At 39.6% G+C, this 119,933-nt stretch overlaps 2 protein-coding genes and 1 pseudogene across 6 annotated transcripts; 2 read left to right on the top strand and 1 right to left on the bottom strand.

Annotated features, from left to right (window-relative positions):
• The first annotated feature begins 19,030 nt into the window (after positions 1 to 19,030).
• Positions 19,031 to 21,200, top strand: LOC308695520 (uncharacterized protein). Of its 3 annotated transcripts, none has more exons than XM_081373692.1 (3): positions 19,031 to 19,110; positions 19,421 to 19,546; positions 19,757 to 21,200. In XM_081373692.1, exons 2-3 carry the CDS (start codon positions 19,462 to 19,464, stop codon positions 20,371 to 20,373), a joined length of 702 nt encoding a protein of 233 aa, XP_081229818.1. In that variant the 5' UTR covers positions 19,031 to 19,110; positions 19,421 to 19,461; the 3' UTR covers positions 20,374 to 21,200. The 3 variants fall into 3 exon arrangements, with proteins under 3 accessions (XP_081229818.1, XP_081229820.1, XP_081229819.1); XM_081373694.1 differs by having other exon boundaries at positions 19,050 to 19,110; positions 19,425 to 19,546; XM_081373693.1 differs by having other exon boundaries at positions 19,083 to 19,182.
• A 1,941-nt stretch (positions 21,201 to 23,141) lies between these two features.
• Positions 23,142 to 86,507, bottom strand: mov10l1 (Mov10 like RNA helicase 1). Of its 2 annotated transcripts, XM_081375186.1 has the most exons (26): positions 72,244 to 72,885; positions 71,980 to 72,167; positions 67,281 to 67,440; positions 64,535 to 64,647; positions 62,543 to 62,730; positions 60,570 to 60,710; positions 57,629 to 57,868; positions 55,482 to 55,679; positions 44,195 to 44,309; positions 43,212 to 43,389; positions 42,446 to 42,516; positions 41,803 to 41,894; positions 41,666 to 41,724; positions 39,279 to 39,373; positions 39,083 to 39,164; positions 34,871 to 35,052; positions 33,877 to 34,023; positions 33,571 to 33,692; positions 31,678 to 31,777; positions 31,422 to 31,568; positions 30,410 to 30,583; positions 30,182 to 30,331; positions 25,749 to 25,856; positions 25,030 to 25,170; positions 23,573 to 23,664; positions 23,142 to 23,474 (listed from the first exon to the last, which is right to left on the bottom strand). In XM_081375186.1, exons 1-26 carry the CDS (start codon positions 72,338 to 72,340, stop codon positions 23,453 to 23,455), a joined length of 3,402 nt encoding a protein of 1,133 aa, XP_081231312.1. In that variant the 5' UTR covers positions 72,341 to 72,885; the 3' UTR covers positions 23,142 to 23,452. The 2 variants fall into 2 exon arrangements, with proteins under 2 accessions (XP_081231312.1, XP_081231311.1); XM_081375185.1 differs by lacking the exons at positions 71,980 to 72,167; positions 72,244 to 72,885 and adding an exon at positions 85,989 to 86,507.
• A 22,806-nt stretch (positions 86,508 to 109,313) lies between these two features.
• On the top strand, positions 109,314 to 116,010 carry LOC308695641 (E3 ubiquitin-protein ligase TRIM39-like; annotated as a pseudogene). Its single transcript has 6 exons — positions 109,314 to 109,709; positions 109,819 to 109,914; positions 110,458 to 110,688; positions 110,762 to 110,784; positions 110,866 to 110,984; positions 115,447 to 116,010. The product of its transcript is annotated as an E3 ubiquitin-protein ligase TRIM39-like (transcript).
• Positions 116,011 to 119,933: the final 3,923 nt, after the last annotated feature.

Genomic DNA, 119,933 nt, shown 5'->3' with positions numbered 1-119,933 from the left:
AAAACAAACCAATTTGGGTAATTTGGGCTACCCAGCATTGGGCTGTATTGACTTTGTTTTACTATTTACTAGTTGGATACAAACAGGGTGAAAAGCAATGGTCCTATTACTGAGCCTTGGGGTATTCCATACTGAACTTGTGATCGTTAGGACACCTCTTCGTTAACTGCTAAAAATTGGTAACGTCAGATAAGTATGATTTGAACCATGCCAATGCAATTCCACTAATGGCAATATCATTTTTGAGTCTGTTCAAGAGAATGTTGTGGTCGATAGTATCTAATGCAGCACTAAGATCCAGTAACATGAATAGAGAGAAACAACCACGATCAGATTATAAGAACAAATCATTTGTAACTCTAATGAGAGCAGTCTCAGTACAATGATACTGTCTAAATCCTGACTCAAAATCCTCGCAGATATCATTTCTTTCTAAAAAAGAACACAGTTGTGAGGATACTGTCTTTTCTAGTATTTTTTGACAGAAAAGGTAGATTCAAGATCGGTCTGTAATTTAATTAATTCTGTTGGATCAAGTTGTGTTTTTTAAATAAGAGGTTTAAAAGCCGCCAGCTTAAACGTTTTTGGTACGTATCCTAATGGCAATGATGAATTAATAATATTAAGAATAGGATTTATAACTTCTGGAAGCATCTCTTTCAGTAGATTAGTCGGTATAGGGTTTAACGTACATGTTGATTTTGATGATTTAACAAGTTAAGGCTTCATCTCCTATAGAAAAGAATGAATGGAATTTATCCTCCGGGGGTCTATAGCACAACGTCTGATGCAATACTGTAGTAGATGGTTGCATGGTTATAAATTTCTCTATAATAGTATCAATCTTGCAAGTAAAGAAATTCGTAAAGTCATTACAGCTGTGCTTTGAATTGTTTGGATTTTAATTGTTTGGAATTGTCTACAGCTTTTTTTCTCATGAATTTAGCCACTGTATCAAATAAATAGCTAGGGTTGTGTTTGTTCTCTTCTAAGAGAGTCGAAAAGTAAGCAGATCTAGCAGTATTTAAGGCCTTTCTGTATACGATAACACTTTCCTTCCACAAAATGCGAAATATCACTAGCTTTCAAAGTGCCAACAACAAACAGCATTTAAGACACAATGTGACTGCAGTCTAGCACCAATGGATGGATCAAAAATGGATCAATTCTTGAACTTTTTATTTATTTCCTGGTCATATATCTCTTCTACTGCCCTGAGGTAGCTCACTGGAGGTATTACAGGGGGTACATGAATGGATGTATTCTGGTAGGGTTGTTAAAAATCTGTGTGTCCCTGCCAAGGTGTTTGGGTGCGTAAAGCTCGCTGGGGGTCTGGATGTAATGCTAATCTGGCCTCATTTTCTAGTGCATCATATAACATCATAAGGATGTTGCGACGGAGTCTTATCTTGGTCAGTGAGCCTTTAATTAGCTTAATCTCAGTAACTACCTGTTTGCCAAATGTTTGATCAACATCCTTACCGGCATCTACCAGTGTTTCAGACACATTTTTTAAAATGGTTACTTTCTCCATTTCAAGGTCATCTAATGATTTGTCTTGTAATTTTTGTTTGGGCTTGTAATGTGCTCTTTCAGGATTATTGATTGAAACCTGACGATGCTGGTGGGATGATGAGGCTTCAAGTGAGGTTTGTGGAGTTGATGGTCCAGATGTGTGGTGGGAGGTGGAGGTAGATGACTCGGACACATCCTCCTCTGTCTCCTGATCTTCTCTACCCTCATCTGTGATGCTGTGTTCCAAGTCATCCAACTACGATAAAACAAGTTGTATGAAATATCATGTATAATAAGTAATGGCACAATACATATTTGGAAGCATATACTATTGAGAATTAGCTGATGTCGTCCCGACACAGCGCCCCGCCCCCATAGATCACGGCATCCTCCCCCTTCCGCCATTTTGGGAGGATACCCGCCAGCACCGTTCATTGTTTGTGTTGGTAGCATCGGAGGTTGTTGCAATTCCGCACTATTTTAGAATGCCTGGAAAACACTGCTGTGTAAAAAAACTGCTCCTATTTAATATAGGGGTGTACTTACTTATGCCCCCTGTATTTTGAGGAAGAACATTTATTATTATTCATTCACAAAGAAAATTGGTGTCCTTAAAGGTTGGATTTTCCCAATTTTTTTTAATTAGGCATTAAGATCAATTTCCAAAAGATGATTTTTTTATTCCACTTTTTAGTCAACTTTAGCATGGGTGTATTAACTTATGCTTAGCACTGTATCTATCAAACTGTTGCTTCTTCGAAAATACTTGATGGCCAGCCATTAATGTTGTTGTTTTTAACAAAACTAGTTGAGATTTTGTTCATGACATTATGCTAGCTTGTCTTTGAAATGTGCTCGCTGTAATGTGTTTATCCCACACAGGGGTTCTCTACACTAACTTTCCGCACTTTAGAGAACATCACAAAAGGACTTCCGAACTATGTAATCAGGGCTTGACATTAACTTTTTTGCTCACTAGCCAATGTGGCTAGTGGTTTTCCAAAGTTACTAGCCACACAGCATTTTTACTAGCCACATTTTTGCTGTTGTGAAATTACCTGATAAAAGTTGACTATGGCGTGCTAAAATGTAGCCTACTTGAACTAGATTTACAACCCTTTTAAATGTAAAACCACTGTATACACCCAAATCAAGACTACATAAATATATAACAATACAGGTCATTATCATTAGCTCTGATAAGGTTGTGTGTAAAGATCCTTTTTTTTAAATAAAACCATGTATTATGTATTATGTCGCCACATTGCTCCACCGGCATACGACATAACTCCAGCAGGTTCTTTGTTGTCTGTCACTAGCGACAATATTCATTGGGGCTGTCAAAATTGCTCAAAAATGACCTTCGAATATTCCCTCTAAAAAAAACACATAGCTTATAGCCTATTCAAACTATTCGAACATCTGGTTGCGCATTTTGTCAATGACGCGCATTACGTCAATAACAGGACAAATTAATACAAAGAGACATAACTACTTGTATAGGTAGTTTATTTAAGTTTAAACATATTTGACAACGTATTACCTACACGAAAACAAGGAAATCAACTAATGGCCAAGACCGCAGACCTCACTCACTCTCGCTCGCTCACTCGCAGGCACTCTTTCTCTCTCTAGCCCTCACACTCAACACCAAACGCGAATAGAGCATCTGGTGCGAGTGTAAAGACGCGTTTACGCGCGTCTGGAGGTCTTGCGGCGCGAATGAGGCGTCACGCGCTCTGTGCATAACAGTTTAAAAATGAACAACAACAATAAGCGAATGTTGAGTGCTGATCAAGAGTTTTATGCAAGCCATTTAAGGTCGCGACTCTTATATAGCAGGCTTCATTCAGTGATTGAAACAAATATTATTAACATTTATTGAAGTTTTACAGTATATATAATCGACATTGAATGCTCCGAGCGTGCTGTGCAGTGGTAAACATGGAACTTTTCCTTGACATGAAAACGGTAAATAATCAAACCAGTGGAAGCCTGCAGTGCATGAAACTGCTGTATCAAACCTACCTTATTCATGCAACATCTATTCAGTCAGTACAGTAGCCTACACTTCAGTAATGTTTCTGTTTAACGTTAAATAAAATTACCCCTCAGGCAGCGCGCCCACTCACAAAGCAGACAGCCGCACCTCTGCTACCGCGGGCGTTTTTCCACATTCGAATATTAATTTTCACCTTCGAAATTCTGTTTTTTAAAACTATTCGAATATATATTCGAATTTAGAATATTCGTTGACAGCCCTATGGGAGTTGTAGTGTCGTAGTGTCACACTTATTTCAGATGCCTTTTGAAAAGACTACAATTATTCAACCCGCCAAAGTGGCTAGTTGGAGTGACTGTGTTACCCGCCACGAGCAAAATCCACCCGCATTTGGCGGGTTGGCGGGTGTTAATGTCAAGCCCTGTATGTAATGTTTCAGACACTTCTACTCAGTCTCACGCCATATCTGCCTCAAGGTAGTTTGAAGAATCTCTCACCCTTCCAGCTTGTCCTGTTGACTCTTATGCGCCTCAGACTAGACCTGCCAATGCAGCACCTCGGCCGTCTGTTTTGGGTGCACAGGACAACAGCTAGTGATGCCTTTCACCATACTCTCAGTGTGATGTACTCATGGCTGTCTCCATTGGTGTACTGGCCAAGCAGAGAAAGTGTATTGGCCAGTATGCCACACCAGTTTGTGGAATCGTTTGGAAAATATCTGGCTGCCATTGTGGACTGTTTTGAGGTTTTTATCGAAAAACCCTCAAATGTACTTGGAAGGGCACAGACTCTTTCTCAGTATAAACACGCATACACCATGAAATACCTAATTGTGATTACACCCCAGGGTGTAATATCTTTCATATCCGAAGGGTGGGGTGGGCGCTAGTGACAAACATATAACAGAGCAAAGTGGTTTCCTCAACAAACTACTGCGCTGACATTGTGCTGGCAGATAGGGGATTTAATATCAGGGAAAGTGTGGGTATGATGTGCTGAGGTTAAGGTACCTACTTTCACAAGGGGTCGTGCACAGCTGAATTGGTGTTGTGCGGAACAAATTTAAATTCTTACATTCAACTGTGAACATGCTTCTCAAATGTGAAGGTGAAAACATAATGGCGTTGGACAAGATTGTCACTGTTTGCTTTGCCTTGGCAAATATGTGCAAAAGTGTTGTCTGAGTGCGGACTTTGTTTTGTTTAAACTAAAGTGTAATCTAATCTACTGTGAAATGACAGTTGAAATAAATTCTTGAAACACCTTTATATGACTTAACAGTATTTATTGAGAACTCACAATGAACCGTGTATTAATATAATGTTTTCACCACGTGCTCTAAAGAAATCACAATGAAAAATGCATTAATGTAATGTGGTGGATGGATGTACAATAATCATATACTAATCAGCACAAGAAGGGCAAAACCAAGGAGTGTCAGCAGAAGGGGTGTCCACAAGCTCCACACAATGGAAGTGATACAACTGCAGTGTACAGTTCTGGTTGTCACATGCCACCATTTGACCTTTCTCCGGTCCAGCACGGAGACACCACACTGACTTATTTCTCATGGGTGCTTTGTCTTATTTGGTAGTCTGCTTTCTTGGCCTCTTTACACACACTTCCAGTGGCTGTTGTTGCCGTAGCACACTGGGGCCAAACGATGCTTGGGAGGTAGGTGGTACTGTGAAATACTGCACCACGAGTTCAGGGAGAGCCACCTTCAGGAAGAACTCCTGTGCCTTCTAAAGCCGTGCCTTCCAAAAAAAGTGTCTGGAGTTAAGCGTAGAATCACACAGTCCTTCAGTGTCCACACTACAAGTCACAGTATGCACTGTCTGTTACAAAAAGTTGAGTCTGGACCTGGCTGTAGTACTGGTGGTTCTTCTTGAGGTGCACCTGTCCATCAACCACATGCAGGCAGAAATTGCGGTCATCTGATGAACATGCATCAAGGACCGTGCAGTCCTTGTACTTTGCAGGGCATTTAACTTCAATTCAGCCTTTCCAACAACATTTGCAACTCACAATGGCATCTGGTGATGCTCCTACTTGTGTGAAGGCGGGGTTGACAAAAAACCCACAAGTTTGCACTTGTTGATTTCTGTGCTGTTCTTTTGTTTGGGTGGTGTATGCCTGCCTCGCTGTCTCCTCCTGTTTGATACCCTAACTGGTGGTTGCTGTTCCTGGCCCGAGCGTAGGGTAACAACCCCTCTTTATGGTGGAGAGAGCTAGTGAGCTGATGTCTGTTGCATAGACACTGTGCATTGAGGTGGCCGTGATTCTGCCTGCCCGTGCTGCAAACCAAAGTGACAAGGTGTGCTGTCCCCTCGTCCTTCTCTCAATCTCCACTGCCTGTTCCTCTGACACATCAGATATGATTCTTATGGTCTGGCAGTGCTTCTTCAGCGCTGACAGATCACTCCTATCAAGGCTAGTGTCACGAACATTTGCCAGAGACTGTGCAGAATAGGGTCTCGAAATTCCTCACAGTATTCTGGTAGCACACTCAAAATGGCGGATCTTGTGCCTCTGTTATGGAGATCCCTGTAGAATGTTTCCAGCTCTTTCTGTGTTTTGTTGTTGTTTTGGCCGCACATGTTCTCAACGCAGGACTGGTGTGGGTCTCCCCATCAATGCGTCTTTTTAGAGACCCTTCAGCAGCAGCAGCAGATATGAAGTCGATGCTGTGGCCAACCTCTGGATGGACTTTGTCGATGCTGCTTGGCAGCATCTAGTAGGCCGGTTCATCAGTGACTGTGGCCTTTTCCTTCAACCAGACACAGGTATCAACCATAAAGAGCAGGGGTCCAACATGGGTGCATGACTCAGCTACACCAGCCATGCATGTGCAGTGGGCTGAACACACTTGTCCCGATGGTGTAAGGATGGCCCATGGTGTGAGAGAAGACTCGCTGAGCCGTCGTGAATGCATGACCTGTTAAATACAAGAGTCACATTTTTTTCAAGTTATACACTTCAAATTTCCATTTGTCTGCAGCCTGGCCTGGATCACATTTACACCTTGCACTCTCACCCTTAATGACCCTCTGCACTCACGTCGTTAACGACCTTAGCATAACCAGAACTGGAAGTCCCCAACACCCAACACACAAACCTACAACATTACACCCTTCACCCTTTAGGTGAATAATATTCACCTAATATTCAATAATATTCTTTGATCTGCCTGTACTGACACTATTTTATTTGAACTGAACTGAGCTGGACGATGACATCACTGTTTGATACAGAGCTGCTGTACAGCAGAAACAAACTTTGTTATTACTGTTATTACTGTTAAGCTGCTTTGAAACATGTATAGGACTCCAAACAGCAAGATCTGCCAAATAAAAACAAAAACAAATACCAAACAAACAATATTAGTATTTGTAATACAAATCCAAATAAACCTCCTATGATGTCGTTCCTATAAATCATCGTAACCATTCAAACTACATAATTAGTAGGTTAGGCTCATTGCTGACACACGTACCTCTGATGTACTCAAAGTGAATTATAAACTGGGTAATACAGCTCGTTGCTATGGGTTAAACACGGCATCCAGCGCTCGACACTAACCCCATTCAAACGCCCACGCGCTCTCACTCTTGCATCAAGGACTTCCTCCCAGTGTGTGTAACAGAATCAACCATGTAATATATAAAGACGTTTTGCCTGCTTACAACAATACCACACTCACTCACACACACACACACACATACCTCTGATGTACTCAAAGTGAATTATAAACTTGGGTAATACAGCTTGTTGCTATGGGTTAAACACGGCATCCAGCGCTCGACACTAACACCATTCAAACGCCCACGCGCTCTCACTCTTGCATCGAGGACTTTCTACCTGCGTTTAACACAAATTCAATAATATAAACAGACTAAACATCTCTATGTAACACAACAAAATACCACACTCACACCTCGCTATAGCGCTTCGGGGTCACAGCACCGGAAGTAGACAGAAAAGGTCAGAACGTCAGGAGGGTGTGTCAGCTACTGACTGTTGCGCTATTTATAGTGAAATAAACACACGCCCACCCCATACCGAATCCTTATCCACTCGGTCACAATCCATCCCCACCTTCTGTGTCGACGTCCCGTCGGCAAAAAATAAATAAATAAAATAACCCCCCCCCCCCCCCAAAAAAAAAAGAAAAACTAACCCAATAACTTAAAATGACCTAGATCCAGGGTCTAAAAACCATGGTCACCCCCTCACTATGACCAGAGAAAGTCACAGCCCCATTTGCACTAGTCCCCACAGCCCTAGGCAAGCGATGAAGATTGGAATGTGTCCCTGCGGTTTCCCTTGCAGACCTGCGTGGGAAATTTACTCCACTACCCGATGCTTCTTGCCGGTCCTCAGGATGTAATAATTCAGCTTCAAACTCTGCACGGCCAGGGGGAGACACAGCTGGGACTGGCGCGGTAGCCAGCGGAGTCTCTTCTGGCAGTGGGACACAAATCCATTGCCCATCCTCCATTTCTTCATCTCTTCCAATATACTCAGATTGCAAAGACTCAGGGCCCATACATGAAGAAGGATACAAGGGCAAAACATCAGGCACAGGTTTCAACATAGTACGATGTATCCTTTTTACCAGTGTACGTTTATCTAGAGGGGCTATAGAATAAACAACTCTTCCTTCCGTGGGTGCTTGAATTATTGTGTACTTTGTTGGACTCCAGACATCTTGTATTTTATTTCTACCTCGGTTACTACAGTCTCTTCGATAAACTAACTGACCTTCTTTCAAGTGGTCGCTAGAACCCTTCCGATCATGCCTCTCTTTCCTCAACTGTGCTGCCGCTTGAATTCTCTCCCGCGCACCATCAAAGGCCACTTGCAATCGCTCCCGATGTTCCTCCATCCAGTCCATTACGGTCCCTGCTGTCGACTGTGGAACTCTTCCAAGGAGAAAATCAACTGGCAAATTAGGTTCTTGGCCAAACATTACAAAATGTGGGCACTCGCCTGTTGTCTGATGTATGGTGGTATTATAAGAGAACAATAATTGAGGCAAATACTTAGGCCAGTCAACTTTAGCAGACTTTGGCAGCGTACAAAGGAGGCTGTGCAGTGTTCGGTTAAACCTTTTGCATTGGCCGTTGCCTTGAGGACGATAGGGTGTTGTGCGGGTTTTCTGTATCCCATACAGGTCACAAAGTTGTTGTATCAATGCCCCTTCAAAGCTCCGACCCTGGTCCGAGTGGATACGAGCTGGAACTCCAAACCGGCAAAACCATTCCTTTACCAGGACATTTGCTACCGTGGAAGCCCTCTGGTCATAGGTTGGAACTGCCTGCCATTGTCATTGTCAAAACGCTCCCATTGTCGTACCAATTCCAGCAGCCATATCACCCTGTAGCCCAAGACTGGTTGCCCACTGAAGCTAAGCAGGGCTGAGCCTGGTTAGTACCTGGATGGGAGACCTCCTGGGAAAAAAACAGGTTGCTGCTGGAAGAGGTGTTAGTGAGGCCAGCAGGGGGTGCTCACCCTGTGGTCTGTGTGGGTCCTAATGCCCCAGTATAGTGACGGGGACACTATACTGCCAAAAGAGCACCGTCCTTCGGATGAGACGTTAAACCGAGGTCCTGACTCTCTGTGGTCATTAAAAATCCCAGGATGCCCTTCGAAAAAGAGTAGGGGTGTAACCCCGGCATCCTGGCCAAATTTGCCCCTTGGCCTCTATCCATCATGGCCTCCTAACCATCCCCATATACTGATTGGCTTCATCACTGTCTCCTCTCCACCAGTAAGCTGGTGTGTGGTGGGCGTTCTGGCGCAATATGGCTGCCGTCGCATCATCCAGGTGGATGCTGCACATTGGTGGTGGTTGAGGAGATTCCCCCCTTCTATGTAAAGCGCTTTGAGGTCTCAGATAAAGCGCTATATAAATGTAACGAATTAATACAGACTTACTCAATGCTTGTCGTTCAATGTGGTCTGGCCTTTGTTTGTTTTGCCAAAATGGAGAAAAGGCATCAATTATTGGGTCATCTTTTTGAAGTTTAGCAAGATCGTTCATTGCATAGGCTGGTAAGACAGATATCTCTGACTGGCAAGCAATTACTGGTGTCTGACCTACAGCCTGCTCCAACCGTACTGGAAGTGATGTTCCTGGGAGGACCTGATCCACCAGAGAGTGTTGTCTTGACAAGGAATCTGCGTTTCTATTAGCCCGCCCTGGTCGATACCGGATGGTATAGTCAAACGCTTCTAACTCGGCTGCCCACCGTAATTCTGTTGCGCCAAGTTTTGCGGTGCTCAAATGACTCAAAGGGTTGTTATCAGTCCAAACAATGCACTTATGGCCCAGCAAATATTCTCGAAATTTCCCCGCCATTGCCCATTTCAGAGCAAGAAACTCGAGCTTCATGGAACTATAGTTTGGCATCCTCTTCTCAGTTCGACTCAGTGTTCTACTTGCATACGCCAGAGGCCTCACTTTCCCTTCCTGTTCCTGTGACAACACTGCTCCAAGTCCGTTCTGGCAGGCATCTACTTCCAAAATAAAAGGCAATGAAAAATTAGCATAAGCCAACACAGGAGTAGTGGTCAGACGCACCTTTAGATCCTGAAAACTCTTCTCACAAGCTTCAGTCCAAGCACTGCTCACGGGTCTCCGCGCACCCTTTTTATCCTTACTCCCGCCCAGTTCTCCAATCAGATGATACAAGGGAGCCGCCACCACTGAGAAATCTTTAACAAATCGTCTGTAATAACTAGAGAACCCCAAGAAGGATCTTAGCGCTGCTATATCCGTTGGTCGAGGCCAATTGGCTACAACAACAATCTTCTCAGGGTCAGTAGAAACCCCCTTATTGGATATCACATGTCCCAAGTATTTTACCTCAGTCTTGAAGAAACAGCACTTCTCTAACTTCACCTTAAGACCCTCTTGGTGAAGCCGGCTCAGAACCTTGTCCAAACGCTCCAGATGTTGGTCTATAGAACTGGAAAATACGATCACATCATTAAGGTAAAGCAACAAAGTTTGGAAGTGCTGAGACCCAAACATGCGCTCCATGAGTCGCTGAAATGTACTTGGTGCATTACATAGCCCAAAAGGCATACGATTGAATTCGAAGAGCCCAAAAGGGGTACAAAAAGCAGTCTTGCATTTATCCTTCTCTTCAACAGGCACCTGATTGTAACCGCTTGCCAGATCTAGAGTTGAAAACCAACGGGCCCCTGAAAGGGCATCAAGGGACTCCTCAATGCGAGGGAGGGGAAAGGCATCTCTCCGAGTCTTGCGATTGAGCTGACGATAATACACACACAATCGCAGGGCACCATCTTTTTTCTTCACCAGGACTATTGATATATAGTGATATCATTAGGAAACATGGCATTAGCTTTCACTGTTATGCCGATGATACTCAGCTCTATATTTCTTCAAAACCTAACGAAACTTATCAATTCACAAAATTAACGGAATGCATAGCGGATATAAAAAATTGGATGACTTGTAATTTCCTACTTCTAAATTCTGAAAAAACAGAGTTTCTTATTATTGGACAAAAAACTTCCTCACGTAATAATCTAGAATACTGTCTAACACTTGATGGCTGCTCTGTTAAGTCTTCGTCGTCGGTTATGAACCTGGGTGTGCGCTTTGATACCAATCTTTCATTTGAAAGTCACGTGTCTAGTATCTGTAAAACTGCATTTTTCCATCTTAAAAATATATCTTAATTACGCCATATGCTCTCATTGACAAATGCGGAACAATTAGTTCATGCGTTCATGACCTCAAGGCTAGATTATTGTAATGCTCTACTGGGTGTTTGCCCTGCACACTTAATAAACAAACTACAGCTAGTTCAAAACACAGCAGCTCGAGTTCTTACCAGAACCGGGAAGTATGACTATATTAGCCCAGTTCTGTCAAAACTGCATTGGCTCCCTATTAAACATCGCATAAATTTTAAAATATTGCTGATTACTTACAAAGCACTGAATGGTTTAGCTCCGCAGTACTTGAGCGAGCTCTTAACGCATTATAGTCCGTCACGTCTATTACGATCTCAAAATTCCGGCCAGTTGATTATACCTAGAATATCAAAATCGACTGCTGGCGGTAGATCCTTTTCCTATTTAGCACCAAAACTCTGGAACAGTCTTCCTACCATTGTCCGGGAAGCAGACACACTCTGTCAGTTCAAAGCCAGATTAAAGACACATCTCTTTGACCTAGCTTTCACATAATACATTATAGACTTCTATAATTTAATGTTAGGCTGCATAGATTAGGTCAGCCGGAACCGGGAACACTTCCCATAAATCCTGATGTACTCGTTACATCATGAGAAGAATGGCATCTACGCTAATTTTAGTGTCTGTGTTTATCCCAAGGTTTTTCCTGCAGCCTGCCGGATCCGGGCCGTATCCAGATCTGACGAAGGACCTTCACCTGGACCGATGACAACGCAGTGCTGAAGTGCCAACTAGTCTCTCCCTATGGAGGATCCCACTACCACTCTACAGATAAGGCGTTGTCGGGAAAATTCGTCTCGCGGTCCTACCCCAAAGCAACAAATAAAATAAAATTCCTTATCAAAATTTATAAGGAAAGACAAGTATTTTGTTTAGGCTTGGCTTGTAGGGAATTCCAAACCTGCGTATATTCAAACGCACATAACTATAGAACCCATTCTAAATGCACATGTGAACGCCATCAGCGTTTCTCACAGGTTCGCGTTTAAAGTCTGTGTAGAGAGAATGGTGTCGTCTTAGCAGCCCCTAATTTAATAACAAATGATCATTGCGACGGAACCAAATCAATTAAAACTAACTTTAGATGGAAATAACTTAACTCTGCTGTAAAGCCGAAACAATCTCTGTTACCTTAAATTATACGCTTATCTCTGTAAAGCTGCTTTGAGACAATCTACATTGTTAAAAGCGCTATATAAATGAAGATGACTTGACTTGACTTGACTATTGGTGACGCATAGGGGCTGCAACTCTCCCGTATTACCTGACTTTCCAAAAGCTGATTTATATGTGCCTTCACAACATCATATTCAGCAGGTGGAATGCGCCTATACCTTTGTCGTACAGGCGCCTCATCAGTTAAAGGAATCTCATGACTAATGAGGGTAGTACAACCTAGATCTCCCTCATGGGTGCCAAACACTGACTGATACTTTGTCAATAGAAAAATTACTTTACTCTGCTCTGACTCAGAGAGGGCAGACAAATCAACTGACTGTATCAGCTGCTGTACTTTATCAACTTGCCCTTGTTGCATACTAACTGTTGCCTGAACTTCCCCCTCCCCCAATGGAAAAGGATCCTCCTCAACTCCTGCAGGTAAACTAACTATTTGTCCTGGCTTTAACGTCCCCAAGGCACAGCGTGAAGGGACACGAGCATCAATACTACTAACGTTAATCACAGGAACATAAGCAGTACCCTTAAACGTCTGTACTATAGCAGGAACCACTAGTAGTCCAGCAGGGAGCATAACATTAGAAAATGGCTCAAAAACAACAGTCTTAGACCGGTCAGTAAGGTGCTGAGAGCAGGTAGTTGCCACTAATTTCATTGTGCCCCCGGGTAAATGGACAGGGTACCTACCCCTAACTCTTGCGATCCCGGTGCTGGGCCTACACGACGAGGGAGTATTATGACAAAACTGGAGAGCCTGTTGCCACTCCTTAGGGGCCTTCTGGACACATGGGAGGCTGAAAAGAGAAGCACCATGCTGACTGAACAACAAGTCGTAACACTCGCCAATAATGTTCATTCCCAGAACACCTGGAATATTTGTTTTTGACCATAAGCCAGGGGTGTCTTTTACCACAAGGATCCCTTTCTTTGGTATACATTTTCCCAAAACCTCAACATTCACTTCTGCATAACCAAAATAGGGTATATCAAGCCCATTAGCGGCTTTGAGTTGTAACCAATTACAAGAATGCAGTTGTTCACTAAAATGTTGGGAAAAAAACTTTCTGTTATCGTGGACACCATTGATCCAGTATCCAAAAGGCATGGCACCCTGACCCCCCCCATAAGCACAATAACGGACGGGCATGGCCCTACTAATTTCGGCACATTGAGGCGGCTTACCTCATTAAGATTACTTGAGTCAGAGTTGTCCCCTCCTGAACCGTGACTCAACGACTCAGAGGGAGTAAGTTTTCCGACGGCTGCTGCTGGGATCCTACCCCCTGTCTGAAATGAGACTGTGATCGAGGTTCAACACGTTCATTGTCACAGTGGCTAGCGAAATGGCCAGGCTTTTGACAACGCCTACATACCACTTGGTTATGATGCATAGGGGGCCGTTTGGGAGAATTGCGTAAATGGGAGAGCTGTTCTCCCAGCTGATTTAACTGTTCTTGTTGTCGTTTTAACAGTTCTTTTATTTCAGCAATTTCAGCCGAATAACTACCTATTTCAGAGATGTTTGATGTAGTGGATACATGCGTAGCACACAATGAAGGTACAGAATAACTTCGTGCCCGCCCCTCTACAGACATACCTTCCCGCTCCCAACGAATAGCCTCCTTACGAATATCTAAAAGCGTATGGCTTGGATGGGCTCGGACACTTTGTTTCAGTGCCCTTCGAAGAGCAGGGTCAGTAACGTGTTCAACAAACTGGTCTCTTAACAATATGGTAGAGTTAGGCATTGCATCTGGGGCACTTTCCACCACCTCATTCATAAGCCCAAACAGAGCATGAGAATACTCCTGTAATGATTCACCCTCAAGTTGATTACGAGACAAAAATTTCTCTTGCAATGCAACATAAGACTGAGAACATCCATATATTTCTTGGAGGATAGAGAGAATCTCTTCTGGATCTTCCCTCTCTTCTCTAGACCTATATTTGATTTCATTTTTAGCTTCCCCCTCCAAATGGTCATAAATGAAGTAAGCTTGATCAACAGATGTTAAACCCCGGGCCCGCATACTCGCGCGGACCTCATCTACCCATTCGGCTATTCCGATTCCCACCATACCTCTAAACACAGGGCACTTCTTTTCCCTGGGCACATACAATAAACGGTCATGGGACCCATTAGACTGAACCAAAGACCTGGGAATATTGGGACCAACATTAGTGGGTTCAGTTCTTATAGGAGCAGTCTGAGCCTCTACAAGGCGTTGATTATCAGTTCTCAGCTGTTTAACCAAGTCCCGCAACTCTTGCAACTCCACCTCCATGATCACCAGGCACAGTTCGTTCCGTCGTCCTCACCAGAAGCAATCTCCAGGCGAAACACCTTCCTGTTGATAGGCCACTGCTGTTTTGCAAAAGAAAACAAGAAAAAACAACAACAACAACAACAACAAAACAACAACAACAAAAAAAAAAAAAAAAAACCCACCAACCGCTAGGTAAAAAAAATACTATTACCCTTGGAAGCCACGTCTCGTTTTACACAAGCCAAACAGATTATCCTGCCGACTTACGCCAGATGTAACCCTTGGCGATTATGCCTAACTTAGTCCCAACTACGCCACCGGGGTTATATATCCCCGGAAATAACAACAACACAAGTTCAAATAGACAATATTTGATAGAAGAACGAAGACGTGACTTTCAAGATCAAATAGTTTTATTGACAATGAAGTATAATTCTCTGAAATAAGCACTTTCATCTATTAGTAATATAAAAGAGGAATAAGAATTTAATGCACATGGACATTGGTTCAAATTATATAAATTTCACATCCCACCCGTCTTACAGTAGGAGAGACCAAGCCTGTGTGAAAAAGAGGAAAAGTCATTGGGCCACGGACCCGCCGCCCTAAGAGTACAAACCACACGTGCACGGTTCTCAATGAGATTAATAAAACCACTTCTAAGAAAAGTACAGTGAATAATACAAACCACTCCCAAACCAATACACATGCAGTGCAGGAAATCTCACGCCACATGCAGTGAAGGGAAAGGCCCAGACGACCCCAGAGAAAGACACTCCCACACAGGCTGGCTCCTAAAACAACATTTACATTTACATTTATTCATTTAGCAGACGCTTTTATCCAAAGCAACTTACAAATGAGAACAATAGAAGCAGTTAAACTAGCAGTAGGACAACAAAATGCAAGTGCTATGACCCTTCTCAGTATAATTCAACGCAATTTTTTTTTTTTTTTGTGATAGAACAGAATAGAGTAGTAGAGAGAAAGTGTTAGTATTACTGGATCAAGTGCTGTCGAACAACAAGGAATATAGATTAAAACTCTCATTTACGCATCGCATACACCACAGCGGTTGGTCTAAACCAAACTCAAATAATAAAAAAACAATTTACAAAAATAAATCATAAACAAAACAGCAGGGCCTAGACGTCAGAGGTCCACATGTATAGGACTCCAAACAGCAAGATCTGCCAAATAAAAACACATACCAAACAAACAATATTAGTATTTGGAATACAAATACAAATAAACCTCCTATGATGTCGTTCCTATAAATCATCGTAACCATTCAAACTACATAATAAGTAGGTTAGGCTCATTGCTGACACACGTACCTCTGATGTACTCAAAGTGAATTATAAACTGGGTAATACAGCTCGTTGCTATGGGTTAAACACGGCATCCAGCGCTCGACACTAAACCCATTCAAACGCCCACGCGCTCTCACTCTTGCATCAAGGACTTCCTCCCTGTGTGTGTAACAGAATCAACCATGTAATATATAAAGACGTTTTGCCTGCTTACAACAATACCACACTCACTCACACACACACACATACCTCTGATGTACTCAAAGTGAATTATAAACTTGGGTAATACAGCTTGTTGCTATGGGTTAAACACGGCATCCAGCGCTCGACACTAACACCATTCAAACGCCCACGCGCTCTCACTCTTGCATCGAGGACTTTCTACCTGCGTTTAACACAAATTCAATAATATAAATAGACTAAACATCTCTATGTAACACAACAAAATACCACACTCACACCTCGCTATAGCGCTTCGGGGCACCGGAAGTAGACAGAAAAGGTCAGAACGTCAGGAGGGTGTGTCAGCTACTGACTGTTGCGCTATTTATAGTGAAATAAACACACACCCACCCCATACCGAATCCTTATCCACTCGGTCACACAAAAACCAAGTAATTAACCATTTCCATATAGGTACAAAGTGGTAAAGAGTCTAGGTCTCTGTTCCATTCTGCTGCAGGCATCTCGTATGGGTTGACGTTTCTGATATCAGCCAGCTTCTCTAAATACCTCTGCTTGGCGCTTGTAGTAAGTTTCTCCCTGTAAGGGCCCTTTTCTTTTGCCGCCGCCTTCTCCATTTCTTAATTTCTTAAGAAAAGTTACTTTTAAAAGTTATTTAAAAGTTGGAAAGTAGGCTACTGTAATAACCTTTACCCCAAACTTACATTCAGTGTAGACTGACACACGTGTTGGACAACAAAAGGTTGTAGAAACTGCAGGTTTTTTTAAATCCACTTCTGTCTGGAAGTTAATTCTTTTTCGCCGCTGCCACCCGGTTTTGAACGAGTACTTATGGGACTGTGTTCAGAGGGAAGCAGCTTTTGTTTGGACCTCACCTGCTGAAAGTAAGAAATCAGATTACAAATCGAGCACATGTAAAATCTAGTCTCTGTAATTGTCAATCACACTTACTCGCACACATACACACACACACACACACACACACACACACACACACACACACACACACACACATACATCAAACTCAAACTCACTCACACCCTCACTCTTGCACACTCACTTACTCACTCACACACATACATTATCACACTCACACAAACAATTTTCTCTATAGCAAAGGAAAATTTAATGAATGATTAGCTAGCTTTATGATTATTCCAGTACTCACCGGGTTGCTGAAGTGCTTCCACTATCGTTTGCCAGCATTTTTCTTTTTTTATTCTGTCATGGCACTCCCTCGATGAAACATCAAACAGACAGGACCGTTGCGGAAAGTTTGTTACAGAAGGCAAAAAATCTTGACTCTAGAGGGGAGTCCTGCAGCCATTACTACTCGCACAACACAATCAAATACCTTGTTGCTGTTGTACCATGTGGCTTAATCATGTTTATCTCAACTGGATATTAGGGTGGCCATTTCCATAACACCAAAAAGGAGGACACTTTGCGGCATTTAGTGAGGCAAGAATAATTGCATAGGACTCTGGTGTACTCGCAACTACAATACAATTTTGTCCATCATATCAATGGTACCATGATACAGTGATTCTGAAATAGTCTATTCATTGCCAGACAATTTGATCTAAGATATATCTTGATGTAGACCTATATGTGTAACAGAAGAGGAAAAAAAGTGTTTGTTCACAGTATTTGTATTTATTAAAGACATTGTGATGTCTGTTTCAAAAACTGACCACTGAAAGGAAACGCTTTTCGAATCAATTGAACCAATCGCTTCACAAAATGATTCAGTGTTTCGAAGCGCTGGAAACGCCGCAGGCTCGCGACCCCTGCTGGTCAAAACGATGTAATGCAACGAAAACTCAGGCCAAATCTCAAATACTAACCAACTGCATGAAAACCCCTCTAACAAACCCATTAAACGTTTTATTAAAGGTGTAATCTATTAAATGAAATCAACAAATCATCTAATGCCGTTAAATATGAAGTGTCTTTTTGTTATTTTGTGAACAAATGTGTCATTAAATATCTACAAATGTATTGATCCGGGATAGGCTAAAAACCATACAGACACTGGTTCATAGGTTTGACTTAATTATTATTTTTTTTTATTATGTATCAAACATAAAGGATTGAAAATATATGTTAAGTTTCACACACACATGTAATTCATTGAAGTAGTAGCTGTGCCTTTATAATAACAGATTATATATTTTAACTGAGATGATTTGGAAGAATCAAGCGCTTATAAGCGCAAAACATTGCGCTATTTCAAATGTTTTGAGTGTTTTCACAATGGAAAAATAAATGGATCAGTGTTTCATCCTTATTCCCACAAAAGTGAACTGCCTGACATCTCGAAGCATATCAAAATAGTTATGACGTAACGAAGCCTGGTTTACTGAAACCACGTGACTTTTGGCTCCGATTCAATGGTTCTAAACAAATTATATGCAAAAGATTTGAAGCTTCATGAAAGGAAAGCTAATAACAATTAGGCGGAAATGGCTCCAAAAGCGAGAGCATATTATATTACAGCGCATTCCATAATAAAATACACATTCTTCATACTTAAAAGTGACATCTGTGTAATTAAACAATTGGCTAACCAAAATAATGTCATTCTTTGCCCAATAACTAATACATGGATTCATTTTTGTACAGCATATCCTTGCTGTGACAAATGATATAGCTATGTGGAGATAAGTTGTTTATAAAAAAGATAGTTTGACAGGAATTTTGTCAGAGCTGTAGTTAAATTAACTAAAAAAAAATAAAAAAAATAAAAAGTACTGTATTGTTTCGTATTTTTTTCATATACATTTAAATATTTAATTTCAGTTATAAGCACTGGTCAATAGTTCTCCTGGAGACTTTTATTTTGATTTATTCTTCTTCGCGTGACGTCATAAGCACTGCGCCCGCGTCTTCTCTAATGTCCGCTGGATAAAAGGTTTGTGTTTTCAGCGGTATAAAACCATACAAAACGTTCACAGATTTATACACATTTTGCTCCAGCAACTTGGTAATGTTACTACAACAGTTTTGTTCAATAAAATGTTGAAATTAATGTTGGTTGTTATTGATTGTATTTACAATGCATGCGACGTGTTGACAACGTCTTTTTACCACAAACCTTAATGTCTGAGTGTTATAGTCCTAAGAGCACCCGTAACAGAATACTGTGTTTTGTCCTTTTTTTCCCTTTCGATTGGATCTTCATCCTCGTCTCGATCGTAATCGCTGACCCGTTTCCACACAAGCAAGAAAAACCCGAGGTTTGTCGATCGAGATCTTCGTGACGATGGAGTTTATTAAAGTGGAGATTGTGGATCTGACTGATCTGGAACCATTCAGAGTCAAAGAAGAACAAACCGAGGAACAAAGAGGTCGGTGTCTGATCCTGAATAGACGGAAAATATAAAAATGATCATGGTGTTGTTTGTATTTGTTTACCAACGTTTGGTGCCATTTTATCACATCAATAATCATAGTAAAGTAATTCATCTTTTTACCTGCCCTCAAAATGAGGTACATTTGTTCATCATCTTTCACCATTGTTGCTCTTGACTTGATTATCACCGACTTGTTCGTTTCAGACCTGACTGAAGTGGAAGAGGAAAGTCAAGACCAGACTGAAGTGGAGAAAAATCAGGAGCCTCAGAGCTTCACATCAGGAGAACACTCACAAATGACACAAAGCAAAAAGTCGTTTGGATGCCCACATTGTGGAACGAGTTACAAATGTAAAGAAGACCTTAAGGATCACATGACAATCCACAGCGAGAGGCCGTACACGTGCCTTCAGTGTGGGAAGAGTTACACACAAAAAATCAACCTCCAGAACCACCTGTTAATTCACAATGGAGACAAGCCTTTCACATGCACTCAGTGCGAAAAGAGCTTCACGCGCAAGGGAGACCTGAAGAAACACATAATATGCCATTTCGGAGAGAAGCCTTTCACGTGCCATCAGTGTGGGAATAATTTCAGACATCAAGGAAACCTCACAAGTCACATGAAAATTCACGTGGGCGAGAAATCGAGCCGAAGTCCTCACAGTGACAAGAAAATTGCGCAAGTGTGCAATTTCAAAACTCCTGTGCTCTATCATGCTGGAGAGATGCCCTTCAAATGTGACCGTTGCGGTCAGAGGTTTATCCTGTCCGCACACTTAAAGAGACACCTGAGATGGCACGCAAAGGAGAAATCCTGAGTGTCTTACGCCTCAGAGAGTTTGAAAGAACCATAAAATATACTGTGTGTGTGTGTGTGTGTGTGTGTGTGTGTGTGTGTTGGGTGTGGGAATGCAGCGAGTAACCTGTACCTGAGTTTTCACCTGGTCGTAGAGAAAAGCATTGTTTCAATTAGTGATGGCAAAATTATTATTTTTAGGTCCGACAAATGTAAGAGAATATTGAGAAATATAAAGAGCAATTTTAGAATATTACAGGGTAGTTTATTAAAATGAACTTTAGTCACGAAGATTGTGCTTGTTTGTGAAGGACAAGTCAAAATATTAATTTGGAAAATGAATAACATTGCTTTTGTTTATGTTGGGACTAGCAGTTGTAAATCATATTAATTGTAAATACTTTATTGTACAAGAGGGTTGCTAAATAATATTATATCTTCCTCCATGTTAGTGTAAGCATTCAATTTAGTTAAGGCTGTTGAGAAGTGATGTGTGGAGAACTGAGCGATACTTGAGTGACTATTGCTGAAAATCCCAGATAAAAACACACTTGCTTGCGCATGGTGATTGAGTAACCGAGCCGCTGGCTTAAAAGTTCACACTGTATTATATAACTATCAAATGAGAAATGAATTGACTTGAGCTGATTAATGGCGCTATATTTTCTTCTCTTGAGGTGCGTTTTAGTTAGTAGAAGTGGATTCATTGTTTCCTCATTGAAGAATTTTGCAACATTGATGATTTGATTATATGACTTGTTTTTTTTCTCCTGTGTATGACTGTAAAGATGTTCTGAATTAATCTGTATCGTATAAAGTGCTATATAAATAAATGTGACTCAACAAGCAGTGCTGGCTATGTACATGTGAAATGCATAAATACGTTACATTCATCTGTTTCAATCTCTTGACTTTCCCCAGTGGTCTCCCGCACTTATGATCATCAGCTGGGAAAAGTAATGATCACTGAATGACATTGGATTTGATCCCAGAAAATGTAATAACAGATTTCAGGGTAACACAGACCCTACCAAATTCAACATTTGCAGAAATATATGTATAATCCACAATCCACCACCATATACCAGTAATACAATAAATGTTCTCATTCCACTTTGCTCGTTATAGGTACACTTTATATATATATATATATATATGTTTCTCGCCTTCCATATTGAACCAAAAAATATCACCTTTATCCTAAATGAAGAGATTACGCTGACCAGTCATGTTTAACTCTTGTTCAGCTCTTTTGATTAAGTTGATTAACCAAAGATCACTCAACTTCATTTAATAAAATATGAAGCACCGACACCAAAAAGCATAGTGGGCTTATTTGGATAACAGGATATCTTAAATGGAACACACAAACCACTCCAGAGCTCTTATTTGTATTAAAAAAAGATAATTTTGTCAGTTTATGATGAGCGATTATTCTATGATTTAATAGACACTTCAGACGTATCCGAAGGCTATTCAGATATCCATAAGAAAATATCTTGGACTTAGGTGTTATTTTTTATTGGCTTTATTTGGTAAAATATGTTGAGTGTTCAGGCTCAATGGTCTCTTTAGCCTTCAGTGATTGCTAAGAAATTCATTCACATATTGCCTTATTTTCTCATGCAGGTCCATAAGAGCTATCGTCCACGGAGATTTGCACGCGTGGCATTAGGTGACAGAAAAATTCAATGCAATTCGTTGCAAAATCACTGATAAAAAAATAAATTGGAATAAGTCACTATGGAATGACCCCTTTCAGATTTAAAGAATCATAATTTAATAATGGTCATCATTTATTTTTTTACAGTACATATAGCCAGATGACAATTCTTAAAAAAGTAGTTTTTTTTTTTTTGAGGAATTTGCAATCGAGTTGCACAGACCACCCTAGTTAATTTCAATTGAAGATTTTAATGGTCTAATAATGTTCTGAAGTTTGGATGGTATCACATGACAGAAACCATGAAAAGCAACAGAAAAAATCATGTCCACTGGAACGAATGAGGGTCTGAAAGTGTTTACTGATTGCCACTGTATTAAGTCGCTGACCATTTATAGAATGATTTTATCTAAAGTAACACAGCAATTATGATTTTAGGGCCTTATAGGATGTCTGGGAACGTACATAGAAGCATATTTCCAAAGCTAAATAGAAATCATGAAAAATCCAGGCACTTTAAAGGGTTCAGCGACCTTGCTCAAGCATTAGATCTGCATCAAGCTAACATGCTTAAAGCTCGACTCCTTGTAAAAACTAGATTCAGTGCTTCTTTATTACGACCCAAAACAGCTTTAGTTATGCCTGCTGCACTTAAGCTATAAAAAAAAAATGACATACTGTCTGAGTACAACATTTGATGAGAAACACCTCACAAATGTATTCATTGGGTAACGTCAAGCTCCAGTTTGATTGGTTGACTGGCAATTCTCAGGAGTTACATAAGGATACACACGTTATCAGTTTAAAAGAAAACAAAGACATGTTTACGAGGCGCCGGCCGCAACAATTAGCATGTCGGATTGTTAAACTGGAAAATGTTTTCAAAGTCAGTGCCATCAATCTCTGATAACCTTGAGCACATCTGTACATTCAGATTTGTTAAGAATTACAGAATACCATATACACCACACCTGGCCATAATGTTCAAAAAGTTGACCATTACTGATTGCTTTAGGTGATGGTCAGGCAATAAAGTTCAGACCACCAACACTTTGTCAGACAACTACACAGAAATGTAAAAACGTCACCCTCTGGAAGTATGGAATAGATGAACAATTACAATTAATACTTGCTGAAATGATTTTAATAAACACATTTCAAGGAACATAACAGAAAATCAACACTGGCTCTCACAGTGCAGTGCCTCAACACCGCCCCATCCAGCCAGAGGCACGACAAACAAATCTCGGGAAGTTTGAGTCAGAACTACTTGTTCTGGGAACTAGGAAGACGCATTTCTATTCTTCCGCTCATGCAGATCTAGTGTGGTCTTTCAGTGAGGGATTTAGATGTTAATAAGCATTATTTATTTAATACAAAACAATCGTGGAATAATTATCCAACACTCCGCTGGTCCAAGTTCAGGCCAAAGTGATTTCTAGGTTCCTTCGGAGAGAATCCTGTAAAACATTAACAGCATTAAGTGATGAAACCATTTATTCCTGACCCAGAAAGACATGAGTAGTTCTTGAATGTGACAAAAACCAAACGAGCAAACCTTGAAGAGGCCCGTAGACTCACTGGAGGGTCACATCCCACGAACGCTCGGTTATCGTACGAGTACTGCAGCAAAGCACTGAAACACGGGTCCTGCAGGAATAGATGCGCACACGCACGCACGCACACATTTAGACAAACACTACGAGAAGGACCAAATGAAACACAGTATGCCAGGCACCATCCAACAATCCAGAATTATTTCTTCAATAGTTTTAATTACACAAACACATTTTAAAGCATTAATAGTGTACTCAAAATTAAAATCTGTAAATTATCAGTATCATAGTGAACTTGCTCTTCTATATCTTCAAAATATGGCATTCAGAAGAGCAAGAACCGATCTCCTTTACCCCTGCTAGATATATTACCATGGTCTTTTTTGCCCTTTCTTCCATGTAAAGAATGAGGTTTGTCTAGATAGTGAATGTAAGACTAGTTAAAATTGCAGTAAGACATTATTCCATTACTCTATTCAGAAGCTTGTTGTGATTTTATGTTTGATATTTCTGTATTTTTACTGCCTTGCGGAATGACATACTAAACTACTTTTTTGTAGAGCAAGTGTTAACTCTTGAATAAAAAGACAATGAACTGCTGTATAACAGAAAAAATATATATATATATATCAACAAAAAATAAATCAGGTCAAACAAAAGTCATCATGATTCCTTTAAACCGGTTCATGGCAGCCCTGATCTACTGCTCAGGATCTATAGAGTGGTGCAGGCATGACATGATCACTTTGTAGACCAATACGCTGTAGCGAGTTCACATTTTAGCAGTGGTCAGCGGGTTTTTTTGAACGGGCTTTTAGTTAAAAGGCTGAAATAAGGTCTGTGTGAACAAGCTCAAGACACCATTATACGTTTTATTCTACGACATTAAATACATCAGTATTACCCCACTCGTGATTTTTTTTAAGCGGTTACGTGTCTTGAAAAAGGCGGTTGCTAAAAAGTGGCTAATGAGACTACAGAGGCAGTCAAGGAGAATAAACGTCATCAGACGAACAGTTAAACTCAGTCCGCTTTTACAGCAGCGTTATGCTTATAATTGTGCTCTTATAAACTATTCTAACACAAACGCTCTGGGAAAATGTTTTTAGATAAAAACTGAAAGCTTTTTACTTCAGGCGACTGCATTTAGGCTTCAAAATTCATAAAAGTTGTGTTCATCTTGATGGACAAAACATGCAAGTATCATAAACTTTTGTTGATCACAGAGCTTATTTTTGGCCATAATCCAAAAGCCTATGGGAAAATCCTATTGGGTTTTTGTTGAGAACCAGCGTGACACTGACGATTGGCCTACAAAGTGCCATCATTCCTGCACCACTCTATATTGAGAGTTGACAGAGAAAGTTTATAGAGTGTAGCGCCCCTCAATGGTTTCGTTTTTGCATATCCATACAAAAGACATTCAGTTACTGTAAGTAAACAGGGCTTTAAATCTCACCTTGATTAAAATGTGTGGGTTTCCGATAACAATGAGGAGAGCTTTGGCTCGTGTAATGGCAACATTGAAACGCTTTGGGTTGGAGAGAAATCCCAGCACGTTTTGCAGTTCTTCATTCAGCAAGGATTCATTGGACCGGACCTACATAAAAAACAAAACAAAAAAAACAAACAAGTTTATTCATCTTAGAAGAAAGATAAATCTGAACACCTGTCACTTACACCCGTGTTAAATCATTTAATAGACCACTTCAAACATTTCTTCTAAACATTCATTATAATACAGTAGATGTTTTACCAGTTTCACCAGATTTATTAGGATTTTCTTAGTTTGTGTACAAACCCTGAGCCGTATGGTTAAGTGTACAATAAAAAAAATCATCTTTATGGTTTTTGTTTTACTCCGATTTTGTTTGTCAGACTGATTGTTAAAAATGGCATTGCATATAATTTATCTTGTTCTCATTTTTTACATCACAAAAACCAGCTGTTTTAACAGCAATGTGTAGAATTTTTATAATATATTAAATATTTAATATATTTTTATATTCACTGTAAATAGTACTTTCATAATGGGCTATATAAAGATAAAATGCAACTTCCTCTATAAAATAAAAATGGCCTCAGTTACTCCCAAATTAAAGTAGGTCTCTGGAAATAAATAAGTGAACTGTGGAGAAGTTCTGAATCTTAAGTACCCGCCCAGGAAGGGCTTTTTACCGTTGACAGGATCATGATGAGGAACTCCTGACCCTGAAACTCTTCCACTGAGCCCACCTTCACATCTCCCAGACCCACCCTGTGGAGCAGCACACGGATCTTCTCCACCTGACAACACACAAAATCTGGGTGATCCTGGGTTTCAGGTAAATCCGGGGTATTCATAATCTGACATCACTGTACATTCCTAAACTCTGGGTTAATGATCTTATTTGCATATTTGCTGTGTCAGTGTCATTGACTGGACAAACAAACTATGCGAACCGTTTACATAAAAGCTCTAGCACCGCACATCCTTGTATTATATATTGCCAACTATACTTTTCTGAATGGACTTTTCAAACTATAAAAGAATGAAACTTCACTCAAATTGGTGTTTTCCCATCACCACGTGACATTACCCCCCTCAAATGCTGAAACGACTGTTCACATACAGCACATGGTGTTTCCGTGACTGACCAAAGCACATGAATATGAGGCATGCGATTGGCTGTCGGTTGCTAAGCATCTAGCCATTACATTTTAACACTGAATCGTTTCACACTGCACACATTTTTGGCAAAATTAACAGCACAAAAGCAAACTCCAAATCATCTGTCCTTATTCTACTAGACCTGTCTGCAGGTTTTGACACTGTAAACCACCAAATCCTCCAATACACCCATTCTGACTTGGGCATCAAAGGCACGGTACTTTGGTGGCTTCTGTCTAACTTTACAGGCAGATCTTTCAGGGTTTCATGGAGAAGAGGGGTGTTTGAGTTAAATCAGCTAATCACTGGCGTGCCTCAAGGTTCAGTGCTGGGTCCTATACTTTTCTCTGTTTACATTGGGAACAAACATAAAAAGGCTTAGCTCTATTATCTGTCATTTCAACCTGATGATCCCACTGTCTCAACTCGTACCTCTGCCTGTCATTCTGACATTTCTGCAGCTCAACCTTGCAAAGACGGAGCTTCTCGTAATCCTTGCAAAACCCATCAGTTGAACACAATGTCGCTGTTCAACTGGAGTCTACAACACCAATACAGCGGGGGAAATAAGTATTGAACACGTCATCATTTTTCTCAGTAAATATATTTCCAAAGGTGCTATTGACATGAAATTTTCACCAGATGTTGGTAACAAACCAAGTAAGCCATACATACAAAGAAACAAACAAAAATAAGTTCAGAAATTAAGTTATGTGTAATAATGTGAAATGACACAGGGAAAAAGTATTGAACACATGAAGAAAGGGAGGCGCAAAAAGGCATAGAAAGCCAAGACAACTGCTGAAAACTTACAGTAATTAAAAAGCAATCCAGCCGCCTGTCAGTGGAAATTAATAGCAGCTGGTTCAGTCCCAAATGATGGCCTACAAAAAGGTCTCATTGCCAAGGTGTCACACAAGACACATCTCACAACTCTTCTGATTATTCTTTTCACTCCTCTATCAGAAATCTTGCGAGGAGCACTGGTCGAGGCAAATTTATGGTGAAATGATTGTCTTTCCACCTCCGTATCATGGCCCCAAAAGTGCTCACTGGACCATTCAGAGGCTTAGAATGGCGCCTATAACCAATGCCATCATTATGTTTTGCAACAATTAGGTTGTGTAGGTCTTGAGACAGCTCTTTTACCCATCATGAGATGTATCTTGTGTGACACCTTGGCAATGACACCTTTTTGTAGGCCAGAGAAAGAAACATAACAGAGGAAGAGTGCAACACATGGAAAGAAATGCACAATGACTGTACAAAGAACTCTTCTGGTTCCAGCAAAACCGTGGAGCAGGAATCATCAGCTGCGCTACACTCAGATGCTTTCTGATGGAGATAGTGCAGCGTTTAAGGAGGTTGTTGCACTGAATCCTTATCCAGGAAATGAAATAACAAAACCGGAATGCATCAACCATGCACATAAACGTATGGGTAAAGCTCTAAGAAAACTTAGTGCGCAGGGGGAATTGGGGGGGAAAGGAGCAGGCAAGCGCTCAGCTGCAAAATGTAATAGCTTGCAAAATTATTACAGAGGGGAAATACTTAATAATCAGGGCAACGTAGATCAAATGAGAACTGCTATTTGGGCTAGCCTCCTCCACTCCATGTCAACTGACGAGAATCCCCTGCATAACAGACGTAAACCCCCATGGTGCTGGTACAGGAAAGCAGAAGTAAATGGTTTGAGACCAGAGAGTCACAATGAGCATGCAGGTTGCTCTCTGACAAAAGAGGTTGGCAAAAAGCTTATTCCTTTATATCATAGGATGTCCAGCGACAGGCTATTGCAGGGAACGCAACATGGGGGCACCCAAAATGCAAACGAGTGCTTAAATTCAGTCATTTGGTCAAGGTGTCCCAAACCTGTATTTGTTGGCAAAATCAGAGTTGAGGCAGCAGCCAGTGTGGCTATTTCAACATTCAATGAAGGTGCTTCAGCCATGTTATCTGTAATGGACAGACTGGGAATTAATGCAATTATAAGTGTAGACAGGCTTTGAATAGTAAAAGCAGATTCTCTGACCTCTGCTTGTGCAAAACATAAAAGAAAGAGCTGTGACAGCCAAAAAGGTCAAAAGACATAAGCAAGAGCTCAAAGAGGGGCCAACATATGAGGCGGGCATGGCAGATTAATCTCTCCATCTCTTACTTTTCTCCTCTCTCTACTCCACTTCTCTATTTTCCCTCCTCTCATCACATCTCTGTCTAGAACACAAGGCTATATATGCATCCATTTGTGTAGTAGAGCTTTGAGGGAAATGATAAATGAGTAATTGTTACAAAAAAGTGATTTCTAATCTGTAAATATGAGATTATGCAATCTATATCTTTAACAGCCGTTTTCTCAGAATGAGTTTTTTTCCCAACATTCTGAATCAAAAATGTCAACTTGTGTAGCACTTACCCAAGCCATACCTTCCATGTTCATTCTCAGATATATCCTGATGATTATTACAGAAGGATTTATTAACACAATGATTTTTACTTGATTTACATACCATTTTTGGATTAAAAACATGGCAATAATTATATTTAATATTAGTGCATATTTAAGGAGATAAGAGCTCATTTGCATATCTAAATATGTTTTTTTTCAGTAAACTTGCAATGCAAAAAATAGTTGTAATATATATATATATATATATATATATATATATATATATATATATATATATATATATATATATATTTATTTATATATATATATATAAACTAATTGCTAAAGTTAATGTCTTTACATTAAGAAAAAAAATCCCTGTTCACCTGCAGTGTCTCGCCTTAAGAAATAAATAGTGAAGTGACGTGTAGCCAAGTATGGTGTCCCATACTCGAAATTTTTGCTCTGCATTTCACCCATCCAAGTGCACACACACACACACACACACACACACACCCCCAGAGAAGTGGGCAGCATTTAACCACTCCAAAACCAATGCACTTACAATAGCTCCTTTTTAGGGGTGTAATGACACACTCATGCCACGATTCGATACAAATCGCGATACTAAACATGCAATACAAACCACCACGATATTTTAAGCCAAAATGAAGAAGATAGTTTTTTTTATTATTATTATTACTATTACTATTATTATTATTATTAAAAATAATTATATTATTATTTTATTTTTATCAGGACCCACAAATATTCCTCCATTACATTATATTCAACATGTAGAATCACGCTTTCAATGCAGTCAAGCCGCTAACACAGATAAGCCGCGCACACACAGACTCTCCCGGTGCTCGCCATCTCCCGCATGTGAACGTACGTGTTTACTATTCACTTTGTTGTAAATCTGTTCATCATATAAAGCCATCGTGTCTCTTCAGGCTTGGATTTGGATTAGACCACTCAATAGATTATTTTTACGAAACTTTTAGGTTTTAGAGGACTGGACTTTAAATGGAGGGACAAAAATTTCTATGGGTGAATTGTGCTTCATAAATACAGTAAGCTTGGATAAAACTAACTCTATATCACAAATCATATTGTTTACATCAACGATACATATCGTCACATTTTCATATCACAATATCTCGATATGGCTGTCTCGTTATACCCCTACTCCTTTATAATATAATATAATATAAAATATAATATAATATATATTATATTATATTTTTTTTTAATGTGTCTTTAGGGGACAGGGTTTATCTGGAAAACTGATCCTATCTCTGTTTCCCACACAATATTTAAAACTTTTTTTAATATTTAAAAATCTGTAATGGAAAAAATGGCCCTGATGTAAAGTCAACCTGAAGTGATGAGGTTTCTTTTAAAAACTATTTTCCGTCATGGGGCTAAGCATCTCAAATCTCGTAAAGCAAGGAGGGGGAGGTTGCAAATAATAACACATCGCATCAATGTCAGACAAATCAGTAAAGAGACAGGGTCTGAAATGGTGGCCAGATGGTGAGAAAACTGTCCATCTGCAGTACAGATACTCACCTGCTTTTTATAGGGCGCGATGACGCCGATGTCTGTAGCTGGTATGGGGTTGTAGAGTCTCTTTGCTAGCTGGCAACAGTACATCATGACCTGCACTGCCTCCGCAGGATTAAACCATGATGGATTACTGCCCTCCCTCATCTCAGTGCCCTTCAAAACACAGTCGACATGTACAGCAAACAAAAACACATGCAGGGCCTGAGAAGTGACATTTAAGCCTTTACTTACCCGAACTCCATGAAAAATAAAGGGGAAGCCCTTAGTTGGAAGTCTGTTCCAGTGGCAGAGAGCATCCACCACAGCTCTCTGAGAGCGCACACACAGCTCGCCCGCGTAAAAGAGTCGTGAAGGCAACTCCAGCAGAGCCTCGTGGGAGCGGTAGTTATAGACTAGCTTAGTCACCTACAAAACAAGGATTAAACTAGATTCAACAAAGGGGAGGTTTTGTGATGGAGAGCCTGGGATCACAGGATCTGAACAGAGCCACTCGTTCATTGCTTTATTCATTCTTGTAGTATTACTCATTTGGAGTAGTACTACAAGCCTAAATTAAATCAGTTCATCATAGAAAGCGATCGAGACCCTTAAGAAAACTTTTCACAATCTCTTTATGAACTTTTTGAAGTGTCAAAATGGTAGTTGCGTAGCTGTCAATGGAGGAACAGAAAGCTGTCATATTTCAACAAAAGATTTTCATTTGTGTTTTGAAGGTGAAAGTCTTGCGGGTTTGGAACGACATGAGGGTGAGTAATGACAGAATTATCATTTTTGGGTGAACTATCACTTTAAATGTTTTTGTTGATTTCAAATCATGTGTCAATTAAAGGTTCTTGACAGAGCTGCTGGAGGGCAAGAAGCTGCAGCTGCCAGGCGATAATTTCAATACTGAAATTAGTCTAGAGAATAGACCATTTATATGCCTCATTTTTCAATAAAAATGTAAAGGTGATGTCATTTTTTCTCCCAATGTTACCTTCTTACATCTCAGCTTAAAATGCAGAGATATCTGCAAGTCAGCCATTTGTAGGCCCATTCCTTTAGGCTTTAAGACCAGATTTAATTAAATGGATTGTAAGTGGATTTTCAGTCGTAGTTTTTAAACAGTGAAATGACTTGATATATTTCAAACATTTGAATGTCTGTAGACCACATTATTTTGTGTGGTAACTGACAGCATTTAACTCAGAATATTGCTTTATATCACACAAACAAACAGTAATCATTTGTGATCTCTCCTGACCAGCAGGGGGTTGTAGCCTCTCTCGCTGCAGCTGTAGAGTGGATTTCCCATCAGCCTCTCGAGAAGAGAAACCCCTAGTCCAAACACAGCAGCAAGTCTCGACTTCACCACTGGCCCCAGTTGCTTTGGATCACCAGCAAGCACAATCTATTGAATAAAGATGGGTAAAGTCAGAGGATATAGGCTAATAAACAAATGAACAGTATAGCTCAATATAGTTCCAAAGGGTCAACACACAAACATTGCCAAGTCTCACCTGCCCACTTGCCTCAGACAGCAAACCCAGAGGGATCAGAGTTTCAGGTTCAGTGGCCTGACCAGCCTCATCCACAAACACATGGGTAAAATGACCAAGCCTTAAAAAAAAGAAAGAAATTGCAACATTAAATTCAAACCTCACTGGTTCTTTGCATGGCATGTGACATGATGCCATTGTGCAAGAACCAATGACATTAATTTGAGAGTGAATAACCCTTTTATTTCAATCAGTATACAAACCGAGTCATCTGGATTACTTTTACGATATCTTTATGTCCTTTTCAGAGGATGAACCTCTTGGACCCCATTAGATAGGTTTACATTAAGGCATTTCGATATTTTGTTTTTCTGCTATATTTATTGCGATATGAAAACTTTCAGCATTCTAGAATGATTGGGGTGATTTTGTAGGGGACTGAATCTACATAGAAAATAAAGAAATTACAAGCCTAGATAAATACAATAGAACAAAGATACAAATGAAATAAACAGTGCTTTATGTTTTTCAGGTAAGTCTAACAGTATTCAGGTACAGGGATTGAATAATCAAATGTAAAATAACACTGCATAGTCTTCACTGAATAAATTAAATATAATTAATCTTTGTTAAAGCTACACAATCGATTTTCTCTATGCATTTTGTTGGTTGATTAACATGACATATACAAGCAGGAATATTAGGCTGCTGTCACTTTAAGACCAATTGCACAGATAAGCCATAATCGACTGCGTTTACTAGAATACTCACAGAGAAGACATTTTTACATAATTTTTGCATGTGTGTGTTCATTCAAGCTTATTCTTGCACTCGAACGGTTTAAAATTGCTTGAATGTTTAAACTGACAGGACCTAAAACACATGCAAATGATCAATTTTCCCTCTATGATGGTTAAACTTTACAATTATTCCAAGACTCACGTGCGTTTCGAAACATGGTTCCTGGTCTGTACGGATCAACTATGATCCCTATACTTCGTACATCCTGCTATGTGACTATCGTGGATGCGTACACCATGATATCGATGCTAAAATGATGTATCGTGATTTTGGATTCTGAAAGCTCTGTTTATATGACCCCCAGTCCGATCACATTTTCATTTACATGTGCATTTACATAGCCTGGAAATCCAGACCTAAATCTGAAAGATTAATGGTCTGGCATCGACTAATGAAAATCGGCCAGCTCGAGGGGCGGCACCAAGCATGCATTTGAAAATCTCACTGCACGCAATTGGATAACACTACGACCAATCACAACAAGCGCCATACGCTTAGCTGCCAGCGGAGCTAACTGGTAGATTAGACTCTTGCCGTATCCGGTCGGCAAAACAGCAAAAACGCCCTTCTTGCAAAGGAAGGATTTGAGCGCCGTCTTCTGTTCATCTTTTAGAAAAGCCAAGTCTGACTCGTTCATTTTAGCGGCCAAAGCCGTTTCAAACAACTGGTGTTCATCCATAGCCATCTTGCAATGTTTACTAACAACGTCGACGTCACAGAGCTGTCGTCATCTCGCCTCTGGCCCGCCTATATCAGATAACCCGATGTGATTGGTGCAGCTCGGATACAAGGGCATATTTAATGAGCATCATTACTCACGCCAGAGTAAACTCACTGAGCAAATTCAACTTTGTGTTCTCGCGAGAACTCTAGATTTCCAGGGTAGCACTTACATGTATTCCGCACAAAACTTCAGCGCATGTGCCATATTCACACGTCGGTCGCTATATTCACAACCGGAGTGAATGATGACAGCATTCTCATTTGTGAACCAACCCATTTAAGTGTGGTTTAAGTGTCAGAATAAAGCACATTAGTTTATGAAGTATATTTAAGAACAGAGCCATTAAGTGCACAGTATGCAATAAAGGCCATTAAATGTCAGCTTCTTACCGTAGACCAATCTGGTAGAACATTCCAGCACTGGAACAAGTGCAAACAACAATACGATGAAAACTGGCATGTCGAATATCTTCTCCAGCTCTTGCGTACTGACGCAACTCCTCTGGCATAGACTGTAGAGCACAAAATATGATCACTATAAATAAAATGCTTTACTGCCTGCAAAGATCAGAAGGTCCTGGAATAAAACCTCCTTGGTCTATTTAATCAGTGTAGAACCGTCAGATGGGAGAGAATGACAGAACGAGAAACTCATTAAAACAACAGGCTGCAGTTCCAGCTGGAGACACAACGCACCTCTTCTGGCCTGCAGGTGGCGTTAACACGAGCCAGACTGGCAGTGTTCAAGTATCCGCTGTGGTGCAGGCGCGTGCAGACGAGGTCAGCGGCGCTGTTGGAGGGGGTGCACACCAGCACACGACTGCAGGGGATGCGGTGATGCACCTGTGCACACACACACACACACACACACACTATCTGACTTCAAGACAAACTCAACAAAATACACAATGTATACTACAAACAGTGCTGAGAGATTAGAAATTCAGCAATGAATTATTCATTTATTGCCATGAAAATGGCCAACAGCAACGCTTGATCTGTTATTTAGCAGCAGTGCAAGAGTTCACTATTGCAGGTTAGTTATTGTTGTGGGGTTTGTCTTTTGACAACTTGCACAGATTGCATTGAATTAACTACTCGTCCACATAATGCTTATGTACATTATTGTGCTTTGATGTGAGAGAAAAAAAAACATGTAATCTTGGAACGGAAAACGGAATGTCAGTAAATTGTGGCTTTAAAAAAGGCCATGACTGATGATTCTGTTTTAGTACATTTCCTGTATTCTTTCTGACTCAGCTTTACATCAATGTTATAATAAAGAGAAATATACTTGTTTAGTGACAAATTGAGCAAACTAGTGATCGTTTGTATGAATGCGTATTTGCTGAATACCGACAGTATATGAGAAAGTATTACAGTGTTTGCCTTTCGATTATCAATTAAAGGAAGCCAATTCTGTTTAATAGTCTAATAATTTTATAAGACAGAACTTTAAAGACAATAAGCTAATGAAGACAGAATGGGACGTCCTGTGCATCTATGTACTTTCAAAATAAAAGTCCTGCTTCAGACACTAATAGGTTTAAAAATGGCAAATATCAGCCGACCTCTAAAGCACACCTAAACATTAAGCAATTCTTAAACATTTATTAATAGCATTTGTTTTAAAAGAATTTGCTCTGCCTCGCAGATTTCCAGGCAAATGCACAAACTGTGTAGTAATTACCTGCAAAATAGCTTCTATGAGTGTAATGGTTTTGCCTGTGCCAGGAGGCCCAAACAGGATGTAGGGAGTGGGTCGACACTCTCCACTCAGAATCCGTTTAATGGCCTCTTTCTGGGCAGAATTCAGCTGAACGTTGAAGAACTGGCCAGGGTTTGGGATGCTTTTTGCAGACAATGTCAAATCTGAAATAGCATAGATTTGTCTCAAATCACATAATGACAAATTCCAAAGGAAATATAGATGCAAGCAGCAAGAGCCACAACAGATTAAAACAAGAGCAAAATTGGTATTGACGGATTCAGCATGAACCACAGAACGCATAGGCAGATCATGATATTTCAACAAACATTTCAATGTAGGAGCAAAACCAGACATTTTTCAGATCTCTTGGCCTGTAGGTGGCTCTGTTCCCAAATCTGGCAAGTACCCTCAGATCATAGTGCTGATTAAGTTCATATTGTTATATACACTGAAAAAGTTCATTTCCTAGCTACTCCTTAACAGTTTATCAAACTCAATGACTTGTCATCTCTTGGAGTATCTGAAGGACAGGTTTTTCCTGATATCGATTGTTTGGTCAATTCAAGAAGGTCCAGACTTTAAAGCTCTTGATTGACTACAGCATTTGTTACAATTAGGCTATAACTACAGGTAAGACCACTGATGGCTCCTCACAACTATGCTAAGGCTAATGTTGATTTTTATTAAAAGAAAATATATATCTATAGCATTTGTTATGAAAAAAGCTGCCTACACATCTAGAAACTATGGCTACAACATCTTAAGGCGGGCATACACTGCGATTTCAGCAAGGTTGCCTACTCAGACTGAACGAGTATATCTCATGCGATGTAAAGCCAAAGCTCGCGTTTTATGTGCTCACACTATACGGTCTGAACGTTGAGCAGCTACTTGACTGCTCACACTATACGTGTGAAATATGTGCGATAAACCCGTGTTGCGCCAATAGACCATGATATCGTGTGTCCAGAGATATTGTCAAAACAAGCATCAGCAATCAATATCAAGAGGATTTAGCATCTCCAATGTGTGTATTAAATTATTATTAGTATTATTGTATTAATATTATTAGGGAAGGCCTACTTTTATTATTAAATTGATAGGCTATTATAATTCATTTGCCACGCAATAATTTCATAGTGCATCACAGCATAACTGACATGCTGCGAGGATAATAAAAGATTAGATAGAAGCAGGGCCGGTTCTAGACATTAGGAGGCCCTAGGCAAAATTCATGTTGGAGGCCCCCCACCCCCAATAAAAAAACACTTGAAACAAATATGATTCCTAACCTTTTTATTTATACAACATTTAATTTTAAAAGCAGTATATTTTTACTTACACAGTACATAAGTTTGGACACATTACTATTTTTAATGTTTTTGAAAGAAGTCTCTTATGCTTATCAAGCCTGGATTTATTTGATCAAAAATACAGAAAAATAATATAGTGAAATATTATTAAAATTTAAAATAATGGTTTTCTATTTTACTATATTTTATATTTCTGTGATGCAAAGCTGAATTTAGTGTCACGTGATCATTCTGATTTATTATCAAATGTTATAAATGGTGCTTAATATTTATTTTATAACCTGTTATACTTTTTTTCAGGATTTTTGATTATTAAAAAGTTGTTTTAAAAAAGTCTTCACTATCACTTTTTATATATTTAACACATCCTTGCTGAATATTCCTGTTTTTTTTTTCTGTATTTTTGATCAAATAAATGCAAGCTTGTAGAGCATAATAATAAACTTCTTTCAAAAACATTAAAAATAGTAATGGGTCCAGACCTTTACCGGTACTGTATGTACATATTAATCAAACTTTATCTAAGCGGCTAGCGGCCCCTAATTTAATAACAAATGATCATTGCGACGGAACCAAATCAATTAAAACTAACTTTAGATGGAAATAACTTAACTCTGCTGTAAAGCCGAAACAATCTCTGTTACCTTAAATTATACGCTTATCTCTGTAAAGCTGCTTTGAGACAATCTACATTGTTAAAAGCGCTATATAAATGAAGATGACTTGACTTGACTAAGGTAATCTCTTTTTTGTTTAATGAAGATGTTATTGTTGTTGTTGTTATTTTGCTGTTTTATTCAATTTATTCACAGTTCCAGAATCCCACTTCAGTAGATGAGCATAAGTGCTTTTATATTGCATTGCTACCTTAAATATGCTATACACAAATCAAGTGGAAGAGAAAGACACGATCGCTACTGAGCAGAAAAAAATATATAAACTGATATTATTGGCGTAATGTCAGGGTATAATCTAATCAGCAGCAGAATTTAGAAGATAGACCCATAGATATGAGATCCTTTATTTGAAACATTTAAAAATGTTGTAGTGTGTTGGCTTTTTAACTTAGAATAAAGACGTCTTGTCTTTTAATTTTGTAGCTTTTTTACTAGTCAGCTCCCGACGCGATGTTATTCATTGTACGTGCAAATTCAAAGCGTCGCGTCTTGGGCACGTTAATGACGCTCGCGCTCTTTTAAACTCGTAATAAAGCAGTGAATGATTTTTCCAGAAATGACGCTGATCTACAGTAGGCCTACAAGTTTATATTTAGAATACATTGCAATCACTCCGAAATAGATGACGACAACTCACACACCTGCATTATGAGCTGTGCTTCTTTGTGTGCTTATTAGGCTTTTGCCTCGCAGCACCTGATGGATGCGTTCGTTACACATACTTTCAGAAGCCGGCACCCGCTTTGTAACGGACACATTAATTGGTTTAACTGCAGTAATGTAACAGTCTATGGTTAAGATAAACATCGTCACGATTTTTAGTTAATTAATAAATATTGAAATAAATTGTAGATAGGACATTTGTACAATTATTATTTTTATTTTATTTTTTTTGTCCCTCTGTCTGGGCCCCATCCCGCCAATCGGGCCCTAGGCACGTGCCTAGTTTGCCTTTGCGTTAATCCGGCTCTGGATAGAAGTTTCCTCCTCCTCATTGGAAATAGTCTAAAAACATTTAGGTTGATTACACTGAATTATAGGCCTATAATTAAAATAATTAACAGTCTACAATCTGTCCGAACACTGCAATAATCAGTCATCAATGAAAATTAAAAACAGCATTATTTCAAAAACAGCTTGTTTAACATGAACATTGTTGAACAAATTAATAAAAGAGGAACGGTGTCGCTACACGCAGGTGGCTTGAAGACGTGGGTTATATATGGTTTATCAATTTTGAACTGGAGGTAAGCAACAGTAATTTGTGGATAGTTTGATAGCTACTGTACAGAACTTAAAGATATCCCTCTTTTCGTGTTCTTTCTTGCTGCATTAAAGATGAAATGGTTCAACTTTTGTTTTTGCGTTTAGGGCAATCGGTTCGTAGCTCTGCTTCAACTGGGCGATATAGTCAAGAGGAGCGACCAACATTTCTGACATGCCAGAAATTCATCCGACCATCCGATTGCCGGTCGGTAGAGGTTTATCGCCTCTCGTTTCCCCCTGTACACTGCACGACAAAGCTGAAAATCAGCCTAATTAATAAAAAGATTAGTAATTAAACTCTGTAGCAAGTTAGTCAAAATTGACCACAATAAATACACTAAAACTTGATAAATCATAGTAACTCAACTGTGATTAAATTCTCAATAGAATTCAATTGGGTCACACATTTTATCATTATCATTTTATATTTATCAAACAATTGGGCTACAGTCATACTGCGCTGATTATTGATCCGATCAGCTCACATGGGAACTCAGAGCTTATAAAAGCTCAGAATGCCAATATATACGATTAATTAATAGCCTGATTCTATGTTTTCATTAACCATGGTATAAACATTGGGGGGGCTGTACTTGCTAGTTTTGGTTAAGACACTGATTGTGATCAGCATGAGAAGAGTAATCGGGTGAACAAGTGGTGTTACCAAAAGAAAAGAGAATTTTGGAACTGCCGGTGGTGCTGTGGAGTTGGTCCGAGAGTCACATTACTATTCAGGAGCACCATATTCAGTGTGCCAAATTTCACCAGTTTCCTATGAAGGGTTCCCTAGGGCGTCCATAGACAGTTTTGGGATGAAAAATAATAAAGAAAACCAACCATTACAATAGGGGCTGAAGCACTTGGTCCCTGAAAGAGGTGCACAGTAAAAAGTGAAGAAAATGAAAGTTAATTCCACTTATTATTTTCTGAGTTACCTGTTTTAGTTTGTGTGGCCACAGACACCATCTCTGCCGTCAGTGACGATGAGCCATTGATTGTTTGGGTTGCGTCATTCTCCTGACGACATAATCAGAACATAGCCAGACTTATCAAACACATGATCATGTATATACGGACTCCAAGCGTGTTTAGGTCTTGTCATAACTAAGATGAATAAATGAACGCACTCACTTTGACCTCTTCTGGGAGATGCTCTTCCTCTTCCTGTGGACCCCACTCTCCGCTCCACAGGGGCGGCTGCTGTGCGAGCATGCTGGGAAACAGAACTCAACCGAGACAAAGCAACACCAAATATAAACTATTGTTTCTCCATACAAAACAACTCAGATGTTCATCCACTTTATATTTTTTAAATGGTAAAAATCTCAACAGTAGGAGTAGAACAAAACCACCATGATTTTTTAAAACCTGTTAACATGCATGTCTTGGTGACACCTTTCTGTGTTGATTGAAACACGCTGTTTTATTAATTCTTGACAAAATGTTATTATTAATATGTGATGCACTGCATGCTGCGTCAAAGAGGCATATGCACTCGTGTAAACAAACCCAAAACGCATGAGCAGCGCATGGCGGGATGAGTGAAGGAGACGCGCTGAATAAAAACACACACTCTCTCTCTGACAGCAGGTGGCGTTGATGGAATGATATTAATACAGAATAATAGATATTAATATAGAAATGCAGCGGTAAACCTGTAAACAAAGCAACCGCTGCTTTCTGTAAATGTACCGAACTCGTATCGAACCGTGACCCCGAAACCAAGGAACGTACCAAACCATGACTTCTGTGTACCGGTACACCCCTAGTATATATTTAGGTAATTCAATTAATATCGTAAACATGCGACTAGAAGACTAATGGCTTAAATGAACGACTAAAGGTCGACTAGAAAATCTTTAGCCGAGGGCATCCCCTAACAAATAGTTAGGAGTTCGGTTACAATTGATTCAACCGTTTGGTCCTTCATTAGATTGGCCATTGTAGCAGTAGTCTGAGACTGTCAGAGGCTGTGATTCAATGAAAAGATATTTAATTGACTGCGGTTTAGCACGTCACACTAAATAATCCAAGACTTTGTTTTTCAGGGTTCGTACACCTTTTCCAAGGTCAAATTCAAGCACTTTAAGCACTTTTTTAAGGTCTATTTTAAAGCTTTTTCCGGCACCTTACACCACCATAAATTACAAAAAAAAAAATATTATTTAGTGTTTTATCACATTAAAAGAGATAATGCTATAAACAGCCAAACACAAAATTGTGTTTCATAATAGCAGAAGGATCAGATACTTTTATATCTGATACAGATATACAGGATACAGAAGTTTTATTTTTCAAAATGTATCACTAGATAATGTAACAGTAGATAATGCCTATAAATAGTACTTTTCATTATATTAATGTCCAAATATTGCTTCCCAGATAGTGTGATTTTCAGGCTGTAAAACTGAAGTAATTTCAAGGGCTGAAAATATGAAGACAGGATTTGAACAGAAATATTTTACAGGCCTTGGTTTTGGGACACATTCTTGATATAGACTAGGTTTGAACAAAATCTGAGTGCAACAACAACCTGTAATTCCATTTTAACCCAGAAGACTCTGACAGTGCACACGCACCTGACTGATAAATAGCTATATATATTATGTATAAGACATATACATTAATCTACTGGAATAGAGCAGTGTAAATATTGCATAAGGCCATCCTCAACCTTACAGTAGGCTACTTGTATGACACTCCATCTGACACGACTTCTGTTCAGCAATCAACGATTGTTGTTATGCACTGGGTTAACGTTTGCAGGTTTCAATTACATTATCACACCAAGTACTCTCAGTCACTAATGGCCCTTTCAGACAGGATGCAGAATGCGCTGTGCTATGAAACCCATTTATTTCAATGGCTTGCGCCGCGTGAGGGCGTTTTGTTGCTGCGTCGACCAAAGCGGAGCGCAGAATTGGCGAGCTTGCGCGCACGCTGAGGTCAAAGTTAAAAATAGTTCAACTTTTGCTGCTGCGCTCTGTGACGATTACCCGCGCGGCCAATAAAAACTGGGCATCCAAACCAGTGCGGAAATCAAAATGAAAACTCCGCCTACTTTTGCGCTGGCCAGCGCAGCGCAAATCGCTCTGTATCTGAAGGGCTACATTTTATTTCTCCATTTAATAAACAAACTATTCAGTCAGATAGGTATTTGTTGTGAAAGAAATAGTTACAATTTCAAGCATTTAATCAAAAATGTAAGCACTTTTCAAACCTTGAAAACACAACATTTTCAAGGATTTCAAGCACCTGTACGAACCCTGGTTTTTATCTCTCATAGGAGCACTAACATTTTCTAGACATTGAGTCAAGAACTTCAGAAAGGTGTCGAGACGCGTTTTTAACTGCTGCTCACATTTTTATGCAATAACATTTTCGGAAATAAAAGTATGGGAGTGTATTATAATTTGCCAAATGGTCAAAGAAGCCATTTACAACGGAGAGCTATTCCTCAAAGCAATATGACATTGCAAATATAAATTATATGATAATTAGCACAATGTGGTTCTTACTGTTGTCGCCAAAATGTTTGACCTGCTCCAAAGCACAATGGCACCTCCTCGTGGTCACCCTGGGAAAAACAGGATATTGGTGTAAATTTTTCGACATGAAATGCCAGCACTGTGAAGGGGGAGCGAGCCAGCAGCACCTGTTGAAGGTGAACTCCACGTCCAGAGGTTCTCCGAGGTAACTGTGCTGGAAATCAGCATTCACGCGTAAACTCACGTCATCTTCTGAGATCTGGGAGAGTCAATACACAGAATCTTTGACTGACAAATCTCAATCACATTACAAACAGTGACCAAAACAAGAACACATTATATATGGATGTGACATATTATACTGATATATTGCAAAACAAGTGTTTGTGAAATTACACAAGCCACAGAATAAGAGTGCAAGTTAGGGTTATGCTCAAAAGCATTTTATCAGGTGCTTTTTTATCATCAGATTGCACGTGTTGTTAAATGCACATACATTTATAGGACAAAGCTACTTCAGTAATGTGTTACTATGTTCAGAAGAGGGGATTTGAGCATTCCTGCAAAACATTCACCCTCTTATTGGTTACAACTTAATTTGTTTATTGAAACATGTTTTTTTTGTTTTGTTTTTTTAAATGGGTTTGATTTACCAGGAAATGCACAAACTGATAAAAGCATTGATTAATGTAAACGTAAATTAATTATTTGAAGAAACGGTCAGATTAATAACTGAGATGACCAGTCAATAGTTGCAGACCTACAAGGAAAGAATAATCTGAACATTAAGAAGAGAAATTGTCAAGATACCTCTGTGATATAAGACATATACTCAAGAACAATTCCTCCACTACAGGGTTTCTTCAGAACCACTTTATCACCTAGAGGAGGATTAAACAATTTTAGTATTCTGAACACCAAACAAAACAGTAATACAAAATTAGATGCAACATTTGCTATTTTCCTTTTTACTGATCACCATTGTTAACAGTTGTTTATTTTTTTAAAGGAATAGTTCATTCAAAAAGGAAACCTTTTTTTTTTTTTTAGCATTTACTCACCCTCACATTATTCTCACTCAGTATTATTTCCTATTATCAGTGATTAAAGCTGTAGTCTGTAACTTTTGGCGCTCTAGTGGTTAATAAACAGAACTGCATGCTTCTTGTGGAAGAACATTGTAGCCGGATCTACTTCTCTCTGTTTATGTCTATGACGAGTCACGCAGGTACTGGACCAGTCTAAAATAGTCCCAATATAAACACTTATTATAGGTGTACCGTAGTGATTCAGGATAAGACAAAAACACACTTTGGAAAACGGATTCATGATGTACTCGCTCATTTTACAAATTTTGAATGCAAAATTATATACTGCAACTTTAACTACTATATTTTGGATTCAGTATTTCTTCAGTTCCTCCTTGCCTCAGGAGTCTTGGAATGTGGTGCTTGATTTATTGGGGCTATTTTATGACATTTCTTATGCTTTCCAATTAATTTTAGCTGAATCTTTTTTCCCTAAACGTATACATGCTAACGATTAAAAGGTATAGATTACTAGAGAACATCCTCACCAATGAAGAGGTTTGGCCGGCCCTCTGTGAGTCCTGGCACCTCCAGGTGTAAGTTTACCGCTCCCTTCCTGAGGATGGCGCCGATGAGGCTGAACTCTCTGAGCTCCCTCTCAGCCTCCAGCTCCTCCAACCACAGAAGAGCAGAGAAACGCGGCAACATAGACGTCAAACTCAAGGGCTGCAAAAACAGGAGAGGAGCTATGATGACTTCTATTAAAAAGCGACGTGTATTTGATCGAAAATACTTCGATCAAATGCTGAGATTTGGGGTGGGGTTATGTTTGTCCAGCCAGGTGGTGATTACACTTTAACTCCCAAGCCTTGTTTACACCTGCTATTAAAAAGTCCTTGTTATGCTATTAAAGGTTCCTCGTTTTGTTTTGGAGGTCTCATATAATAAGTATACATGCATCAAAGGTAAAAAAAAAAAAACTCTCATAATATACATCGCAGCATCAGCTCTTTTCTCACAAAAACATAATCTAATCATTTGTAATTAAGGTGTATTGAATGTTAAAACAGCTTTCAAATATAATGTTAAGTGGGTATCGTTACCCATTTTATTCTTAGTAATCATTTAAAAGTTCTGTTTGGAGGCATCATATCAGTACCGATTTCAACGTATCGGTATTGTATAGAAATTGTGTAGTAGGATGTAGAATTTGTGATTTTGAAAATTCAGTTAAATCATTAAAATGGAATACAGAAATCACGAATTTTTTTATAAAAAATTATAAAAAAGGATTTCATCAAGCCCTAAAAATTTAATTGTTAAACTTAATGTATTGTTGTTAAATTATGAGTTTCATAAATTCACCGAACTACACATCCTTTTGGATAACAAACATTTAATTTAACCATTAAAACTGAATCCAGAATTTTTTTTAACGGAAAACACAGAATTTGGTACTTTCATCGAGCCCTATGAGCAACGGCTGAGATGAATGATGATGTGGGAGAGACAGCACTGAAGTCGACGTTACCTCTGCCAGAGCCGGCTGGACAACCAGCACGTCCTTCTGGGCTTCAACACAATCTCTGAGAGCCTGCGGCACGGCGTACTGTCCCAAGAAGTTTGGAAGATGCCGCCTTGTAAGCCTGTCGAAAGAGACAAAATGTTCAAAAAAGAAAAAAAAAAAAAAGAAAAAAAAAGTTATACATATTTAGTGTACATTTTCACTATTCACACAATTATGCACAGTATATTATGGAAGCTTGTTTCCACCACAGAATGAAACAATTTAAAGGATAATTTTGACTTTTCATCTCACAATTCTAACTTTTTTTCTCAGAATTGTGAGATATAAATTTGCAATTGCGAGTTATAATGTCATAATTGCGAGTTATAAAATCATAATTGCGAGTTATAAAGTCCAATTCTTTTTTCTTCAGAAAGACTTTATAACTCGCAATTATGATTTTATAACTCGCAATTGAGATGAAGAGGAGGGAATGTAATAAATGTAATAGAAGTGTAATGTAATGTAACGTAAAGGTGATGTTACACAGGGCAACATTTTGAGCAATGTTGCTGGGCAATCTTGCCGAGCAATTGTTGCTTGGGCACTTTCCCATTGAAAATGGGCAATACATTTCTATCTGGATAATTTAGATCGGTCGTGGTGCCCGTGTCTCATCTGGTTGCCCGTTGACGGCAACATTGCCCAGCTACAATGCCCAAAAAGTTACCCTGTGTGTCATCACCTCAATGGAAAAACAACAGTTACGAGTTTGTAAGTATCCCCCCCATTTTTGATCATAGATCTGAACTCAAATGGTTGTAATTCATGAATGCGTTGGAATACGGTTAGTCTCTTTTTAAAGGTGGGGTAAGCGATATTTGAAAAATGCTGTTTGAAAGTTAGTCGGACCGACACAACAACAAATGTGTAGGCAATCAGCATTAGGGGGCGTATGACGGTGGAGGAGAGAGAACGAGCAAGAGGGAGATTTGAAGAAAGACTGTAAAAAGAGAGATGGCTGTGAGACATTACAAAAGAGAAAAGCTCATAAAAACTAGATGTACCGCAGGGCGGTACAAAATATGACCGCCGCTCAGGCCTGCACTGGCTTTTCACAAAAATAAATGACGTGGAGCAATTTGGCTGTATTGCGTGTTTATGTATATACCTAAAAAAAGTAGTAGTATGTGCATGTCTGTGTGTGTGTTTGTGTATGTGTGTGTCTGTGTGTGTGTTTGTCTGTGCGTGTATGTGTGCGTGCGTACATGTGTGTGCGCGTGTGTGTTTGTGTGTGTGTGTCTGTGCATGTGGATTTGTATGTGTGTGTATGGGTGTGTGTCTGTGCGTGTGGATGTCAGTGTGTGTGACAGTATCATCCTAAACCAGCAACCCTTCGCTCAACACCACCATCTACAGGCCGATGAGTGTACAGTCACTAAATGTGCACATAAATTAATTTATTTTATACCCCCCCATGGATGAAATTCTACGAAACTTAGTATACCCCCAGAGGATGTCAAGTTAATAATACACATGAAATATGGTGCAGTTCTGAACATCTCAACTGAAGATAGGGGCGATTAAAGTAGAATAATATTGCATTTTCATTTTTTATGGGAGGGGCGTAAATCACAAATGAGTGATTATGGGCTAGGTTGATGTGGGCCCTTAAGACCAACATACCATAAAAATTTCTTCATCCTCGGTGCCACGGTTCAGGTAGTTATGTAGGAAAAACTGCATTTTTGGGGTTTGGGGGGGCCCAGCTCGGGGGGGGAGTGGCCCCCGGGGACCAAACGAAATTTTTCCGTAAAAGTCTAGTGGGGCTACATGCCCACAAAATTTCATGTTCCCCGGTGCTTCGGTGTCCCTGGTATCGTTGATGGAAAATTCAGTAGGTGACGAAAAAAAAAAAAAAAAAAAACTTTGACAATCCCTATATGACCGCTTTCGCTAGCTACGCTAGCGGCGGTCATAATAATCACTGAAAAATGAAGGGTTATGATCAGGAAAGAGCTTTAAGACCAGTGTTAATATTAGAAAAGCTTTCCAGCGCTGGAAAAGGCCTGAAAACAGATGCGGGGGTTGCTTTGATTTGCTCCACACGTGAGTAACACTGGGTTTGAGTGTCATGTGTGCCTGGAGCTGCTGTGCTGTTGGCAACTAACAACTAACTCTTGTTTGTATTTACTCTTGTGTATGTATGTTCATTTTTTGTGCTTCCTTTTTGTTCGTTTATCATCTTCACTTTATTTTTCGTGAAGCATTATTTTGTTGAACTTCTGCTATGATAAACAGACATCCACTCTTGCAATGTCAAGTCAAGTCAAGTTTATTTATATAGCGCTTTTCACAATACAGATTGTATCAAAGCAGCTTCACAGTATTAAATTAAAATAATACATCAATGTTTGTTTCTAGTGGAAAACGTCCACGTTTGGTAATGCTGATCAATAGTATTGCTGATTGATTAATTAAAATTAAATATCCCCAAATATCCCCAACTGAGCAAGCCAAAGGCAACAGTGGCAAGGAACCGAAAAAAAACTCCATCAGGTGACCTAATGGAGAAAATAAAAAAAAAAACCTTGGGAGAACCCAGGCTCAGTCGGGAGCCAGTTCTCCTCTGGCGTTTATGAACTAGAGGTCGGATTTAACTGTAAGATTAAAAGTATTATATGAATGCCTGGCTGAAGAGATGCGTCTTTAATCTAGTTTTAAACTGGGAGAGCGAGTCTGAGCAACGAACAGTATCAGGAAGACTATTCCAGAGTTTGACCAAAAGCCTCGAATTTAGTGATCTTAACCCTCTGGAGTCTGAGCGGTTTTCTGGGCCCTTGAGATGTTCTGACATGCTCTTACATTTGTGCTTTTTTCAGTTGCTTATAAACATATTAATGGCAAAGGTGTAAATTCACTCTATAAAGCACAAACAGGGCTACCATAATATGTGAGCCACGTGTATGTACATGTTTTAATTTTTGAGAGAATAATGTTTATGCGTGGATATTGAAAAAACTAAAAACTAAAATTTCTGAATTAAGGCCACAAAACACATAGTAAATATGTGTCAATAAGACTTTTGACCAATGGATGTCGTCGCCTATAGTTTTTTCTTCAAAATTATGTGAAAATAGTCTTGCTTTATCGTTCAAATAAAACCATACATTGATTTAAATTGATGTAAAACAGGTTTTGCTTGGAAAGCCAATATGCGAGGGGGCGTGAACGAGGAGTGGTTTTCACCTGAATTACCACCCACTCTGCATAATGATGAGCCATTCACACAGGTGTGAAACTGGCTGAGCCACAATGCTTGGACAAAAGATATTTAGAAGAAGACTTATATTGACCATTTAAGATTTTGCTTACATCTATCTTGTACATATGTTGTGCTATTTTATTAAAAAGGTTACAATTACAACAATAATTACAATTTCAACAATATTTCAAGTGTACTCTTTCTTTGTAAAAAAAGAGAAAGATTATAGGCCTACATTTTATCTATGTATTCATTACTTTGAATATAGCCAACATTGGAACAGCTAACATCTTAGTTGATGACTTTATTTTTGACAAAAATATTAGGCTATTTTATATATAGAAATTGCTAAACAAAAGCTTATTTGACGAGGCAGTATATTCTACAGTAAAAACTGTACCCAAATCTACTAAACAAAATGTTGTCTTTCATATTTCGCCTGACTGTAAAGTTGTTTTCATGAAATATTAGGGCATATAAATGTTAATTTGCAGTTTACGTTGCTTATACAAATAGCCAACATTTTATTTCAACATATTTCAGTCGATTTTTACTCATCTCAGTATAGCAATACAGTTTGCTAAAACATCATCATTCGTTGACGATAGGCTTATTTACTTTAAATCCAGGAAAGTTGTTAATGAAAAAATTATTAAAATTAAGATACAATTGATACAAAACGAAATTCGTTTTAAAGAAAGGATTTGTACTTTCTGTTTTGAGGTCTCTGTGAAAGTTTGAAAGTCTTTTAGTGTTTTTTTTTTTAGAGCACGCGTCCATAATGGAGAAAAAACAGAGCGCATGCCGTTCATTCGTCAATAAACAGAAACCCGAGAAGGAAAAACTTACTAGTATTCCTCAGCTCGTATTCCTCGTATTCCTCATTATTCCTCACAGCGCTGCAAGACGGTGTAAGCAAGTAATGTTCTGAATAAACTTGTGTTTTGGTTTTCTCGAGCTGATGGGGGCGTTCACAGGATTGCGCGGATTACCTCAGCCATTTGCGTTTGAATAGCGCACGCTCTCCGTGGGCGGAGTCACATTACATTTGAATTAGCTCTAATTAGGTCGACTGGAATCGCTCTCTTTTAATACAGATTTCACAAGATGAGAATATTTGTTTTTTATATAAATTACTTCATTTAAAAGAAGAGATTTCAAGCTTCATAAAGACATATATCACTTGTATGTGTGAGAAGTATTCACTGAGTTATGGTTCATTTTCGGACGCGTTTCAGAATGGACTACACGGACAGAGAGAAGGCAGAACTCGCTTCGTGTTAATTTTTCTTTATTTGTCGAAAAGCACAACACTATGTTTTTATTGTGAGTATACACAAAAATAATACACATTTAACAGAATCGATTGATGTATGGAACTCCTATGGAAAATCAAAGTCAACAGAGTATTCATGAGTTTCTTTTACACTGATAAAAAAAAAGCGAGCTGGTATCGCCGGCGATACCGTCGACCTCAGGGGGTTAAAGAGCGCGATGGATTATAGGGCGATAGAAGATCTGTTAAATAGACTGGAGCTAAGCCGTTTAGGGCTTTATAAGTCAGTAGCAATACCTTGTAATTAATACGGAACTTTATAGGTAACCAATGTAGTGAAGATAAAATTGGTGTTATATGATCATATTTTCTTGATCTAGTAAGAACTCTAGAGGCGGCATTTTGGACTAACTGTAGCTTGTTTATTAAGGATGCAGGACAACCGGCTAATAAAGCATTACAGTAATCTAGTCTCGAGGTCATGAATGATTGAACTAACTTTTCTGCTAAAAATGCTGTTCTTGTAACATGAAATATGATTTTCAAAAGACAGGTTGCAGTCTAGTATAACACCCAGGTCTTTTACTGTAGAGGATAAAGTAACAGGATATCCTTCTATGTTAAAGTTGTAGTGTGAGAGGTTTTGTGGGCGTTTTTTTGAACCGATGATAGTACCTCTGTCTTGTCTGGATTTAATAAAAGAAAATTGCGCGTCATCCAATCTTTTATATCTTTAACACACTGTCAATTTGGATAATTTAGCGTTTTCATCTGGCCTTGATGAAATATAGATTTGAGTGTCATCAGCATAACAATGGAAACTAATTCCATGTTTCCTTATAATATTTCCAAGTGGCAGCATATATATTGAGAATAACAGAGGGCCTAACACAGATCCCTGCGGCACTCCATAGTTTACTGGAGTTATGATCGATTTTTCTCCATTTAAATAGACAAAATGGTAGCGGTCAGATAAGTATGATCTGAACCAGCTTAATGCTTGTCCTTGAACACCAGTATAATTTTGTAGTCGATCTAAGAGTATTGTGTGATCTATAGTATCGAACGCAGCATTAAGATCAAGTAAAACTAGTATTGAGATACAGCCTTGGTCAGAAGCTAATAGTAAATCATTTGTGATTTTAACGAGCGCAGTTTCAGTGCTATGATGCGGCCTGAATCCAGACTGAAACTTTTTATAGATGTCATTTTCTTGCAAGAAAGAGCCTAGTTGGGTGGATACAACTTTTTCTAGTATTTTAGACATAAAAGGAAGATTTGAAATGGGTCTATAATTTGCTAGATTAAGTGGGTCTAATTGTGGTTTCTTAATGAGAGGTTTTATAACTGCCAGTTTAAATGTTCTTGGAACATGACCTAAAGTTAAAGACGAGTTAATAATATTGAGGAGAGGCTCTTCCACTATAGGTAACACTTCTTTCAGTAGTTTAGTTGGTATAGGATCTAATAAACACGTTGTTGTTTTAGATGAAGTGATAAGTTTATTTAACTCTTTTTGTTCTATAGTTGTAAAGCACTGTAATTGTTCTTGCGGAGTGATAATTGAGGCTGAATTATAAGGCGCGATTGAGGATTGAACGTTTACAATTGTGGTTCTGATGCTTTCTATTTTCTCAGTGAAGAACTTCATGAAATCATTACTACTAAACTGTAACGGAATATTTTGTTCAGGTGACATCTGTTTATTTTTTAGTCTAGCCACGGTGTTAAATAAAAACCTAGGATTGTTTTGTTTGTTTTCTATTAGTTTGCGGAGGTGCTCAGCCCTGGCCGCTTTTAGGGCCTTTTTATAATGTGACATACTGTCTTTCCATGCGATTCTAAAGACCTCTAAATTAGTTTGTTTCCATTTACGCTCTAAATTACGGGTTTCTCTCTTTAAAACATGCGTAGTATTGTTGTACCATGGTGCTTTACTTTTCTCTCTGACCTTTTTTAATCTAATCGGTGCAACAATATACAATTTTCCAGAGAGAATGGTGCTCATAGTGCTATTTAATTCCTCTAGTTCATTGTTTGTTTGGGTTCACTGAGCAGCTGAGACAGATCAAATAAGCAATTTGAAAAATTATCTATGGTGGATGGAAGGATTGTTCTGCCTGATCGATAACGCGGCGCAGCATGATATATTACAGGAGTACGTAATATGCAAGTTACCATGTAATGGTCAGTGACATCATCACTTTGTGGAATGATATCTATATCGGTTGGATTGGTTCCATGTGATATAATTAACTCGAGTGTATGATTAAAACGATGAGTTGGTCCGGTAACGTTTTGCTTGACCCCAAAAGAGTTTAATAAATCTGTAAACGCAGCCCCTAGCGCATCATTTGGATTATCAACGTGTATGTTAAAATCTCCAACAATTAATGCATTATCGACATTGACTAATAGGTCTGAGAGAAAATCTGCAAACTCTTTTAGGAAATCAGCATAAGGCCCAGGCGGTCTATATACGGTAGCCAAGGCTAGAGATAATAGGGATGTTTTTCTAACATCTAAGAGCGTAACATTTAGTACAAGTATTTCAAACGAAATAAACTTATAACCCGTTTTCTGAGTAACATTGAGAATATCTCTATAGATTGTTGCAACACCGCCGCCACGACCAATCAGACGGGGCTCATGCTTATAGGAGTATCCTGATGGAGTAGACTCATTTAGACCAAAATAATCATTTGGTTTAAGCCAGGTTTCAGTAAGGCAAAGTACATCGAAGCTATTATCTGTGACTATTTAATTTACAATAACTGCCTTAGGTGTGAGTGATCTAATGTTTAGAAGACCTAGCTTTAGAAATTGTTTTTGTTTACTAATAGCAACATTTTCTGTTTTAATAACAATTAGATTTTTTCTAGATCCTGCAGTAGATTTATTATTTGATCTCACTGAACGAGGAATAGACACAGTTTCTATGCAATGTTCTACACTAGTATTTATATCAGTTAAATTGGTGCAGCAGAGACTATGATTTGGACTTTTGGTTACTAGTCAAAAGGTATTTAACATTTTGGAGTTGTTATCCGACAGAAGATCCGCTCCGAATCTGCTTGGGTGTAAGCCATCAGCACGGAAAAGCCTAGGACGCTCCCAAAACAGATTCCAATTATTTACAAAGAGCAGTTTCTGCTCATTGCACCATGACATTAACCATTCATTTAGCGCGAATAACCTACTAAACTTTTCATGCCCTAGTCGGTACGTGGGAAGCGGTCCTGACACAATGATCGTTGTTTCAGGCGATGTGCTGTGTACCGTATCGATCAGATTCCTGAAGTCTTTCTTCAGAACCTCCGTCTGCCACAGCCTGATATCATTCACTCCCGCGTGCAGGACCACAGGACCACAGTTCCGATCTCGGCGCTCGGGACCGATGCTGAGAAACGCATGGAGTAGACGAGGTCGGAGTCAGCAGGTTAGTAATGTTAATCACTAATTTGTGTGCAACGGCGCGTGATGTTTCAAGAGCTAAAAGCCGGTCTCTCAGCTCGGCTTGTCTCACTAAAAGGTCGTGGATCTGTTTCTCAACAGCTTCCAGCTCAGACTGCAGTGCGTGCAGCTCAAATGTGTCCTCACCTGCACCAAAAGGTAGACTACTTACATCTGATATATTCACCATTTTAACAGATGGACAGTAAGTTAGCAACGACGCTACCAGTGATGCTATCAATATTAATTCTAATTTATGACTTAAGTCTTGGACATAATCCGTCTTTTTAGTGGTACGGGTGTAGAGTAGACGCACGATAGGCGAAAAAATGTTTGTTTGTAAGTGAGTATGGAGAAGACGCGTTCAGCCGTGATCCACAGGAGTAACCTATAAGAGTATCCGATGTTGGATCACTAATAGGCTTGAGACGCGTCTGCTCAACAGTCCGCGTTGTAACTATGAGGTGAGGAAAAATATAAAATGTTCGTTGCAAGTGAGTTTAAAGAGAAAAATCAAGAATTATAAATCAAATCGATGGAGCTCCAAAGACAACAACGCGTTCAGACGCGACGCATGCGCATTCGTCAACAGGAAGTGCAAGCTCAAGCTGTGTGTGTAACGGAGGCCAGCTAGTGAGAGTTGAGCAGGCTGATGACTGCTAGAGAATGCTGAGCTTTGGAGGCGGAGCAATGAAGAGAAGGGTGTGTTTATTTGGGTTGATTTCAAATATCAACAATGTTCAAAAACGACTTTGAGAAATAACATACTGCACCTTTAAAGAGGACACTCAGCAGATTATTGTAGAAAAAGCAGCTTAAATAAAATGAAAGTGTAAAAAAAGTTGTAGAAGTTTAACCTGTAAATTCTCAGTGTGCCGGAAGCGGATCATTTGGTGCACTTTCTATTGCCTTTTTCAGACATATATCATTTATAATGATTACTAAAATATGTGAGAATTAAAAAACTTAAACACTCAAAAAAATCATACTGGGAAAACCATTTTGAAATTAGACATTGCGTTACCATCGGTACTTTAAAACCTTCTGACGGGCTAAAATTGTGTCAACTTCAAATTTTGAACGCAACTTGGTTAAACATATGTCTTTGATTTTATAGCAGTTCTAGAGGCCAAATTACTTATAATTTATATATATAACTTAAAGGGGTCATATGATGCGATTTCTTGTTTTCCTTTTTTTTTCTTTTTTTTTTTTAGTGTGTTATGTAGCCGTTTGAGCATGTATAAGATCTGAAGAGTTACGAAGTTCAAAGTCTCAAACCTAAAGAGATATTCGTAAAAGTATATTTGTAAAAGTTAAGGCTCAGCCACACCTTCCAAAAACCTTTCATTCGAACACGTCTCCACAAATCTACGTCAGTGTGTGGGTGCAGAGTTTCATAACACCACACAAATGTATACACAAAGAAAGAAGGCATAACTTATAACCGCTATGTTGTGGAGACGCTGTGTTTTTCGTTGCGAAAGCTAAACTACTTTGTTTGGCCTTCCAAGAGAGGACACAATTAGAAAACAGTGGGCAATTTCATTTTTGCAAGTACAGTCTGGTGCTTCTGACTCACAGACACAGCCTGTAAGTATGTTTTCATATTTTTAGAATTTTCTACTAACTATTCAAATGTGAGTTTTGAGCAGTATAGAGCAGCACTTGCTTGTCGTTTCTATGATCACAAATGTAGACATGGTTTTATGTTTACATAAGCCATGTTTCCATCCACTTGTCAATCGAATTATCTGAAGTTCAGTAAAAAAACTCATGCGAATAAAGCTGGTGAAAGTGTGTTTCCATCCAACGGCTTTATTGGTAATTGGCAATTTGATTACCAATATCAAATTGGTATATCGAATTGATTTGAGACATTTTATGGTGTTTCCATTCATTTTCGCACTGAATAGCACAACATTCAAGCAAACATTTGCGAACAAAGTTTTGCTAGACAAAATGGATCGCGCCATCTACCAACAAATGATCAATATTGCACAAGTTGTAATAGTGCTTATGTGCCAGCTGATAGTGACATATCAAGCTATAATAAGAAAACAACGACGCTATCAACACATTGCTATGATGATGCAGATGCACGTAAATGCCCGACAACAACGGAGGCGGCCTGTGGTGTGGGAACAACAGCGCTCCAAACAGTTCTGGGAGATCGTGGTTCAGAGACACTTCACGGAAACCCTTTGGTTGAAGCATTTTCGGATGACCAAGACAAATAAATTCCTGATAAATTATGGCATTTCATAGATTTTTGCTATCTAAAATAGCCGTTATATTTTTCTGGTACATTACATTCAAAAAAGTATCTCGTCTCCTCGTTTGTCCACTTACATCTGTCTTTGTTGACACCCGCCATGTGTGCAAACCATAGACAGTATATAAGAGGTGCAAACAGAGCGGAAATACTGGGCGGAAATGAACTAAAACTTCTTCTATGTTTTGTGGTGGGTTGCAACCATAAAATGACCTAAAACTTAATCGCCATTCATTATTTATTCGGCAAATAACGTTTCCATCAGCGTTTATCGCATAAGCCGTATATCGATCAAGATAAAATCCGATGAGACCGACCGCATTTCATTTGAGTCAATATTCAAGAAATTCAATCGAATTTTATTGTTTCCATAAGGCATTTTTCATTCGATATCACTTAATTCGGATAAAAACGTGTGGATGGAAACATAGCTACTGTGTTCTCCCCCCATTTGCGGCGCAATGCGTACAATAGACAGTAAGTCATTATAATCAGTAATTATGTTCCCAATGAAATAAAACCAATCTGATACGTTCTGGTCCAGTCGCGCTGGCAAAGTTGATCGATCAGCTTCGGTCATCTGCATTTTCCAGTTCAGATTCGGGGTGGAATTGATAAGGTAGTAACGGCATTATCACCTGTCATTATTGCTTTGGGAGCTGATGTCCCAAATATGATAAGGGGCGTGACATTTTCGTCACACGCGTAAGGTATTCGGGCCAATCACAATGCACTGGATCACTGGCCAATCAGAGCACAGCACGCTTTTCAGAACGAAATCGACGTGTTTCAGAAAGACGGGGCATAGAGGAGCAACAATAATGTACGGTATGTGTAAAATAATTACTTTTTTTAACCTAAAACAAATTGCATTACACCAAATACACAAAATAATGTTCTTTTTAGAACCATCATTATGATCCCTTTAAAGACACTGCCAGCTTCCAGTTTGAAGAGAACCTCACAGAGGAAGTGGAGGAGGAAAGGAGACACATTTGAGCAGACGATCAGTGATGTTCAGGATGAGATCAGCGAGCGTCACCTGATGGGAGCCGGAGGAGCCGTAACCGTGAGCACCTGGACGGGCTTCGGCTGCGCTGGCATTGCTGTTAGAGCGGTGTAGGGCATGCTGGGTTTGAGCAGACCCTCCTCTGCACAGCTCACCAACACCTCCAGACGCCTCGCGATGGTGAACGAGGAGAAGTGCAGGAGCAGCAGCTCAGCAGAGCGGCCCAGAGTCCTACAGCAAACACAAAAAAGAGCATTAAAACACCTCACCATGCGTTTCAACCAGGAAGACGTGTGCAGCCGTCAGCCTGCACACACACACACACCACAGTCTCCTAAGCTTGCTGCCAAAGCAATGATTCTCATTTTCATTTTAGTTTAACTCGATACACTAAAATAACCAAAACTTAAATTAAAATGAATAAAAACTATAGAGAAAAACTATTATTAATAAAAACTATTAAAGAAAAAACACAACAAAATTTCTAAAATGTTAAAGAGGACCTATTATGTTTTTTTACATAATTTATCTTTAGTGTGTAATGTTGCTGTTTGAGCATGAAAAAGCTCAGCAAAGTTATAAAGCACAAAGTCCCTCGACGATATATTCTCTATATCTCTGAACTCCCTGAAACGCCTCCATTGTAGTCTTGAGTTTTCTTCTGGGAACGAACACGTCACAATATTCCTCATTTCAATAATTCGCAGAATAAAGGTGTGGGCCTGGTTGATTTAGTTATTAGTGTGGGACATTTCCTAAACACGCTGGAGATGGTTGACCAATCAATATCAGAGCACAGTGTGCTTTTCAGAAGGAGGGGCTTCATAGAGACAGGAACTAGCTTTTTTCTTCAGTCGCAACTGTTTCATGCTGTTTTTGTCTACTGAAAGTTTTTGTTTTATCGGGAAGACGTGATGCTATCTGAATAATGTATTTTGTTAAATAACAGTACAATCCACTGAAAGTAGGGATGTAATCAGGGACGATTAAGCTTTTTTTTTTTAACTGATCAGCTGTCAGCTTCAGAAATATACATTTCAATTTTAAGGCAGAGATCTGTAATGTCAAACAATACAAAGTTTTGCCTATCAAAGTTGTGTCCTCAGTTTGCCTCAGCTACGTCAGGATTTTTTTTTTGAATTCTGAATAAATCAGGCAATGTCATGGTCATCTTTAACTCTGAGGACCCTTTTCCTATTTCCTGCTCATTGTGGATCTCACAGTAGGACACATAGTCCTGAAAGTTTTTTACATTTTTATATTTTATACAATGCTGAAGTCTCTGCAGTCCCAGTTGTTGTTGTAACTTCAGTTGTACCTTTGTCAACTCTGTCAGTTTTTGTCAACTCTCCGTCAGTTAACACAGTCAGATGAAGGTTTCTGTTCATTTTGAAATAAATATTTTATTATTTTTCCCATTTATTGTGTCAAAACATTAAAACCGGACTAAGGTCTATTGAAGTCAAGCATGCATAATAGAGTATGCATACACACAAATGCGCATGAAAAACAAACCAGTTCTAGCTCACCTGACATCCCATCCTCTTCATAACACTGAAATTCTAAAAAGTTACATAGTTCAGCTTAGTGCAGCAGAAAGCAAATTGGTGCAAGCGAGAAATTGGTTAGAGACTGGCGAAAAGGTGAAACAACACTTAATGAAATGAATATGACTAAAGCTGATGATGGTGGACACAAAGCTCGCTGGCCTGAGCTGGAGGAGAAACTTCACAGATGTGTTCTCCATCAGCGTGCTGTTGACCGTCCCTGCACAGTCACTTGCATTTCGAAAATTTGTTTAGGCTCGCCATTTATGATATATCAAGATAATATATCAAGATTTCAATTTTATTCCAATATATCATGCAGTAACAATAGCCACTTTCACACATACAGTCTTTACTGGTAAATTACTGGTAACAGATCATGTGTGAACAGGACCTTTTCAAAAATAGTAAGGGAAGTTGTAACACTATCAGTAAATTACCGGTATATGTGTGGTATTTGGAACTGATGTGTGAGTGGTCCGTTATCGGTAAAAAGCCAGAACACTGTTGCTTGTGTGAACAGCACATTTTTTAATTTACCGGTAAAGTCGTTCAGGCAATTGTACGGTAATTTACAGGATAGCTGTGTGAAAGGGGATACTGAGTGAATTAATGCATTTATAAACCCCTCACTTGGCCTGACATCCGATGGTCATGGACACCTTCTCTCCGGGTTCAATCTCCAGCATCCGCAGGGATTCAGTCTCCACAGAATCTTCATCTTCACCGTCCTCTACCTCCCCGCTGCCGGAGGCACGCATGTCTTGAGTTTTGCCACTGCTGAGAGACACAGAACTGAGACAGAACTGCTGGCCCGAGTCCCATCCTGCAAACTCACAGCACTTCAGCCTGTGACTCTCTGAGCCGGTGTTTCTGTTTTAGAGAGAGAAGCAACAGATGCATCACGAGCAATCAATTTCAACTCATGAAATTATGTCACGATGTAGTCCTTTTATTTCCGTCACTTTACTGTATTAAATGCATTCAAGCATTAAAGGAACAGCCCACCTAGTAATGAAACGTCATCACTTACTCACCTGAGTGGCTATCTTTAATTGAAAACGATAGAAGTTCAGCAAAATGTCATTGCTCTCATATTTCTTTTAACTAATTTGGTGCAGCGCAATCAGTCACGCCACACACAACAGCAAATGCCAATCCTGTTTTTCCTGCGCATGGGTCAAACAGGTTACTTTTTATGGGATTTTTATTTGATTGTATGGAGAAAAAAAACAGCTCAGACACTGCTAAACATTTCCTTTAGTGTTCCACAGCAGAAGTCATACAGGTTTGGAACTGGCAGTGCTAGATATGCATCTTCTCAGTAATATGGTAATTGTTGTTTTGATGCTGTGGAAGCAGACATTATCGAGTACGTCACTCACTTTGCCTTGACAGTCCTAGTCGAATGACCGAGAATATCAGCACAATTGTGAATGTGTTATTGATTTTATAAAACAGATCAATAAACTAGAAGTTAATACTGCAAGTCACATTATAAGACACACTAGTGTCTGTTTTTGCTCAATTTCGCCAAGCTAAAATAGTTCCAAACAAAGCTGCAACAGAAGCGAACACTGCTGACAAACTGTAGTTTGACAAGCTACACATAAGTTAAAGTAGTTAAGATATAGTCAAGCTACCCCTCTGAAAAAGTAGTTAGCTAAACTACAAGTTACAAAAATTAGCTAGCTACATTGAAACTGTTTTTTTTTTTTTTTTTTTTTTTACAATGACATTATATATTTTGGGGTTTAAAGCAACGTAATGCAAATTATGATTTCAAAGAGTATTGATTTCATTTGTGAAACTGTCCAAAGTTACTGACTGTCAAAGTGCAAAATTGCCACAAATGTAACATCAATGCAAGAACAAAATGTATTAAAGTTAGACTGGATGCACAGGAGTAGAGTCAAAACTGCAGGTTAAACTCACAGCGCATGCAGCGATGGAGCTCATTTTCTGTGAACTGTGAACAATCATGAGCTGCTGGTGTGAACAATGCGCTTCGCTCTGAAACCCGCCACAACCTCTTTAGTAAGATCGCAGCCATTGCCGTGTGATATGCGCAATAAGCTATATCACGATTTTGTTTTCTGTTCGATTAACAGATGCTTTGCCAAAGCAAAACACCATGTTAGTGACCTTTTAGGTTCATTACAAAACTGTGGCAGGACAGAGTGGATGGTGGATCCACAGTCCACAGTAATCGATTGACGAGTTCATGCGCATAGGTTTAGTTACCTATGATCACGCGCGTAAACTCGACAATCGATTACTGTGGACTTCGACCGAAAACAGGAAGAAAATACAGGTATGTGCGCTGGCTGAAATAACATCATTTTTATTCATATCTTTCACATCTACTGCAGTCAGATTCACCGTGTTCACCCTGAAGGAATCACTCACATGACCTGTGCACTTGTAATGGCACATAAAGGATGTTAAGAGGCTAAAAGCAGGTTTAAAACTTGCCCCATTGAAGTCAACAGGGTGCAAATTTTAAAAAGAGGATAACACGGTGTAGGCAACACCGATTTTTGTCGTTGTTCTCTGTATTGACAGCACTCCAAATTTACCAAAAAATTAGCTCAATGTTAAAATTGACCGGAGTTCTCCTTTAAATTGCATACATAAGTATAAAAGTATAAGTTACATATTTAAAAAAAACATTTGTTTTATATTTCCCGACAAAGACGCTTTATATAGCCTCCCGCTCTGCGCTTGGAGAGGGATGTGGGACACGAGCAGGAAAGAGACCATCACGCGATCTTACCGGAGAAGTGCCCTTAGGACCCATATAAGGAAATTCCGCTCTATCTTACGTAAGACAGAGCCATACTCGAAAAAAACTTTCCGAAACTTGTGACAAACCGGAAGGAGTATTTTTGGAACAAAAATACTCCTTCAAACGTACAACTTAGTTTTTGAAACTATGTCCATGTTTAGCATGGGAATCCAACTCTTTACCAGTGTAAAAAACTCAGTATGCATGAAATAGCATTTCACCCCCCCTTTAAGACATTTACTTGCTGCCTCATGCTGGCAGTTTTAGCTTCATATTTAAAAGTATAATTTCATTAAAAAAGGTTAATAAAACTAATTTCATATTTTAATACTTAACATGCATTTAAAACAATCTCATTGCATTATTTATTGCAATTGTAATTATAGTGTAAATACATCTAAATGCAGCTTCTGTGCCACTTCTGCAGTGCAAAAATGGATTTTGATATTCAGAGTTTATTTATTTTATTTATTTACCACGGAGGAAAAGATTCAGGAGGCAAAAGGCTTTATTCAGATGCACTTTAAACAGTCAGTGTTCGATGAAGAGGGATGGAGAAAAGTTTTAGATAACACTAGGCAAGTGCCTGTAGTGTCATTCATTGATACCAGCATGAAACACGCTGCAAAATATTCTCTGATTATTACGATCAACAAAAAACCTGGATTGACAAAATCCCAGAAATAATCAATATAATTTTTGGTCAATGCCACCCCAATTTGGTAAATAAATGAAAGGATTTTCGTTCTAATTAAAACTAACTAACGTGTGCATGTGTGAACTCACTGGATCCAGATCAGCAGCTCCTTGCAGTGTCCCAGTAGGAGAGGTCCAAACTGTGTTTCCTGGCTGACCTGAAGCCCACCCTTATTCTCCAGCAAACTCTGAATCTCAGCGTCGGGCATTTTCAGCTCCGAGGGGTTTGGACTATCAGAAACACACACAGAGAGATGTGAGGGGAGAAAGTCATGACTGTGATAAAGTGAATGAATGTTTCAATTCACGATTATGACAGTTTCGTTTGTGATTGGTTTGTTGTAAAAAGAGTTGCAATTAGCAATTGAATTGTCTTTTTTGTTTTCTTCTCTTATGAAACAAAACGACAAATATTGCATAGGGTAGAATGCCAAGAATTTAATATTTTAAATAGTCACGTCCTACGTTTTTTTTTACCGAAACCAAAATTAAAGTTTCGGTAATTACATTTAACTGGGCAACTGATCTCCTTATTTCATGTACTCAGCTGATCAAATTAGTTCTTAGAACAAACTTTTCAATGACTGGTTTAATTCATGATGCCGTTTATAATTAATTATGTCATTAATTATGTAATTATGTCAATTATGGAGAGGAGTGGTCAGTTTGAACACTTTCCAACACTTGTGCTGAATGGCCCCTTAAAGATGCTGAGTGGTACTTCATTGGTCTCTGGACTGTCATTGGAAAAACTGTTGACAGTTTACATTTTTTCCGTTCACATTATACATAACACAGTCTGCTAAAGTGTTCGCTTTCTCATATTACTGATATAATTTGAAGTAGGTTCTCAGGCCGCTTCTTATTATTACATGCACTTTTGTTACCAGTCATACATGTTCCTTGTATTAAACTATGCTTAAAAACATGGTACTCTTTTGTTTATAATCGTTCAGGCAATTTATAAAATTATATTTGATTCATGAACATTCATTTAATACATTGCACACTTAAACAGACAGTCATCTTATTTCTTTACCTAGAATAAACAAACTGCTTGATTTGGTTTATTTACTCAATCCACCCTATAGTGGGCTTGGGAGTCAAACCAGTAGCTTTTCCCCCTTTGTGTGATGTATTTAAAGGGGTCATGAATTGAGAAATCAAAGTTTCCTTGATATTTTGACATAAGAGGTCATTGGGACATAAGTACATAAGAATATCCTGCAAGTTTCAGAACTCAAACTCCCACGTTAGTCCAAAAACAGCTCTTATTGAAACCAAGATAAGAAAACGACTCGTTTTGGATTTTGTCACATTATTACGTCATAGTGCGAGGAAAGACCGCCTCTGCAGAAGATCACGGCCTACTTCTACACCACTGCCTCTTTAGCCCGGCCCACTGATCCGCACACGTTATATAGCCGTAAATACGAGACGGACACAAACACAGGATTACTACCACCTCTGAGGATTACAAGAGGTTTTAAAGTGCCAAGTTGAGGAACACCCTTTGCATTGCCTTCCTTGTGATCCTAACATTAAGAAAACATGGATGAACTTTATTTTTAACAAAGTTCCACGTCAGTAAGGCACTGTTTGTTTAATCCCCCTCTCGAAGTTAATTTTTCAAGCTGACTAACGAGTTTTTGAACATTGAATGGCTTTTCTGTGGTAAATGTGACATTATATGACATTTCCAGTTTACAAGGCGTTTTATTGATGCCATTCCGCAGTTGAAACACTGATTAAGCGATTCAATGTGACATGATACGGATTTCAGGAAATTCTACTATATCTTTCAACATACCTTCAGATATATATTTCGTGTTGTAACTAGTTAAGCAGAAGAGATGATCGATTTCACGTGTGTAATGGTTGGGATGCTAAAAATGATTTTAATAAACAACTGTTACCCAATCACAGCAGTAGGTGTTAGTGTCATGCGGTATGCTCAAAATCTGTGAATGGACAGCAAAACGCATGTGAAATTTGCCGGTTTTCTCGGATAAATGGCAGTCGGTGCAAACGTGGCCACGCAGAGGAGCGAGGGAAGACGTCACCTGTGCTGAACGGGCGTCATGCAGAGAGCTCTCCAGCAGTAGAGCGACTGACTGCTCTCCAACACCACCACATTCACCACGTCACCGCGAGCAGGTCTGAAGCCCGACGGCACCATCAGAGACTCCAGGCTGAAGAACACGCTGTCCTCCACAACGCCACTGTTGCCTTGTGTTCTCGTCACACTGACCTGAGAGACAGACGGCACGAGAGTCCTGAGCAACTCACGAACGCTCAGCACAAATGACAATACTTTGACTTATCACTACTAAATTCCCATTCCAGCTCTGGTTTCTGCATTCGTCAAGTCACCTTCATTTTTATAGCGCTTCATAAAATACAGATTGTTTCAAAACAGCATCATGGTAATAAACAGGACAATAACAAAATCAACGATGACAATGTAAATTTAATAAATTCAAATTCTGCTGTAAAGCAATAGTGTCATTATTCATCTCTATTGACGAGAGAGAACTCAACTCAGAGCACAAACTATGGATGTGCCAGGCACAGAAAACAGTCTGCAGGTGCTGAATTGAGTTCTCTTTAGTGTCTACTTGTGCTTGAATGGTTTAAATCCACATCAACAAGCATCTAATTCCTGAACTTAACTCTTTCCCTGCAAGCGTATTTTTTTTTTAAAGTTGCCAGACAACGCTTTTGATAATTTTCACAAAAATGTCATGGCCCCCAGAATATTTGATTGTATGAATAGCTGAACATGCAGTATATCAAAAGAAAGAACAGACCCTCTGCTTAAAAAATAAATAAAAATAATTCTAGCTCAAGGGTGTCCAAACTCTGTCCTGGAGGGCCACTGGCCTGCAGAATTTGGCTTCAACTCTCCTCAACACACCTGCCTGAAGTTTCTATCCTAGTAAGAGCTTGGTCAGCTGGTTCAGGAGTGTTTGATTAGGGTTGGAGCTGAACTCTGCAGGACAGCGGTCCTCCAGGAGCAGGGTTGGACACCCCTGTTCTTGCTCCATGCATTCTTTATCATCAACACTTGAATGTGGATTCGTTTCATAAAAAAAAAAGCAAAAAGCTAAAAAAAAAAGAAAAAAAAAGACATTGCATTAATCAAAGACTACATCTGGATCAGATTCAGAATGATGATCAAAACTCATCAACACCCCCAAAGCTTCACAGTCCTGTACTTCGTCCTGGGTCGACATTTCATTCAGTAACATTAGGCAGTTTTGATTTACAGTCAAACCAAAAAATATTAAACCAAATTTATATTGTTTTACTAGTAGGTGCAGGACACTATAGTTCATTTATGTAAGTGAGGATAGCAAAATAAAGTAAACTGTGACATATTATACCCAAAAATTCTTCATACAGTGACTACCAGTAAAATTTATAAATATTTGCGACCAAAAATTATTCAGACACTTTGACCTGACCTTGTTTTGCTTTAGTGTTTTTTCTTTAATTGGTAATGCGACCTTTTTACATAACAGACTGATCAAAATGAAAAATTTCTTGGTAATTGGTTGACCTAAATTGGTATTATCTAATTGTGTAGTTAAATTAAACAGCTGACAGATATTCAACATAATTCATTTGTGAGACAGTCTAACAGAAGGACGGAGAGATATCAACTGATATGATCTCTAATGAACTCTGAGTTCTTGTCATAATTTATTACCATTTTCTAAACTATAGCGAATAAACTGTGATAATGTGAGAAATGTTGAAGGTGTCTGAATAAATCTTGGTTTGACTGTATATAGTGTTTAATATTGATGATCGCGTTATTTTACACATGCAAATGATTTTTCACATATTTCTGGATCAGGAGATTCAGCACTTTTTTCACCCCTACCGTATAACAGTGAAAAAACACGGAAAGCCGGAAAATTCCTTCAATGGCGGGGAATGCCGATTCCAGAATTGGAATAGATTTTTAATTCCCAACCCTACCCTAGTCAGGACATCCCTAAGTGTGATCACTCTTGACTTTAGAGAGCCCAGATTTGAGAATGACTGACCCCGTCCATGCGGCGGTAGCGCAGTGGAGAGACAGCTTGAGCCTGACTGCTACATTCTGCAGGACTGACCACATACTGCGCCAGCACCCAGTCACCCTTCATCGGCTCGAACCCTGAAACACACACACACACACACACACACACACGATCAACACTCTGTGAAACTGTCTTTTAAATGGTAAATCGATATGCAACAGAGTGTTTTTAAATCAAATTTTGTGTGAGATATTTTTATGGATTTTACATATGAAATTCTTTTTGTTGTTTTTTCAGTTTTTCCTCTTTTACAGAGCCAGGTAATGTAGCTTTATGTAGCATTGCCTCCTCTGCTCAAATCCTTCTCTCGGTGTAATGGATTTGTGATCTCAGCGAAACCTAAACGTTTTTAGACCATTTGATACATCAGAGAGAGACCAGTTGCAAAAACCCTGTGAAGGGTTCAAACTCATACTCTTGAGAGTGAATAGCAACTTTCACTCCGTTCATCATAGAAAGAGGTCGCATCACTTCAGAAGACCTGGATCAAACACCTGGAGTCATATAGATTACTTTTACACTACCTACATGTCCTTTTCGTGCTTGAAACTGTTGCACCTCATTGACTTCTCTGGACAGAAACAACTAAAAGACTAAAGCTTCACTATAAATTTGGGTAGCTGGCTAACTTAAATCAGTATTCAGCTTTTATTACAATCTATTGTTGAAATATAAACATGTAAACAGTGGCTGGCCATTTATTTAAATACATTAACCTGTTAACTTTCAGTCCCATTTTTTGGACAGACCTGTAAATGACATTTCCAGCTTAAAATGTTATAAATGATGCTCTCGAGTTTACTCTTCTAGCTGACTAATGAGTTTATATTCATTGAATGACTTTTCTGAGGTAAATGTGACATACTATTGTTTACAAGCTGTTTTATTGACATCTTTCCTTGTTTGAAACACTGATTAATCGATTACATGAGACATGATTGATTTCAGGAAGCGGTTCTGTATCTTTCAACATTCCTTCTGATGTTCATTCATGTTAATTGCTATAACTAGTAGTAAAGAGGAACAGACAATCGGTTGAATTTGAAAGGTCAATTTAGATGCTGAGACTTTGTTTCATAGCAAAAGAAATGCACAAAGCATATTGTGGTTATTGGATGGGAGGCGCTAAAACTAATGTTTGGGGAAGTTCTGTTCACGCATCAACTGAAAACAGCATGGACTAAAAGATTGTAAAGAAATTGTAAAAGCCTAATTTTAGCCATAACCCAGTGTTTTTCTTTTTGCTCTTTCTGTAAAAAATAATAAATCAGTTTTTTTGAAATGTACAAAATTTCTGTATTCCTGCATTATTACTAGCCTAAAAGCACTGTTGCAACTGGCTGCAAGCCCTGGATTTTAATAACAGCATCTAGGCCTATTCTTCTTTCTCTTTATTACTGTACCTCACCATGACTGTGAAGACCAAGTATGAGGTCATCCAACAGGTGTCACTAACATGGGCGCTCATGTTCATCGATGTCATGTCACAAACTTGCAATGCGAGTTCAGAATAAGTTTTATAGCTCAAACTAGTGTTCATTTATTTTTGTATTTTTTTTAAATTATGACGAAAAATTTCCGTTGACAACCTTTTTTTTTATGACTTACAATGACAAAACGACACCAACGTCATTAAACGATAACTGTGATTATATCAACATGCAATTTCGTTGACAAAAAATATGTGTTTTTAAAGAAGCTTTCCTGTTTGCGGTTGCCAGATGTCAAGGTTTTGTCAACAACAACAATCAGAGCTTTTCTTGGATATATTTTCTGCCATGTGTTTTTTTTTTTTTTTTTTCACTTAATATTTGCAATCTGGCAACTATGCGCACACACTCTCTGCACTGTGGAAGCAGCGCCGATCAGAAAACACAGACAAACAAGTAAACTGGAGTTCAGCGACCTCCATTTGAGATATTCTGCTTAAATTGAAGTGTAAATCAGTCAGTCTGTGTTCCTTTACGAGCTGCTTGCACTGGTTTCTGTGACTAAATCTGCGATCCATCCTTCTCAGTGACGTACTGTTATAAATACAGACATGGATCTCGACTAAATGAATAAATGCACTTGTGCAGCTCTGTGTGACAAAACAATCCTTTTTTGCTGTTGTTTTAAAAGAAAAACAAGAATGTAATTTGGAATTATTGAAATTACTATGAGGAATTTCACAAGTTTTTATTTGTGAGAGAATGTGTTAATACATGACAAATAGCCTGTTAAAAAAACCTCAGGAAAAGGTAAAGGATAAGGTAAAATAAGCCATGAGTAGGAGTTGACATTCTCTAGATTTGTGCTTATTCTGTATATGAAAGTGCAATAATTCTGATGAAATGTAAATATAAATTTCTTTATTTCTTCTTTCCGATTTATCAATTTAACCACTAAGTTTTCATTATCTAAAACACATTTTGTCGACTAAAACAGGACATATCACTAAATATGATAAAAACTAAAAAGAACATTTGACACAGGACTAAATTTAAGACTACAAAAATAGCTGACAAAATTAACACTAGCTCAAACTCAAATGCTTTTTGGGGAAATTCAATCATGCTGGGGAAATTGTTTTGTGTTCAGACAGTTACAGTTACATGATAAAAGCCCTTTAATTATTGACACATTGAAATACAATATCAGTATGTGAGCTGCAATAAAGGCCTGTCACTGCATCCTATTGAGCATTAAGTGAATAAACTGCTCTTCTGACCTTCGCAGAGAGCCGATCGTGGGAAAAACGTGGTCTGGTTTATAAGTCCTCCATCCCGATCACATGACGTCACTGTTCCAATCAGAGGCCTGGGTTTGTCAGAGTCCTGATAGAGTGCCTCTGATCCTCCACTCTCCCACACGTCCTTCTGTAGCTCCACCTGAAATCAACAAAGCAAACTGTACGCATCATTTACTTTTTAATAAATGTATTTCAAAATCAACAACACTTCAAATAAAAAAAGATGCTCATAATATCACTGCTTTCGAAAAGAGGTTAATGAACAACATCTAGACTTCACAATTAGTTACTTTTCACATTCTCACAACACAACTATGGAAATACCCAATAAATCAGTGATTCTCAAGCCTGTTCCTGGAGACAGTATGTGTGTGTGGTCAAAGTCAGATCTGTCCGTTAAAAATAGACAGATTGTGAGTCTCTGGTCTCTTTATTTTTGTAAAAAAATGTCTACCTAAAGCCACAATTGTATTGTGTTAATCAGCAAGAAACGCCTTCATTTTTAGTCGTCTTCCCTGTTTTTTGACAAGGTTGGGAATAGTGTGACGGGGTTAAAGACTTTATATTTTTATTTTTATTTTGTCTCTCTCTCATTTTGTGCAATTCTTTCTGGGTCAACATTTCTACAACATTGTCTTTCTGCTGCTGATGTGGCTGCCATCTCTGACATAGGATGCTTGTTACTATTCTACAACTATTCTATTCATAACAAAATTATGATTTTGGTAAGTATACCTTTACTGAAACCATGACTATTTAATTTTTTTTATATTAAAATTATTCATAAATTAAATGAAAAACCCAACCCTGTCACAAGTTTGCAACCCCGAAACAATGAGAAATATACATATATGTGATTTTAAAGTCCAAATGAAATCAAAATTGACCCTATTTACTTTGTTAGCGCATATTACTAGTCTTGTGGTGAAAAATTAATCCGTGCAAGTTAATACACAGAAAAAAATTGTTTGCCGTCGTAATCTTTAATCAAATTCTGAAAAGTTACTTCCGGTCTGGAATGGCGTTCCTTCTCTGATGATGTAGGTTTGACGGCTTGGGTTGGGAAACGCTTAACCACTCCCCTCAAACCGTTAGTCTGCTATGAGCAGAGATGGAGAGGAGGAGCGCTAGAGTTAAACCCTGCCCTCTGTTCAATATTCCTTTTCTCTGGGAAATACGTCACAACACTGGAGAAAAGTCGTTTGCAACTTCTGGTTCACGCGGACTTTAAGGGGGTTGAGTTTTTTTGCAGAAAATGGCCATTGCTTCTTGTGCAGTGTAGGAGAGTAGATCATATATGGGAGCAATGAAATAGGCTATATTGTACAAAATAAAATTGTGAAAAATAACAATTTTCCATCTTTTTTGAGTTGTTAAGCTTGTACACTCCCTGACTATAATACACATCAAACATATGAATATGTATAACGCTACTTACCATCTCCGGGACCACTGTTAAAGAGACTAAATGATGTGGTAAATGTTGTCACATATAGGTGGAGTCTAAATTATTATAGGCAGAGAATAGTTGGCGGGACGGGGTTGAGTTCAGAGTCAGACAAGGACATCACTTTATAGTAACAATATTTTTCACAAGAATGTAACACATAGCCTACTTACAATATTGGCAAAAATTATAGACACTGTGCACATTTTGTACACAAGTACAAATTCATTGAAGTGCCTCAGGGACATGACAAAATGCATAGTGTACAATAGAATAAGCAGAGGCGGCCATACCTATGTTTCACCCGTTTCAATTGAAACGGGCCCCGCCCTCCAAGGGGGCCCCCAACAGAACAGGAAAATCCCATTCATTTTCTCCCTTGGATATTGATTTTCAGACATAATGTCTAAAGTGGTTTCCAACACGTCGCTTGCGAGAGTAGCTCGTTGCCTGATTGGAGGTAGCTTGCCAAGGGCCGTTCAATATCGCGTCTTTTGCACGCTCAAGTTCATTATTTCAAATAATTGAAGCGACGCGCTCATTTTTTCCAGGCGCAACGAGTCAACATGAAGGATGGGGGTACCCAAACTATGGGTGTTTTTTTCTTCTCCGTAAATAAATCTTCTAGCAGAGCTACAGCAAGCGTTTTTCGGGGGTGGAAATACATTAGCTATAGAATAGAATAGAATAGAATAGAATAGAATAGAATACCACTATATTGTATTTTATTATTAAAACTTCTTTGTCGTTGTGGAGAGCGCATGGTTGCATAGCATTAGCAACGACAGACGCCACGGGAAAATCGGACAGAATTTTACTATTAATAATAAAATATAAGCTAATGTGCATTGTAAATGTCAGTATTTTGTCTTTTTTAATCATTCTTTTTATAAAAATGATTTAAATGCTGAAATATGCGAGGTTTATCTTTTTATAAAAACTTTTTTGTCAAAACTTTATTTGAACTTGTACATGTTAGTAGATAACATGTTGCAAGACACTCCTTTCAAATTTGGCCATCATTTTTAATGTTACTATTTTAATGTTTATGTAAACAAAAAGTGCATATTCATGATAAGTTTATTTGTTATTTGCTGGTTTTCGACATAAAACTTGGTGAATTGATTTTATTGTGTAGTATTGGTAGCCTAGGCTACTTTTTGAACAGGATTATGTGATAACCATGCTCATTTTGGTCACTATAATCATGAAATTACATTTTCATACCATTTCATCTCTAGTTATGATGCATAAAATCAACAATAATTATGTGTTTTTACAATATAATAATTTTATATATATATATATATATATATATATATATATACATATATATACATATATATATATATATATATATATATATATATATAATTATATAATGTCAATTAAGGGTGATATATAGGCCTACAATAACTCTTTTAGGTCTAAAACAGTTAGCATAGTTGTTAATATGAGAGGTATGAAACATTATTTAAGAGATTTAATTATTGCATTAGGCCTACATGAGTAGCTCTCGGCCACTTTCATTTTAAGTAAGGATTATCACAAATAAACAAAAGATTTTGATGCACGCCATTCATATTAAATTGTATATTCACCAATTCCAGCTAGACGCAGGTAAGACAATTTTATGTATTCCACTTAATACACAATAAAACAATATACTATAAGATTCGTTAACAACGTACCTCCTGGTGTTCTTCTAAAATGAGAGTGAGCCACAAATCCGTGAGTACATTTTACAAACCCGTGGGAACGGATTGTGAAAGCGTGGGCACGGTTTATGAATTAGAGGGTACAGATTGCAAAAACTGAAGGCACTATTTAGAAATCTGAGAGCGTGGATTAAAAACCCATGGGTACGGTTTATTAATCCGTGGGCACGATTTGTTAAACCGAGGGAACAGTTTGAGAATTCGTGAGTACGGTTTATAAACTGGGCGCACAGATTGCAAAACTTCCCGGGCTCCATAATACTTCAAGTTGAGGGGATGTTTGAGCTGGGTTTTTTTTAAGTCAGCCCAGACAGCTGAAAATATACTGTGCAAATCAATTAAGCAGTGATGTTGCCCTGCGTGAAAGGGCGAGGTTTATTCCAACGTAAAACGCTGTATAATTGTATATAGTTTTAATCAAATAAGGTTGGATTATTTCTATGTTGAGCTGCCTGTTCATGAAGCTGAAAGTGCGCATAATAAAATAATATGATGCAAACCAACAGGAATCCTTGCTTTTTCTGCTCTATTATGTTTACATTTTATTTGGGCAGGGCCCAATATTAGTTATTGAAACGGGCCCCCAGATGTTTAAAGGGATAGTTCACCCAAAAATGAACATTCTGTCATCATAGACTCACCCTCAAGTTGTTTCAAACCTGTATGAATTTCTTTTTTTCTGCTGAACACAAAAGAAGATATTTTGAAAAATGTCTGTAACCAAACAGTTGACGTGTCCATTTACTTCCATATTATTATTTTTTTCCTACCATGGAAGTAAATGGACACGTCAACTGTTTGGTTACAGACATTTTTCAAAATATCTTCTTTTGTGTTCAGCAGAAAAAAAGAAATTCATACAGGTTTGAAACAACTTGAGGGTGAGTCTATGATGACAGAATGTTCATTTTTGGGTGAACTATCCCTTTAAGGCCACCCCTGGAAATAAGACATTAGTGTCGATTGGTGTCAATTCACATATGAAATGCAATTCTATCGTCTGGTGATTCACAAATTTCAAAAATCGTTTTTCTAAAGTGTTACATTTCATAAACTAGGCTGTACTATTTAATGTAAGGATGTAGGTAAAAATTCATCTCTTTCACAGCTTATTGCACTTCATTGGACATACCAAAGTAAACAACCAGTTTAAAAAGTCTAGGGGGCTGAAATATTACCAAATATATATAAACTGTACATATTTTGTTGTATTTGAACAAACCAGTCAGAAGGCAGGAAAATGTTTATGAGTTTGAAAAAGTTGGTTGACACTTAATGTTATTGTTTTACTGATGCTCTCCTTAATACCTCGACATGTTTCAACTGAATTGACAAACATGTCAAGGTAAGCAAGGAGTCCTTATATCAGTAAAACTTGGTGTTTTAATGCTTTATTGAACACAAATATTAAGCCTATTAAGAGCAAGAAGATATAAGAGGAGCAGATGCGAGTCAGAATGGCAACTTTAAATGTGTAAGTTACTCTGTGCTCATTCATGGACATTCATCTCACCCTGAGCGCCCTCCACTGTCCATGAACTCCTTCCCGGACGGCCAGGGCCTGAACCGAGTCTCCCACACACAGCACGACTCCTCCTAACACAACTTGGGATGTGAAATACACCGCATGATCTATGAGACCATAATCCGCGCACAGATGCGTCACGACGCCCGTCTGCACTTGCCGGATCTGCGCCACACCTGAACACACACACACACAGTTCAGTATCACCTGTACGCGCGGGGCCTGCTTTAAAATAACACATTATCCACTAACCCTCAGAGTGAAGATCCTGCTCCTCCTCATCCTCATGAGCTCTGCGCCACAGTGGGGAAAGCAGCTTAGACATGAAACACTGCACGACGCTCACCATGGTCTGTCTGCTACCAAACAGAGCTGACCTTCACCAATATCACTTCACAAACAGCGCAAATATTGTTGTTAAGAGTTCCCAGTACCAGATGAAGGACACATGTGTCCTCACAGTGAGACAACGCTTGCACGTGTGACGTGTAGACGCTTGATAAAGCTAGTACGCGATAAACACGTGACGATGAAAATTTAAAGTTTGGTAAAACTAAATTTGCTGCACACTCCTCCTGCCACATTTTCCATTAAAAAGGTACGAGTACACAAGTGTTCAGGCTCAATTACGAATAGGAAAACATGTTAAAATTATGTCATTTGTAAAGCTTATATTATTAATTGTCAACGCACGCGATTAATTTAAAATCCTTAATGCGTTAAAATAATATTATATTGACGTGCAAATAACGCACTGATTGCACATTGTATTACGCACAAACACATTTCACTACACAGACATTCAGGATAATATCTTGATTTGTCATGTGTTGCTGTTTTTAGAATAATGGGGTAATTATTTTTAGTCAGTCGAAACAGACCCCCTGGTGCTCTTCGGTCGATTAATTTTTTTATTTTTTAAAATCGTAGCTTCATCGGAATGGTACAAAAACCTGGTGACTTTTACGGCACCTGGTAGGCCTATATGAACACACACAAACATTGAGGGCATGATTTGAAAATAAACTACAGAACAGTGCGAGTGCGAGAGGGAAGCAGTAAACTAACAGATTACTAACACAGTAAAGGGTAGATTTAAATAAAGAAAAAAGAAATTTAAATAAAGAAAAAAGAAATTTAAATGAAGAAAAAACGAAATTTAAATAAAGAAAAATGAGGTTTAAATGAACAAACTGTAAAAAAATAAAGAACACGGTAGCACACTTTCAATAACAGCATCACACATTTCAATTAATGAACAGATTAAATTAAATTAAATCAATTCCCTTATATAGACTAAAACAAACTGTAATAGGCTTAACAGAACAAGGTAATTTAAATGTATTAATGCGGAATTAATTTTGGTTAGCGTAATTAGCGCAGCTCACATTTCAGATTGCACAATATCGAATTTGGATCGGCCTCATCTGAACGATACCCGATCCTGCAAAAATGGCAGTATCTGAGCTGATATTGATACTGAGTATCAGATCGGTGCATCCCTATTTAAAAGTGTATAGGTGCTTAGCTATGGAAACTATGCTTTTAATTTAATTGGTGGCTCTTAAAAGAGCCGTTTGTAGCACTATAGGCTTATACTCCAGGTTGCCAGCTGACAGCTCCCTCGGTGGAGAAATAGGAGGTATATGTCTCCTGGACATGGATGGCCTCCCGTGTGGAGTTGTTGCTGCCCACTCGGGTTACTGCCTGTAGGCCAGCAACTTCCCTGTCTGCAGCTGGTGGTGGTCCTGCACGTCTTGCAGTGGCCCTGGTTGGCGTCTTGGAGGTCCTCCTCAGAAAATTATGCAGGACACAGGTAGCCTTCATACAGGCATCCACATTTGCAGGGCTGACCCCAATGACTCATCTGTACATATGCCATTGAGACATGAGAATACCAAAGGTATTCTCAACAATCAGCCTTGCATGTGACAGCCTGTAGTTGAATACTCTGCGCCTGCCAGAGTGGTTGAAGTCAGGAAAAGGCCACATGAGGTTGGGGTGCAATGGGAAGGCCTCATCAGCAACAAAAACATGTGGCTGCGGTCCAAGATGCTCAGCTCCCGGCAGCAGAGCATCCTGTGGCAGGCCAAGACTCCCGTCCAGAAGTACACGGCCGAAAGTGGAGTTGGCCAGGACACCGCTGTCACTCGTCCTCCCGTAGCTGCCCACATCCACTACCCGAAAGCAGTATTGGACATCTACCACTGCCAGAAGCACAACTGAATAAGTCTCCTTGTAATTAAAATACATGGGCCCTGAACTGTCAGGAGACTTAATGACCACATGCTTCCCATCAATGGTTCCAAGGCAGTTGGGGAAAGCCCACCGCTGGTAAAACCCCTTTGTGATGCTCAGCCAATCCTCCGTGGTGGGCACTGGCATGTACTCCTCCACCATGGAGTCCCAAATGGCCCTGCAGACCTGGGGGACAATGTTGGCCACAGCACTCACTCCCATGTGATAGCTGGCAGCAATAGTGTGATAGGAGTCCCATGTGGACAAGAACCGCAGGCAAATAACCAGACGCTCAGCAGGACATATTGCACGGCGGTAATTGGTGCTAGTCATCATGATGAGCGGCCCCACTTTTGACAGCACGCTGTCAAACTGCTCCGTGTCCAGCCCAAAGTACCGCTGGAATCTCTCGTCATCAAGCCGCAGCTGCTGCACCAGCCGGTGATACTCTCCGAATTGATAACGGTCCTGGAGGGTGTCATGAACCCAAAATCTTAGAGTCTGACGTCTTCTCCGCAAATACAATACAGCAGCACCAAACACAACAACTTGACGATGATCCATAATGATCCAGTGATGCACATTTGAGGATGAGTGCAACTTTTATTGGAAATATTTACGAACGCTCGTTTTAAGCAGGAATGCAATTTATTCGCTCACGGTAACACCGATTTGACCAATTGAACAGATGCAAATAATAATAATAATAAAAATAATAATAATAATAGCTAATTATGCTTTTTTTCACGACCAAATGTGACCAAAACGGTTATAAAAATGCTGTCATTATAAAAGGTTTCTAATGTCAATGTATTGCTTGTTTTTTCCGTTTACATTTCATGGTGTGACACTTCTCTTCTCCCATTATCGAACATAGAATGCTGCTACGTCAGAGCGGCCAAAGTGTTTACAAGCGTCAACAAGCTTCCCCATACTTTTTTGACAAGCGTCCTTGACAGGGCGGCCAGAGCTTCTTTGCAGCTCAAGTCGGCAGCGTTGTGTACATGGTTTTCGCGCTCAAAAATTACCATAGGAAACGAATGGGAAATGGGCAAAAAACATGGAAACACAGAATAATTTTCTGTGTACAATCTACAAATCAGCCACGATTCAGAAAAAAGTGCACAGCAATAAAGGGGTGAAACTCTGAAACATCAAGAGTGCAAAACAGACACACACTCACACACACACACTTATATACAGTGCGTGCAGAATTATTAGGCACGTTGATTTTCTGATCATATTTTTTTTCCAGGCACATTTTACCAATTCCAAACCACATTAATCGTAATAACTACTATTCATTTTGTATTTAATCATTTATAAGTGATATATAATTGTTCATGAAGGCTGGAAATGAAAAACGCCTTATATTCAGGTGTGCATAATTATTAGGCACTTTTTCTTTTACAGATAAAATAAGCCAAAAAAGAGATTTAACTCAGACTGAAAAGTCAAAAATTATTAAATGCCCATGAGAAGGATGCAATACTAATGCAATACTAGAAATTGCAGTTAAGGCATGACCATTGGACAGTGAAATGCTCAGTGGGTCAGCACAGCAGGGTCAGACAAAAACAGGTGGAGAAGAAAAAACACATGTTAACTGCAAAAGAATGAAGAATTATGGTGAAGAATTAAGTGTGAAACCAGCAGGAACCCTTTAGTCTTCAGTGCCACCGCTTTCCAGAACTGCAACCTATAGTCTCCAGAAGTGCAAGGTGTCAGGATCTCAGAGACGTAGGTTAGGTAAAGAATCCTAAAAAATGACCCCACTTAATAAGAATCACAAGCTAAAGTGTAGTAAAATACATGAAGACTGGTTTTATACAGGCTTTATAGACATACAGATTGAGAGTGACTCTTGAAGGACCAGCACCACATCCTCTTCAACCACTATTTGAAGAATTCATATGTCACTTATAAATGATTAAATACAAAATGAATAGTAGTTATTTGTATAGTAGTGGTTTGGAATTGGTAAAATGTGCCTGGAAAAAAATATGATCAGAAAATCAACGTGCCTAATAATTCTGCACGCACTGTACACACACAAATGAATTAGTGTGACTGTAACAGAAAAATTATGTCAAACAAAATCAACCACAATGCAGAAAAAAAGTGGACAGCAAGGAAGGGCTTACACTCTAAGACAATAAGAGAGCAAAACAGACTTAAGATGTGATAAAACATTCCTGTTTTTTTGTTACATTTTTTTATTGTATTTTAATGTTATGTGTAACAAAATGCTTTCTCTGTACTCAGGTTTGACTGTAATAATAGTGCAAAAACGTGCACACTTACAGTTACAACCGAGGTATGCAGCAAAGCATTTGTGAAGCCACAACACGCACAACCTTGAGGCGGATGCGCTACAACAGCAGAAGACCCCACCGGGTACCACTCATCTCCACTACAAATAGGAAAAAGAGGCTACAATTTGCACAAGCTCCCCAAAATTGGACAGTTGAAGACTGGAAAAATGTTGCCTGGTCTGATGAGTCTCGATTTCTGTTAAGACATTCAGATGGTAGAGTCAGAATTTGGCGTAAACAGAATGAGAACATGGATCCATCATGCCTTGTTACCACTGTGCAGGCTGGTGGTGGTGGTGTAATGGTGTGGGGGATGTTTTCTTGGCACACTTTAGGCCCCTTAGTGCCAATTGGGCATCGTTTAAATGCCACGGCCTACCTGAGCATTGTTTCTGACCATGTCCATCCCTTTATGACCACCATGTACCCATCTTCTGATGGCTAATTCCAGCAGGATAATGCACCATGTCACAAAGCTCGAATCATTTCAAATTGGTTTCTTGAACATGACAATGAGTTCACTGTACTAAAATGGACCCCACAGTCACCAGATCTCAACCCAATAGAGCATCTTTGGGATGTGGTGGAACGGGAGCTTCGTGCCCTGGATGTGCATCCCACAAATCTCCATCAACTGCAAGATGCTATCCTATCAATATGGGCCAACATTTCTAAAGAATGCTTTCAGCACCTTGTTGAATCAATGCCACGCAGAATTAAGGCAGTTCTGAAGGCGAAAGGGGGTCAAACACAGTATTAGTAAGGTGTTCCTAATAATCCTTTAGGTGAGTTTATATATATATTGACAAAAAGTAGTAAAAAGTAAGAATTTTAGTAAATTTTAGTAAAGTAATTTTGTCCAAAAACTAGTAGGGAATTCACAAGCCTCTCTATAGAGAGCTATCCAGGCTAGTGGTAACAGCATAAAATTACATGTTTTATTTTATTTTCTCTCAACAGATGGCGCTAATCTGCCTTCAAAAATTGGATTTAAAAGGCCTAGGGCCCTATCTTGCACCCAGCACAATTGACTTTGTACACCGACGCATGTATCATTCCTATTTTGCACCCGCACACAGCGGACTTTTCCCTCCACAGACTCACGTCGGTAAACTAGGAAATACACTTGCGCTCCCCAGGGGCGGTTCAGCGCAAAGAGGAAGCGTGTTCCGGCGCAAACGTTCCGTGATGCTATTTTGCAGTTTCAGAAAACAATTCCACCACAGACCAGGAAAAACCTAGTCTAAAGTCAGTGGCGCGTTGCACATGATATTCATATGCTATTTTAAGGGCGCATGCTTGGCCATAATCAATGTAGCGTGTGCACAACGCGCATACACTTTGATTCTCTCATCTACACAGAAGCAGCCGTTTTCATTTTTGCAAATCATACATTACAATAGATAGATAGATAGATAGATAGATAGATAGATAGATAGATAGATAGATAGATAGATAGATAGATAGATAGATAGATAGATAGATAGATAGATAGATAGATAGATTTTAATTTGGGTGGGTTTCTCCATCCCCATACAATGTCACTTCTCTGTGTTTTACGGCCCTGACGAGTTTGACGTGTTACTGTGTTTGGACCTTTTGCCTGCTTACTATTCTCTTCCCTTTGGATCATCCTTGTGTATGGTAACAGATTGGACTGATATTGTGGTTTTGACCTTCTGCCTGGCCTAACATTTCTGTCCCTAAGCCTGCTGTTAATAAACTTTTTCAAATGGATTCTAACACCGCCTCAGCCTCTTCGTTACAGAATACTTCGCCTCAACTGAATCCAGCAGAAGTTTCTAACCTACAAGCAGCTTTCGCCTATCAAAGTGAAGTGTTAAAGGGCTACCAATATCAACTTACTAAACTCCAGTCTGTCAAGAACACCTGACTCATTACATCCAGTCTCTTCCATCGCCCACGCCAAAAACTTAATAAATTTGATGGATCTGCAGAGCAGTGTAGAGGATTTATTCGTCAAGTCAAGTCAAGTCAAGTCAAGTTTATTTATATAGCGCTTTTCACAACACAGGTTGTATCAAAGCAGCTTCACAGTAATAAATTAGAACAATACATCAATGTTTGTTTCTAGTGGAACGTCTACGTTCGGTAATGCTGATCAATAGTATCGTTGATTGATTAATTCAATTTAATATCCCCAAATATCCCCAACTGAGCAAGCCAAAGGCAACAGTGGCAAGGAACCGAAAAACTCCATCAGGTGACCTAATGGAGAAAAAAAAACCTTGGGAGAACCCGGGCTCAGTCGGGGGCCAGTTCTCCTCTGGCTTTTATGAACTAGAGGTCGGATTTAACTGTAGGATTAAAAGTATTATATGAATGCCTGGCTGAAGAGATGCGTCTTTAATCTAGTTTTAAACTGGGAGAGTGAGTCTGAGCAACGAACAGTATCCGGAAGACTATTCCAGAGTTTTGGTGCTAAATGTGAAAATGCTCTCCCTCCTTTGGTGGATCTGGATATCGTAGGTATGACCAAAAGCCTCGAATTTAGTGATCTTAAAGAGCGCGATGGATTATAGGGCGATAGAAGATCGGTTAAATAGACTGGAGCTAAGCCGTTTAGGGCTTTATAAGTCAGTAGCAATACCTTGTAATTAATACGGGACTTTATAGGTAACCAATGTAGGGATGATAAAATCGGTGTTATATGATCATATTTTCTTGATCTAGTTAGAACTCTAGCGGCGGCATTTTGGACTAACTGTAGCTTGTTTATTAAGGATGCAGGACAACCGGCTAATAACGCATTACAGTAATCTAGTCTCGAGGTCATGAATGCATGAACTAACTTTTCTGCGTCAGAAACTGATAGCATATTACGTAGCTTAGCAATGTTTCTAAGGTGGAAAAAGGCTGTTCTTGTAACATATGAAATATGATTTTCAAAAGACAGGTTGCAGTCTAATATAACACCCAGGTCTTTTACTGTAGAGGATGAAGTAACAGGACATCCTACTATGTTAAAGTTGTATTGTGAGAGGTTTTGTGGGTGGTTTTTTGAACCGATAAGTAGTACCTCTGTCTTGTCTGGATTTAATAAAAGAAAATTATGCGTCATCCAATCTTTTATATCTTTAACACACTCTGTCAATTTGGATAATTTAGCGTTTTCATCTGGCCGTGATGAAATATAGATTTGAGTGTCATCAGCATAACAATGGAAACTAATTCCATGTTTCCTTATAATATTTCCAAGTGGCAGCATATATATTGAGAATAATAGAGGGCCTAACACAGATCCCTGCGGCACTCCATAGTTTACTGGAGTTATGATAGATTTTTCTCCATTTAAATAAACAAAATGGTAGCGGTCAGATAAATACGATCTAAACCAGCTTAATGCTTGTCCTTGAACACCAGTATAATTTTGTAGTCGATCTAAGAGTATTGTATGATCTATAGTATCGAACGCAGCACTAAGATCAAGTAAAACTAATATTGAGATACAGCCTTGGTCAGAAGCTAAAAGTAAATCATTTGTGATTTTAACGAGCGCAGTTTCAGTGCTATGATGCGGCCTGAATCCAGACTGAAACTTTTCATAGGTGTCATTTTCTTGTAAGAAAGAGCCCAGTTGAGCGGACACAACTTTTTCTAGTATTTTAGACATAAAAGGTAGATTTGAAATGGGTCTATAATTTACTAGATTATTCGGATCTAATTGTGGTTTCTTAATGAGAGGTTTTATAACTGCCAATTTAAATGTTCTTGGAACATGACCTAAAGATAAAGACGAGTTAATAATATTGAGGAGAGGCTCTTCCACTACAGGTAACACTTCTTTCAATAGTTTAGTTGGTATGGGATCTAATAAACATGTTGTTGTTTTAGAGGAAATGATAAATTTATTTAACTCTTTTTGTTCTATAGTTGAAAAGCACTGTAATTGTTCTTGCGGCGTGATAATTGAGGCTGAATTATAAGGCGCGATTGAGGATTGAACGTTTACAATTGTGGTTCTGATGTTTTCTATTTTCTCAGTGAAGAACTTCATGAAATCATTACTACTAAACTGTAATGGAATACTTTGTTCAGGAGACATCTGTTTATTTGTTAGTCTCGCCACGGTGTTAAATAAGAACTTAGGATTGTTATGGTTGTTTTCTATTAGTTTGCGTAGATGCTCAGCCCTGGCCGCTTTTAGGGCCTTTTTATAACGTGACATACTGTCTTTCCATGCGATTCTAAAGACCTCTAAGTTGGTTTGTTTCCATTTACGCTCTAAATTACGGGTTTCTCTCTTTAGAACACGCGTAGTACTGTTGTACCATGGTGCTTTACTTTTCTCTCTGACCTTTTTTAATCTAATGGGCGCAACAATATCCAATGATCCAGAGAGAATGGTGCTCATAGTGCTAGTTAATTCCTCAAGTTCATCTGTTTGTTTGGGTTCACTGAGCAGCTGAGACAGATCCGATAAGCTGTTTGAAAAATTATCTATGGTGGATGGAAGGATTGTTCTGTCTAATCGATAACGCGGCGCAGCATGATATATTACAGGAGTACGTAATATGCAAGTTACCATGTAATGGTCAGTGACATCGTCACTTTGTGGAATGATATCTATATCGGTTGGATCGGTTCCATGTGATATAATTAAATCGAGTGTATGATTAAATCGATGAGTCGGTCCGGTAATGTTTTGCTTGACCCCAAAGGAGTTTAATAAATCAGTAAACGCAGCCCCTAACGCATCATTTTGATTATCTACATGGATATTAAAGTCTCCAACAATTAATGCTTTATCGAAGTTAACTAATAGGTCTGAGAGAAAATCTGCAAACTCTTTTAGGAAATCAGCGTAAGGCCCAGGCGGTCTATATACGGTAGCCAAGGCTAGAGATAATAGGGATGTTTTTCTATCATCTAAGAGCGTAACATTTAGTACAAGTACTTCAAATGAAATAAACTTATAGCCCGTTTTCTGAGTAACATTGAGAAAATCTCTATAGATTGTTGCAACACCGCCGCCACGACCATTCAGACGGGGCTCATGCTTATAGAAGTATCCAGGAGGAGTAGACTCATTTAAACCGAAATAATCATTTGGTTTAAGCCAGGTTTCAGTAAGGCAAAGTACATCGAAGCTATTATCTGTGACTATTTCATTTACAATAACTGCCTTAGGTGTGAGTGATCTAATGTTTAAAAGACCTAGCTTTAAAAATTGTTTTTGATTACCAATAGCAACATTTTCTGGTTTAATAACAATTAGATTTTTTCTAGATCCTGCAGTAGATTTATGATTTGATCTCACTAAACGAGGAATAGACACAGTTTCTATGCAATGTTCTACACTATTTATATCAGTTAAATTGGTGCAGCAGAGACTATGATTTGGACTTTTGTTTACTAGTCAAAAGGTATTTAACATTTTGGAGATGTTATCTGACAGAAGATCCGATCCGAATCTGTTTGGGTGTAAGCCATCAGCACGGTAAAGCCTAGGACGCTCCCAAAACAGATTCCAATTATTTACAAAGAGAAGTTTCTGCTCATTGCACCATGACATTAACCATTCATTAAGCGCAAATAATCTACTAAACTTTTCATGACCTAGTCGGTACGTGGGAAGCGGTCCTGACACAATAATCGTTATATCAGGCGATGTGCTGCGTACCGTATCGATCAGATTCCTGAAGTCTTTCTTCAAAACTTCCGTCTGGCGCAGTCTGATGTCGGCCCCTCCCGCGTGCAGGACAACGGTTCCGACGCGCTCGTTCAGAATCTCGGGAACGTGAGCAGCGACTTCGGAAACACGAGCACCAGGAAAGCAGTGACTATGCACCTTACTTTTATTTAACGTAACGTGTACGTGTCGAACGATGGAATCGCCGATGATCACAGCATCGCGTTCTGTTTCGCGAAGAGGGGAGAAGCGGTTTTGTGTGGATATCTCGAAAACCGGGAGGGTCGGAGAGAGTTTTCTTGGTCTAGACCTGACTCGCGACTTCCGCTGCGGAAAAATCCAGGCTTCGTGATGGCATGTTGGAGCCGGAGTGAACGAGACCATGGCTGATCGCGACCTCGACGTTCGGGACCGATGTTGAGGAACGCACGGAGTAGACGAGGTCGGAGTCAGCGGGTTAGTAACATTAATCTCTGATTTGTGTGCCTCGGCGCGCGATGTTTCGAGAGCCAAACGCCGGTCTATCAGCTCGGCTTTTCTTACTAAAAGGTCGTGGATCTGTTTCTCAACAGCTTCCAGCTCAGACTGCACCGCGTGCAGCTCAAATGTGTCCTCACCTGCACCAAAAGGTAGACTACTTACATTTGATATATTCACCATTTTAACAGATGGACAGTAAGTTAAGTTAGCAACGACGCTACCAGTGGTGCTATCAATATTAATACTAATTTATGGCTTAAGTCTTGGATATAATCCGTCTTTTCAGTGGTACGGGTGTAGAGTAGACGCACGATAGGTGAAAAATGTTTGTTTGTAACTTAAATGAGTGCGGAGAAGACGCGTTCAGCCGTCAAGTAAAGATTTGCTTTGATAACCAGGAGGACAAGTTTGTGTTAGATGGTAAGAAATGCGCTTTTATGATGACATTATTATCTGGCAAAGCTTTCGACTGGGCTGCAGCAGTTTGGGACATGGATGTACGATTTAGAGCATCTTTTGATTATTTCATCCAACAACTGCAAGAAGTGTTTGAATATCCCGCTGGGGGCAAGAATATATAAATGCAAAGACGAACCGATGCATTTAGGTCTCTCTCGATCTGAGGAGGAAAGAATGAGGCGATGACAACTCCGACTCCGATTATTTTCATTTCATTTATTCATTCTTATAGCACAGTTTAATGCAACATGAGTTGCCCAAAGTGCTTCACAAAAAAAAAAAATAATAATAAATAAATACATAGAACCACATAAAACAGACACAGTTGCAATCGAAACCCCTTCATGAGAGTGCTCTCATAGCGTTTAACAGATGTAATTTTAACCTCAATTTTAAAGTACCTAGTGATTTTGGTTGATCTAATAGAGAGGGGGAGATCATTCTAAAGTTTTGGACCCACTCGTGAGAAAGCTCTGTCACCCTTATGTTTGTATTTTGTCCTACTAACACATAAAATATAAAATAGCAAGGCAAGTTTATTTATATAGCACATTTCATACACTATGGTAATTCAAAGTGCTTTACACAGAAAGGAATTAAAATAATCACAAAATAAAAGCAAGGAAAATTAAAACAATTATAAAAGGAATTAAAAGAGATATAAAGATGACACAGTTCTAAAAATAATTAAAAGAGATATAAAGATGATACATACATAAACTTCTCATCTGGCAAAACACTGGTGTATCATATTTTGCACAGCTGCTTGTTTTACTGTGAGATATTCCCATGTTGATTGTACTGAGTCTGTGGTGTTCTTTCGGCGCGCCTCAGTAATCTATTGGACGTCTCAAATAGATCCGATTTTTCCCTAAAATCGGACAGGAAGAGCTCTAGGAAAGGAATCGATCCAATCCACACCCCATTTGTTCAGAGGCTCTAGGACTGACTCCAGTCCGCACCCCACAGAACAGATTAGGTCCCTGACCTCGAGTTTCACATTAAACTCACTACTCTTCCACAGACTCAGGTCATCAACATGGTTTCATCTCTCAATTTACACATTTACATTTCAGAGTAATTTATGTTTGTCTCTTATCCAATTCTCAGTGCCACTTGATTTCAGTTTAGAATCAAAAGGAGGAATGCAAAAATAGAATACAGTGCAATCAGTCGGACGTACAGTGGATACAGTTATAAAAAGAATTAAAAGAGTAAAAAGATGATAAACTTCTCATCTGGCAAAACACTGGTGTATCATATTTTGCACAGCTGCTTGTTTTACTGTGAGATTTTCCCATGTTGATTGTACTGAGTCTGTGGTGTTCTTTCGGCGCGCCTCAGTAATCTATTGGACGTCTCAAATAGATCCGATTTTTCCCTAAAATCGGACAGGAAGAGCTCTAGGAAAGGAATCGATCCAATCCGCACCCCATTTGTTCAGAGGCTCTAGGACTGACTCCAGTCCGCACCCCACAGAACAGATTTGGTCCCTGACCTCGAGTTTCACATTAAACTCACTACTCTACCACAGACTCAGGTCATCAACATGGTTTCATCTCTCAATTTACACATTTTTTAAGTAATTTATGTTTATCTCTTACCCAATTCTGAGTGCCATTTGAGTTCAGTTTAGAATAATCACTTTGTGGAACAATCAAAATATGTTTTTGACTGATTGGCAGTTGGCCACCCTTACAAAGAGAAGAAGATAGACAATTAATGAAGTAACTGTGGCGAAAGTGTTGGGGAGATTCCAGAAAGAGAAAAGGGAGGAGAGCACCTGCAAATGAGGTCATTGGTTAAAACTGTATAAAAGTGTGAGTTGCGAGTGAGATAGTCAGATGTCCTGCCGGCATCTTAGCTTTGTTGCTTTATTCAATAAAGTCTTGTTTTGACTTCTGGAACTCTGTCTCTTGAGCTTCATTTGCAAGAAAGAGATGACTTTTCTCCACAACAGTAACTGCACTCCGGAAGAGGTCGCAGCCAAACATCACTGCCCACAATTTTTACTAGGGCAGTGTAAAAGACTCCGCCTCCCTAACTAAACATTGTAGGAGCTCAACAACATCAAAAACAAATCAACATTTTGTGTTAAAATGTGTGTGGAATGTCTGAGCACTGCCCATGGTTGTCATATGTAGAATACATCGGTGATTAAACTTATTCCGGTTAATATAAGATGCTAAGAATATAAATTTTGATGCACTGGTTCTCCCACATTGCCAGAGGAACTCCAGACGTTTCTGGTAGCCTGGAGCGCTATCTGGGGTGCTCCTGCGTTGCCAGAGGTACCTCATCTACTTCAGGGTAGTCTGAGGTGCTATCCGGTGGTGCTCCCTCGTTGGAGCAGGCTGCGGGTTTTTAAACCACCAGTTGAGTCTGCTCTTTCTGCTAAACACGGAGGTGCTTGTTGATCCTTTCCTTCTCAGTTTCTGGCTGTCATATTACACTCAAAATTGGTCTAGCTACTAATCAAAATAGACTCAAAATGATATTTGTCATGCAAATGAAATAAAAAATTCAAACATCTTTCTTATCGTCCCCTTAAATCTGGTTGCATTACCTCGTAACACGGGCAATGACCTGCTTCTGACCCTCATCGTCGCCTTACTTTCAGGGGGGATCTTGATTTTAATAAATAGATTATAATAAATGACTTCAGGAAGGGGTATACGCCAAAATAACAAACATAACACCCTCTAACTTCCTGCCTACTCTACCCCAATTCTAATCATGCTAAATCATTTTAGAAAAAAAGAAAAATACAATGAACATACTGACTCCCTAACTGTCCAAAGAATACAATCAAATTGAAAATAAAGAGTAAAGAAAAGGCATCCCTTCCCTACCACATTTTGCTTAAGGGGTTTCCAGTTCATCCAATCCAGGACCCATTGGATACATATTGGTGCATCAACTCCAGATCTCCTCATAGACACATTAATCATATGATTAGCTGCTGAATTGGTCATCATTGATCTGAGGAAAGGCATAACACAACAGAACAACAGCACAAAAATAACAACTACTGTAGCTATTATTATTCCCATTTTAGTAAGCCATTTACGCCATGATCCAAATATATAACTTGTTCCCAATATGCTTATCTGCCACATTTTCAGTGACTTATTATTATTCAGTTTCTTCAATGCCTCGGTGAATGATTCATCAGGAGCTGTATTATTTGGAACATAAGTAAAACAGTTAGCTTCAAATTTTACACAACACATTCTTTCTCAGAGAATAACCAATTTAACGTTCGTCTGTTTTGCCATGTCATGTCGCTTATGGGTCCCCAAATGTTCTCCCAAGGCTCTCAATGTGCCTTCGGTGTGTTAATGTTAACTTCTTGTGATTGCAATAAATGTAATTCATCCATTCTGCATTTTATAAGTTCATCCTTCATCCATATGCATAAGTATCCATCCACTTCATCCTCTTTTAAATGACTGGAGATCTCAGCATAATCTCGAATTCATGACCAACAATATTAACATCATGTGATCCCTGGTAATGACAGCATTTGTCATATCACGAGTTTGACATTTTTGTAGTTACTATTTTATTTCTAAACCTATTGACCAAGATGGAGTGACCAGCCCCATAGCTTTATCATCCACATTTTTGTCCCTTTTTTTTCCTGATAGAGAGCTCAGAATCATTCAAGCTTATCAGCTCTGTCTTGAAAGCAGATCCCAAAATATCTCTGTTCATTGGACAACATCATCAATTATTCATTTACTCCTAGTTGGTTAATGCAATAGTCCCTCTCTGCTAAGTCCAGCCCCAGTTTTAGTTAATAGTTGAGTCACGCAAACACTCAACTTCTCCTCCTCTTTTCTCTCTTTTTTAATTTTTTAAATACGTTCAGCTGGACTAATGTCTATTGAAAGAAAGCAAATAGAGAGTGTTAGCTTAACAGAATATAGAGAACTGCTGTTGGACCAGTGAATAATCAGAATACAATTAAAATGGCCAATCAATGAAATTTGAAGCGGTCTCTGTAGTGATCATTGAAAACGTATCACCTGTACCCGTGTAGGAAAGGATGAAGTCCTTCTGCTTGGATCAGTTGAACTGGTTGGGATGCTGTTTGAGTGTTTCCCTCCTCATCCGATGTATTTGATCTGTCAGTCTTTGATGGCATTCAGGGGCCTGGCGTCATGTTGGGACATAGTGGTTTGACTCTGGATGCTGTTGTCTCTCTGCCTCTCCTCAGCCTGGCTTTTGGTCAAGCCACGGAGGAGGCAATTTTGCATAATGGCAGGATGTTCTTCTTGGTTGTTTCTGCATCAACACAGTCTTTGTCCACAAGTTTCAACTTCCTCTTTCATGGGGGATGAAGGCCCACCAACCAAATGTCTCTTCTTTTCTCTGCAGCCGTGTCCTTGTGTTTCTTGCTCTCACTTGTTGCACAGTCCAGTTGCTGTTGTTTATGTTGAGGCAGCCGTCCCAAAAGCTGGCTGGTGTCATCTGGAAATTGAACACTCAGAGATCCGCATAAATCAAATTCATCCTTTATAAATTCTGCAACCATCTCTTTCAATTGTCCCTTAATTTCAGAAGTATCATCTGGTTGATAACAGCAGTTTCCCCATGCAATTTTAATAAAGAAAGTTCTTCTTTGCAGAAATGAGCAAGCATCTTTCTTCTTTGCAGAATGCAGAAAATAGTAGTGTTTCAGTTTGTCTGGTTTGCCTTATTTTCAGTCACATATATAGTATTTTTATCACTCGTTATATTGATTCCTACTCTTTCAAACCTTTTAGGATTAAATCACTGAGTCTCATTTCTGTAAAATGTGTGTAATACAGTATGTCTGTTAAAAATGTCTGTTTAGCTTGGTCACCCAATCCTGCTCATTCAACACAATGCACAAGTTATTTTAAGTAACACAATCCAAAAATCTCAAAATTTCTGCAATGGATCAAATTTCAAATTGTCTCCCAGGGATAACAAGATACAAATATCATAGTCTTTATATAACAGGTCAGTCATACCCACATCTAGCATGTCTTTCTCTATATATTTTTATCTCTAAATGTCCGATATTTCTATAATCCTTTTTGTCAATTATTTGAATTTCCTCTGGGAATTGCACAAACCGCTCATACTAAGGAGAAAACTCCAGTGTTTTTGATGGTTTTTGATGGATTGTTTGCACTCCCTGTTAGGCCTGCTTATTCATTTAATTCCCCTATTGACCGGTCAACTAACATTAATCAATCAATTATTTTTATTGGTGTTTTCTTGGTAATTGTGAAATTACAACAACACGTTTTGGTAAACAAAATTGCATCATCCATTGGCTCAACATATTTCTGATTGAGCACATGTTGATAGACTGTTGCCACAACTGATAAAATTAAATTCACAAAAACCCAATTAGGCCAATTGAAAAATGTATTTGTGACCAATCATTAGAAATGTTTAAATTGGACATTTTTTCAGTTAACCTTTGATTGTCTGTCTTTTGCTTTCAGAAATCCATCTTTGCCAGCTCTTTTCTCAGAGCTTCCCTTTCTTTATCCATTCATCAGTCCTTATGTCTTGCTCTTACTCCTTCATTTTATCTGCCAAACTTTCATTAGATGTCTCTCTTTTCTTTAGGCTTTCTTCATATGGCCTTGGTGTCTCTTTACTTGACTCCCACTTTCGGCTTGATGCCTCCTTTTCCCTTTCATCCTCATTTCTTATATGTGCACTTGCTCTCACCTTTTCCCTGTAACTTGAACATAGCCATATCAAATGTTCTCTCAGCTGGTCATTTTGTGTTTAGTCTTTTTGGCCTTTTTTTTTTTTTTTTACACATTTTTGGAGGGTTGTCCTATACTATCTCTGCGTAATTGATGTCCTGACCTTGGTATCTCTAAAGGTGTTGATGTCATTATAATCTTAATTATTTTAACTGTATGTTTCACACCTTTTTAGTATACCCTTACTAACCCCAGCTTGCATCAATTCTTAACTAGTTTTCACCAAGATGTTCAGACAATATTAAGGTATTTTATTAGTCTTTCTCGGGTATAAAAAAAAAAAAGTCAGTTCCTGTATTTCTGGTCCACTGGTGGGGATGACAGTTACCAATAAAATCTCTCAAATTGTTGTTCAAAGTGTATGTTGGAGTTGGTTACTCACTTTCTGGTTTATAAACTAGTCAGAACCTGAAAGGGTGAATTATTTCTCTCTGTCTCCCTCATTTACTTACACACACACACACACACACACACACACACACACACACACACACACACACACACACACACACACGCACACACACACAGACACACACACACACACACACACACACACACACACACACACACACACACACACACAGTGTGGTCACAAGTCACACACACACACACACACACAGTGTGGTCACAAGTCACTGTTTATTTCTACTTGTGCGCAGAAAAAAAAACAGATACTTCTTATTTTCTTATTATTATTAGCCGTGCTTCTCTGTTTAGATCAGAATCTGCAATTTGGATGATGTCCAAACATTTGGCAAAGCAAATGCTTGGGCATGTTTTTTTGTTCTGGGGGGTGATTTTTCTGATTTCTTTTACTTCCCCCTTGTCTTACATTCAATATTTTTTCTTTTTTGTTTTTACAATTTTTCTACTAGTTTTTTCATGCCAGAGAATCCTCAAGCCGTCACAAAAACATTTATATTCAACACACTTTACATACACAACACAACACAGCCAGTGCAATTAGTACTTTAGATGAACGGTTAATAGAACACAATTTAACTCCCAACACAGAGACAACAACTAATATCACACACAGCACCCAACATAAAAACAGTCAATTTCACACGCTTTTTCAACAATTAAACAAATACTACACAAGCTCAGACTCACATACTAACAGTTCACTTCTCAGCTCCTGAGCACCTGCCCGTGCAGAACTTCCCTGAGTGGGACACGCCATGAGGCCACCCTTACCACCTACAAAAGGGGCTCCTCACTTCCCGTGGCTGCGCCCACACTGGAAGCGGTATGGAAGCCACACTTCTCACCTCTCTGCTGGTGTCACACGCCTCTTGTGTGTAAATACTCTTACAACCCTCCCAAGTGTCACACGCCTCTTGCGTGTAAATACTCATACATTGCTCTCAGGAGTCACACGCCTCTTGCGTGTAAATACTCTTACACCCCTCTCAGGTGTCACACGCCTCTTGCGTGTAAATACTCATACACCCCTCTCAGGAGTCACACGCCTCTTGCATGTAAATACTCTTACACCCCTCTCAGGTGTCACACGCCTCTTGCGTGTAAATACTCATACACCTCTCTCAGGTGTCACACGCCTCTTGCGTGTAAATACTCATACATTGCTCTCAGGAGTCACACGCCTCTTGCGTGTAAATACTCTTACACCCCTCTCAGGTGTCACACGCCTCTTGCATGTAAATACTCATACACCTCTCTCAGGTGTCACACGCCTCTTGCGTGTAAATACTCTTACACCCCTCTCAGGTGTCACACGCCTCTTGCGTGTAAATACTCATACATTGCTCTCAGGAGTCACACGCCTCTTGCGTGTAAATACTCATACACTGCTCTCAGGAGTCACACGCCTCTTGCGTGTAAATACTCATACACCCCTCTCAGGTGTCACACGCCTCTTGCGTGTAATTACTCTTACACCCCTCTCAGGTGTCACACGCCTCTTGCGTGTAAATACTCATACATTGCTCTCAGGAGTCACACGCCTCTTGCGTGTAAATACTCTTACACCCCTCTCAGGTGTCACACGCCTCTTGCGTGTAAATACTCATACACTGCTCTCAGGAGTCACACGCCTCTTGCGTGTAAATACTCATACACCCCTCTCAGGTGTCACACGCCTCTTGCGTGTAAATACTCATACACCCCTCTCAGGAGTCACACGCCTCTTGCATGTAAATACTCTTACACCCCTCTCAGGTGTCACACGCCTCTTGCGTGTAAATACTCTTACACCCCTCTCAGGAGTCACACGCCTCTTGCGTGTAAATACTCTTACACCCCTCTCAGGTGTCACACGCCTCTTGCGTGTAAATACTCATACACTGCTCTCAGGAGTCACACGCCTCTTGCGTGTAAATACTCATACACCCCTCTCAGGTGTCACACGCCTCTTGCGTGTAAATACTCATACACCCCTCTCAGGAGTCACACGCCTCTTGCGTGTAAATACTCATACACTGCTCTCAGGAGTCACACGCCTCTTGCGTGTAAATACTCTTACACCCCTCTCAGGTGTCACACGCCTCTTGCGTGTAAATACTCATACACCTCTCTCAGGTGTCACACGCCTCTTGCGTGTAAATACTCTTACACCCCTCTCAGGTGTCACACGCCTCTTGCGTGTAAATACTCTTACACCCCTCTCAGGTGTCACACGCCTCTTGCGTGTAAATACTCTTACACCCCTCTCAGGTGTCACACGCCTCTTGCGTGTAAATACTCTTACACCACTCTCAGGAGTCACACGCCTCTTGCGTGTAAATACTCATACACCTCTCTCAGGTGTCACACGCCTCTTGCGTGTAAATACACATACACCCCTCTCAGGAGTCACACGCCTCTTGCGTGTAAATACTCTTACACCCCTCTCAGGTGTCACGCGCCTCTTGCGTGTAAATACTCATACACTGCTCTCAGGAGTCACACGCCTCTTGCGTGTAAATACTCTTACACCCCTCTCAGGTGTCACACGCCTCTTGCGTGTAAATACTCTTACACCCCTCTCAGGTGTCACACGCCTCTTGCGTGTAAATACTCTTACACCTCTCTCAGGTGTCACACGCCTCTTGCGTGTAAATACTCTTACACCCCTCTCAGGTGTCACACGCCTCTTGCGTGTAAATACTCTTACACCGCTCTCAGGTGTCACACGCCTCTTGCGTGTAAATACTCATACACCTCTCTCAGGTGTCACACGCCTCTTGCGTGTAAATACTCATACACCCCTCTCAGGAGTCACACGCCTCTTGCGTGTAAATACTCTTACACCCCTCTCAGGTGTCACACGCCTCTTGCGTGTAAATACTCATACACCCCTCTCAGGAGTCACACGCCTCTTGCGTGTAAATACTCTTACACCCCTCTCAGGTGTCACACGCCTCTTGCGTGTAAATACTCATACACTGCTCTCAGGAGTCACACGCCTCTTGCGTGTAAATACTCTTACACCCCTCTCAGGTGTCACACGCCTCTTGCGTGTAAATACTCATACACCTCTCTCAGGTGTCACACGCCTCTTGCGTGTAAATACTCTTACACCCCTCGCAGGTGTCACACGCCTCTTGCGTGTAAATACTCTTACACCCCTCTCAGGTGTCACACGCCTCTTGCGTGTAAATACTCATACACCCCTCTCAGGAGTCACACGCCTCTTGCGTGTAAATACTCTTACACCCCTCTCAGGTGTCACACGCCTCTTGCGTGTAAATACTCTTACACCACTCTCAAGTGTCACACGCCTCTTGCGTGTAAATACTCATACACCTCCCTCAGGTGTCACACGCCTCTTGCGTGTAAATACTCTTACACCCCTCTCAGGTGTCACACGCCTCTTGCGTGTAAATACTCTTACACCCCACTCAGGTGTCACACGCCTCTTGCGTGTAAATACTCTTACACCCCTCTCAGGTGTCACACGCCTCTTGCGTGTAAATACTCTTACACCCCTCTCAGGTGTCACACGCCTCTTGCGTGTAAATACTCTTACACCCTTCCCAGGTGTCACATGCCTCTTGCGTGTAAATACTCTTACACCCCTCTCAGGTGTCACACGCCTCTTGCGTGTAAATACTCATACACCTCTCTCAGGTGTCACACGCCTCTTGCGTGTAAATACTCTTACACCCCTCTCAGGTGTCACACGCCTCTTGCGTGTAAATACTCATAGACCTCTCTCAGGTGTCACACGCCTCTTGCGTGTAAATACTCTTACACCCCTCTCAGGTGTCACACACCTCTTGCGTGTAAATACTCTTACACCCCTCTCAGGTTTCACACGCTTCTTGCGTGTAAATACTCTTACACCCCTCTCAGGAGTCACACGCCTCTTGCGTGTAAATACTCTTACACCCCTCTCAGGAGTCACACGCCTCTTGCGTGTAAATACTCTTACACCCCTCTCAGGTGTCACACGCCTCTTGCGTGTAAATACTCATACACCTCTCTCAGGTGTCACACGCCTCTTGCGTGTAAATACTCATACACTGCTCTCAGGTCTCAGACGGCTCTTGCGTGTAAATACTCATACACCCCTCTCAGGGGCCCGTTCTTCGTACGTCGCTAACTCACTTAGCTGGATTTGATTGTTGGCGATTTGGCATGATCTTGGATTGTTTGGTTCTTCAACGCTCATCCTGGACTTGCTGTCATAGCAACATGTGCGCAAACTTAAACCTGCTCGGGAGCAGGCTTATTTCATGTTAACAGGATTAGATCCCGGCTTCATAAGCGGAGCTGATACGGGAAGTCCAGCGCAGCGCGATAGTGCACTTTATGAGATATATATTTTTTTTCTCGTAATACGTGAGATTGTCGTTTTTTTGTCGCTTTTAGGTTTAAAAAACAGTTTTAGGTTTTTTTTGTGGCATTTCCAAGCCACTTAAGACCCAATATTGTAAAGAATTTTTGTTTTTTTTGTTTTTTTTTTGTTTAGGCTATCATCATTTTTTACGAAGATCATACAATCATGACCATGCCGATTACAGATATGTCACTCAGGCTTCACTAACGTGATTGGTACCATAGACTATATAGGCTAGACCATAGACTGCTATCAAGACCTCAATGAAGGGAATTATGTGAACAGAAAGGGGGTTCACAATGTAAATGTGCAGCCCAGTTATTGTGATTCTTAATATTCCAGATTAGTAATATTATATCAAATAAAAAAAAGGCAGTTGACTAAAATCTTCCATATCACAAATGTGAAAGCAAAATGGCCAGGATCTGTGCATGACTTAAGCATTTTCAGAGATTCACATTTATGCACATTATTTGAAAAGTGGTAAGGAAAGTTCCACAATTAAATATCAAGCTCACTGTATTACATTATGCTGATCCTAACAGAACTGCATTTTTTCATAGGTGATTATGACATGTTCCTGCCTGCAGACAGGTGTTTTATGACCCCATTCCCTGACCCAAACCAGTTACAATGCAGCTCTAGCCAGGACAAGGGCACACAATGAAATGAACTTTGGCTAACTAAAGGGAAGATTTCAGTGTCTGAAAAGTCTGAGGGTTGCACACCTGACAGGGCCTGTGACATTGTTGCATGTGCCATATTACACAACATTGCCCCCCCCCCCAAAAAAAAAAAAAAAAAACTTTTCATTAAATGTTTAATAAAAGACAAATATGCTTAGTTCCTTGAGTTTTATTTCAATTGTTCTTTGTAAAGAAAAGCCAGTGGTCAAGTGCCTGCAACAAGAGATATTAGACACATGCCTCATGCAACAAATAAAAAGGAAAAGTTGGCTATCCACTGCCCACCTGTAGGCCTATGTCTCCTCTGTCTGTGCAGACACTTCTGTAGGCCTTTCTGTAGATGTGGAGTCCTGCAACTTATATTGCAGCCATAAAGCATACACGTATAAATTAAGTAAAGTTATTTATGCACTTGCAGGTAGGCTAGTTCCTCCATATGACAGTTATCTGAGAGGGTTTATTCACTGTCCAGTGCAATGGAAACAAATGGACATTACAAAGTCTTATACTTTCTTTCCTTTGGAAAGTTAGAAAATGTCCACTTACTGCACATATTTCAGCCACCACTTTCTTGGGAACAGATACAAGTGTTGGTGGATTGTGTAAAAGTGCACAAAAGAGGAAAACACAATGTCATTACAATGAACTACACTGGGGGAAAATGTGATCAATAACTCATGGCAAAATATTTTACATTAACATAAGTTTATCAGTTTTCACTTTCACAAGTCAAAGCAATTCATCATTACTCAAGATTTAACAGCTGAAATGACTATACAGCCTTAATTTAATGCAGCAAAAAATTATTTTACAGTGTAGGCTACTAAGATCTTTTCTATTTTTTTCTCACCCTTTTTCTTGGTTGCTTTTATAAACAGAACACCATTTATTTAACAGTGGCTTTTATAAAAAGAGACGACAATATAACTAAATATTACCATTCTGTATAATATTTTTGTACTTCACTTTTATTTGTTCCCATGTTGTGGTGACTGACATTACAATGAACAAAGTAATTAAAATACAAAAATATTGGCTAATAAGTGATAAAAACATCTAGCATGGCCACTTCTAAAGGATTTAAATTGTCTGCTACTTTTTGCCAGCCCTCACTCCTGGCTTTTGCAGACTTTGAGGTGTTCCCTGGCGTTTTAATTAAACATTAAAATTCCGAAAAACTTCGACTATATTAGTTCTTGCTCTGCTGAGTAAAACTGAGCGCGCTCTTTGGCCACGCTGAGCAGCCAATAGCAGCGTTGCTGATCAATGTTTCTACCATCTATACATATCCCCTTTGAACCAGCACATGAACGCGCATTTATCTCAGATAACTCAATCCAGCGATACTTATCATATCCGGCAAGTGTGTTCGAAGAACCGAGTTAGCCAGATCATGATTCGCACGATGATATCATCTTGGATGTGTCATTTGATCTCGGATGTAATAAGCAACGTACGAAGAACGGGCCCCAGGTGTCACACACCTCTTGCGTGTAAATACTCTCACACCCCTCAGGTCTCAGACGCCTCTTGCGTGTAAATACTCTTACACCCCTCTCAGGTGTCACACGCCTCTTCCGTGTAAATACTCTCACACCCCTCTCAGGTGTCACACACCTCTTGTGTGTAAACACTCTTACACCACTCTGCTGGTGTTCCACTCTTATACTTCTCTTCTCTAAACACCTAAATCAGGTATTTCACATGTGTGAGCACTCTTACGTGGTAAACACCGTAAGGCCACCCTTTTCTCCTACCAAGGGGCTCCTTACATCCCATGGCTGTTCCCAGACCAGAGTACTCCTAATCTACACTACCCAAGCGCATCTTTTGAAATCTGGAACTCCTCATCTTCTATTTTATTAAAATTTTCCAGATTCGATTTGCTGAAGCCCTTTCTTCGATCACCGCCACAGGTTTGACCCAGCAGATCACGCAAATTTTTTAAACTAATAGGCAAAAATTTGCTCTTACTTCATAGGCGCACCGTTGTTTGCGTGATCTGCCAAGCCCCACCAGCCACGGCTCTCATCGATGTCAGGCCTCGGACCGCTCCTGGCTGTCATTCGCAGTAAAGTCATCTCTTTCTTGCAAATGAAGCTCAAGAGGCAGAGTTCCAGAAGTCAAAACAAGACTTGAACAAAGCCGAGATGCCTGCAGGACATCTGACTTTCTCACTCGCAACTCACACTTTTATACAGTTTTAACCAATGACCTCATTTGCAGGTGCCCTCCTCCCTTTTCTCTTTCTGGAATCTCCCCAACACTTTCGCCACAGTTACTTCATTAATTGTCTATCTTCTTCTCTTTGTAAGGGTGGCTGACTGCCAACCAGTCAAAAACATATTTTGATTGTCCCACAAAGTGATTATTCAGTGTCTTATCTCTGTTTCTTCATTATCCTGCATTACAGCTTGCAAAATCTGAATGATTTCAATAGGCTACTTCAAAAAGTCAAAGTTTCAGGTTGATCCATATAGCAGAGTAATTGATAATAATTGATATCCTGACCTTGGTATCTCTAAAGGTGTTGATGTCATTATAATCTTAATTATTTTCACCGTATGTTTCACACCTTTTTAGTATACCCTTACTAACCCCAGCTTGCATCAATTCTTAACTAGTTTTCACCAAGATGTTCAGACAATATTAAGATATTTTATTAGTCTTTCTCAGGTATTTAAAAAAAGTCAGTTCCTGTATTTCTGGTCCACTGGTGGGGATGACAGTTACCAATAAAATCTCTCAAAGTGTTGTTCAAAGTGTATGTTGTAATTGGTTACTCCCTTTCTGGTTTATAAACTAGTCAGAACCAGAAAGGGTGATTTCTTTCTCTCTGTCTCCCTCGTTTCCTTCCTCACACACACACACACACACACACACACACACACACACACACACACACACACACACACACACACACACACACACACACACACACACACACACACACACACACACACACACACACACACACACACACACACACACACACACACACAATTCAGCCATGATAGAGACAAGCTGATTCCTACTCTACTCACTCACACAAGTCAACCCCTCTTTTTATTTCTACTTGTGGGCAGAAAAAACAGTTACTTCCTATTTTCTTATTAATAGCTGTGGTTCTCTGTTTAGATCAGCATCTAAAAAATTTGGATGATGTCCAAACATTAGGCAAAGCAAATTTTTGGGCATGTTTTTTTGTTCAGTATTTCTTTCACTTCCTCCTTGTCTTCCATTCAATATTTTTTCTTTTTTGTTTTAAAATTCTTTGTACTAGTTGTTTTCATGCCACAGAATCCTTAAGCAGTCACAAAAACATTTATATTCAACACGGGAAGCGGCATCTGCTGTTTTTGAACACCCCTCTCAGGTGTCACACGCCTCTTGCGTGTAAATACTCTTACACCTCTCTGCTGGTGTTCCACTCTTATACTTCTCTTCTCTAAACACCTAAATCAGGTATTTCACACGTGTGACCACTCTTACGAGGTAAACACCGTAAGGCCACCCTTTTCTCCTACCAAGGGGCTCCTTACATCCCATGGCTGTTCCCAGGCCAGAGTACTCCTAATCTACACTACCCAAGCGCATCTTTTGAAATCTGGAACTCCATATCCTCTATTCTATCATTAATTTTTCTAGATTTGATTTGGTGAAGCCCTTTCTCCGATCACTGCCACAGGTTTGACCCAGCAGATCACGCAAACTTTTTTAAATTAATAAGCAAAAATTTGCTCTTACCTAATAGCCGCCTTTGTTTGCGTGATCTGCCAAGCCCCACCAGCCACGGCTCTCATCGATGTCAGGCCTCGGACCGTTCCTGGCTGTCATTCGCCAACTTTATGTTATTGAGAAAAGTCATCTCTTTCTTGCAAATGAAGCTCAAGAGCCAGAGTTCCAGAAGTCAAAACAAGACTTGAACAAAGTCGAGATGCCTGCAGGACATCTGACTTTCTCACTCGCAACTCACACTTTTATACAGTTTTAACCAATGACCTCATTTGCAAGTGCCCTCCTCCCCTTTCTCTTTGTGGAATCTCCCCAACACTTTCGCCACAGTTACTTCATTGGCCGACTGCCAACCAGTCAAAAACATATTTTAATTGTCCCACAGTGATTATTCAGTGTCTTATCTCTCTTTCTTCATTATCCTGCATTACAGCTTGCAAAATCTGAATGATTTTAATAGGCTACTTCAAAAAGTTTAGAAGTTTATAGGCTGATCCATATAGCAGAGTATAGACTTGCTTGTCATTAAAAAGAGTTATTCAGTGCAATAAGCCATGGAAAACAACTCATTGTGGTCTTGCGCCATCTGACACACACCTAAAGCGAGCGCACAGCAAGTGGCCTCTCATACATCGCACAATCCTGAATCCAGTTATCTTTCGCGGCCCACTGCACTCTAACAGTCAAATACACATACAGTTCTGTCAAAATGTGTTTCCGTTTTCTTTTCAGTTTTGTCATTATATCTCCCTTAGACCTGTCTCCTAATTTTTTATAATTCTTCTCTCTCTTTTTTAAATAAAATCAGTACTTGTTGTTCTTCCCTTTTTATTGCCCCCTTTTTACTCTTACCTTTGACCTTATGTTCCCTCAGCTGGTCATTTTGTTTTTAAGCATTTTTTTGTGGCATTTTTTTACCCAATTTTGGAGGGTTGTCCTATAGTATCTCTGCGTAATTGATATCCTGACCGTGGTATCTCTAAAGGTGTTGATGTCATTATAATCTTAATTAATATCACCGTATGTTTCACACCTTTTTAGTATACCCTTACTAACCCCAGCTTGCATCAATTCTTAACTAGTTTTCACCAAGATGTTCAGACAATATTAAGATATTTTATTAGTCTTTCTCAGGTATTTAAAAAAGAGTCAGTTCCTGTATTTCTGGTCCACTGGTGGGGATGACAGTTACCAATAAAATCTCTGAAAGTGTTGTTCAAAGTGTATGTTGGAGTTGGTTACTCACTTTTTGGTTTATAAACTAGTCAGAACCTGAAAGGGTGATTTCTTTCTCTCTGTCTCCCTCGTTTCCTTCCTCATACACACACACATACACACACACACACACACACACGCACACACACACACTCGAACTCCGTGGTTCCCTCTTCCGGCCATCAGAGGGCTCCCTCACCTGAATATTGACTCTTTCACATACACACTACATTTCCCATCAGCCCTGTACCTGGCACTGATCACATTGCCCAGCTGTAGCCTGTCTGCTGGTCTATTTAAACGCTGTCTCTTTCCCATCCCTCTTTGTGAGGTCTTGTTTTTACTTCGGTTGACATTTCTGAGCGGTCATTCCTGTTTATGCCTGCCTGTTGTGACCCTGTTTGTACATCGTTTATGATTCGCTGCTGCCTGCCTTTTGGATTATCTGCATTGTCTCTGGTTTGTGGCTGTTCTCCGCCTGCCCTGACTTACTGTTTATCGACCACGATTGTGTTTTCTCTAAGTTACTGTGTTTGCTGGTGCTCGACATTTGATCACGATCTTAATAAAAGCCTGCTTATGGATCCCACTTCGAGTGACGCTTCGTTACACTACCAAGGGGCTCCTTAAATCCCATGGCTGTTCCCAGGCCAGAGTACTCCTAATCTTAGGGGTTGCACGACTACTGATTTCTGCTAGTCGATTTCTTATCAAAACAATACTCGAGTTACTCGACTACTCGTGGTTCATGCTACTGTAAATGAAAAGACATGAAATAGCTAGATCTTATCAATAAACATTTATTAATTCATAGCCTAATGCAACAATTACATAAGTAAACTCTCAAAACATTATAATTATGACATTTCATTTTTAAATTTTCATGTAACAGTCTATAGCCAAATAAATGGCCGTTCTTGCTTTTCATTTCAGACGTCTGCTTCTAGGGGCCGTCACATATCGCGTCTTTTCCGTGCTCAAGGTCGTCATTTCAAATGTAGGCGCGCGCTCATAATGAAAGCAACATGGTGCGCTAGTTTTTCCAAGCGGGTTTTTTCTTCTCATCTCCAGAAATATATCTAGTAGTAAAGCTAATGCAAGGGCTAGAAATCAATTAATCCTTTGCGGAATGATACTTCTTCGTCGTCATCATGGAGAGCGCAGTTTGTTTGCATAGCAACGACAGACGCCACGGGAGCGGGAGCGCGAGCGCTTGTAGGAGACAGCGGCACGGCCGCGCGCGCTTTCCACACGTTTTTAGACGCAATATGTGAACGGCCTCTTGCAGAGTTGGTCAATTACAATATTTTTGTCATCCTTGATGAAATACTTCCACACATCTGACGTGTGGTGTCTGTTGGTGACGTTCGCCATTTTTAATTCATTTATGGTTAATGGACGCTCGAGTAGTCGATTGTTTCCGACAGCGTCGACTAGTGGTTGAAGTAGTCGATCTATCGACTACTCGACTAGTCTATGCAAGCCCTACGGCTAATCTACACACACTTTTTTGAAATCTGGAACTCCATATCCTCTATTCTATCATTCATTTTTCTAGATTTGATTTGGTGAGGCCCTTTCTCCGATCACTGCCACAGGTTTGACCCAGCAGATCATGCTAACTCTTTTTAACCCTTTAGGTGCCAAGTTTTTTTGGAAAAAATGCTGTATTTTGACATCAAAATTTCAAAAGCTTGTGGCTTGAAAGGGCTTAAAGATAGAGATCTACTGTAAATTAAAAAAATGTTGGGGATGACGAAGAGTTGATTTTGTTCATCATCAGTCCCTTCTCCAGCCCTCGGGCGATGTCTGAGCCAGGTGGAGCCAATGGTCTGAGGGGCCTTGCTGTCTCCCATCAGTCCCTCAGTTCCTCCTCAGGCTCCTCTCATACCCCTTTTCCACCAAGGCATTTTGAGTGCTGGTTCAGAGCCAGAGCCTAGTTTCAAAAGTTGTAGCACCAAAACATTGCTGGTCTAGAAGTAAAAACAGCTTGCGTCAGGGGCTGGGTGCGGGGTTACCATGACCAGCAAGACGAACAGAAACTTGTGACCGCAGTTTTTTAAATATCAGCTAATCGAGCTAATAGCAGCTCGATTGTAATCTCAGTCTATGCAAATTACGGCGAGCTGCACGAATGTGTTGGATTCGCCGTTCGGTCTGCGAGAAGCCGATGCATCTCGAACAAGCGTGGTGTGTTTGTGCTTGGCGCTGCCGTGCTAGCGTTGCTGGGCAACATGAGATGTATACAGTGACGTAAGACCTGGCTCTGTGGTGGCTCTCTGGCCTGTGGAAAGCCAAACTGGTTCTTTGAACTATCCGTAACGTTAGTGTACGCTGATTGGCCGAACGCACGCAAAACACCAGCATCCGCCATTTTTAAAAAGGCTGTATAAACACACAGATTATAGCCTATTTATTTACTCTAGAAACAAACTTTATGAACATGGAAAACAGTGATAGATGGGCCACTTAACCTTTACGTTGAGGAGAAAATCCAATGCAACTTTGAGGGGACCAAGCCAAACATGATTATATATTTCTGCTCAGCTATCAACCACACGGCATACGCTAATAACTTTTCATTACTTTCTACTTTCTATGTATAACAGTTCTATCCAATAACGTATTAGACAGGACTTTTAGACAGATCGTAAACTAATGAACACGGAGAATGCGAGCACTGGCGTTCTCAGCGCCGTCAAAATAAAGGTCACAACAACAAGCGTGGCTTACATCACTTCAGAGTTCCTACTGGTGGTGCGAATGCAACCAGGAAAACGTTCCTAGGGGAACCATTAGTTCTCGGGGAACCACAATGGTGGCTAGTTCCTAGAACTAAGGTCCTAGAACTACCCAGTGCGAAAGCCCCTAATGTTCCTAGGGAACCATTAGTTCTCAGGGAACCACCCTGGTTGCTAGTTCTTAGAACTACCCGGTGCGAAAGCCCCTTATGATTTAGGCTGCATCACCAAGTCAGAATTCAGATAGTCTCAGTGGTCTATTAACTGTCTAATTTGCTTTAGATGGTTATGATTCATCTTTGGACGCACCACACACACACGTGTTGTCATGTCGAGTAAGATTTGCCATACCTTGGCTTTTGTTGAATTGACACCACTGTCTCCAAGTGTGCTTTTTTTGGAAAGACACCTAAATCTAAAAAAGCTTGCAGGAAGCTGCAACTTTGTTGTGAGAATCTTCCTTCAGTCTGATGGTTTACTTTGTTGGATATAGCAAATGATGACAAAATGTTAAACAAGATAAATGGTGTATGCTCAATTTCACAATAAGTTTGTGATTAATCATGAGTAGATATTTAATTTAAACTAGCTATATACTAGCTTTATTTCTCATTTCAGTTAAAAATATAAAAAGGACAGTTCACCCAAATTCTTTTATCAATTACTCAGCCTCATGTTGTTCCAAACCCGTAAGCCTTTCGTTCATCTTTGAAACACAAATGAAGAACTTCTTGATGAAATCTAAGAGCTTTCAGTCCCTCTGTTGACAGCTACGCAACTACCACTTTGACGCTTCAAGTTCAAGTACGTTATTGTCATTGTGTAGCACAACGAAATGACTAGAATCAAAATATAGAGAAAAATGGCCATTTAAAATAAAACAACACAAGTAGTTAAAGGGATGGTTCGGAGTAAAATCAACCTAGGGTCCTTTGCACCATGACCTCGAGCCAATGACCTTTTCATCGTCCGGGTTTGCAGTAGCATGAGCCGTCAGGCAAGTGTTATTTACAATGCATATATTGCAGTATATTGAAAAATATAAGCACTGGTTTCTAGGGCTGGGCGATATATCTCACGATATTGTTAGGCGCATCTCGTCAGGAAAGCCGGTTCCTTGATTAGTAGTAAATGATGAACACCTGATGTTAACAAGCAGAATAACTGAAGGAGAAAATCAGAAATTGTAAGCCACCATTATGGCGATCATTGTTTGCTTTAGTTGGGCTCTTTACCGTTATATGTTTACTTTAGATTTTACTGTTGTTTGTCTGCTGTTACTGATTTTTAACAGTTAAATGAACAAAGTAAAGTGTGATCTGATAGTGTTGGTTATGTTTTGACATAATCATGCTGTGATCTGAAAACTAAAACTTATTGAGATAGTTTGGTTTATCTTGTTAGCAGCAGCTTTGTGATTCTACAGCATATGATTATCAGTATTTTTCTTATAATCCAAAATATTTAATTAACATTGTTCTGATCAAAACACTTTCAAATGAATTTATTTAGAAACACAGACATCAATAATCAGCCTGTGAATCTCAACAATGGTGACAATAATAAAGCATGTTGCAGTGGCTGCCACCAATCACAACTCATTAATGGCTCCAATCATGCATTGCAGTATGAATAAATTATGATCTGAATTGTCTATGTAATTTACTTTTCCTAATTTAATATTCTGCTCATCACCATTGTTGAGATGCATAGACTGAATCTTGACGTCTGTGTGTGCCTAAAAGAACGTTTTTTATTTTTTTTTAAACAACTTTTAAGAAATCCTTTATATTATATCAAAAATTCTGGGCATTTATGCAGAATCACAGTTATTCTGTAATCAACAACATAAATCTACGTCAGAAAGAAGGATCTTAATGAGTTCAGTGTTCAAGTTCAAATGATGATTGTCATAATATAACCAACACCATAAGATCCCTTTTCTCTTTGTTCAACTGGCGTTTATAACTCAGATACAGCAGTCAAACAAAATCTAAAGTAAACATATAAGGTTTACGATTTACTACTAATCAAGGAACCGGCTTTACTGACGAGATGCGCATAACAATATCGTGCGATATATCGCCCAGCCCTACTGGTTTCCCATATATGGAAATGTATTATGTAAAATATTGCATTATGTTTTGCAATATATATATATATGTTCCGTAAGGGCAGAAACAGCACTTGTTAAGGTGATAAATTTTGTGCCATTAACTACAGTTACTGGTAGCTCTGTCATCCTTCTGCTCTTGGATTTAAGCGCTGCATTTGACACAGTAGACCATACCATCCTTCAATGAAATGATTCGCGCAAACATGAAAGCATTGACGTTGATCGTGGGGAATATTCCCTTCGAAAACAAACTCAGCCACTGCGTCTTCAGTGGTTAGGATTTAGGAACATCAAAATGATGCTGTGTTCGTTATTACACCCAAGAACACCACAATCGAGACGCCATTCTACTCAGTGCTCCAGCTATCAGCAATGAACGCGCCGGTTGGCGCGGGCTATGATTGACAGCTCGCTCACGAGGGCGCGAGGGCGGGTCTGTGTTGAAACGCTGCTGTCAATCAACCATTGTGGGAGGGGCGTCGATTTTGTGACGTCACAAAATCGAACAGCTTGATTCAGGAGAGGGGGAAACATATAAGAAGATTAAAAAAAAACACTGAATGGATTTTTATCATTATATGATGGTTGTGTACAGGCAAATGTGTGTACAACACACATTTCAGTACAATCAACTTGTAAAAGTGCATGTACCATTATATGACCCCTTTAAAGGTCTGGATAAACTTTTTACATTTAAACGAAAATAAGAAAGAGATTGTTGTATTTGGTCACTCTGAGTCCAAAAAAAACATCAAATTTTAAGTTAGGCACTCTTTCCCAATACGTAAAACCCTGTGTAAAAAACCTGGCAGTCCATCTGGATAGTGCCTTGAAGTTTGATATACAGGTCAGTTCTGTAGTCAAATCTAGCTTTTTCCATCTAAGAGCACTGGCAAAGGTGAAGTCTTTTTTGTCTTTTAAGAATTTTGAGAGGGCTATTCATGCCCTCATTACTTCAAGGCTCGATTACTGTAACGCACTCTATATAGGGATAAATCAAGCTACTCTCTCTAGCCTTCAAGTGGTTCAAAATGCAGCTGCTAGGGTCCTGACTGGGGTTTAAAAATATGAACATATCACACCAACGTTAATGACATTACACTGGTTGCCGCTCCACTATAGAGTCGATTTTTAAGTCATTTTAATGGTTTATAAATCTGTAAATGGCTTAGCACCTTCTTACCTCAATGATCTTTTGTCGGAACATGACTCAGGGAGGTCTCTGAGATCCTCAAATTAGGGACTATTAGTGGTTCCGAGGACAAAATTAAAACTAAGAGGTGACCGGGCATTTGCAGTAACTGCACTAAAACTGTGGAATAGTCTGCCGGTTAGTATTAGGACTGCGAGTACTGTGGGAAATTTTAAATCAAAACTAAAGGCTTTGTGTTATGTTTGAAATAGCTTTAAATCGATGATACAGTAGCATGTTACCTGTTTAGTGTCTGTTGTTTGTTTTTATCGTGTTTATGTTTGCTATGCATGTACACTGGTCAACAGTTGTTGTCTATATAGTGCTTTATAAATAAAGTGACATTGACATTCTTAAGGCTGAGATGACTCAATATTTAATATACAAAAATTTTGTGGCTCAGATAAGGTCCAGTTGTGGTTTATTTCTTTGCTCTTGGCTGACATGTGGCATTGCTATGGCCTGCTTGTGGCCCAGATCTGGCAAACATCATCCATCATTCCACGCTGCATGTGGGCTAGATCATCATTCTACATGTGCCAGATTTATTGTTAAGAGGAAAACCCCTTGAGATGTGACATCTCGTTTTCAAAGGGACCTCAAGAAAAACATACTTCACGTACATACATACATACTAACAGAACAAAGACAAATGCTCTCCATCACACAAAAACCACCCATATCTTCCCCAATCCAACCATTAGATAAACAGTTAACAATTAAGGTAATAGACAATAAAAAATAAAATAAAATAAAAAACCTCACGCAAGAGGAAAACAGTTGCAGCTTGTATGCAAATAATTAAGAAGAGACATCTTAAACTGGTGAAAAGAGGAGATAGATCTAAAAGACCTAGGTAAACTATTCCAATCAGAAGGGGCTTTAAATTTAAAGGCTCTCCTCCTACTTTATTTGGATATATTTGATACAGAAAAGAATAGAGGGTCAGTGTCTCTTAGGCTGTAGGATGATTGATGTGGAATCAAGTATTGTTTCAGATAGGATGGGTAGTTTGAGAAAATGCATTTGTGAACAAACTGCAACCAGTGAAACTGTCGTCTAGCATTTAGTGAAAGAAGATTCGATGACTGATACATTTGACAGTGATGAGTTCTAAATGGACACCTCAGAACAAATCTGCAGATACTATTATAAATGTGGGCCGGATCTGGGCCGACACAATGTTGCTATGTGGGTCAGCTCTGCTTGCGTCTCCAAACACTGACAATCCGCACAATAAGCAGACGTGTGTTTATCACTGGAGCAAGTGAAGAAATCATTCTGACAAAGATTTGTTCATGACTGACCCTGGAGAAACTCTGTGAGTTTCAAACTGTAGGATTTGAGGGTGTGATGGATATTTTAATGAATAAAATAGTGAACTCTATATCAAACTAATCATAATTCTAACCTTACTTCCCTTTTTAGGCCTAACATGCTAACACTTTGAAACACAATGTACTAAAACGTTCTGTCCTGTGTTTTTGAATGTTGTATGTTGTGTTGCCATTGCCCTTTGACTTTGGTTGTGTGTGTGTAAAAATAACAAATATGGGAAACTGAAATTGGGAAACAGATGTCTAAACTTGAAACCAAAAACAGAGTTTGGTTACCAAGTAACAGGAGGGCTTGTCTATGAAGAACCAATCAAATTGTGTAATGTTTCATGTCATTTTTGCCATACCTCCTTATTCTATAAAAACTGTTGTATTTGTGTTTACTGGTGGGATTCTGGGATCCTCCGGCCTTGCTTCTTGGGAGAGATTCCCTGAAGACAATACCTAATGGGTCGGACCTCATCATGGCCACGGGAACTATGCTGAGGGTGCTGCAGCACCCCCTGACGACAGCTGTTTCACTACATTGGAATTTAAGATGACATGACTTTTAAATAACTTTTTGTTTTTCAATCTGTTTTTTAAGAACACCTTCAACCTTTATAAAATTACTCTAAAGATTATTTCATTTTTATATGTTGTCGAATAGGGTTTTATGACTAAAAGAAATGAATATATCATAATAAGACGATAAGCCGATCTCGCATGGAGTGAGTGACGTGACGGTGACACTGGTTGAGGACCAGCATCTCAGAACTGATTTGACACTCATTTAATGCATGTGAAAAAACTAAATATAGATGTATTGATTAAAGCATTCATCGGCATTAGGGGCTGTTCACACAGAACGTCAACCATTCCACTCTGCTACTTTTCCATTGTTTTTCAGTGTGAAAGCACTACTCCTCAAAATACAGCACTCAAGTTAAAATAAGTTCAACTAAAATGCGCATCGAGACCTTGCGTTTTTCCCCCGTTCCACTGCCCGCGTTTGCCATCTTGTGTCTTGCGTTTTCGCTTTGCTTTCTGTGTGAACCGGCACTCCTGAGTGAGTATCATAAGGTAATATGCAGATTTGTGTGCTGTGCTTTTTGAAATGTATCATGAGTTCTGAGCGTTCTCACAACTCTGTACTCATTAATTTGTATGCTCATCTTTTTGTTTGGGCTGTTTAATATTAGGATTTTGTTTAAAAAAAACTTTACCATAGCACCGCCCCGCAATATTAAGCCCCGTCCATTAAGCCTCGCCCCCAGCACCCCCTGGTAAAATATGTTCCCGCGGCTATGGACCTCATCCAGGAGGATGGGTAAACATTTGAGTTTAAAAATCTCAGGACACCAACAAAGCCTTCAGCAGACGCACTTAAGCCATCTCTACTCTCTTCTCAATTTTCTTTCCTTTCTCTTAGTTTCTTTTTTTCCGTTGAGTCTTGTGTTAAGTTTTAAGTTCTTCAACTTCCAACCAAGACTCATTCAAACGCCAACACACAACGCGATTGGCCACCCAAGACGTCAATCCAGACATGAGTAACCCGCCAGTTAATCAACTAACCCAGAAAACCCCCTTTTCAAACCAAAGGACTCCGCCTAAGGGAATCCACAAACACAAACACAAGTAGCCTCCAGACTCTTAGCATAATTGGTGTATTGATATAAAATGTAACAACTCTGTCTAAGAAACGATAGAAGGGTTAAATGAATGATTGATGGTTCGTTCAGGTCAGGTTTTTACAAAATTCATATATTGCTAGAAACTTGGGATTTCATCATTTCACTCTCTTGAAATTCACTCTTTCCTCCTTTTCTTTCTTTCTGCAACTCGTATGTATGTGTGTGTGTGTGTTTGTGTTAGGTATTAGTTTTTGTATTAGAATAGTCAATAAAGCCTTGTTTGTATTTAAAGAGAAGTGTCTTGTGTTATGTCCTTATACGAATTGAATGTCTTAAACTTCTGATCTAAGTTACCTTGCTAATAAATATATAGTTTTCTCTATAGTTTGGATATTTAGAGCTGATGGTCACGGCCCATTCAAATGAACGCTGGGCGAGCCATTTGCTCGGCTGTAACAAGTGAATGTGACTTTCAAAATTCCCTATAAATTAACTAATAATTCCTTTTGAGCTGTTTCCCTTACAGTTATCTTACGGATACACTCAACAACAAATAGAGTGCAATAAATAAAACTAAAGTTTCTTGAGTCTTTTTATAATCGATATTTGTTTGGAGTTTTTGTAGCATTATACTTGATATTTTCAATGTAAGTTCATTTTGAATGCATTTTGTTAAAATTTTACCTGAAGAAATCCTGATGTTCATGTCTGACCTGTTTTAACACACCCAAAGGTGATCAGGAACGCCACCCTCTTACAACACTTACCAGGAAGAGTCTGACTTCTTTCAGTTACACTGACTCTCTTCTCTCTCGACAAAAGCAAAAAAACAACAACAAAAACAGCAATCAATGAAGAAGGAAGAGAAAAACTTTCAATGAGGATTTTTGCAAAGTTCTAAACAAACACCAGATCTTTGTGATTCTTGTGGTATAATTTTTGAAAACATCTTTCAGAAAGTGAAAGTAAAGTTCAGATTGCTGGAGATCAAATAGAGAAAATGGCTTCACTATCTGAAGATGATTTTTCTTGTACCGTGTGCTGTGAAATCTTCAAGGATCCTGTTGTTTTATCATGTAGTCACAGTTTCTGTAAAGAGTGTCTTCAACAGTTCTGGAGAACCAAGGAAACTCAGGAGTGTCCTGTCTGCAGGAGAAGATCCTCAAGAGATGATCCTCCACTTAATCTTGTGTTAAAAAACTTGTGTGAATCGTTACTGAAGGAGAGAAATGAGAGGCGTTCATCAGGGTCTGAGGAGCTCTGCAGTTTACACAGTGAGAAACTCAAACTCTTCTGTCTGGAGGACAAACAGCCTGTGTGTGTAGTGTGTATTAACTCGCATAAACACGTCAATCACACATTCAGACCCATCAGTGAAGTTGTTCCATCACATAAGGTAAGAGATTTAAAGATGGGGATAAACACTTGTTTGAGCTTATATATTACACATAAAATCATATTACAGAAATTTCTTGTGTCTTATAGATTTTATCTTTAAATTCCAGGAGGAGCTCATATCAGCACTGAAGTCATTACAAGAGAAACTTAAACACATAGAAAACATTAAAGAAGAGTTTGAGAAAACAGTTCAACTCATAAAGGTAATTGCTGATTCTTTTGACTTGTTTACAAGTTTGCAAGCACAGACGCCTCTGTCAGGTGGTTATTCAGCAGTGTGCAGGACTAATGTGCCAGAACTAATACCACTGGCTAGCGCTCACCTTACGCATTTTCATGTATGTTAATTAGTTTGGGCGAATGCAGATAATGTGATTCATGAGTTATTTTGCTAAAAAAAAAAAAGCCAATAAGGTTAAGCGTATTTGGCTTGCTGTCCGCAGTGGATGGGCTCGAGGAAGCACCTTCAACTTGAGCTTAGATATATCCCCCAGTGGGACTACTAATGCTTGGAAGACGAGTATGGTAACGAGATGCCTAAATTATGTTGGTGGAGCTGGGGAGAGGATTTGACTGATAATGTGTATTTTCACCCTACAGACACAGAACCTCAACTACAACAGTACTAGTACTTCAGAAAGTTAAAGCTGTAGTTAACTATCCCACATTTTCCCACTCACTCTTCATGCTGCACCAGAAAAAGTTGCGTGTTTGAGATGATTGAAGTGAATGTGATTTGATTTCAGTCTCAAGCTGAGCACACAGAGCGTCAGATTAAACAGCAGTTTGAGAAGCTTCATCAGTTTCTCAGAGATGAAGAAGAAGCTACAATCACTGCACTGAGGGAGGAAGAGGAGCAGAAGAAGCAGATGATGAAGGAGAAGCTGGAGGAGACGAACAGACACATCTCAGCTCTTTCACACACAATCAAAGACATGGAGGAGATAATGAAAGCCAATGACGTCTGCTTTCTGAAGGTCTGATTTCAGATCATTGATTGATTGATGATTGATTGAGTTCTTGATGATAAATGGTGTGTTTGTTCTGCAGGAGTTTCCATTCTCAATGCAAAGGTGAGTGATATGCTGGTGTCTCTGGTATCTCTGCTTCTGATCCAAAGCCACTGCAGTTCTGACTCCTGAATGTTCTTCCAGAGTCCAGATCTCACAGCCGGATCCACAGATGGCTTCTGGAGCTTTGATTCATGTGCCACGTTACTTGGGCAACCTGCCATTCAGAGTCTGGAAAAACATGCAGGACATCGTCCAAAACAGTGAGTCTGTAGAAGATCTGTGCTGTTAAACACACACACTAGAAATCACACATGATGGACAGGTTTTTTATGACACAAAAGTACCATATTATTTGTAGTAAGTTTGTAGTAAGTTAAGGTCATACTACAGTAGTTCTGGTATATAATTAATATTATCAACTCTTTTTTGAGAATGTTTTTCATTTCTTCATCTACTCAAGGCCAGAAAAAACTCAGCAGTGTAAAAGTGAAAAGATTATTTAATCTCCATTTGTGATTCTTCAGACTGAAACACTGAAGCTCAGATATATTATTGTGAACTCAAGGAACTTAAATATGTTTTTGAAGTTCCTCAAAGAGTTTCTATTATGATGGTTTTACTAGAGGAACTTTTGACAGTCTCTCGAGTGCATGAAGAAAATTATTAATTTTATAATCTCCTCAGAAAGCTGGAACAACTTAGGAACAAACTTTTGTATGTCTTTGTATTGACAACTTTTGTATTAACAATGTCACACACTGACTGTAGTAACACACACAACGAAGAAGATAAAGATCCAAGATAGTCTTTAATAGTATCCACAGGAAATTCTTAGCAGAGGCAGGCAAGCAAACACAACCATAACAATGACAAGACCCAACACCACTGAACTAAAACAAGGGACCTTAAATACACTTAAATGAGAATAATTAAAGACACACACCTGAACTGAATAATGAATCACATTAGTATCCATGACGACAGATTAGACGGTGTAAAATGAACACAAAGTCCAAATAAAGGGAAACTGTTAAAGTATGCCCCCTCCCGGAAGGCACCAAGGCACCAAGGCACCGTGCCTGAAAGAATAAGAGAAAGAGGGTGGGTGCTCAAGGGGCAGACGAGGGGATGGTAAAGGGTTGAAGAGGAGTGGGCGAAGGGATGGTGAGACAGGATAAGGCTTTGGGTCGAGGAAGGGGATCTGGGAGGGGGATGGATAACAAGACAGTCCAGGGTGGTGAGGATTGTGGATGAATCCAGGGGATGGCCTTCAACAGGGGCGTGCGGATGGAGACCCAGGCTTGAGGGAGGAGCCATGGAGTGAAGATATTCAACGTCACCTTGGGGACGACTGGAGACGAGGATGGTGACAGAGATCCGATGAGGTGGAGAGCCACGGGCTCCAATATCACGGCTAAGGTGTTCTCTCCATTTGCGGTGGGCACATACTGTAGCTCCTACCAGCGGGGTGGTAACTGGCTGGGCACTGGGTTGGGAGTGGGCCTGGCGTTGTCATCCGCTGCTCAGATGGTCAGCGCGGATCCACATGAATCCAGCACCCACTCCACGAAGCTCCCTCGAGGCCCCTTCCTGAACAGCTGTGCTTTCGTTACTGTGTTCTGGCTGGTGTACAGGAACAAGCACAAAAAGAAAAAAGAAAACTTTCGCCTCTTATCTTATCTTGGTCAGGTTTTCTGTCACACACTGACTGTAGTAACATACACAACGAAGAAAAACCATCTTTAATAGTATCCACAGGAAAATCCTAAAAGAGGCAGGTGAGCAAACACAACCATAACATTGACAAGACCTGACAACACTGAACTTAAACTGAACCTAACTGAACAGCAAACGGATGCCATCTTTAAAATTCTAACTTAACTGTCATAGAATGAAACGCACAGGATTGTGTGATATCAAAGGCAGCAAAGGATACATTTATGTTGCACACCTGAGTCTCGTCCCAAGATGGTCGCCACACCTGAGTATGATTTTGGGAGGGGGCTACCCATGCACATTTATGCCACACCTGATCTCGTCCCAAGATGGTCGCCACACCTGAGTCTCGTCTCAAGATGGTCGCCACATCTGAGTGTGATTTTGGGAGGGGGCTACCCATGCACAGCCAAGGAGGCCGTCCCTGCACTCATCCCTGTCCAACTGTTCTGCCTGATCCACCCTAGGTCCTTGATCCTCCTCAGTATCCAGTTCTACTGGCCTGGCCCTCCATCCCTCCCCCTGTTCCGCCTCTGTTCCACCACCCTCCTAAACTGTTGTTTCCTGCGGAGTATCTGGAATCTGCTACTTTAGTGGGGGGCTCTGTCATGGTCCCAGCCTGTGTTCTCTTGTCTTGTGTGAGGACTTTTTCTATGTCCTATCTTGTGCCATGTTTTGTAGTTTTTTGTTGCTTTTCATGTTGTTTGGTCTCCCCAGGTGTGTCTTGTCGGTTCTCTTGGTTACCCTCTTGTGTTCTCATGTCAGTTTAACATGCCCCCTTGTTACCTTGTTGAAGCTTGTCGTGTCTTGCGTATAAATAGCCCTTGTGTTTTACTTGTGTTTATGAGTCGTTAAATGTTTGCTTGTATCCTGGGTAATCTTGTGTTTCCCCCCGCTCCCTGTGTTTTCAACCTTGTGGATTATTTTAATAAATCTCTAACTGCATTTGGATGTGCTTCTCACCCTGCTCCTTTGCCTGCCTGAATGCCCACTCGTTACAATGGCACTCCCGCCCCGAGATAAAAATTTACAAACCTCCTTCATTAAAGGAATTCAACAATCCTACACCAGACAACCCATAACACTAAATGTTAAATGACATTCTCACAAAATGTTTTACTGCCCCCACACTCAATGCTGTTTATTTGAACTTTTTTTGGTTTTCTTAGATGCTCTGAACTCACTATCACTTCCAAATTCAACCCAAAAGTCCACCCCACCACCTCAGCCTTATCTGTACTTGATAGTGAAACAATCTCCTATTTGATTAAACAAAGAAAGCAGACCAAGTTAAAAAAAGGTAATTTTGTTTATATTTTCAACCTCTAGTCACCAATCCAATATCCAATATCATTTCGCCTCCCTCCAATTCAGAAGCTCTCAGACCAAATCCCCTTTTGAACCACTATTCATAGATGACAACAATCTTGTCACATGCTTTTGTTTCCAATAATAACACCTCAAATCTGTTCTCCTACAATTAGACACATTCAAAAGCGGTGTTTGGTGTTTTAAGCCCCCAACGGTGCCTTCCAGGCAGCGAGTGGATGGGTAGGTTTAAGGTTGAGGGTAGGGTTAGCTGCCTCTAAGGAGCCATTGGGGGCTTAAAAACACCATCGAGCTTCAAAAGCTACTGTATATAAGGACCAATCGGTTCCACATCAAAAAGGCCTACCAAACCCTACTCGGCTTACTAGCCCACACTGGTCGAGCGACTGCTTTCTTTATGCTTTCTCTTTCGACTGCTGGCGATGTTTACCCAACCAATGCCGTTATGCATTGATCTCCCGTTGGATGCTGCGAGAGCCCTCCAGATTTGAGCAAACATGACTTTATCTGTCCAGCAAGGCTTATCCGTCCTATGCCGTGAGTATTGAACTCCCGTCGAATGCTGCGAGAGCCTCTTGGCCGAGCAACCTTGCCTTTCTCTTGCCTTGCCTTTCTCAGACAGTGCATTTCCCCTGGTTGGGTGGCTAAGATCATGCTCTTCCTCATTCATCGGCCGGTAGGGCCCATCTGTCCGACGCCAAGACCTGCTCCCGTCGAAGGTTGTATTGACCATCCCAGTCAAACGACTAGGCTTCTTCCAGAAATGCCAGTCTGCCAAATTTCGGCGCTCATTTTGATGGGTCTTTTAGTCAATCCATCTGCTGTCTGTTCTTTGCTCATTTGCTTTTTGGGGGAGTACTCTGGGTCCGGGCCAAATTCCGAGCTCGGAGCCCTCCCCTTGGACAGCAAGCCAAATACGCAAATACGACCTTTACTCTATTTAATTATATGTAAGTGTGAACTTGTGAAATAGTTATCATTAATATATGGAGATATCTTTTTAATCTCCATAAGGGATTTAAGAAAATATCTCTTAAGTTGTTTTTGTTGGTATAATTGAGAACCTCCGAATTTTTCAAGCATAGCATTTCATGAATCCTGAATCATTTTTGAAAGGGTTTCTAGGAGTGCTACCTCATGTATCTTAATTTTTCCATGTTTCAGAAACATGACGAGGGTCTGTTCAGATAATGATGTGTTTACCAGAAGAACCTGCTTCAGTTACTCACACCACAGAGATTTATTACATCTTAAAATATTAAAATGATTGCTTATTCATTACTAAGTCAAACAGTCTTCAGACACATCAGACAGTAACAAATACACACACATTAAGACCCAGTTTAATGAACTTGATCAGATGCTGAACATAATTTTTACAGATTTCATCTCTACAGCTCTGATTGTCTGATTGGGGTTTAAACTTTTACAAAATATCAGTTTCTCTTGATGAGACACACGTTTGAATCACACATTTGATGTTTGTCACTGATGCCATTACACACCGATGATAAAAATTGTGTGAAACTAAAAACACTGACACTGATTAGAGGAAAATGTATGATGTGTTTGATCAATAGGGTGAGTGTCATAATTCATAATAATATGTGTACGGTTTCACTCTTGATCATTATATGAAGATCAGAATAAAAGCAGCTGTTAATTGTGTCTCATCAGCTCCTGTGACTCTGGATCCAAACACTGCAAATCCATGTCTCGTCCTGTCTGATGATCTGACCGCTGTGAGATGGAGTGAGAACAAACAACCACTTCCTGATAATCCAGAAAGATTTGATATCTATGAGTGCATTCTGGGTTCAGAGGGTTTTAACTCAGGGAGACACTGCTGGGATGTGGAGGTTAAAGAGAGTTCAGCCTGGAGTCTTGGAGTAACTTCAGAATCAAACCAGAGGAAGGGATGGGATTTCAATAACACTGATATCTGTTGGGTGCAGTACGGACTGGGTGAGCGTTTTGGCTTTCCTGCTGAACAGGATCTTGAGCGTGTGAGAGTTGATCTGGACTATGACAGAGGAACGGTGTCATTCTCTGACCCTGTAACTAACAAACATCTACACACATTCACAACCACCTTCACTGACACAGTCTTTCCATTCTTCTATACTCTTTACCCTCTGACGATCTTACCGGTCAACAGTCAGTAAATGTCACACCTGTAGGTCTGGATCGAGCTGCTTTCATCTTTTACAGTCATCATGTTTCCAATATTTGTATGTGTAAATCTTCTCAGAAATGCTCTTAAAGGGATAGTTCACCCAAAAAATTTTATTCTGTCATCAATTACTCACTCTCCAATACTGTATGAGTTTATTTTTTCTGTTGAACATTAAAGAACATATTTTGAAGAATGGCGGTAATGACTGGTCCTCATTGACTTCCATGGTATTTTGTCCGTATAGTCTGGTCAAATGGGATCAGAAAATGTTTGGTTACTATGGCAAGCAGGACGAGGCAGAGGGCCGTTATTGATAATGAGCATCAAATGAGCGACACATCGGCCTCGTATCTCACGAGGAGCTACGGAAGCGTAAAAGGAGGAGCGATGACAGTGAAGGACAGTGAGTACCAGGCCTGTATTTATGTTGTTTTGTTTGTGTGTGCGAGGCAGTCGTCCGTGAGGGGCTGCCGCTTTTACTTTGGATTTGTGTTTGTTTTATTATTAAACTGTTCAACGTTTGCCGGTTTCCGCCTCCTTCCCACAACAATTAACCTTGCTACAGTTACCCATATTCTTCAAAATATATTTTGTGTTCAGCAGAAGAAAGAAACTCACAGGTTTAGAACAACATGAGGGTGAATAAATGATGACAGAATTTTCATTGTTGGGAGAACAATCCCTTTAACTAGTTCACAGATATAAATTGGGCCTGCAAAACTAACAGTTTTTATTTTTATTATTTATTTTTGGGGATGAAATAGAAAAGCATCGTTAAGTGCTCATCACACATTTTCCTATAATAGTCTTTATGAAGTTTGATTGGTGAATATATAGTGAGAATCAAGTGACAAAAAAGTCATCTTTGCTGTCAGTCCCCTCCAAACTTTTTTTCCCCTCACCTGTTTCTGTTCAGTTGATTACCTTCTCTGTGTTATTAAGCCCTGTTGTCTGTTTTTAGTACATCGTTGTTGTATGACCATACCCTTAAACTGCCCCCATTAGACTGTCATAAATACACATACAACTTTTAAATCTCACTCAACAACAGTTCCTCACACAAAGCATCACATCCCGAAGATTTGGATTACAGCATACTAATAACATTTTGCCCCATGATAAACAAAATTAATAAAATGTTGCATGATTATGGTTAAATGATCACAGACATTTTTATCAATTCAATATTTTAAACTGTAGTATTGTTTAAAATGAATCTTTGAAATGCAAAGTCATAACCGATGAAACGTTATCATTTCAAATCATTATGAAGTAAATTGTAAATCAGTCAAGTCAGCTGCATTAAAGTGCACTTAATTGGCCCAAGGTCACAATCCTGATTTGGAGCAGATGAGCACTGGATTGATCTGGGACACACTCCTCACACCAACAATCGGCCCTCATGTTGTTTGCCGTGATCCAGAGTGGTAGAGAAAACAGAGTGGCGACACTCCCATAGGACTCCGTTGTAAAGCTTTTTGCCGCCTACTTCCGGGGTATGCAGCCTCGTAAAGTTCCCGGAAGTTCGAAACAATGCATTCAACGCGTGGAGATTTCCATTGCTGGCCATGGAGTAGGCTAACTTCTGAGGTAAGTTTATTAAATTACTAACAATGTTGAATGGTCCACTGTCTATATTTTATCAGAGGCCCTTTATGATGCATATACTTATCTTATTTGTATATGCAAAACTTAATTCTATATATTTTTTATCTTGGTAGACGACTGATTGTCTGCTAGTTTGTTAGCTTGACTTTGCCAGCTGTGAACTTATCTCCATTTGTATCATATTCGCTACGCAAGTTTCTGAGACGTCTATCCTATCAACATGATCAATACTTTAACGTTACATAAAATCCTGTTGTATATTACCTGATACATGTATTCTGTTTCTGTCATTTAGTGTATTATCATTCTACTGCAGTGCAGGTGGTAGAAAAGCTTTTTTGGCCTTTAATATGGTCGCCGTCATTAAAACATCCACACGCGATTTGCAGGAAAACCTTTGCTCATTTTCAAGAAGTTACAGTAAGAATAACTTTTCTATTGTTACTAATTGTTTCAAATGAATAGTTTCTGTAATGAAACAATACATAATTACCTAATAATTCATTCTCTATATTACAGTTTAATCAAGCAAAAAATGTGTGTATCAAATTTGATACTGCATGTTTATGGGTTATTTTTATTAGTGTTATTTATTTATTTATTTTTTATGTAAGATGGGGTGGCATTGATCGTTTTCCAACATGGGAGACCTGACATATGCAAGCACTGCACCAACAATCTCTTCTCACATGTCTACTGTGAAAAGTGTAAGGTGCATCTTTGCCTAAACAAAGCCAGAAACTTTTCACAAAGTGAAATAAAAGACTGTAAAATATTTTATTTAAAAAAAAAAGAGAAACTGCCTGAAATCTTCTATAGGATCATTAAGGTTGAATAAAATATTTATTAAACAGTGTGACTAATTTCTTATATGAGTAGGGAAACACATTGACCTACAATACAGCACTTGTCTACTGATTTGTGCTCTGCTGCATGTGGTGGCGGCTGGTGCTGGCGATGGCTGCTGGCGATGGCTGCTGAAATGAGTGGAGACTGGAGGCTGTGGAAGGTGTGCCGGGAATGGAGAGGCCAAATACATCCATGGCAACCAGTAGGGTGTTTTGCAGAGGCCTAGATGTTATGACCTTTGCTGAGGAAATCTGCTGTGTTGAAATGGCCTTCTTAGTCTGACTCTTGCTGCCAAGGTACCCCTTATTTCGGTTGTTTATCTTCCTCTCAGCCCTGATGCACTTTGATTGAATCCTTAACCTCAGCCTGATATATGTCGACAGGATTTTTTTCTTCAGCTCATGGCATGAGGGAAGGTTGCTGTCCAGACTCATGGCCTCTCTTTCCAGCTATGCCACTACATTGGAGGATTCCATGAGGGAATCACTCGTCTGCAAACGGAACAGCTGCTCCACGTTCCGCAGGAGAGTGAACACTTCATCGGATGGCCGGCATAATGCACCCTTTTTAAATTCTTTTAACTCTAGTAAAAGAGCTCTCTCATTTGTGGTGTTGGTAACTTTTTCAACCAGTGCACACTGGCATTCCCCACAGAGTGAGAAACCGATGACCCTCTTCACTATGTATCCTGCCAGGTGGTAGAGGACACAGGACTCGGTCTTTGTCAAGTCAGGTGGTGATGGGTCTAACAGCTGCTCCACTCTTACAACCTCAGAAGCACTGCAGCTGCTGTTCTGGGGGTCCAGGAAGTCTGCCAAGTTGTCTGAGGCATCATCCAGGTAACTGCCAGTATGTGTTGTCGAGAGGAACTGCCCCACAGTGACAGCCCTTAGTGCATAGTGGAACTCCACAGGGGTCGGGACAGAGTTCGTCTGACGTATGCAAGAAAAAGTATTTTCTAGGCAGTCCTGAGTGAACCGGCTTGTAAGAACAAATTTGTGCCCTTCTCTCAACAGATCTTGCTGGACTTCCAGTATTGTTGTTGTGGCCATCACCAGTCCCGTCTGGACAGGTTTCCAGCTGCCCTGGGTACCGATTTTCAGGCTCTGAAAAAGATGGATCGAGTCGCGGAGGAAGCTGATGGCCTTTTCATACTCTTCCATCTTGAAATGACTGAGGGCAGTAACAACATTGCGGGACGACATGAGGTCAAACCAGTGGTCCATCTTCTCTAAAAACCACGATGTTGTAAGGTAGGACTCTGGTCTTTGCTCCTCTTCCACCATATACCTCAGGGCGGCACTTGTTGATTTGCTGAATACGTGCATTGCTGAACTCACCTTCATCTTCTCGAAATGGCTAGGCTCAAGGACACCTCTGGACAGATTGGGTGCCAGCTTAAGTGCCATGCCCTCTTGGAAGGACACCAGATCCTTTAAGGGGGCAACAGAGACCTCATTGGAGGCCAGCTGCTCTTTTTCCACCACATCCTGTGGTATGGTGATGATGTGACCACGGATAATGGTACTCT

Source organism: Scardinius erythrophthalmus (genome assembly GCF_964197995.2).
Source record: "Scardinius erythrophthalmus genome assembly, chromosome: 9".
NCBI classification, from domain to species: domain Eukaryota; kingdom Metazoa; phylum Chordata; class Actinopteri; order Cypriniformes; family Leuciscidae; genus Scardinius; species Scardinius erythrophthalmus.
Note: the sequence above shows the minus strand (reverse complement) of the source record. Positions and strands in the feature narration are given on the sequence as shown.

Coding starts and splice junctions, on each gene's coding strand:
- LOC308695520 (XM_081373692.1), top strand. CDS start 19,462: ATGGAGTTTATTAAAGTGGAGATTGTGGATCTGACTGATCTGGAACCA. Junction 19,547..19,756: donor ACAAACCGAGGAACAAAGAG/GTCGGTGTCTGA, acceptor TGTTCGTTTCAG/ACCTGACTGAAGTGGAAGAG.
- mov10l1 (XM_081375185.1), bottom strand. CDS start 86,369: ATGTGTTGTGTAAAATTTGAAGCTAACTGTTTTACTTATGTTCCAAAT. Junction 34,024..34,870: donor TCATAGAAGCTATTTTGCAG/GTAATTACTACA, acceptor GTGTGTGCACAG/GTGCATCACCGCATCCCCTG. Junction 31,569..31,677: donor TGTCTGAGGCAAGTGGGCAG/GTGAGACTTGGC, acceptor TTTATTCAATAG/ATTGTGCTTGCTGGTGATCC.